We start from the raw sequence: 144,179 nt of genomic DNA, 5'->3' as shown, positions 1-144,179 counted from the left end.
GCGCCGCTGCCCCGTTGCCTCCCCCCATCCCCGGTGGCATAATTACCTGAGTCGGGTCCGTGCTGCTGCAGGCCTCCGGCGTGCGTCCCCTGCGTCATTGCTATGCACGGCCCGGCGCACTGACGTCATGCGCCGCGCCGTGCAGCGCATAGCAACGACGAAGGGGACGCACGCCGGAGGCCTGCAGCAGCGCGGACCCGACTCAGATAATTATGCCACCGGGGATGGGGGAGGCAACGGGGCAGCGGCGCCGGCAATGGGTGCCGCTGCCCCTTCTCTCCCCCTGGCTATCGGCGCCGGCAGTGGGGCGCCGGTACCGATAGTCAGGGGGACAGAACGGGCAGCGGCGCCGATAGCCAGGGGGTGAGAAGGGCCGGCAGCAGGGCTCTAGACCCCAGGGAAGGCAGGGGGAGAGAAGCGGGCAGCGACGGCCTCTCTCCCCCTGCCTTTCCTGGGGCGGTATCGGCGTATAACACGCACATAGACTTTAGGCTAAAAATTTTAGCCTAAAAAGTGCGTGTTATACGCCGATAAATACGGTATATGTGAAATTAATCTATGTATAGTGTGTGAGAATTAGTACATAGTATTAAGACCTGAGAAGGGGTATAGATTTATATAGAAAAATAGTATTGGTGGAATAGAATGTTATACAGTATATACCAATTTGTATGTATAGTGTGTGGTATAACTGTGGGATGTGGATAGTAACTGAATCAGTTACATATGAAACAGGTGATGTGTAGAATGTTTAATGTAGCAGTGGGATATGGAATGTAACTGTATCAGTAGTTGTATCTGTTGAGTATACAATCAGTGGTGTGTGTAATGTGTAAAGAAAACGGATAGGTGGAGGGGTTATGTGTGGTAACAGTAATAGAGATAGTGTGAGGATGGTCAGGAGAAAATAGTATATGTAGATGTTTAGATAACAGAATAAGTGTCAGTGAGAATGTATCTAATGTCCTGAATGTTACTATGTTCTTGTCTGGTGAAAAACTGGTAAATAATGTAGCTCAGTAATGTATCTGTATGACTGAATAATCAAAAGCTGTCCAAGGTACAATGGTGATTTATTAAGTTCTATAAAGCATATAAAACATAAAAAACATACATATATATATATATATATATATATATATATATATATATATATACGGGGTCAGTACTTTCCTCAGGGAGAGGACACCTCTTCAGGTGTAGTGGAGATTCAGGTTAGGCCATTTAGCACTCCGCAGGCATTCTGGGTAGGGGAATATGCAAAGCAGCTCATTACACAACCTTTTCTGGTAGTGTTCCCTGGTATCAGCTTAGCTCCTGTTAAGGAATATAAAAAGCTGAACGGGATATATGCCAAGCCAGACTACTCCCCAAAAGGGAAGTTTCGACCCATCTGCAGACAGCTGTTTCGGGGTTTTTGCCCCTCGTCAGTACAGAGCAGGGTGATCTGGCTTGGCTGTGGTGAGAGGCCTGAGGCTTTAAACGGGGTCAGTACTTTCCTCAGGGAGAGGACACCTCTTCAGGTGTAACGGAGATTCAGGTTAGGCCATTTAGCACTCCGCAGGCATTCTGGGGTAGGGGAATATGCAAAGCAGCTCATTACACAACCTTTTCAGGTAGTGTTCCCTGGTATCAGCTTAGCTCCTGTTAAGGAATATAAAAAGCTGAACAGGATATATGCCAAGCCAGACTACTCCCCAAAAGGAAAGTTTCGACCCATCTGCAGACAGCTGTTTCGGGGTTTTTGCCTTGCTCTGTACTGACGAGGGGCAAAAATCCCAAAACAGCTGTCTGCAGATGGGTCGAAACTTCCCTTTTGGGGAGTACTCTGGCTTGGCATATATCCCGTTCAGCTTTTTATATTCCTTAACAGGAGCTAAGCTGATACCAGGGAACACTACCAAAAAAGGTTGTGTAATGAGCAGCTTTGCATATTCCCCAATATATATATATATATATATATATATATCACACAGTACTCTCTGTGAACCTACACAGATTTTGATTTTACTCATCCTTTCCCTTTTTTCTATTTCCTATTTTCCTATTTTTATTTTTTATTTTCATTTCCTACTTCTAAATTTATTTTCTAAACACAATGAATATTTGTGAGTGTCTCGAGCAGAAAGAGAATACAATCAAAGAGTTCCAGTTTCAAGAAAAAAACCAACAAACAACACAACTCCCAAACCCCCAACCAACCACTATTCAACCTAACCTATCACAATCTTTCAGACAACTAGAAACCTTACTCAAAAGAACTTTAAGACACCAATGGGAAATAAAATCCCTCTCCCATTATCTGGCATTAAACATCTTACCTAAAGGTCTGACGATTCATAAACAACTAGCCAAAGATCTCTTCGACAACGAATTTGAGGAGATCTGGAACAACTTTTTTAAAGAAAAATCTATTCAACTGGTACAATTAATCATCACAAAAAGGAAACAAATCGTGGAAAACCTACAGAGAGAACTAACAACACTAAAAGAAGACTTGGCAAAATTTGAGAAAAATGAAGAATTCTACAAATACCAGTCCACAGTCATTCAAGCATTGAACAGACTAGAACAAAACATCATAAATAAAAAATCGGGAAAAATCTTGGGGTACCCAAGGAATCAACAGAACAACCACCATTCAGACCGTAACTACCATCAATCAAAAAATTACCAGGACAACCACTATCAAGATAACTATTATCCAGACCGCAATTATCAACCAAAGAATTATCAAAACCACCACCATACAGACCGCAATCACTTTCAATAAAAAAAACTACTAAAAAACGTATCAAGACAACTAACACTCAGATCTCAACTATCCCCCAGACCATAACCACCACCCAGATCATAACAATATGAGGTTCCAGCGGGTACCTGAAAGGAGAGTCTACAATATGAATGAATCAATAGAATCTAACATCCAACTGTCAGTACCCACAGCAACAGATACGTGCCACTATTGCGCACACCACAACCACATAAGAAAGATTTTTTAGACAGAGGCGCGTACAACCGGAAACATCCACGAAACTCATACCAGGAACAACAGCAGTGGAAATATGGACATCACAGAAATCATCAGAAAAACTACCACTCCCAACATCAACGAAGATTGTATCCACAAATGAGAAACCCAGACTCAAAGACACAGCAGCAAACCCCATATCTGGAAATACCAGGAGAACACCACACACCTCAAGAAAATCCCCAGATAAAAATACAGGAACAGAAGAAGAAAAACAAAATCACAATATCAGCACAGATTCACCATCAAGCATTCGGTGCACCAATACATCCAACTCAAGAAAAAGCACAAGAGAATACTCAAGAGAAAATCCTGGTGAAGAAATCAGAAACATCAATAATTCCGAATGTCGCCCAAAGAAACCGAAAAAGAGAATTAGACACCGAAAGCGAGCTAATAAATTTGGAGGACACGCCAACCAGAAAGAAGAGGATGGACAAGAGAAACTAACCTTAGATTCAGCAATTATTAACTTAAGTAGCACAGCACTAACAAAAAACCAAGAATGTATACTAAACAAGGGATTGAAGTTCGCTCCGTCAAAACAGGCCAATAAATTCGATGTGTACGTGGGGATTGAAAAATTCATCAGAAACCTCAGCTTAAAAAAGTTTTTCCTCAAAAATCTGATAGAAAGGAAAGAACAAACAAGCAGCCATTATATCCACTCAAATCTCAAGAACAAATCCACTTTCTATCGGTCGAGAGTGAAATAAGAAAACTAGGAACCAACAAGAATAAACCTGTCACAGAAAGAAATCCAGGCGATAAAACAACTCCAGGAGATTAATAAAGTTACCATCAGACCAGCCGACAAAGGAGGGGCGATAGTACTGTGGGAGACTGAGAAATATATAAAAGAATGCTATAAGCAACTACAGGACACCACCACTTATGAACAACTTAGAAAAGATCCAACCCTGGACTATGCCAAAAAACTGGAAAAACTCTGTACAGATGCATACGAAGAAAAAATACTAACTAAAGGAGAATACGACTTCTTGACTGGTACGGAAAACAGATTACCCCTGTTCTATTGCCTACCAAAGGTCCATAAACACCCCACAGAGCCACCTGGGAGACCTATAGTATCAGGCATCGAATCATTAACATCTAACTCATCACAGTATGTGGATCGATTCCTACAGCCTTATGTGAAAAATGTACAATCCTACCTCAAAGACACTACAGACACCATCACCCTAGTGGAAAATCTACAATGGCAAGAAGGCTGGACCCTAGTAACCCTTGATGTAAGTTCACTTTACACATGCATTAGACATGACCAGGGAATACAATCAGTTTTTAACCTTTTATCAGAAAAAGAGGACCTGCCCCCACTCCAGATTCGATTTTTTAACGGAAAGTATCAAATTTATTTTAAACCACAACTACTTTTATTTTATCGCCAAAAAGTAGGCACGGCCATGGGGACCAGATTTGCGCCAAGCTACGCGAATCTATTTATGGGCTATTGGGAATCCATTTTTATCACCCCCCATGTAGGCGCAAATCTGGTCACATGGCGAAGATACATAGACGATATTTTTATGATATGGAAGGGAACAAATGAAGACCTGCAACTGTTTAAAAAAAATATTAACTCGAATGATTTTAATCTAAATTTTACTCCATGTATTAGCACATCATATATCGAATTCCTGGACCTAAAAATCTCAACAAAAGGCAATAAACTCAAATGTCAGACATACAGGAAACCAACCGCTAGAAATTCCTGTACAGTGGTCCCTCAACATACGATGGTAATTCGTTCCAAACGACCCATCGCTTGTCGAATCCATCGTATGTTGAGGGATCCGTGCAATGTAAAGTATAGGAAGCTGTACTTACCTGTCCCCCCCGCTCCGGACCAGGTCCTCACCGCTCCCGCTGCTGTTCCAGGGGCTCCCGATGCTGTCCCGCTGCTCCGGTGTCTTCTTCGCGATCCTCTGGTGTCTTGCGCATCTTCTGCAGGGTCCGGGCCTCGCTTTCTGGTGACGTTATTACGCTGCTGCGCTGGCGCGGCGTGCGTAGTGACGTAATAACGACGCCGGAAAGCATGGCCCGGACCCTGGAGAAGATGCGCAAGACATCGGAGGATCGCGAAGTGGACCCGGAGCAGCAGGAACAGGTAAGTGAACCTGCCAGTGATGCCTCAACTGCTATCCGACAGCAGCTTAAGCATTTTGCGCTGTCGGATAGCAGTTAATGCGATGGCCCCGACATATAAAAGCATCGTATGTCGATGCTGACATCGACATGCGATGGCCTCTGAGAGGCCATCGTATGTCGATTTTATCATATGTCGGGGCCATCGTAGGTCGGGGGGTTACTGTATTCCTGTCGAGAGTTGTCACCTCCCAAGGTGGCTGATCAATGTCCCCCAGGGCCAATTCAGGAGACTCAAACGCAACTGCACGAGAAACGAGGTATTTGAAGAAGAAGCGAAGTCACTATCCAGAGATTTTTTTACAAAAAAATTATCCAGAACATATAGTCACAGAAGCTCTGGACAAAGTCAGGAGCCAAGACAGGAAGATATACTTCGGAAAACAGAAAGAAACAACTGGCCAAACAGAGGAACAAACAATGAAGATCGTACTACCATTCAACAACCAATTCAAAAAGATAGAATGGATCATCAACAAACATTGGCCATTGGTCAAACAGGATAAAGTCCTGGCCCCCCTACTAAGATCCAAAACCTTCACAAACATGGCTCTCCTTGAAAGGTTTCTTTAGATGCGGGAAGTGCAGTAATTGCAAACAGACGAAATTCCAAAAGAAGACAGAATCCGTATTTTCCACCACCAACTCACATAAACATGATATTGAAGAACTACTTACCTGTGACAGCACATCAGTGATCTACATGGTAACTTGCCCTTGTAAAAAGCAGTACATAGGACGCACGAAGAGGAAGCTGAAAACTAGGATAAAAGAACATATCCACAACATTAAAACTGGTTACCCCAACCACTCTCTATCAGCCCATTTTAAAGACTACCACAACCAAGACCCATCCTGTCTTACCTTTTCAGAAATCCAGTCTGTAAAGAAAGATTGGCGCGGTGGAAATCACATTGCTAAAATGTCTAGGATCGAAAGCAGGAATATATATGAGTTCCAGACACTTGCCCCATATGGGCTGAATGCAAAATTAGAAATCTTTGGCTTCCTTTCATAATCTCTCTCAAATACCCTTTTACCATATTTTATTTCATTTTATCCATTTTTATCCATCTTTATCCATTTTTATCCATTTTATTCTCATCTTTTTATTTTTTATTTTTATATTTTATATTTTTTATATTTTTTAATTATTAATTATTTTTTAATTTTTATTTCTATTTTTATTTATTTTTATTTTATTTTAGTTGAATTGAATATATTATTTTTATATCACATTTCGATTTATTACTATTGCTATTACTAATTTACGTCCTCTATATCCTCTGTTACCTCTAGATATACCTAGATTTATATTTATTCTATTTTTACACATTATGACACCTCCACTACAAATGTTTATTAAATATGGCTGCCCTTCTAATTATCATATAGGTGACTTTCCTAAATATCGCCTTCTGCTAAACTATACACTTTATTTTCCCACGATTAAGGGATATCAGATCCAGCTTTAATCATACATCAGTTTTTGTCCATAATATTTGCCCTCTACACCATCTGTCTTTCTCACATTTATTTATTTCTTCTGTTTATTTATCTATTTTCTGTATATTCCAAATATCCAAGTAACATTAGTTTTTAAAACTAATACCTCCCATTATATTTAATTATATCTGCCTATATACATATACCCACACTCACATAATCCACACAATGCATACAACATCCCATTTTTCAATCCAATCCAGACTTTCCATTCACCCTCATTACACACTTCCAGTCCAAGGTACCATTCCTGTTTTTTCTAATTGCCTAGAAACTTTCCCGCCAAATTTGGCTACTTAAACCCAGACCTCTGCTTACCCTCCATGATCACTGAGGATGGACCACGTAGGTCCGAAACGCGTCTGATCTCAGCTTGCCGCCCACCAGAGTCACTACAATTACTAATCAGAGCATCAACCAACATCACCCTGTGATTTGCTGCACCTCTAACTCCGGGACCGGCACCGCACTTTCCACCACTGCCGCTACCATCACCACCATCTGCACTCTCTTACAGCAGAAGCCGCAAGCCACAGACAGCACGAGGACCTGACTTAGGAGACGGCGAATATAGCTGACGACCGGCCTGTCGGGAGACAGACCGCATCGCCTAACCACTACATCGCCGGAACCACCAGGTCACCAGAGACTCCCCAGTCACCCACGGTCGGGTAAGCGGTACATAGTACCGAACGGCTTTTTGCTTTCTGCGGCCACCGAGCTGCTTTACATCTACTGCTAGTATTATTACCATCTGCTGGCCGTGACCGCCGACTCACCACCAGCGAGTTTGTGACCGCCGTGTCACTGCATCACTGTACCACTACCGATGTACTATTGAAACAATCTTAACACAAATTGCATCATATTTGGATATAACAGTAGGAGTGGGCCGCAAATAAGGAGGCTCCAAAGGTTGCAAATTGAATCGCCCAATTCAGGATTATAAACTGTTCGAACCAAAGAACTGTGGACTAATATATCTTTAAGCACATTCTGTGTGGCATTAATATATTTTTTAACCCTATATTAACCTTTTTTATCTTTGTATTTTCTTTACCCCATGTAAATTTTTTGGAGGGGATTGCAAGGGCCCTGCATATCCCTTTCCTGCATGTATGTTTTTTATGCTTTATATGCTTTATAGAACTTAATAAATCACCATTGTACCTTGGACAGCTTTTGATTATTCAGTCATACAGATACATTACTGAGCTACATTATTTATCAGTTTTTCACCAGACAAGAACATAGTAACATTCATGACATTAGATACATTCTCACTGACACTTATACTGTTATCTAAACATCTACATATACTATTTTCTCCTGACCATCCTCACACTATCTCTATTACTGTTACCACACATAACCCCTCCACCTATCCGTTTTCTTTACACACACCACATTACACACACCACTATTCCATATCCCACAGCTACATTAAACATTCTACAAATCACCTGTTTCACATGTAAGTGATTCAGTTACTGATTCAGTTACACTCCACATCCCACAGTTATACCACACACTATACATACAAATTGGTATATACTGTATAACATTCTATTCCACCAATACTATTTTTCTATATAAATCTATACCACTTCTCAGGTCATAATACTATGTACTAATTCTCACACACTATACATAGATTAATTTCACCTACATAAACCAACCCACAGTCCTTGAGAACCATTTCTCTACTTTCTATTTTTCTAAATATTTAAGGTGGGTTGAGGATACCACCAGGTGAAAGTTCTCGGACCTCCACACAGATTGAGTACATCCACATATAATTTATCATATATATATATATATATATATATATATATATATATATATATAAATACAAAATAGAAAATAATTGCAGCACTCTCAGAAATATAGCAACTGTGGTGCCAGCACCCAAACCTGATTAAAGTCCGTTCAGGTAGAAAAAACGCCAAGGATGCAGCACTCCAAAAAATAGAAAGTGGTTTATTTTCTCATCTTCAGTGAAGCAACGTTTCTGCTCCTATGGAGCCATTTTCAAGCTTAGTGATACACACATATTATGGGGTATATATACCCAGACAAGTGCAATTACAAACAATCAAATCACATATCTAATTAAACATCCAATTAAAAAATAGTGCTATAAATATTACATTATATAGTGTCATACTTTAATAAAGATCAGTGACCGATTTCATAATAAAGTGCTGATAAAGTGCCGAAAATATTAAAAGCAATGCTTGAAACATAACTCACATATTACCCAGTAAACAGTTAATATCCAATTAATACATCACACATGTAATACATAAAAATTCATTAATAACATGTATAAATCGGAGGAGAACATAGCTTACCCGCTCTGTGTATACAAACATGGCGCCGCTAGCGTGATGCATGTGTGAAGGGTACGTGTGCCCGCAGGGAACCGGTCACCTGACCCAAAGGCGTCACTTGACTGCTGCCGCTCTCGCGATAACCCTGCAGGGAAACAGGTGAGTAGCGGGACACAAGCTGACAGTGGGAGGATTTTTCCTCCAGCTGTGATTCCTGCACTCACAGCTGTCAATCAAGGAAGTGTGTCCATGACATGGTGATGACGCATGGACACAGCAGGACTAGTATGTGTCCAAGCAGGCAGGGGGGGCAGTATTTTGACTGGCTTTTTCAGTATCAAATACTGAAAATTTTCTAATGAAAGCAATTGCAAAACCTATTATTTTTGCATGTTTTACAACATATGAAAAGTTTTTGTATCGAACAGTGCCCATTTAAGGGTACATTCCCACCTGGCGTATTTTGCTGCGTATTTGCTGCTGCATATTTTATTTCCCATTGAAGTCAATGGGTAGGAAAATACGCAGCAGCAAATACACAGCAAAATACGGCAGGTGGGAACGTACCCTAAAACAAAAAATGGTACCAATAAGAACTACAGACCACGGCGCCAAAAAATTAGCCCTCATACATCCCCGTAGGCCAGGTATGTGCAGAGCATTGCATCTGTCAGTGACCCAGGGCCTCTGAGTCTGCACATTCACTGCTATTCCCATCTGTACATATACTAGAGTGAAATGCTCTGCACATACCCCCCATGTATAGCAGTGTGTGTACTACATGTATACATGGGTACCTAGTGCCTGTACATTCCTATGTTAGTGGGAGTGGGTGGTATTGAAAAACATTTTAGCCGGAGCGGGCGAGATTGGAGCAAAAATCCTACGGAAGTGGGTGGGATTGGTCAAAAAAAATCATTCGGAACGGGTGGGAGTGGGATTGAAAAACCAGTTCCGTGCCGGGCTCTTCTTTGTTCAGTACAGATTGCCAGCAATTAGATGACAGGTCAGACCTCCAGGGGCTGCAGGCATTGTCTCCCCTACTTTGGGCACTCCAGCAGCTTCAGAACTACAACTCCCATCATGCATTTACAGACTGCTCGGGCGTTACAAGAGTTGTAGTTTTGCACTAGTTGGAGGGTCCAAGGTTTCTGACAATTCCTGCCCGCTTCTCCAATGTATGTGTTTCACTCCTGCCCGCTACCACATGTGCGTACATTCCTACACACTCCCACTAATATTTATCCAATAAAAAAAAAACTTTGGCTGCAAAACCCCTTCCACACTATCCCCCAGCTTTACCAAGCTCCTGAATGTGCCAGGGGCTTGGGAAAGCTCAGCTGCACATCAACCGCATGGCCGCCATTGTCCGGATTATTATATGATTTCTGATTTTTCCCAGTGCATAAAGTAATATAGCTATAAGCAGATATGCCATTCAGGAGCTTGGAAAAGCTATATCAGATATTCTCACCTAGCTTTTCTTTTTTTTTTTTTACTGTAATGTTTATTAAGGGATTTTCATAAACATAAATCCAAAAATAAGAAAAACAAGGATATTGCATCACAGGGGCCGAAGCCAAAAAACTGTTGGCAAAATGCAATGACATTACAGGGGCCGGAGCCAAAGAGCAGTCGTCATAAAGGATGTAGAAAACAGGCAAAAGGTAAGGCCAAGGCAAGATAAAAGTCACGGGAAGTGTTGGAAAGGCCTCCGGTACCAAAATATTATATTCCTAAAACCACAACTGTAGTCATGAAAAAGCCTAATCGAGCATGCTTCCACGCACCATCAAACTCAAACATAAAGGTTGTAAGCACCACAGACAAGGGAGGGGGAGGAGAAGGGGAGACGAACAGTAGACATGCAAATACGAACACCGAACAGCCACACAAGGCGGGATAGAGAGGAAGAAGAAAGAAGGGAAAGGGGAAGGAGAGAAAAAAGAGAAAGGAAGAAATCAAGGCGGTTGCCGATCAGTAAAACGATCCCAGGGCTCCCAGACCGAGAGGAATTAGGGAATAGAATTGTTGAGAAAGGCTGTCAGGAATACCAAGGAATGGATCTCACGAACACGGGCTAACAGGACTGAGTCGGGGGGGGGGGCAGTTGTCTTCCAGTATTTGGCAACAAGGGTCTTGGCGGCAAAGACAATATGCTGGAAGAGTTTAAAGGGTCTCTTAGATAAGGAAGGGTGAGAGAGATGAAGAAGATAAATGAGGGGGTCTGGAGGGACCAAAACACTAATAACTTCACACAGTAACATCTGAACTTTTGTCCAGTACTCTGATAAAAGAGGACATGACCAAAATATATGAAATACTGTACCCAGTCCCACCCCACAAGGCCAGCACTGAGGGGGGATGTCAGGGTTTAGCCTATTCAACAGTTCCAGAGTATACCAGCCCATAATCAATTTATACTGGGTTTCCTTGTAAGCAGTACAAATCAAAGCCTTAGAGGCCCTCTCCCAAATAGCCTGCCACTGAGAAAGGGTGATGGTAGTGTTGAGAGAAGCCTCCCAATGACCCATGTATCGGTGAGATGATGGGGTTCCCTCATGAGGTTGGAGAAGCAAGGAGTAAATATTAGAGATAAGACCCCTCGCCTGAGGCCCACCATGGCACAGTCTTTCAAATCCAGTAGGCAGAGGAACTACTGTTGAGCCATTCTTGGATGACATATAATGCCGCAACTGTAGATAGTGAAAGCGCTCAGATAAGGGGAGATCCCAATGAGTCGTCAATTGTTCAAAGGGCAAGAGAGAGCATTAGAGAGGGTCTACCATATCTGCCCAACAGAAAAGGCCCCGAGATCCCCACTCTCGCACCATATCAAAAGACAGACCAGAGGAGGGATGGGGGGAGGAATGGGAAAACAGTTTAAATTTCACAGAACAGTAACCCCAAACGTATTTGGAGAAAGTCATGGGACCCAGGAGAGGGGAAAGAGAGACAGTAGACGCCGGAGGAGACCAGAGGAGACTTACAGGGTGCATGGGGGCTAACCAAAGTTTTTCCAGCTCCATCCATCAGCTGTACGCATGGTCAAGATGGCGCAGATGGGCAGCCCAATAGTATTTAACCCCTTAACGACGCAGGACGTATATTTACGTCCTGCGCCGGCTCCCGCGATATGAAGTGGGATCGCGCCGCGATCCGCATCATATCGCGTCGGTCCCGGCGCTCATCAACGGCCGGGACCCGCGGCTAATACCACACATCACCGATCGCGGCGCTGTGCGGTATTAACCCTTTAGAAGCGGCGGTCAAAGCTGACCGCCGCTTCTAAAGCAAAAGTGAAAGTGACCCGGCTGCTCAGTCGGGCTGTTCGGGACCGCCGCGGTGAAATCGCGGCGTCCCGAACAGCTTACAGGACACCGGGAGGGCCCTTACCTGCCTCCTCCATGTCCGATCGGCGAATGACTGCTCCATGCCTGAGATCCAGGCAGGAGCAGTCAAGCGCCGATAACACTGATCACAGGCGTGTTAATACATGCCTGTGATCTGTGTAAGAGATCAGTGTGTGCAGTGTTATAGGTCCCTATGGGACCTATAACACTGCAAAAAAAAGTGTTAATAAAGGTCATTTAACCCCTTCCCTAATAAAAGTTTGAATCACCCCCCTTTTCCCATAAAAAAATAAAACAGTGTAAAAAAATAAATAAATAAACATATGTGGTATCGCCGCATGCGTAAATGTCCGAACTATAAAAATATATCATTTTTGGTCACTTTTTATACCATTAAAAAATGAATAAAAAGTGATCAAAAAGTCCGATCAAAACAAAAATCATATCGATAAAAACTTCAGATCACGGCGCAAAAAATGAGTCCTCATACCGCCCTGTACGTTGAAAAATAAAAAAGTTATAGGGATCAGAAGATGACATTTTTAAACGTATACATTTTCCTGCATGTAGTTATGATTTTTTCCAGAAGTGCGACAAAATCATACCTATATAAGTAGGGTATCATTTTAACCGTATGGACCTACAGAATAATGATAAGGTGTAATTTTTACCGAAATATGCACTGCCTAGAAACGGAAGCCCCCAAAAGTTACAAAATGGCATTTTTTCTTCGATTTTGTCGCACAATGATTTTTTTTTCCGTTTCGCCGTGCATTTTTGGGTAAAATGACTAATGTCACTGCAAAGTAGAATTGGGGACGCAAAAAATAAGCCAAAATATGGATTTTTAGGTGGAAAATTGAAAGGGTTATGATTTTTAAAAGGTAAGGAGGAAAAAACGAAAGTGCAAAAACGGAAAAACCCTGAGTCATTAAGGGGTTAATCACATCTGGGACCGCTAGACCCTCCCACGCCCTACTAGCCATCATAACAGAGATAGGGAGTCGATGCCTCTTCCCGTCCCAGATGAAACGAAAAATAGCCGATTGAAAAGAATGGAGGGCAGACAACGGCACGCGAGTCGGCAACGTTTAAAAAAAATAGAGGAGTTTTGGAAGGATTGTCATTTTAACCGCAGCAATACGCCCAAAAAAGGAGATGTACTGTGTACGCCACTTCTCCAGGAGGGCACGAAGGTCCTGAAAAGGTGGAAGAGAGTTAGCAGAGTAAAGAGAGTAGTAGTGGGAAGTAATATGAACCCCCAAATATTTGATAGCAGAAGGAGACCATTTAAAAAATGCGCAAGAGAGTGGAGAGAGAAATGGGAAGATTGAGAGGAAGTGCTTCTGACTTCGAGAGATTAACCTTATAGAAACCACACCATAAACATGTAGAGCCCTATACAGGGTAGGGAGAGAAAGTAAAGGTCGGGAGAGTATGAGAAGAACATCATCAGCAAATAAGCAAATCTTAAACTCCCTGTCATGTAAGGGAATGCCAGCAATATCTGGGTTCCAACTAATCATGGTGGCCAGAGGCTCAATGCAGAGGACAAAAACCAGAGGGGACCGCGGGCAGCCCTGACGAGTGCCATTAGACAAAGGGAAAGTTGGAGAAGGAGCATGAGGAAGCTTGAGAGATGCAGTAGGAGAGAAGTAGAGACCCCGCAGCGCAGTCAAAAAATTGCCCATAATGCCACATTTCTGGAGGGTGGCAAAAAGAAATGGCCACCCCAGTCTATCAAACGCCTTTTCGGTATCTAAGCTAAGGAGTAACACCTGCTCGGATCTCCGATTGACCAAGTCAACAAGATCTATTACCCTCCTGGTTGTCACCGCCCTGACGGCAGGGGATAAACCCAACCTGATCCTTATGGATAAAAGAGGGGAGAAAGGAACAAAGTCTATCCGCCAACACCTTAGAAAACAATTTCAAATCTGAGTTAAGGAGGGAAATAGGCCAGTAACTAGAGCAATCATGTGGATCCTTACCAGGTTTAGGTATCAGGGTAATCAAAGAATGTAAAAAGAACTGTTGGATCCACACCCCCCCCCCCCCCCCCCTACAAGGATAAAGGAAAAAGTCTTTTAGTATAATTATGTGAAGCCATCCGGGCCTGGGGAACGACCAGCAGGTAGGGATTTTAGAACCTCCAAGAGTTCCTCCCCAGTGAAAGGTGCATTGAGAACCTCCCAATCAGCCCCAGACAAAGCCGGCAGGCCGCATCTGGAGAGATAAGAGTCAAGAACTGCTGTTCGCTTCACCGGATCGGACGGAAGCTGGGAAGGAAGGGAGTAACGATTAGTGTAATAATAAACAAAGAGGCGGGAAATATCAGCAGGGTGGTAATGAAGAAAACCAGAAGAATCTCTCAAAGCAGAAGGGGATTGAGCAACCGCACGGCCACGCAGGCTCCTGGGCAACATAGTATGTGCTTTATTTCCCTTCTCATGAAAACGTTGTCTAGCAAACAATTTCCGTACAACTCTATGTAGAGCCAGGTTACCCAACTGTGCCTGAGCAGCTACCAAGCGTCATAGCATCGGAAGAGAAGGGGCAAAGAGTAAGAGAGTTCAAGGCTAGTAATCTCTGTGCGGAGTTCCTGGGAGTGAGTCAGAGCGTCACGCTTAAGTCGCGCACCCAACGCAATACAGTGTCCACGTACCACAGACTTATGAGCTTCCCAGAGGACAGCCTGAGAAGAGACCGAACCCTCATTAGTGGCAAAGTAGTCAGTCAGACACTTCTGTATCGACTCCCGGGAAGGCAGCGATTTAAGGAGGGAATCATTTAGCCGTTAATGGCAGGACCGAAGAGAGGAGGGGAAGAAGAGAAAGAGGGGAGAATGGGGCAAAGATCAGGCTAGGAGATGGGTTCAAGAGAGGAGGCAGATAGCATGCGTACCATTGGGAGGTTGCCAAAGAAGTAGTCTATGCGTGTATGCAGCTTATGGGGATGTGAATAAAAGCTAAAGGAACTATCCGTCACAAACCATATAACGAAGAGGACCGTATGACCCGTCGGAAAATGGAAGCCAAGCGCAATTGGGTGGGGGTAGGAGGAGCAGAAGAGAGGGAATGGTGATCAAGAGAAGGAGAAAAGATAAGATTAAAATCCCCCCTAACAACCAGGCAGAGGAGGGGTATTTGTGAAACCTAGCCAGTACTCTATGCAAGAATGGGATTTGAGAGGTGTTGGGGGCATAAATATTACAAAGTAAGAGCGGGACCCACCCAGGACCCCCTCCACTACTACATAACGCCCCTGGGGATCTAGAAAGGAGGAAGAGACTTGCAATGGGCAGGATCTAGACACTAAGATAGCAACCCCAGCAGTTTTCCTATCAGAGACAGCAGAGTATGTTTGTGGAAAGAGATGGTGGAGAAATTGAAAGGATCCAGAACAGTCAAAGTGTGTATTCTGAAGGAAAACTATATCTGCACGCAGCTCAACCGACTCCCTTTGCAGCAAGCACCTCTTAGAGGGGGAGTTCAGACCTTTAACATTCAAGGAGACACACTTAACCATGGTGGATGGTAAAGGAAACAAATGATCCTATAAAGAAAAATACAGAAAAGTCCAGAAGTGTCCCAGCTAAGCAGTAAGATGGAATCCGTAGAGCCCGGGTCTCGAATAAGAGAAGCAAGGAGAAGCAACCTAAAGCGAGAAAAGGTCAAGAAAGGAGGGGGAACAAGGAGAAACACAAGGGCGAACAACAGGACAACAAAAAACAAACAAGAAACAACACCGAACAAATGAGGAAACCATTGACCCAGAGGGGGATATGGAAGTACACCACCAAAGAATAACCACCAAAAAGGAAGGTACCAAACTCCTAGGCCTCCTTGACTTGAAAATTAAGTCCCCACATTAGATTTGGGGCGGAGTGCCTGGTGGGCCCTATCCAGCTTAATCTTATGAAAGGCAGGCTTCCCAAGGATAAGGTTGAAGATGGCCTCCAAAGTGAAGAAGAGGTCCTCATCATGGGTAGCTTCCGGCAATCCACGCACCCTGATGTTATTGCGCCTGAGAAAGATCACTGAGAAAGTCAGTTTGAGAGGCAAATGTAGAATGGAGCTGAGCAATATATGCTCTGGTAGTATCATGAGCATCCACTAAGCCCTCCACTCAGTCTGAAAAATGCTGAAGATCCTTGCGTAAGGATGAGATTTCTGCCCAACAGGTATCTTTGACTTCAGCAATGAGCGACCTGAAGTCCTCCTTAGTTGGAATTTGGGAGAGCAAGTGGCTCAGGTCAGGCATAGCTGAGGAAGGCACAGAAAGGCCCAAGCAGGGAATATCAGAATCCGAAAGAGCATCCCAGGAGGTTGAGGCTGCCACAGGGGCAGCAGGTGGAACGGGCCCAGGAGGGGAGCGAGGCATCCCCTGGGGAGGCAAGCGAGGGGCCCCTGAGGACTTTGTGATGCTCTGCCTGAGCCTTTGTGGTTTAGGAGAGCTGGAGGGTGTGCAGCAGGTAGCCAAGAGATCCAGCTGAACAGGGAGAGGGGACCCAGTTGTGGCAGAAGCAGTCCCGTCCTCTAGGAGCTACCCAGGAGAGTGGAGCCATAACCCCCAGGCCGTGGACCCAGGTGATGGGGAGGTTGAGCAATAGGGACCAGCTGCTGGCAGCAGTGGGCCTGTATGAGGAGCAGGCAGGTCCTTCACTAAAGAGGCCCAAGATGGAGTATCCGGTCCCTGAGGAGGTGAGGAGAGGGAGGAAGTCACCGGAAGGTGAAGCGGTGCAGGGCAGCAGGAACTAGTAGAGGCAGCCGAGGAGCTAGGGTTTTGACTCACCGCCGGGTCCGGGAGCTGAGAAGCAGGAACTCCATTAGGGAGGAAGAATAATGAATCGTTTGATGCATGTGCCTTTACAGAGGTTCTACATTTGCGGTCTAAAGTGAAGACACCCAAAATTATTAAAAGAGCTTAGTGGTAAACTAGTAAAACCATTAACAGATTTATTTAACCAATCACTGGTAACAGGAGTTGTCCCGGAAGATTGGAAATTAGCAAATGTTGTGCCCCTTCACAAGAAAGGTAGTAGGGAGAAATCAAGCAACCATAGGCCAGTAAGTCTGACATCAATAGTGGGGAAATTAATGGAAACCCTACTAAAGGATAGGATTGTGGAACATCTAAAATCCCATGGATTGCAAGATGGAAAACAACATGGGTTTACTTCAGGGAGATCATGTCAAATAAATCTTATTGATTTTTTTGACTGGGTGACTAAAATAATAGATGGCGGAGGGGCAGTAGACATCGCATATCTATATTTTATTAAGGCTTTTGACACTGTCCTACATAGAAGACTTATCAATAAACTGCAGTCATTGAGCTTGGACTCCCATATTGTTGAGTGGATTAGGCAGTGACAGACAACAGAGGGTTGTAGTCAATGGAGTATATTTAGAGCAAGGTATTGTTACCAGTGGGGTACCTCAGGAATCTGTACTGGGACCAATTTTGTTTAATATCTTCATTAGTGATATTGCAAAAGGTCTCGATGGTAAGGTATGACTTTTTGCTGATGACACAAAGATATGTAACAGGGTTGATGTTCCTGGAGGGATACGCCAAATAGAAAAGATTTAGGCAAACTAGAAGAATGGTCAGAACTCTGGCAACTGAAATTTAATGTGGATAAGTGCAAGATAATGCACCTGGGGCGTAAAAACCCTTGGGCAGAATACAGAATATTTGACACAGTCCTGACCTCAGTATCTGAGAAAAGGGATTTAGGAGTAATTATTTCAGAAAACTTAAAGGTAGGAAGACAATGTAATAGAGCAGTAGGAAACGCTAGCAGAATGCTTGGATGTATAGGGAGAGGTATAAGCAGTAGAAAGAGAGAAGTGCTCATGCCACTGTACAGAACACTGGTGAGGCCTCACTTGGAGTATTGTGCGCAGTACTGGAGGCCGTATCTCCAAAAGGATAAAGATACTCTAGAGAGAGTTCAGAAAAGAGCTACTAAACTAGTACATGGATTGCAGGATAAAACTTACCAGGAAAGGTTAAAGGACCTTAACATGTATAGCTTGGAAGAAAGAAGAGACAGAGGGGATATGATAGAGACTTGTAAATACATAAAGGGAATAAACACGGTAAAGGAGGAGAGCATATTTAAAAGAAGAAAAACTACCACAAGAGGACATAGTTTTAAATTAGAGGGGCAAAGGTTTAAAAGTAATATCAGGAAGTATTCATTTACTGAGAGAGTAGTGGAGGCATGGAATAGCCTTCCTGCAGAGATGGTCGCTGCAAATACAGTGAAGGAGTTTAAACATGCATGGAATAGGCATAAGGCTATCCTTCATATAAAATAGGGCCAGGGACTATTGATAGGATTCAGATTATTGGGCAGACTAGATGGGCCAAATGGTTCTTATCTGCCGGCACATGGAGGAGAACACACAGCCTGGAGAGCAGCAACAGTCTGAGGCCCCAGAGGCTGCGCAGCAGCGCGGTGCAGGGACAGCTGGTCCAGGACCCCGGTTACAGACGGAGCAGAGAAGGCAGGCAGCAGCTGAGGCAAGGGGGTCCCAAAGTCCCCGTAGGCAGCAAGGAACAGGCAGCAGTGAGATACGGCCTCCGGAACGTGCCCCGTAATGGCAGGCCAAGAGGAAGGCGGGGGTCCGGAGGCAACTGCAAGAAGCGCAGGCTGCCTCCAGAAGCCTCGGGAATCAGCCGGGTAGCTGCAGGGGTAGTCTTGGCCCAACGGGAGGTCATCCCCGTGGAAGAGCAGGGTCACCTAAGGGTTATTTAGCAGATTTTGTGGCCAGCAGAGCGTGGGCTTCTTCAATGTGCAGCCATTCTGGTCAGTGCCAAGCCACGCCCCCTCACCTAGCTTTTCTATGCTCCAGGATTGCATTTCTGCTTATAGCTATATTACTTTATGACCAAGCAAATTTCAGAAAGCATGCAATAATCCCTAGAATGGCCACCATGTGGTTGCTGAACTAAGCATATGTGCTATTCAGGAGCCTAGAAAAGCTGTGTGAGACCATCAAATCTTGTACGGCCATGTTCACAATGCGGAATCTCCATCCAGACTAAAACCGGTCGGAGACTCTGAGTGCATGCAGCACTGAGTGAATAGGTCTGCACTAGGACCATGGAGACATCTGTCCCCATAGCTTTACTAGGAAAAGATAAAACAGATAGAAAACATAGAGAAAGTGGAATGTTCAGCGCAGTATAGGTCCAACGAATACTCTTTATTAGTTAAAACCCAGGATACGTGGATGCAGCATGTATGATTAAGGCTCTTTTTTGTCACCTGTGCCTGCTGCATCCATGTATCCTGGGTTTTAACTAATAAAGAGTATTCGTTGGACCAATACTGTGCTGGACATTCCACTTTCTCTTGCATTTCCATTTGGCACTGCCCACGCCAGTCCGTGCGCACGGTGCTTGAGGTAGAGAGCTGGACTTACTTCTACATACCAGATAGAAAACATATTCATAAAAGTGCTATACTTTTATCTAAAAAATCCTTGATCTAATCTTATATTTAGACATTTTACCCTGTTATGAACTCGCCATAATGTCTTAGGAATACTGCAGGCAAGCATCTTCTTAGGAATACTGCACTCCAAGCATCTTCCTCTGTGTAACATGTATATCATGAAACCAGAGAGGAAAGGGTTACAGAGTAGAGTGCTGTGATTGGCTGACTGCCCAGGCTCCTCCCCAGACTCAGAGCAGATGAGTCATCACTGTAAGGGAGACAGACTGACACACCCCCTCCAGCCAGCAAGATGGAAAAGTAACTGAGCAGCAGATAAATGCTTTTATCTTTGGATATATGGGTCCGAGACACAGATGATCAGGATTAGGTACTGAGTAACATATATATTTTTTTCTTTTTGCCCTATGACAGGTATGCTTTAAGCAATTTTGTGAAAATGCTCTACGTAGGGTGATTTAGGAATGTCACTTTGAAATGGTTACAAATTTATCAAATACGAGTTTTGCATTAAACGTTGCAAACCTCTTAAAAACACTGCAAAGTAATTCTCCTCTACTATAATAACTGTAATGTTTCTCCACTTTATTCTCCATATTATCTATATTTCTCTTCAATCCGTGATATATCTTTAGCTTTACAAGACAAGTTATGTGGATACTTTATTCTTTCATGTTATTTTCTTCTTTGTTGAAAAAAAAATTTGTAAAATGTTTACAAATAAACAGTTATACAAAAAATAAAAAACACTGCAAAGGTACACCAAACCTGCCTTAAAAAATGGCTGTGGAGAGCATTTTAAAAAAGGGTACAAAGTTGCTGAAAAGTCGCAGAGGAGAGGAGGAATCATACAAAGTGGTGTTCTGAACTGATTACATGCAGGGCTGCCATCAGATATTTTGGGGCCCCTTACACAGCTTGTAGTCTTTTCTCTTTCTTCTCCATCTGTCCTGGGTCATCATGAAGATTTCACCCGATCACAACTTGTCTTCACCGAATCTGCCAAACAGCAAAGTCCTCAACTCTATACAAACCTCCTATATGTATTACACTGCCCCATATAGTATTAGATCTCTCTGTGCAGCTGTATAGTATTAGGCCCCAACATTGTCCCTATAGATTAGCAGGCCCAAACATTGCCCCCATTGTATTTTATGCCCCTCATATTGCCCCCATAGTATTTTATGCCCCTCACATTGCCCTTTACTGTACATTATGCCCCTCATTTTGCCCCCATGGTATATTATCCCCTCATATTGCCCCCATTGTATATTATCCCCATTGTTTATTATACCCTCTCATTTTGTCACCATTGTATATTATGCTGCTCATAATGCTCCACCTTTCTATATTACCCCCCTCATATTGCTCCCAGGGGCGTAGCTTGAAACCACAGGGCTTCGATGCAAAAAATTTCCCTGGATAGTGTGGTAGGTAGCTAGCCAGTTAGGTAGGTAGGAAGACAGCTAGGTAGGTACGCAGTTAGGCTGCCAGGTAGTTAGGTAGAGAAATAGCCAGGTACCCAAATAGGTAGGTTGCTAGGTTGGCAGGTAATTTGGTAGAAAGATAGCCAGGTAGCCAAATAGGTAGGTAGCTAGGTTGGCAGGTAGTTTGGTAGAAAGATAGCCAGGTAGGTAGTCAGGTATAAAAACAGGTAGGTATAGCCAGGTAGGTAGATAAATTGCCAGGTAGGTATGCAGACATGTGGGTAGGTAGGTAGCTAGCTAAGTTGCCAGGTAGGTAGGTAGCCAGTTAGTGTACTAGGTTGGCCGGTAGGTAGGTAGCTAGGTAAGAAGACATTAAGACAAGTAGATACGTAGTTGGGAATACACTCAGGTAGGAAGGCAGCAGGTTGTGGAATAAAACTCTCAGAAAGTAGCATGGGTAATACAGTGTTTCTTAACCAGGGTGTCTCCAGCTATTGCAAAACTACAACTCCCAGCATGCCCGGACAGCCAAATGCTGTACGGCCATGCTGGGAGTTATAGTTTTGATACAGCTGGAGACACCCTGGTTGGGAAACACTGCTCTTTGTTTGTGAAATACTGAATTGGCTAGAACAGTGTTTCCCAATCAGTGTGCCTCCAGCTGTTGCAAATCTACAACTCCCAGCATGCCCTGACAGCCTTTGGGCATGCTAGGAGTTGTATTTTTGCAACAGCTGGAGGCACACTGGTTGGCAAACACTGGTGTAACATGATGTGTATGCTGAATAGGCTAGGACAGTGTTTCCCAACCAGTGTGCCTCCAGCTGTTGCAAAACTACAACTCCCAGCATGCGCAAAGGCTGTCAGGGCATGCTGGGAGTTGTAGTTTTGCATCAGCTGGAGGCACCCTGGTTGGTAAACACTGTCCTAGCCAATTCAGCAAACACATAATGTTACACCAGTGTTTCACAACCAGTGTGCCTCCAGCTGTTGCAAAACTACAACTCCCAGCATGCCCTGACAGCCTTTGGGCATGCTGGGAGTTGTAGTTTTGAGACAGCTAGAGGCACACTGGTGTAACATGATGTGTGTGGTTCCCATGCATACCCCCCTCCCCACCCCCGCGTACAGAAAATAACAAAAAAAAGATACACACCGTGTCCCACTCAGCGATCTTCAACAGCTGGGTCGCGTCCTATCTTCTCCACAGGGCAGGCGCCGATGAGTGACGTCATCAGCGCCTGCGTCAGGGCAGAGGTCATGGCCTGCTCTGAACTGTATGTGCGCGTGCATACAGCTCAGAGCGGCGCCGGTGGCAGGAGGAAGTCAGGCAGGAGCTGAGGGGGGGGGGGGGGGGGGCTGTAGTTTGACCTTCCGCCAGCCACTGCAGATTTAAAGAGGCAGTGGCCGCAGGCATGTGTGGCAGAGGAGCCCTGCTGCATTCTGACTAATTGGCTGACTGTATGTAGTCAGTCAGTCAGCATTCAGTGTACAGTGGCGGGACCCCAGCGGTCAGTGAGTGACAGACACAGTCTCTCACTGACAAGCTAAAAAAAAAAAAAGGACAGGGCCGGCCGGGCCCCCTGAAGCTCCGGGCCCCTTACAGGAGTATGGATTGTACCCCCCTGATGGCGACCCTGCTTACATGTGCCAAATTTATCAACCTCCATGTAATAGTGTGATAAATATGTCGCACGTAAGCAAAACCTAAGCAAAAATACATTACTTCAAAGCACACTTTCTAAAGAGACACAATGATAGTATAATGTACTAAAATAAAAGAAAACCTGAATGAATTGGAATTTGAATGAATTGGATATCGTTGTAATCATATTGACTTACAGAATAAAGATATTGGCCCTGATATACTAAAAGTTTACTGAAGTTTTCTTTGTGGGTTTTAATTCCCTACAAGTATTTTTCCACAGTATTTACCGTATTTTTCTTCCCCAAAAGTGGGGGAAAAGTTGGTGCACCTGATACGGCGAATACACACACCTATCGTGGTGGTGCCTGTGGCCATCAACGGCCGGGACCCACGGCTAATACAGGACATCACCGATCGCGGTGAAGCCCTGTATTAACCATTCAGACGCAGCGGTCAGACACTAACCCGGCTGCTCAGTCGGGCTGTTTGGAACCGCCGCGGTGAAATCGCGGCGTCGCGAACAGCTTACAGGACACCGGGAGGGACCTTACCTGCCTCCTCGGTGTCTGCTCCGTGCGGGGATCCACTGCATGGCCGGCGCTCTCCTTCGATGTCATCACGTTGTCACGCATGCTGTCCCGTCATCCATTAGGAGCGGTGTGCGTAGCAACGTGATGACGGCGACGGAGAGCGTGGCTCCCGGGGAAGAAGACGTCCGGAGCGTCGGGGACACCACGGGGACGTGGTGACAGGGATGGAGCGACATCCAGGGCAGCGGTGATGGGTCCGGAGCGGCGGGGACACGTGAGTATTACCTCCTATCCAGTGGTCTTCAACCTGCGGACCTCCAGATGTTGCAAAACTACAACTCCCAGCATGCCCGGACAGCCGTTGGCTGTCCAGGCATGATGGGAGTTGTAGTTTTGCAACATCTGGAGGTCCGCAGGTTGAAGATCACTGTTGGGTTCAGAATCTTTTTTTTCTAGATTTTGCACCTTTAAAATTGGGTGCGTCTTCTATGCTGGTGCGTCCTATAGGGCGAAAAATACGGTACTAATGTTTCCCTACATTTTGCACTTTTCTCTACGGTTTTTTTTTTTTTTACATATGATCTGAGCTGTAGGGTTTTCCTGTGAAAACCTCGAAAATGTCAGGGACATACCCCCTTTTAGGAGACCACGCCCCCTTTCATCAACGACCATGCCCCTTTTTTCAGGTTTCATCAGTATAATGGAGAGTTGGTTGGGTTTTTTTCAGAATCTGGCGCACAACCCAACAAAACAGGTCGGGTTTACAATAGTAAATCAGGGTCAGTGTGTCATTTTTACTGAAAAGTGCACTGCATAGAAACAATAAGTTACAAAATCGTGTTTTGTTTTTAAGTTTAGACCCACATATATTTTTATTTGGCTTTGTCAAAGATTTTATGGCAAAATGAGTGATGTTTGTACAAAAAACAATTGGTCCTGCATAAAACAAGCTATAATATGGCCTAGTGACGTGAGGATGAAGAAATTTGAATATACATTTCATTGCGGGGGGGGGGGGGGGGCAGAGCGATGCATATTGAGGAGGCAGGGAAGCATGGCGAGCCGGCTTTCCGACTCCATTGGGTTAAACGGGCAGTACCGAACCAATTAAAGTAAGGGACCCTTCATTTTAATGCTGTTCACCTGCACTAACCCAGTATAATATAACAGCCTGTCAGTTTCCCTTTAAATTACTTACGTGCTTATTCTGAGTTATAGCCAAGTAATTGATTGTAGTGTATCTGCTACAATCAACTAGTATCTCGTATCTGTACTGTATGGTGCAGGCTACACCATGTAGACTTGTCTAGTGGACGTAGGTATTCAGCAGGGTGGGCACTCCAGTGCTGTGCAGGGACATCTCGGTGCTGTGGATGTTGTCCACCTGCTCTAGGATGACAGCTGGCGCACAGTCTGTGATCCTCCAACCATGACAGTGGGTGCCCCTGTGAGCGAGTGCAGCAGCCTCACTGAAGGGTCCTAATTGGTGACTGTAAGGTGGCAACTCGGACACATCTCCTGTTCTGCATCTGGCTGTTGCTGGGCTTCTAACATCTCTGTCCTCCTCCAGACTCCTCTGTCCTGCAGATCCCTCTGTCCTGCTAACTCCTCTGTCCTCCTCCATACCCCTCTTTCCTGGTGACCACTCTGTCCTCCTCCAGACCTCTCTGTCCTGTTGACTCCTCTGTCCACCTCCAAACCCCTTTGTCCCGCTGACCTCTCTGTCCTCCCCCAGACCCCTCTGTTCTGCTGATCCATCTGTTTTGCAGACTACTCTATTCTGCAGACTTCTCTGTCCTGAAGAATCATCCTGAGTTGAATCACCGCTCAGGTAATCGCGACGCTGGCACCACCTGCCTCAGCAACACACACCGCCCTGATGACGTACACATACGTGGGGAGGTGAAGTCAGCGATGTAAAGCGCCGAGCACTAAAGAGATAGGTGGCCTCAAGTGGCTGACACTTGGCAGCTCTTACTCCTCCTCTTCCCACACAACTGGGTCCACTGCAGGAACTACATCCACAGCCCACTGTCCCAACTTAGCCTGCAGTCACACTTTTTTATTTGGGACTGTAAGCACATTATCGCCCCTCACATGATTTCCTAAGGCCTGCATGGCCCCCAGTTCCGACGCCCAGGGCCGGATCATCATTGGCGCTCATGGAGCACCTGCTCCGGGCCCCGGGCCCGCAGGGGGCCCCGTCACATTCGGGACATCCCTGTGGGCTTCTCAGTAGCGGATCGGGGCCCCCCGATAGCCCTGCCGCGGCCACTTTAAAACAGTGACCAGCGACGGCTCCTGTGGGCCCGCCCCAGACTCCTCCTGCTTTTCCTATTTTTCATATTTCCTTACCTGGCCGCGCTCGGCAGGCTCAGGTGATGCGTCGGGTCATGTGGGCTGTGACGAGTGACGTCTCCTGCGGCTCCTCTGCACGACGTCACTCATCATTTCCTGCAGGGCACAGTTTTCTTCATTACACCCCAGCGCTGCAGGAAATGACGAGTGACGTCCCTGACACTGTGCAGAGGAGCCGCAGGAGACGTCACTCTCACAGACCACAAGACCCGACGCATCACCTGAGCCTGCCGAGCGCGGCCAGGTAAGGAAATATGAAAAATAGAAAAAGGAGGAAGGGGGAGGGGGGCCCAATGATGGGGGGGAATGATTGGCAGAGGGGGAATGATGAACGGGGGGGGGGATGATGAGCGGGGGGGGGGTTGGGGGGGTAATGATGAGCAGGGGGGGGTTAATGATGAGCAGGGGGGAGAATGATGAGCAGTGGGGGGAGAATGATGAGCAGGGGGGGAGGAATGATGAGCAGGGGGGGGAGAATGATGAGCAGGGGGGGGAGAATGATGAGCAAGGCGGGGGGGGAATGATGAGCAGGGCGGGGGGGAGAATGATGAGCAGGGGAAAACACGGGAAAGAAGGCGGGGGGGGCCCAACATAATGAAGTGCTCCGTCTTCCAGGCAGTCTTAATCTGGCCCTGCCGACGCCCATGCCCAACCATATGTCCTCTTGTATCCAGACTTTCAATTGTACAGTTTTCCCCAATAAACACATCCTTATATTCTTATATAGAACGGACTTCCATACATCTTCATTATGTTCACACAAAAAAAAGTTTCAATTGATTCCAACAACTCCTTCTTGGTGCATTATTTTCTTGTTAATGAATGTATTTATAAACTTAACACAAGAGGAAATTGAAATAATGTGATAATGTTTAAATGGATTCCAGTTATGTCCATGTTTGCTTCATACAGAGTTGCCTTTCTTGTAATCTTCTAGTGCCCTCTGCTGTCTACAATCACAATCTGGATTAAATCACATTTTTTTTTTTTTTTTTAGAAATAATTAGCACTCATTTATGTATATTTAGCATGTAGCTTTCTCATTGTAGTGGCACATTTTGTCTGAAGCCATTTTATTATGGGCGAAAGGAACAAGTAGAATATAGTTATACCACTTCTCTCCCATTTCTATGCAGAGATCCACACGGTCGACCTGGAGCAGAGGCCAAAGAAAGTCCAACAAGAAAATGCAGGACTAGTGGAACCAGCTGAAATATGAAAAAAATAAAAATCTTTTTTATTGGAGTGTTAAAGAAACAAGAAACAAGTATTGTAATTTTAATTTTTTTTTTACATCTAGCACAATAGAAGACAAAATCATCTTTACTGAAGCCGAGTACTTCAGACTACGTAGTACATCACAAAAGCTGCTTAACTTTGATTACCCATCAAACAGGTTATAAAAGCAAGTTAGGTGAGCTCCTTCCCTTACAACTCGCACACTCCCTTATTCTATGGAGATGTTGCCTGTCTTGTGAGGTTGTACCAACTAGAGAGACTCAAGCCAGCCAGACATAAGCTCATCAGGACTTGAAGTCCATTCCAAGGTTCCCTGCTGCCACTGCAGGGACTGTCTGGACTAATGTGGCCTCTGGCAGGTTCACCAATGGACACAAAGACTGTTCATAGATATGACTGCCTCTGAGGTAATTCATGCATGACCACAATGTGTGCAAGACAAGCTAACTGCCCAAGGCGCCCATTAAAGTGGTACTCCGGTGAAAAAAATATATTTTTTTTTAATCAACTGGTGCCAGAAAGTTAAACAGATTTGTAAATTACATCTATTAAAAAATCTTAATCCTTCCAGTACTTATCAGTTGCTGTATGCTCCACAGGTTGCTGTATGCTCCACAGTTGCTGTATGCTCCACAGTTCTTTTCTTTTTGAATTCCTTTTCTGTCTGACCACAGTGCTCTCTGCTGACACCTCTGTCCATGTCAGGAACTGTCCAGAGCAGGAGAGGTTTGCTTTGGGGATTTGCTTGTACTCTGGACAGTACTTGACATGGACAGAGGTGTCAGCAGAGAGCACTGTGGTCAGGCAGAAAAGAAAATCACAAAAGAAAAGAACTTCCTGTGGAGCATACAGCAGCTAATAAGTACTGGAACGATTAAGATCTTTTAATAGAAGTAAGTTACAAATCTGTTTAACTTTCTGGCACTAATTGATTAAGTCTTTAACCCGATAACGACCATGGACGAGTATAGACGTCCAGGTTGGCGGCCGTTCCCGCACCTGGACGTCTATACTCGTCCATTATTCTCGTGGGTGCTGCCCAGTGCACCCACTAGATCGCGGCAGGGACTCGGCTGTATCACACAGCCGGAACCCTGCTGCACTGCCAGGACCGAAGTAAACTTCGGTCCCGGCAGTTTTAACCCTTACAGCCGCGGTCGGAAATGACCGCGGGCTGTAAGTGTTATGACAGAGGGAGGGGGCTCCCTCTGTCTCCTCTGCAGCACCCCGCATCGCGATCACGGGGTGCTGTGTGTAATACGCGGCTGGCCGGGACCTGCCACACTGCCGGGAGTGAAGTTCACTTCACTCCCGACAGTTTAACCCTTACAGCCGCGGTCAGAAGTGACCGCGCGCTGTAAGGAGTTCTGACAGAGGGAGGGGGCTCCCTCTGTCTCCTCTGCAGCACCCCGCATCGCGATCGCGGGGTGCTGTGTGTGGCCGCGGCTGGCCGGGACCTGCCTCACTGCCGGGAGTGAAGTTCACTTCACTCCTGACAGTTTAACCCTTACAGCCGCGGTCAGAAGTGAGCATTGCGGGGTGCTGCTGCATACCTGGGCAGCCGGGGGTCCTACAAAGACCCCCAGGTCTGCCCTGGGTATTGCCTGGCAGGCAGCATATGACTGCAATGCTTTGGAATACTAAGTATTCCAAAGCATTAAAAAGTGTAAAAATAAATAAATAAATAAAATAAAAGTGTAAAAATAAATAAAAATGTAATAAGTGTAAAAAAAAAAATATTAAAAATACATTTATTAAATGAATCTAATAAAAAAAATGCATAATGTGTAGGATCGCATTGGCGGACATCCGCAGCATGTAATATGTTGCAGATGTCCACCATGTGATCCTACACATTATGCAGCAGTCACGGTAATGAGCTCGCTGCTGCGGCTGGGTAGCTTCGTGTGTCCACTCATAGCGGCGGATTTCCCGCCAGCAGTCATGAGCGGACACACTGAGCTACCGAGCCGCAGCAGTGATGGATATATTCGCCATGAGCGGGTGCTTATTCCCACAACATGGTGGATATATCCATCAGGAGCCTTAACTGTCACAGAAAGACACGTTATACTGCCAGCCGACCAAGGACCAATCAGAGAGGTCCCTGGCCCAGCCAATAACTTGTAGGGGTGCGGTATATAAATGGGGTCACTTGTGGGGGTGAGGGTACTGTTCTGCCCTGAAAGCCAAATGGCGCTCCTCTCCTTCTGAGTCCTACCACACGGCCAAGGAACCATATATGGCCAAAGCGGGGGTATTTCCGAACATGGGACAAGCAGCTAAATAAAATATAGGGTGCATTTCTGTCAATATCAGAAGTGATGTACAAAAAATATGCCCCCCAAATGATGCATTTGTGAAAAATTGCACATTTTGAATTTTTAACACTGACTTTGTAATAATTCCTGCCAAAAAAACTATGGTGTTAAAATACTCACTGTACCCCCTAGCGAATACCTTTAGGGGTCTAGTTTTTAAAATGGGGTCATTTGGGGGGGGGGGGGGGGTGTTCCTATGTTCTACTACCTTTTAATTTCTGCAAACCTTGCATAGCACATAAAAAAAAGATTTTCTAAATTTTCTAAATTTCAAGTTAAATTGTTAGGCTTCTAACTAATTTAAAATGTTAATTAAAAACAAAAATGACGTCAAAATAAAGTAGACATCTGAAAGTATAAGTTTCATAAACTATTTGGTCAGTATGTATAAATATATGCAACCTATTAGTGTTAAAATAGTAAAAAATCGTAATTTTTTGTAAAAATTTCATGATTTTTTGCATTGTAAAAAAAAACTACAAATTATATCGGCTTACTTTTACTATGTACATGAAGGACAACTTGCGACAAAAAAACAATGTCAGAATTATCGTGATTGGCAAAACGTTACCAGAGTTATTCTCTAATAAAGACAGACATCCCCGATTTGAAAAAACAGGCCTGGTCTTTCAGGGGCGTACAGGTTTATTTGCATTGGTCCTTAAGGGGTTAAGGACATAGCTTTTTTCCATTTTTCCACTTTTGTTTTTTTCTCCTTACCTTTTAAAAATCATAACCCTTTAAATTTTGCACCTAAAAATCCATATGATGGCTTATTTTTTGCGCCACCAATTCTACTTTGTGATGACATGAGTCATTTTACCCCCAAATCTATGGTGAAAAGGTGTAAAAAATTACACCTTATCTTTATTCTGTAGGTCCATACAATTAAAATTATACCCTACTTGTATAGGTTTGATTTTGTCGTACTTCTGCAAAAAATCATAACTACATGCAGAAAAATGTATACGTTTTACATTGTCCTCTTCTGACCCCTATAACTTTTATATTTTTCCGCGTATGGGGCGGTATGAAGGCTCATTTTTGTGCCGTGATCTGAAGTTTTTATCGGTACCATTTTTTTTTTCATCTGACTTTTTGATCGCTTTTTATAAATTTTTATATGGTGTAAAAAGTGACCAAAAATACGCTATTTTGGACTTTGGAATTTTTTTTACGCACACACCATTGACTGTGCAGTTTAATTAACAATATATTTTTATAGTTCAGACATTTACGCACGTGGCAATACCGCATATGTTTATTTTTATTTACACAAGCGGGGTGATTCCAACTTTTATTAGGGAAGGGGTTAAATCATGTTTATTAACTTTTTTTTTCCACTTTTTTTTTGCAATGTTATAGCTCCCATAGGGGACTATAATGTGCAGTACATTGATTCAATACACTGATCATTGCCATTGATCAACTTTGATCACCACATCTAAACCTGAACGGCGATGTCCGGCATTAGCCACGGCTCCTGGCTGTTGATAGCAGCCGGGACTGTGCGGGTATGAGCTCCTTAGCTCGCTTCATAACTCTCCCGTGTCGCAGCGCTGTTTAGTAACGGCCTTTTGCGGCAAGGGGTTAAAAAAGAAGGTTTTCCACCGGAGTACCCCTTTAACAGAGAAAACAGCTTTTGGGAGTTTCCCTTTGCATAGGGTCTGTTGTTCTGAAACATAAATTCAGATTCTGTACCCAGAAGCAGACTATTGTTTCACTCATTACCTTATGAACCATTTACTAGGGAACAAACAGTTGGGGCAATCCAGAAGACCTGGCACCTCACAGTCAATATGGCCGGCATTTATCATTGTAGGTGTAAGTGAAGCATTTTTCTACACCTTTTTGTGTGTGCTGGTAATGTGTAGGAGCACGAGATTTATTAAATGGTCACAGAGCATTTGATACATTTTGTGCAGGTCACATTTTCTGAAAATTCTCTCTTCACATACACCAAAAAGCTAAGTCTGGGCTGCTGTCGTTTTAGAGACTTTTCAGTGGCTTTGCGCCTTTTTTGCGCCTTTTCACAAAAAGGCACAGTTAATAAAACCCTTCCATATCATGTTTATTGTCAAAATCAGAGGATTGCAACTCAAAATCAGTAGAAATGTGTAAACCAAAAGGCGCAAAAAAGGCGCAAATAAACCCTGCTTGCGCCTTTTTTGCGCCTATTGTAGACATAAAAAACTGTCTAAAGACAATGATAAATGTCGGCCTATATCCAGAAATAGACCTATTTTGCCATGAGAGATAATAAGTGCTGCAGGACAATTCACAGTCTGTTCAGAGAACAATCAATTTTGGACAGTCCAGATGTTGATGAAGAAGAAGATTTACAGCCCTCTCCTTTGCGAGTTTTATAATATAGCTTCAGGTTGTTAATCTCCTGTCCCTTCTTCCTACTGCCCCCCTCCCATCACGGTCTGAAATGCTTTATTGTCTTACTTGTTTACAGGTATGCAGAGATGTTAGGCTAAGTTACCACTTGGTTTTTTTTCTGGCCGTTTTTGGATATTTGCCACTGCAGTTTTTGAGTAAAAGCCAGAAATGTATTCAAAAGGAATAGGACATATAAGGCTAGGTGTCCACTTGGTTTTTTTTCTGGCAGTTTTTGGAAAACTGCCAGTGCAGTTTTTGAACCAAATTCAGAAGTGGATCCATAAGGGAGGAGAAGTATAAGTCCTTCCTTTATATTTCCAATTCCTTTTGAATACATTTCTGATTTTGGCTCAAAAACTGCAGTGGCAGTTTTCCAAAAACTGCCAGAAAAAAACCCAAGTGGAAACCTAGCCTTAAGGAAGAACTTATACTTCTCCTCCCAAATGGACCCACTTCTGACTTTGGCTCAAAAACTGCAGTGGTAGTATTCCAAAAACTGCCAGAAAAAAAAAAAAACAAGTGGAAACTTAGCCTTAGTGTAGCATGTGGTATGATGTATAGAGTAGTGAAACCTGTATTGTATTTAATACTATCTAGTATGTATAGCATTTGTAATAATTTATTGTTACCTGATTTGTGCCTAGGTAGTATGTTTATTTATGACAATTGCTTGTTTAAGCAGACTGCTAGAGGCCAGCACAGTTTGTCCCCTTCACTAGTTAATGCGCTGGTCATCTCCATTACACACCAATTGACAGCCACTAGGCTGTACTGTAATTCCTGCCTCTTCCCTGTAATCTAGCAACCAAGAGATTTGGTCAGTGGGCTCCACAGGCTAATTTGCATACTCTGATATCTCAGCCCTGGAGGGGTTAGGCAACTAATGAGAGGTATGTACACATTCAGTGTGAAAATCCCTTATTTTATACCCTAAAGACATTCTAAGAGGTCTGATTTAATGCCTTAAAAACACAGCCCATTTTGGCCTTGAGATCACAGCCAATTTTCATTTTTGCATTAGTTTTTTCCTTCTCAGCCTTTCTGTCCACAATTTTTATGCAGTGTACTTTACAGTAATAACAAAAATCCTTTGCGGCTGCTGCCTCTCCGGGGCTGAATCCCTTTAACTCGGGAACTCCCTTTAAAAATTATATCTTTATTATACTTCCATTAAAATATTCCCCTGCGCTCTTATATATATGTGTGGTGAGCCACGGGGTGTGATGTGAGGTGTAGGGGGCAGATGGTGTTGCCCAGGGGTAGATGGTATTAACCCCTTTGTGTTTGTGACGCCAGGGCGTGGTTTGCCTATGTAACCACCCAAAGGTAGTACCGCTAGTCCTAGGTTAGGCAGGTGCAAATAATAGTCCAAGGCATGGTTAAGGTTAACGGTAGCTTTTACTGAGGTAGACAGATTGTACAGTCTATACAGTTCAGCCAGGATCCCAGAGAGGTGACAAGAAACATGGGGGACCTCGCAGCTTGCTGGGACTTGCAGTGACTTGAGAGATCTATAGGTGCAGGCCACGCTGACTACAATTGACTTGACTTGACTGAAGATCATGACAGCAAATAAAGACGACTTGACTTACTGACTTGTGGCTGCAATTTATGTTGAGGCCTCCAGATGTGCTGGACACTGACCCTAAGACATCTGGACTTGACCTCAGCAGAAAGTGAAACACAAGAGAGCGATTGTAGTACCTCCCCCTCTTATAAAGGGGGCTGAGCAAGGAGCCCATAGGCCAACTGCGGGTCACCTGGTAATGTCTGGGTAACAAACATATGACTTAAACATGTCACAAACATCATAATGTGACTAACAATCATGTGACCCACTTCAAAGGTCCTTTGCACTTAATATACAACCTATTCAGATTATGGGGGGGAACACTGCAGGAGAGCCCTGAGAACATACAGGGACTTAACCTGACAGGACTGTAGGAACATATCCTGTACTGGGACACCACAACCCCCCCTATTAAGTAAAGTCACCCTGGACGTCCATCCTGGAAGGCTTGAGGAGTGAAACGGCCAAGGGGCCACATGCAGTCCTGGGGCATTGCAATTAATGTCCATTTCCAGGCTGTTGTTGACAAAAACTGATAATACAAGAGAGGTTCTGTATCAATGTCCATACATGCTCTGATAAATTGTATAACTGAATAACCTTAGGATTACTGGAGAATAAGGACTATGTATAGCAATGACAACATACCTATGACTATCGTATAAATATGACTTATGGACTATGAATATGCATATTATGACATTTGACTATGCATATAACAACACTTTATTCATATGACATGGCGGCGGATTGGGTTGCCGGAGGCTGTCTGCCCAATGTCTTGGCTACTGGGGTCCCTTTGCATTACACACTTCTCCCCAGAACACTAGTTATATTTTTAGACATTTGCTAGATAACATTAGACACTTGTTACCTTATACTTTTTTAGGTTACGTGCTTTGTGGCTACAGGAATAACTTTTGGCCAGCAAAGCATCCTGAGCACGTGGACACAAGAAATTACATTAGACATATGCAACAACTTAAAGACATTTGAATGGACTGTGATGTAGTGAGTGCTACAGCCCTAATGTATATGAGACATGTGTACATGCGATTATGTGTACTTAATAACTATGTGTAGTACATGACTTTAATCTGTATTAAACTTTACCTGTACATGATGTTGGCGATGGGGTGAAATGTTGCTTCTCCCAACTGTTCAGGATACCCCCTGCAAAGAATACTGCCAGACACCATAAAACACGTTACACCATGACTTTTGGTGTACAACAAATGATATACATTTTATTATAGGTGGAAAGAAATGGGATTGTCCAGCGCAGGATGTCAAGCAATGCGGTTTTTATTCAGCAGTAACAGTGGGTGATGACAAGGTGACGCGTTTCAGCCGCACTCAGCGGCCTTAGTCATACAAAACAATAGTGCAAGTGAGTTGCTTTTATGGAGGGGAAGATTGGGATACGCCCTCATGGGAACCTTCCCAGGGGTTAACCCTTTATTCGCCTCCATCTAGCATATATAGTAAAAACGCATATATAATGTGAACAATAGTCAAAATATTAAAACACTTGATTCACAAGTGATAGTGTAGAAAAAGACATTCGTTCTTACTAAAAATGCAAAAGCAAATTACAAAATGTCAGATTACATATGTACATGTGCGATCTAGTAACACAAAGTGTAATGATCCACCTATGTTTAACTTGATGTCATGTCATACATAACAAAATAGATTTTGATAACCAGTGTGGTTGTGTATCCGTTCATAAGACATCAGAGGTATATAATAATTATACAATAGGATCGCACATGAACATATGGACGAGTATGGAACAATTTAGTTGTCTCAAATATCCCACATATAATATGCATGTTATTCAATATTCTTTCATATATAGATTATTTGTTATATGTGGGAAAGAAAATTTTGAGAACAAAAATAAAAATGAACTTCCTCCCCTAATCCAAAAACCATGAGAAATGAAAAATGACATACTGTGGGGAAACAATAAATCAATAATGGAGAATGACATCTAACCATGATTTGTGTGGGATTGTTAGGTCTAGTGACAGCTGCTGCCCATTCCCCTCGCAGACTCTGTACAGGCGTATACTCCACAATCTCCCCGCTCTTCAGAGAATGCCCGCACACCAACGCCAAGGTTTCTCAAAATGGCGCGGGACCTAACACTAATCCTACCTGTGCGTGATAAGCAAAACAGGGGCCAGTGGGCAATTATGGCAGCATTCGGTCGACTCAGCCCAGGTACTACCCTCCAGCGTGACTGAGCACACATACAATGGGAGGAGGTAGGCAAGCAGCAAGCCCCACCTGAGTTGGCTAATATAGGTGCATGGCCTCACAGGTGCTACCCTAATGCTGCCTGGAAGATATTCAAGGTGCATTAAAGGGGTATTCCAGGAAAAAAAAATTATATATATATATCAACTGGCTCCAGAAAGTTAAACAGATTTGTAAATTACTTCTATTAAAAAATCTTAATCCTTTCAGTACTTATGAGCTTCTGAAGTTAGGGTTGTTCTTTTCTGTCTAAGTAATCTCTGATGACACGTGTCTCAGGAACCGCCCAGTTTAGAAGCAAATTCCCATAGCAAACCTCTTCTAAACTGGGCGGTTCCCGAGACACGTGTCATCAGAGATTACTTAGACAGAAAATAACAACCCTAACTTCAGAAGCTCATAAGTACTGAAAGGATTAAGATTTTTTAATAGAAGTAATTTACAAATCTGTTTAACTTTCTGGAGCAGTTGAAAAAAAAGTTTTTCCCTGGATAACACCTTTAACTATGGAGTTTACACACCTCCAAGTATAAAATTTAAACAAACAACAAAAAACGTGGTCTCAAATGGTTGGAGGTGCTCAACCCCAAATGCGGTTGTGCATTTATACTGGGGGAGCAGATCCTGCCCTTGTAGTCCATTGCTAGGGGCGATCCCCAGCAAAAAAAATGCATACAATGGAGGATGCCTGCAGCGGACTACAAGTGCCACAATAGAATCCTACACCAGATAGACGGTGTAGGATTCCTGTATTATATTATTCTAATTGTTACACATCCACACCGTCTATCTGGTGTTGGATTCTATTGTGGCACTTGTAGTCCGCTGCAGGCATCCTCCATTGTATGCATTTTTTTTGCTGGGGATCGCCCCTAGCAATGGACTACAAGGGCAGGATCTGCTCCCCCAGTATAAATGCACAACCGCATTTGGGGTTGAGCACCTCCTGCCATTTGACACCACATTTTTTGTTGTTTGTTTAAATTTTATACTTGGAGGTGTGTAAACTCCATAGTTAATGCGCCTTGAATATCTTCCAGGCAGCATTAGGGTAGCACCTGTGAGGCCATGCACCTATATTAGCTAACTCAGGTGGGGCTTGCAGCTTGCCTCCCTCCTCCCAGTGTATGTGTGCTCAGTCACACTGGAGGGTACCTGGGAGGAGGCTGTGAGTCGACCAAATGCTGCTGCAATTGCCCACTGACCCCTGTTTTGCTTATCACGCACAGGTAGGATTAGCGTTAGGTCCAGCGCCATTTTGAGAAACCTTGGCGTTGGTGTGCGGGCTCTGGTATGTCCTTCATATAAGGATATACTGGCGAATGTCTCAATTTTAACATCAGTGTTGAGGGATAGCCAATGTCATTGTATACATCTACCACAGTACTGCACCCATATTCCTGTATTGTATTATTCTAATTGTTATACATCCACACCGTCTATCTGGTGTAGGATTCTATTGTGGCACTTGTAGTCCGCTGCAGGCTTCCTCCATTGTATGCATTTTTTTTTGCTGGGGATCGCCCCTAGCAATGGACTACAAGGGCAGGATCTGCTCCCCCAGTATAAATGCACAACCGCATTTGGGGTTGAGCACATCCAGCCATTTGAGACCACGTTTTTTGTTGTTTCTTCAGAGAATGCGTAGCTAGGGGGATATAGTCCCTTTGTACTGCCCTCCTGTTTACTAGAAGGATGCCCCCATGGTGGAAGTCCATAAGGGTGCCAACGAATGGCAGCCGCTTTGGCCCATATCTCTCCATCCTTTACACCATCAGTTCCTCCAGAATGGCGGCCACCTCAGCATCTCTCTTAGCCCTTTCGGACTGGGCCGGAGGAACTGAGGGAAGGGACTTCCCTGGCAGGAGAAGAAGATGCTCTCTCATGTACTGGATCATGTTAGGCTCTTCGCCAAATAGCCACATAGGTAGTGGTAGTGACTGGGGACGTGCTGGGGGCTGCTGGACCTGGGGCGCTGGCTCTGGACTGGGGGTAGATGGAGGGGTAGAGAATGCGGCCTCAGCTGGTGTACTCACTTCTGACTCCTCCGTGTCGATCTCCGCACAGGATCCCCAGGTCCGGTGGTGAATTGACAGCCTCACTGGTGGCGGTTCTCATGACAACTTCATTGTGTACCTTCCGATGGGGTTGCAGCCCACTCTCCCGGGGTTGTGGCCCACTCTCCTCTGGCAAAGGCACCTTCAGGTGGGTGTCTTCGGCCCTGATGGCAAACTTGTGCAGGAGATCCGCTAAATCCTGAAACACCTGTGCCACGGCCGCTGCAATCTGCTGGTCCTCCAGTGCCATCTTGGGACTCTCCGCACACATGGACAGCTGCGCCTCCGCCATCTTCTTACTCTCTGCCAGAATTTCCACAGGACTGAAGAGGTCAGGCTATGCATTGCTTCTTATACTGGGCTCCAACAAAATGGCCGCCGCCCGAAACTTCGTCATCAGCGGGGCCTGGGACCAGAAGTTACTCAGCGGTGCATCCTCTTCTTTCGTTGAGGCGGACCTTTCAAGTTCTACTTAGGACTAGGAACAGCGATGTTACGCCTAGCGCTCCGGGTCCCCGCTCCTCCCCGGAGCGCTCACGGCGTCTTTCTCCCTGCAGCGCCCCGGTCAGTCCCGCTGACCGGGAGCGCTGCACTGTCATGGCCGTTGGGGATGCGATTCGCACAGCGGGACGCGCCCGCTCGCGAATCGCATCCCAGGTCACTTACCCGTCCCGGTCCCCTGCTGTCATGTGCTGGCGCGCGCGGCTCCGCTCTCTAGGGCGCGCGCGCGCCAGCTCTCTGAGACTTAAAGGGCCAGTGCACCATTGATTGGTGCCTGGCCCAATTAGCTTAATTGGCTTCCACCTGCTCCCAGACTATATCAGATCACTGCCCCTGCACTCCCCGGCCGGATCTTGTTGCCTTGTGCCAGTGAAAGCGTTTAGTGTGTCCAAAGCCTGTGTACCTGAACTTCTGCTACCCATCCTGACTACGAACCTTGCCGCCTGCCCCCGACCTTCTGCTACGTCTGACCTTGCCTCTGCCTAGTCCTTCTGTCCCACGCCTTCTCAGCAGTCAGCGAGGTAGAGCCGTTGCTAGTGGATACGACCTGGTTGCTACTGCCGCAGCAAGACCATCCCGCTCTACATTTCCGCGGTCAACGGAGCCAGATTGGACTGCACCGTGCGTTACCGCACAGAACCCCTCCTGATGTCTATCGGACCCCACCACGAAAGGATTGAGTTCTTTATTCTCCCCAACTGTACCTCTGAGGTCCTCCTCGGTCTGCCATGGCTCCGGCTTCATTCCCCCACCCTTGATTGGACCACCGGGGAGATAAAGAACTGGGACTCTGCCTGCCACAGGAAATGCCTCTCCCCCCCTCCCAGTCCCGTCAGGCAAGCCTCTGTGTCTCCCCATGGCCCCCGTCCTGGTGTCACACTGCCCCGTGCTAGGCCTCGCCCTCTGCCCTCCCTCCCCATTCCCACTCCTGCTGTACTGCCTGCCGTTGAGGAAACCCTCCATTCTTTCCCGGTGTCCTCATCCCAGGGGAGGCAGTTACCGGACAAAGAGAAGGGGAGACCTAAGGGGGGGGGTACTGTTACGCCTAGCGCTCCGGGTCCCCGCTCCTCCCCGGAGCGCTCACGGCGTCTTTCTCCCTGCAGCGCCCCGGTCAGTCCCGCTGACCGGGAGCGCTGCACTGTCATGGCCGTTGGGGATGCGATTCGCACAGCGGGACGCGCCCGCTCGCGAATCGCATCCCAGGTCACTTACCCGTCCCGGTCCCCTGCTGTCATGTGCTGGCGCGCGCGGCTCCGCTCTCTAGGGCGCGCGCGCGCCAGCTCTCTGAGACTTAAAGGGCCAGTGCACCATTGATTGGTGCCTGGCCCAATTAGCTTAATTGGCTTCCACCTGCTCCCAGACTATATCAGATCACTGCCCCTGCACTCCCCGGCCGGATCTTGTTGCCTTGTGCCAGTGAAAGCGTTTAGTGTGTCCAAAGCCTGTGTACCTGAACTTCTGCTACCCATCCTGACTACGAACCTTGCCGCCTGCCCCCGACCTTCTGCTACGTCTGACCTTGCCTCTGCCTAGTCCTTCTGTCCCACGCCTTCTCAGCAGTCAGCGAGGTAGAGCCGTTGCTAGTGGATACGACCTGGTTGCTACTGCCGCAGCAAGACCATCCCGCTCTACATTTCCGCGGTCAACGGAGCCAGATTGGACTGCACCGTGCGTTACCGCACAGAACCCCTCCTGATGTCTATCGGACCCCACCACGAAAGGATTGAGTTCTTTATTCTCCCCAACTGTACCTCTGAGGTCCTCCTCGGTCTGCCATGGCTCCGGCTTCATTCCCCCACCCTTGATTGGACCACCGGGGAGATAAAGAACTGGGACTCTGCCTGCCACAGGAAATGCCTCTCCCCCCCTCCCAGTCCCGTCAGGCAAGCCTCTGTGTCTCCCCATGGCCCCCGTCCTGGTGTCACACTGCCCCGTGCTAGGCCTCGCCCTCTGCCCTCCCTCCCCATTCCCACTCCTGCTGTACTGCCTGCCGTTGAGGAAACCCTCCATTCTTTCCCGGTGTCCTCATCCCAGGGGAGGCAGTTACCGGACAAAGAGAAGGGGAGACCTAAGGGGGGGGGTACTGTTACGCCTAGCGCTCCGGGTCCCCGCTCCTCCCCGGAGCGCTCACGGCGTCTTTCTCCCTGCAGCGCCCCGGTCAGTCCCGCTGACCGGGAGCGCTGCACTGTCATGGCCGTTGGGGATGCGATTCGCACAGCGGGACGCGCCCGCTCGCGAATCGCATCCCAGGTCACTTACCCGTCCCGGTCCCCTGCTGTCATGTGCTGGCGCGCGCGGCTCCGCTCTCTAGGGCGCGCGCGCGCCAGCTCTCTGAGACTTAAAGGGCCAGTGCACCATTGATTGGTGCCTGGCCCAATTAGCTTAATTGGCTTCCACCTGCTCCCAGACTATATCAGATCACTGCCCCTGCACTCCCCGGCCGGATCTTGTTGCCTTGTGCCAGTGAAAGCGTTTAGTGTGTCCAAAGCCTGTGTACCTGAACTTCTGCTACCCATCCTGACTACGAACCTTGCCGCCTGCCCCCGACCTTCTGCTACGTCTGACCTTGCCTCTGCCTAGTCCTTCTGTCCCACGCCTTCTCAGCAGTCAGCGAGGTAGAGCCGTTGCTAGTGGATACGACCTGGTTGCTACTGCCGCAGCAAGACCATCCCGCTCTACATTTCCGCGGTCAACGGAGCCAGATTGGACTGCACCGTGCGTTACCGCACAGAACCCCTCCTGATGTCTATCGGACCCCACCACGAAAGGATTGAGTTCTTTATTCTCCCCAACTGTACCTCTGAGGTCCTCCTCGGTCTGCCATGGCTCCGGCTTCATTCCCCCACCCTTGATTGGACCACCGGGGAGATAAAGAACTGGGACTCTGCCTGCCACAGGAAATGCCTCTCCCCCCCTCCCAGTCCCGTCAGGCAAGCCTCTGTGTCTCCCCATGGCCCCCGTCCTGGTGTCACACTGCCCCGTGCTAGGCCTCGCCCTCTGCCCTCCCTCCCCATTCCCACTCCTGCTGTACTGCCTGCCGTTGAGGAAACCCTCCATTCTTTCCCGGTGTCCTCATCCCAGGGGAGGCAGTTACCGGACAAAGAGAAGGGGAGACCTAAGGGGGGGGGTACTGTTACGCCTAGCGCTCCGGGTCCCCGCTCCTCCCCGGAGCGCTCACGGCGTCTTTCTCCCTGCAGCGCCCCGGTCAGTCCCGCTGACCGGGAGCGCTGCACTGTCATGGCCGTTGGGGATGCGATTCGCACAGCGGGACGCGCCCGCTCGCGAATCGCATCCCAGGTCACTTACCCGTCCCGGTCCCCTGCTGTCATGTGCTGGCGCGCGCGGCTCCGCTCTCTAGGGCGCGCGCGCGCCAGCTCTCTGAGACTTAAAGGGCCAGTGCACCATTGATTGGTGCCTGGCCCAATTAGCTTAATTGGCTTCCACCTGCTCCCAGACTATATCAGATCACTGCCCCTGCACTCCCCGGCCGGATCTTGTTGCCTTGTGCCAGTGAAAGCGTTTAGTGTGTCCAAAGCCTGTGTACCTGAACTTCTGCTACCCATCCTGACTACGAACCTTGCCGCCTGCCCCCGACCTTCTGCTACGTCTGACCTTGCCTCTGCCTAGTCCTTCTGTCCCACGCCTTCTCAGCAGTCAGCGAGGTAGAGCCGTTGCTAGTGGATACGACCTGGTTGCTACTGCCGCAGCAAGACCATCCCGCTTTGCGGCGGGCTCTGGTGAAAACCAGTAGCCTCTTAGAACCGGTCCACTAGCACGGTCCACGCCAATCCCTCGCTGACACAGAGGATCCACTACCTGGAAGCCGAATCGTGACAAGCGACTTGAGTTCCATGCCCAGGGGCGCTTCTCTACCAGCAGATTAACCCTTTCAGGAACAACGGCAGACATTTTGGCACGTAATATTGCTTCATTACGGATCTTGCACATAATGTTCACGACTTCAAAGTTACTTTCAACAACAGATAAAGGACTCCTTTTCCCCTCACCACTATTTCACTAGCCCCTTTAGTAACACATTGCAATTAGAACAGTCCTGTACACTTTTCTGTTGCAAGCTTTTTCGCATCGGCATGTGATTTTTCTCGGACACAGTTCAGATTAGGGGGTAGGCTTTGTGGCATATGGCACACACCTGTTCGTGATGCCAAAGATTGTGGAGAGCCAGAGGGTGTGATGTGAGGTGTAAGGGGCAGATGGTGTTGCCCAGGGATAGATGGTATTAACCCCTTCGTGTTTGTGACACCAGGACGTGGTGTAACCACCCGAAATGTAGTACTGCTAGTCCTAGATTAGGCTGGGGCAAATAATAGTCCAAGGCCAGGTAAAGGTTAACGGTAGATTTTACTGAGGTAGACAGATGGTACAGTCTATACAGTTCGGCCAGGATCCCAGAGAGGTGACCAGTAACACAGGGGACCTCGCAGTTTGCTGGAACTTGTAGTGACTGGAGAGACTATAGGTGCAGGCCACGCTGACTACAATTGACTTGACTTGACTGAAGATGATAGCAGCAGATAAAGATGACTTGACTTACTGACTTGTGGCTGCAATTTATGTTGAGGCCTCCAGATGTGCTGGACACTGACCCTAAGACGTCTGGACTTGACCTCAGCAGAATGTGAAACACAAAAGAGAGATTGTAGTACCTCCCCCTCCTATAAAGGGGGGCTGAGCAAGGAGCCCATAGGCCAACTGCGGGTCACCTGGTGCTCTCTGTGTAATAAACATATGACATATTATGGGGGGAACACTGCAGGAGAGCCCTGAGGATGTACAAGGACTCAACCTGACAGGACTGTAGGAACATATCCCATACTGGGATACCACATATATACAGTGTAATCTCTAAAATTACAAAGGGATGAGATCTTGGTGTGAGTTTAACAATTATCATACGCTTGTTCCAGTGGAGATGATAACTATCCCACTTTGTATGGGATTGAATTTGTCTAATTGACTTCACATAATGGGAGAGTGCCCTTTATTTTCCGAGTAAGGTTAAAGGGGTACTCTGGTGGAGAATTTTTTTTTTTTATATCAACTGGCTCCAGAAAGTTAAACAGATTTGTAAATCACTTCTATGAAAAAATCTTAATCCATATATTACTGATCAGCTGCTGTATACTATAGAGGAAGTTGAGTTGTCCTTTTCTGTCTGACCACAGTGCTCTCTGCTGACACCTCTATCCATGTCAGAAACAGTCTAGAGTAGGAGCAAATTACGATAGCAAACCTATCCTGCTCCAGACAGTTCCTGAAATGGACAGAGGTGTCAGCATGGACTATGGTCAGACTGAAAATTACTACTCAACTTCCTCTGGAGCATACAGCAGCTAAGTGCTGTAAGGATTAAGATTTTTTTTAATAGAAGTAATTTACAAATCTGTTTGAAAAAAACGTTGCCTTGCCTCAGCCGGTCAGTCAGCTGAGGACCTTTTATCTTTAATGGGTGAGTGTGATCTTACTTTTCTCTTCATGGACTGTTATTGCACTGGATGTACATTTTGATAGGCACCCCCAGATGGTGACTTACCTACACTACCTGCATTTCTCCATCCCCTATCTGCTGTTTTCCAAACCCCATATTATACAGCAATGGTGCCAGCCTAGCTTCTCTCAGCCTACTACATTTACACACCCTTACACAGTTACCCCCCCCCCCCCCCCCCCCCCAATAAAAATAAAAAACGTCTCTTATGGCAGGGTTTCCAAAACGGAGCCTCCAGCTGTTGCAAATCAACAACAACTCCCTGTATGGCCGGACAGCCACTGACTGTCCAGGCATGCTGGGAGTTTTGCTAATTTAGGCCTCAGATGCACATGGCGCTCTCACTTTGGAGCCCAGTCGTATTTTGGGCCACATATGAGGTATTTCCCTATTCGGGAGAAATTGTGTTACAAATTTGGGGGGGCTTTTTCTCCTTTTACCCCTTATGAAAATGTAAAGTTGGGGTCTACACCAGCATGTTAGTGTAAATATTTTTTATTTACGTGTTATTTACTGATAAAAGGAAAAAAAGACCTCCAAAATTTGTAACGCAATTTCTCATGAGTACGGAAATACCCCATATGTGGACGTAAAGTGCTCTGCGGGCGCACAACAGGGCTCAGGAGTGTACATTTTGATGCCTAAATTGGTGATTTGCACAGAGGTGGATGACATTTTGGAAACTACACCCCTCACAGAACATAAGAATGGGTATAGTTAGCCTTAACACCCCACAGGTGTTTGGCGAATTTTCGTTAAAGTTGGCCCTGAAAATGAAAAATTTGATTTTTTTTCACAAAAATGCTGGTGTTACCCCAAATTTTTCTTTTTCACAATGGGTAATAGGAAAAAAGCCCCCAAAATATGTAACACCATTTCTTCTGAGTAAGGAAATACCCCATGTGGATGTTAATTGCTCTGTGGGTGCACTACAGAGCCCAGAAGAGAATTGAAGGCTATGTGTGTTTACAAAGCCCCCATGGTGCCAGAACAGTGGACCCCCACCCACATGTGACCCCATTTTGGAAACCACACCCCTCCCAAAACGTAGCAAGGGGCAATGAGCATTTACACCCCACAGGTGTCTGACAGATTTTTTGAACAGTGGTCCATGAAAATGAAAAATTTATATTTTCACTTGCACAGCCCACTGTTCCAAAGATCTATCAAACGTCAGTGGGGTGTAAATACTCACTGCCCCCCTTGTTACATTCTGTGAGGGGTGTAGTTTCTGAAATGTGGTCACATGTGGGGGGGTCCACTGTTCTGGCACCACAGGGGGCTTTGTAAACGCACATGGCCTCTGACTTCTATTCCAACCAAATTCTCTCTCCAAAAGCTCAATGGCGCTCCTTCTCTTCTGAGCCCAGTAGTGAGCACTTAACATCCACATATGGGGTATTTCCATAGAAGAAATGGGGTTACAAATGTTGGGGTAGCACCAGCATTTTAGTGATAAAAAATAAAATTTTTCTTTTTTAAGTCCAACTTTAGCAAAAATTTGTCAATCACCTGTGGGGTGTTAAGACACACTATACCCCTTGTTACGTTCCTTGAGGGGTGTAGTTTCCCAAACAGTATGCCAGTATGCGACTTGCCCACAAAAGCCCAATGTCGCTCCTTTCCCTTCTGACCCCTCTAGTGCACCCACAGAGCACTTTACATCCGCATATGGGGTATTTCCGTACTCGAGAGAAATGGGGTTACTAATTTTGAGGTATCAACAGCATTTTAGTGAAAAAAAACCATGGGGGCTTCCTAAATGTGACATGCCCCTCAAAAACCATTTCAGCAAAATTCGCTCTGCAAAAACCCATTGTCGCTCCTTCCCTTTTGAGCCCTCTAGTGCTTTTGCAGAGCACTTTACATCCTCATATGTGATATTTTCTTACTCAAGAGAAATAAGGTTACACATTTTGGTGGCTTTTTCTACTTTTACCCCTTGTAAAGAACATGTTAGTTTAAAAAATGAAGATCTAGAATTTTCGCCTCCACTTTGCTGCTATTCCTGTGAAACATCTATAGGGTTAACAAACTTTCTGAATACTTTGAGGGATGCAGTTTTCATAATGAGGTCCATTATGGGGTATTTTGAACATAAAGACCCGTAAAAAATTCTGATTTTGAAATTTTCCTTAAAAATTTGAAAATTGCTGCTATACTTTGAAGCCCTCTAATGTCTTCAAATAGTAAAAACATGTCAATGTTATGATGCCAACATAAAGTAGACATATTGTATATGTGAATCAATAAATAATTTATTTGGAAAGTCCATCTTCCTTACAAGCAGAAAGCTTCAAAGAAAGCTTTCAAGAAATTTGGGAATTTTTCACCAAGTACTGATGAAAAATTACCATTAACATGAAGTTATTCAGAAATAAAAGCATCCCAGAGTCATTAATGCTTAAAGTGACAGTGGTCAGATTTGCAAAAAATTGCTCTGGTCGTCAAGGTAAAAATGGGCGGGGTCCTTAAGGGGTTAACTATATCTTCTTCCTAAATCAAGATCGCTCCCTACACTATCTATAAGCTCACAGCTGTACCTCCCCGACTTTTCATCAGACTTAGCCCTTTGTTGGCTGAGGGCTGAGGTGACAGTCAGCTCGGCCCTTCTGTAGGTCAATATGATTAAAATGATACCAAAATTGATATCGTTTTTCTATTATTATACAAAAAAAAATTTCAATCTAACTTTTAACAAAATAAGTGTTACGCCGAGCGCTCCGGGTCCCCGCTCTCCCCGGAGCGCTCGCAACATCCTCGCAACTGCAGCGCCCCGGTCAGATCTGCTGACCGGGTGCGCTGCGATACCGCCCCCAGCCGGGATGCGATTCGCGATGCGGGTGGCGCCCGCTCGCAATGCGCAACCCGGCTCCCGTACCTGACTCGCTCTCCGTCGGTCCTGTCCCGGCGCGCGTGGCCCCGCTCCCTAGGGCGCGCGCGCGCCGGGTCTCTGCGATTTAAAGGGCCACTGCGCCACTGATTGGCGCAGTTGGCCTAATTAGTGTGTTCACCTGTGCACTCCCTATGTATACCTCACTTCCCCTGCACTCCCTCGCCGGATCTTGTTGCCATTGTGCCAGTGAAAGCGTTTCCTTGTGTGTTCCTAGCCTGTGTTCCAGACCTCCTGCCGTTGCCCCTGACTACGATCCTTGCTGCCTGCCCCGACCTTCTGCTACGTCCAACCTTGCTCTTGTCTACTCCCTTGTACCGCGCCTATCTTCAGCAGTCAGAGAGGTTGAGCCGTTGCTAGTGGATACGACCTGGTTGCTACCGCCGCTGCAAGACCATCCCGCTTTGCGGCGGGCTCTGGTGAATACCAGTAGCAACTTAGAACCGGTCCACTAGCACGGTCCACGCCAATCCCTCTCTGGCACAGAGGATCCACCTCCTGCCAGCCGAACCGTGACAGTAGATCCGGCCATGGATCCCGCTGAAGTTCCACTGCCAGTTGTCGCCGACCTCACCACGGTGGTCGCCCAGCAGTCGCAACAGATAGCGCAACAAGGCCACCAGCTGTCTCAACTGACCGTGATGCTACAGCAGTTACTACCACAGCTTCAGCAATCATCTCCTCCGCCAGCTCCTGCACCTCCTCCGCAGCGAGTGGCCGCTTCCGGCCTACGACTATCCTTGCCGGATAAATTTGATGGGGACTCTAAGTTTTGCCGTGGCTTTCTTTCACAATGTTCCCTGCACCTGGAGATGATGTCGGACCAGTTTCCTACTGAAAGGTCTAAGGTGGCTTTCGTAGTCAGCCTTCTGTCTGGGAAAGCTCTGTCATGGGCCACACCGCTCTGGGACCGCAATGACCCCGTCACTGCCTCTGTACACTCCTTCTTCTCGGAAATTCGAAGTGTCTTTGAGGAACCTGCCCGAGCCTCTTCTGCTGAGACTGCCCTGCTGAACCTGGTCCAGGGTAATTCTTCCGTTGGCGAGTACGCCATCCAATTCCGTACTCTTGCTTCCGAATTATCCTGGAATAATGAGGCCCTCTGCGCGACCTTTAAAAAAGGCCTATCCAGCAACATTAAAGATGTTCTGGCCGCACGAGAAATTCCTGCTAACCTGCATGAACTTATTCATCTAGCCACTCGCATTGACATGCGTTTTTCCGAAAGGCGTCAGGAGCTCCGCCAGGATATGGACTTTGGTCGCACGAGGCGTTTTTTCTCCCCGGCTCCTCTCTCCTCTGGTCCTCTGCAATCCGTTCCTGTGCCTCCCGCCGTGGAGGATATGCAAGTTGACCGGTCTCGCTTGACACCTCAAGAGAGGACACGACGCCGCATGGAGAATCTTTGCCTGTACTGTGCCGGTACCGAACACTTCCTGAAGGATTGTCCTATCCGTCCTCCCCGCCTGTAAAGACGTACGCTGACTCCGCACAAAGGTGAGACAGTTCTTGATGTCAACTCTGCTTCTCCACGCCTTACTGTGCCTGTGCGGATATCTGCCTCTACCTTCTCCTTCTCTACTATGGCCTTCTTGGATTCCGGATCTGCAGGAAATTTTATTTTGGCCTCTCTCATCAACAGGTTCAACATCCCGGTGACCAGTCTCGCCAGACCCCTCTACATCAATTGTGTTAACAATGAAAGATTGGACTGTACCGTGCGTTACCGCACGGAACCCCTCCTAATGTGCATCGGACCTCATCACGAAAAAATTGAGTTTTTGGTCCTCTCCAATTGCACTTCCGAAATTCTCCTTGGATTACCGTGGCTTCAACGCCATTCCCCAACCCTTGATTGGTCCACAGGAGAGATCAAGAGCTGGGGTACTTCTTGTTTCAAGGACTGTCTTAAACCGGTTCCCAGCACTCCCTGCCGTGACCCTGTGGTTCCCCCTGTAACCGGTCTCCCTAAGGCTTATATGGACTATGCTGACGTGTTTTGCAAAAAGCAAGCTGAGACTTTACCTCCTCACAGGCCTTATGACTGTCCTATTGACCTCCTCCCGGGCACTACTCCTCCCCGGGGCAGAATTTATCCTCTGTCCGCCCCAGAGACTCTTGCTATGTCTGAATACATCCAGGAAAATTTAAAAAAGGGGTTTATCCGCAAATCCTCCTCTCCTGCCGGAGCTGGATTTTTTTTTGTGTCCAAAAAAGATGGCTCCCTACGTCCTTGCATTGATTACCGCGGACTTAATAAAATCACGGTAAAGAACCGCTACCCCCTACCTCTTATCTCAGAACTCTTTGACCGCCTTCAAGGTGCCCACATCTTTACCAAACTGGACTTAAGAGGTGCTTATAATCTCATCCGCATCAGGGAGGGGGACGAATGGAAAACTGCATTTAACACCAGAGATGGACACTTTGAGTATCTGGTCATGCCCTTTGGCCTGTGCAACGCCCCTGCCGTCTTCCAAGACTTTGTTAATGAAATTTTTCGTGATCTCTTATATTCCTGTGTTGTTGTGTATCTGGACGATATTCTGATTTTTTCTGCCAACTTAGAAGAACACCGCCAGCATGTCCGCATGGTTCTTCAGAGACTTCGAGACAATCAACTTTATGCTAAAATGGAGAAATGTCTGTTTGAATGTCAATCTCTTCCTTTCCTAGGATACTTGGTCTCTGGCCAGGGATTACAAATAGACCCGGATAAACTCTCTGCCGTCTTAGATTGGCCACGCCCCTCCGGACTCCGTGCTATCCAACATTTTTTGGGGTTCGCCAATTATTACAGACAATTTATTCCACACTTTTCCACTATTGTGGCTCCCATCGTGGCTTTAACCAAGAAGAATGCCAATCCCAAGTCCTGGTCTCCCCAAGCGGAAGACGCATTTAAACGTCTCAAGTCTGCCTTTTCTTCTGCTCCCGTGCTCTCCAGACCTGACCCATCTAAACCCTTCCTATTGGAGGTTGATGCCTCCTCAGTGGGAGCTGGTGCGGTCCTTCTACAAAAAAATTCTTCCGGGCATGCTGTTACTTGTGGGTTTTTTTCTAGGACCTTCTCTCCGGCGGAGAGAAACTACTCCATCGGGGATCGAGAACTTCTGGCCATTAAATTGGCACTTGAGGAATGGAGGCATCTGCTGGAGGGATCAAAATTTCCAGTTATCATTTACACCGATCACAAGAATCTCTCCTATCTCCAGTCTGCCCAACGGCTGAACCCTCGCCAGGCCAGGTGGTCGTTGTTCTTTGCCCGTTTTAACTTTGAAATTCATTTTCGCCCTGCCGACAAGAACATTAGGGCCGATGCTCTCTCTCGTTCCTCGGATGCCTCGGAAGTAGAGGTCTCTCCGCAACACATCATTCCTCCTGACTGTCTGATCTCCACTTCTCCAGCCTCCATCAGGCAAACTCCTCCTGGGAAGACCTTTGTTTCTCCACGCCAACGTCTCGGGATTCTCAAATGGGGTCACTCCTCCCACCTCGCAGGCCATGCAGGCATCAAAAAGTCCTTGCAACTCATCTCTCGTTTCTATTGGTGGCCGACTCTGGAGACGGATGTTGTTGATTTTGTGCGGGCCTGTACTGTCTGTGCCCGGGATAAGACTCCTCGCCAGAAGCCTGCTGGTCTCCTTCATCCTCTGCCTGTCCCCGAACAGCCTTGGTCTCTGATTGGTATGGACTTTATTACAGACCTACCCCCATCCCGTGGCAACACTGTTGTTTGGGTGGTCGTTGATCGATTTTCCAAGATGGCACATTTTATTCCTCTTCCTGGTCTTCCTTCAGCGCCTCAGTTGGCAAAACAATTTTTTGTACACATTTTTCGTCTTCACGGTTTGCCCACGCAGATCGTCTCGGATAGAGGCGTCCAATTCGTGTCAAAATTCTGGAGGGCTCTCTGTAAACAACTCAAGATTAAATTAAACTTCTCTTCTGCTTATCATCCTCAATCCAATGGGCAAGTAGAAAGAATTAACCAGGTCCTGGGTGACTATTTACGGCATTTTGTTTCCTCCCGCCAGGATGACTGGGCAGATCTTCTACCATGGGCCGAATTCTCGTACAACTTCAGAGTCTCTGAATCTTCTGCTAAATCCCCATTTTTCGTGGTGTACGGCCGTCACCCTCTTCCCCCCCTCCCTACTCCCTTGCCCTCTGGTTTGCCCGCTGTGGATGAAGTGACTCGTGATCTTTCCACCATATGGAAAGAGACCCAAAATTCTCTTTTACAGGCTTCATCTCGCATGAAAAGGTTTGCCGATAAGAAAAGAAGAGCTCCCCCCATTTTTGCTCCCGGAGACAAGGTATGGCTCTCCGCTAAATATGTCCGCTTTCGTGTCCCCAGTTACAAACTGGGACCACGCTATCTTGGTCCTTTCAAAGTCTTGTGCCAGATTAATCCTGTCTCTTACAAACTTCTTCTTCCTCCTTCTCTTCGTATTCCCAATGCCTTTCATGTCTCTCTCCTTAAACCACTCATCATCAACCGTTTCTCTCCCAAACTTGTTTCTCCCACTCCTGTTTCCGGTTCTTCTGACATCTTCTCCGTGAAGGAGATACTGGCCTCCAAGACGGTCAGAGGGAAAAAAAATTTTTTGGTTGATTGGGAGGGCTGTGGTCCTGAAGAGAGATCCTGGGAACCTGAGGACAACATCCTAGACAAAAGTCTGGTCCTCAGGTTCTCAGGCTCCACGAAGAGGGGGAGACCCAAGGGGGGGGGTACTGTTACGCCGAGCGCTCCGGGTCCCCGGTCCCCAGCCGGGATGCGATTCGCGATGCGGGTGGCGCCCGCTCGCGATGCGCACCCCGGCTCCCGTACCTGACTCGCTCTCCGTCGGTCCTGTCCCGGCGCGCGCGGCCCCGCTCCCTAGGGCGCGCGTGCGCCGGGTCTCTGCGATTTAAAGGGCCACTGCGCCACTGATTGGTGCAGTTGGCCTAATTAGTGTGTTCACCTGTGCACTCCCTATGTATACCTCACTTCCCCTGCACTCCCTCGCCGGATCTTGTTGCCATTGTGCCAGTGAAAGCGTTTCCTTGTGTGTTCCTAGCCTGTGTTCCAGACCTCCTGCCGTTGCCCCTGACTACGATCCTTGCTGCCTGCCCCGACCTTCTGCTACGTCCGACCTTGCTCTTGTCTACTCCCTTGTACCGCGCCTATCTTCAGCAGTCAGAGAGGTTGAGCCGTTGCTAGTGGATACGACCTGGTTGCTACCGCCGCTGCAAGACCATCCCGCTTTGCGGCGGGCTCTGGTGAATACCAGTAGCAACTTAGAACCGGTCCACTAGCACGGTCCACGCCAATCCCTCTCTGGCACAGAGGATCCACCTCCTGCCAGCCGAACCGTGACAATAAGTATGCCCAAAGTTGTCTTATTTTTATTTTTAGTATATGGGGCTGTATACGGGCTTTTTATTGGTATCATTTTTGCTTTGATGGGACTTTTTGAGTTCTTTTTATTAATTTTTTTTTCTGACACATGATGTGATCAAAAATCAGCAATTCTGGGGTTTGGTATTTTTTAATGTTTATGCCGTTCACCAAGAGGGATCATAAACATTACATTTTAATAGCTTAGACATTTTCGCATGCAGCGACATCAACTAAGTTGTCTTTTTTCTTTTTCTTTTACTTTTTTTAAAATAAGAAAAGGGGGGGGGATTTCAATGTTTTTAGGGGAGCGGGGCTTGTTTATTTTTTAAAGCATTATGTCTTCATTTATTTTAAACTTTTTAAAGGGGTACTCTGGTGGAAAACTATTTTTTTCAAATCATTATTTTATTATTACATAGTACTGAACAGTGCACTGTTATCTAATAATTGTATATAAAATTCACTATGGATACTTAAAGGGTTACTCCAGAGGGAAAAAAAAAATTAAAATCAACTGGTGCCAGAAAGTTAAACAGATTTGTGAATTACTTCCAGTACTTATCAGCTGCTGTATGCTCCAGAGGAAGTTGTGTAGTTTCTTTCTGTCTGACTACATTGCTCTCTGCTGACACATCTGTCTGTGTCAGGAACTGTCGTAAGCAGGAGAGGTTTGCTATTGGAATTTGCTCCTACTCTGGACAGTTCCTGACATGGACAGAGGTGTCAGCAGAGAGAACTGTGTCAGACTGAAAAGACAACTATACAACTTTCTCTGTAGTATACAGCAGCTGATAAGTACTGGAAGAAATAAGATTTTTAAATAAAAGTAATTTACAAATCTTTATAACTTTCTGGCACCAGTTGTTAAAAAATAAAAATAGTTTTCTACCGGAGTATCTTTAAAGCCAACACTTGCTGGCAACTACCAGGATCAGACTTGAGTTTGATCCCTTTAGATTAACCTTCTACATGTAGAGAGTGATTTGACAGGTGCCGCACCTGTCATGGCCCTGGTCCCATCATCATCCCTGTGACAAAATTGTGGTGATCAGTTACTATGGCAGCCAGAGGCCTCCTTACGGCCCCTGTGTCTGCAATGGCAGATCTAAGCAGGCTGTACTAGTAGATCACAGATTTAACACTTCACTACTATATAGTAGTATGGCAGTGAACTGTATGAGCAAATACATTTATAATTTAAAATTGTTTACAGTTTATAGAAGTACAATTTTTTTTAATATAAAAAAACACCCAAAACAATATTAAACATTTAATCGATCCCTTTTTTCCAATTTTATTTTAAATAAAACAATCTAAACTCTAAAAACAAATAAGCATATTTGGTATCGCCACATACATAAGTGTCTGAACTATTAAAATATTAACCGCAGCGTGTGAACACAGCCTTACTCTTTCTAATTCTGTCCTTAGGTTAATGACCCTATGAGGTTTAACCCTTTGAAATCATCATAATATAAAAGTGTGGTAGAGGGTGTGATGCAGGGCAGATGGCATTAACCCCTTGTATTCGTGACACCAGGGCGTGGTTTATTCTCAATATCACCCGAAGGTATACTGCTGAATCCTGGGCTAGGCACGGGGGCAATAATGACTCTGACGCCAAGTTACGGGCAATGGTAGCTTTACTGAGTGACAGATGGAACAGTCTATACAGATCAGCCAGGCCCACGGAAGTGACCAGTGACTTCAAAGACCTTAAGAGCTTGCTGGGACTTGCAGTAGATACAATTTTAATGCAGGCCACTCTGACTTGACAATAGATGACTGCGACTGACTTGACCTGAGACTGACTAAGCTGTGACTGTAGCTTACTTGTAGACTTGAAGGCTTGTGGCTGCAGGAAGGACTTGAGGCCTCCTATCGACTCCAGACACACTCTAGGACTTGACTTTACTGGACCTCAGCAAAGACTTAACTGGAAATCAAGAGCATAAGAGAGCGAGAGCTAGCTCCACCCAGGGCTTATATGGGGGAGACTAGGAGGAGTCCCATAAGTCACCCTTAGGTCACATGGTCACTGATACCGCACGGGGTTACACTCACATGACAACTCACATGACAACTGGTGATCACATGCTAACATTTCTTAAAGAGTAGCTCCCACCATCTTTTTTTTTTTCATTTCTGTCCCTGCCTATTTCCCATCTATCCCTAACCCCTTCCCTGCCTTTATTTTTTATATTAAAAATGCCTTTTTGTCTGCCTGGTAGTGTGCTCACTTACCAGGCAGACTTCCGCAGCAGGCGCAACATCACTGATGCCTGCAGGGGGGTCGACTTCTGCCCTTAGTTCACCTATACAGGGTGCCTCCAGCTGTTTCGTAAGTAGAACAGGACAGCATGTGCAATAGGAGAGTATGAATTCTAGTAGTGATGTTCACTATCAATATCATTACCCTTGGTCCCCACTATAGGTTTTTTTGGTTTTATTGTATCTATCTCTTGCAATTATGATTTCCTTGTTTGCCGTTTTTTGTCCATGTTTTCTACATCACTGAGATCCATGCCATGTTTTCCAGTTTGTCCTACATCTAATCGATGAATGGTCATGTGACCACAACATTTTATATATATGTATCTCTTTTTACTGAATATGTATGCCATGACTAAGGACCGAGTGTAGGTCCGAAACGCGTCGGCTTATTTATTTGTCTTGTCGGAACTGACCCAATAAAAGAAGAAGCTGTTTTTTACCTGCAAACCTGTGCTGGACCGTTTTCTTTACTCTGTGCCTCCAGCTGTTTCACCACTACAACTCCCAGCTTGCCCTGACATCTATTGGCTGTCAGGGCATGCTGGAAGTTGTAGTGGTGAAACAGCTGGAGGCACCCTATGTTGAAAACAATAAGTTAGGGCCATGGCCGCGGCGCTACCCCGTTCCCTCCCCCTCCCCGTGTTGAAAACCCTGAACCCCGCTCCGCCCCCCCCCCCGTATTGAAAACCCCCCTCCCCCCGTGTTGAGAACCCCAAACCTCGCTCTCCTCCAACCCCGTTTTGAAAACCCTGAACCCCGCCCTCCTCAAGACATATCCAACTCCTGAGGCAGCAGCAGCGGCGTGTAAATGCCGGGAGGCGGGGCCGGCGTGTGAGGCCAGGGAGCCAATGCGCTCTAAGCTCTTGCTCCCGTCTGTCTGATTGACAGGCAGGGAGCGAGCGCAGGCTTAATGAATTAGGACCCATTGCTCGACCGACATTGGTCCAGATTCAAGCTATTTTAATAAAAAAAATGAAAAAAAATGTATGGATCTATATTAGAGCTATGTTGTAGTTCATAAGTACTACAACATATCAAAAAAAAAGTTTGGTGACAGTGCCCATTTAAAGCAATAATACTCTTATATACATTTTACTGTATAACACATGGTAGAAAATATATATAAATAAGGGGACAGGTATCGGGGGCCCAGGGGACACTGCACGGAGGCTGCCTGACAGGGCAGCAAGGGTACAGAGGTATAACTCCTGACCTGGGCCGCGACAAAAGCAACTGCTAATATTAGCACCTTTTTATGCCCATATTTTTTTGGAACAGACTTGAAACAGTTGGTTATTAAATGGTTAACCCCTTATATGATTTAAAGGAGTACTCCCGTTCTAAGACATTGTATCCCCTATCCAAAGGATAGGGGATAAGATGTCTGATCGTGGGGGTCCCGCTGCTGGGGACCCCCGCAATCCTCTATGGGGGATAATATGTTTTAGGGCCGTAGTACCCCTTTAACCCCTTAAGGACCAAGCCCATTTTGACCTTAAGGACCAGGCCAATTTTATTTTTGCATTTTCGTTTTTTCCTCCTCGCCTTCTAAAATCCATAACTCTTTTATGTTTCCATCCACAGACCCATATAAGGGCTTATTTTTTGCGTGACCAATTGTACTTTTACAATTTTGTAATGAAAGTCTGATTTTACCATAAAATGTACGGCAAACCCCAAAAAATATTTTTTAGGGAGGAAATTTAAATGAAAACCACAATTTTTGTTTTCGCACAGTACAATTTATGGTAAAAACAACATGTGTTCTTTATTCTGTGGGTCAATACAATTAAAATAATACCCATGGATAGATACTTTTATATTTTTGTACCGCTTAAAAAAAATCTAAAATTTTTTGTACAAAATCAATAATTGAAAATCGCCCTATTTTGACCACCTATAACTTTTTAATTTTTCCGTATATAGGGCGGTATGAGGGCTCATTTTTTGCACCCTTATTTGAACTTTTTATTGATACCACATTTGCATATATAAAACTTTTATATAATTTTTTATTAATTTATTTTTTTAATAAAATGTGACAAAAAAGCAGCATTTTTGGACTTAAAAAAAAATTACGTTTACGCCATTCACCGTACGGGATCATTAACATGACATTTTGATAGTTTGGACATTTACGCATGCGGCGATACCAAATATGTTTATAAAAGAAAAATTACGCTTTTTGGGGGTAAAATGGAAAAACTGACAACTTTTATTTTTATTGGGGGAGGGGATTTTTCACTTTTTTTAAACTTTTTAATTTTAAATTTTTCAACTTTTTTTTTTTACACTTTTTATGTCCCCATAGGGGACTATCTATAGCAATCATTTGATTGCTAATATTGTTCAGTGCTATGCATAGGACATAGCACTGATCAGTATTATCAGCTATCTCCTGCTCTGGTCTGCTCGATCTGAGACCAGAGCAGGAGACGCCGGGAGGCGGATGGAGGCAGGTGAGGGGACCTCCGCCCGCCATTACAGATGATGGGATCGCCGCGGCAGCGATGCGGGCGATCATCTATTTTATTATGCGCATTGCCGCAGATGCCGTGATCTGTACAGATCACGCCATCTGAGGGGTTAATGGCGAACATCCGCGCGATCGCGGATGTCGGCCATTACTGGTGGGTCCCCGGCTGCTGATAGCAGCCGAAACCTGCCGTGTATGACGCGAGCACCGCTCTGATGCTCGCGGTCATACACAGTGCGTAAATGTACGTCCTGGTGCGGGAAGTACCGCCAAACCAGGACGTACATTTACGTCCGTGGTCGTTAAGAGGTTAAACAATGGCTAAGAGCAAAGCACTGGAGGAGCCCTTATCGTAACTCTATTGAACATCTGTGGTAGGAGCTGAAACATGCAGTCTGGACGAAGCTCCCTTAAAGGGGTACTCCGCTGCTAGACATCTTATCCCCTATCCAAAGATCTCCATGCAGCACCCATCAGGTATAAGGATTCAGTTGTTTAGTTGCATAATATTCCATGATTAAAGAGTACCTGTCATCAAACTATATCTTCTAATCTAATTCAGATTATATTCCTTAACTACTCCTAACATCCCTCCTGCCCTTAAAATTTTTTCCGAGCTTTAAAAAGTGCTGTATCATATATATATATATATATATATATATATATATATATATATATATATAAAAGAAGGCATTTGCACTCATCCGTGATATCTTGCAATGTTTCTTAATTGAAGGGTGCTCAGGGCAGACAGAAGGAACGATTGTTCATTGCGGGGAGCAGGAGAGCTGGATGGACGCAGCTACAGGTGCAGGAGCATACCACTGGCGGCAACTAGTTTTGCGTCTGGGATGACGCTTCTTCCGGCCGATGCTAGCATATCTCCAGTCAGAAATATCTCCAGTCATTTGTGCTGGAGTGATGCTGGAACATACATTAACACATACACACACATTGGTAGACATTTATCAAGATTTTTATACTGCTTTTTGGTGTAAATTTGTCTCAGATTGGTGCATTTGTGCAAAAAGTGTGAAACGTGTTGCTAAACTCATTTTGACAAAAATTACTTAGGTACACACTAGAACCCTGCACGGAACTGTTTTTTTTAATCCTGCTCCCGCCCGCTCCCGCAGGGTGTTTTCTCCACTCCTGCCCGCAATATCTGGTGAATTTACGTCCACCCGCTCCCGCTAACACTGTACATTACTATACACATGGGGAAATGTACAGAGCATTGCACCCTAGTGCCTGTAATACAGAAACTAGGGTGCAATGCTCTGCACATACCACCATGTGTATAGCAGGGGTGTAGGAATGCTGAATGGGGGGAACAGGGTTGACAGAGGGCTGAATGGTGGTGACAGAGGGCTGAATTGGGGGGGGGGGGGCAGGGGTGATGACAGAAGTTGAGCTGAGCTGTGATTCCAGAGCAGCATCCCCTTCCCGTCTTGCACCTCACTCACGGCGCCGCAGGGGGAGGAGGAGGCTGTGTGTGCACATCCACTCAATGCGTACACAGACTTCCCTTCCCCCCTGCAGCACCGTGAGTCACAGGCATGCAGGCCGGGGTGGAAAATTTAAAAATATTTTTTTTTCTTTTGTTTGCGCCAGGCATCATTCCCTTATTGCCAGCACCCCAGCAGGGCCCACAAGCATAGCGCCTGACCGCCCGCTCCCACCCGCAGCATCCTCCTAACTGCGTGCACATTTTGGGGCAGGTCTTGCGGGTCCCGCGGGATCCCAATCCTAATGCAAGGCTCTAGTACACACTTGCTTTTTCACTTTGCAGTGGTAAGAGATTTATAAAGTGCAACTTTTCTCAAAAAGTTGGAGATTTGTCTCATAGCCCTCAATTACACCACAATCATACCCCAGCTTAGACCTGGCTTACAAAACTGGGTGTAGACAAGTGTCAAAAAGTCGCTCCATATTTATCACATGCCCTGCAGCATTTTATAAATTTGGTGCATGCAGGGCTGCCCTCAGAAATTTTGGGGCCCCTTACACAGCTTTAGACCTGGGCCCCCTTCTCCCCCCGTAATGCCTCCAGTAGGTAGTGTCCCCCAGCTGAGTAGTGCCCCCAGTAGAAAATGGCCCCAGTAGGTAGTGGTCCCTGGTAGGTTGTGCCCTAAGGTAGGTAATGCCCCCAGTATATAGTGACCCCAGTAGACTGTTCCCCCATGTAGGTCATACCCCCAGATAGGTAGTGTCCCCAGTTGAGTAATAATGCCCCCGGTTATTGTAGGTAATCATACCCTCAGTTAGGTAACAATGCCCCAATTAGGTAATAATGCCCCCTGATAGGCAATGTCCTCAGTTAGGTAATAATGCCCCCAGTTAGGTAACAATGCCCCCACATAGGTATTGCTCCTAGTTAGGTAATAATGCCCCCACATAGGTAATGCCCCCAGTTAGGTAATAATGCCCCCAGCTAGGAAATTATGCCTCCACATAGGTAATGCCCCCAGTTAGGTAATAATGCCCTCACATAGGTAATGCCCCCAGTTAGGTAGCCATACCCCCACATAGGTAATGCTCCCAGTTAGGTAACCATACCCCCACATAGGTAATGCCCCCAGTTAAGTAACCATACCCACAAATAGGTAATTCCCCCAGTTAGGTAACCATACCCCCACATAGGTAATGCCCCTAGTTAGGTAGCCATACCCCAACATAGGTAATGCCCCCAGTTAGGTAGTCATCCCACCACATAGGTAATGCCCCCAGTTAGGTAGTCATACCCCCACATAGGTAATGCCCCCAGTTAGGTAGTCATACCCCCACATAGGTAATGCCCCCAGTTAGGTAACCATACCCTAACATAGGTAATGCCCCCAGTTAGGTAGTCATACCCCCACATAGGTAATGCCCCCAGTTAGTTAACCATACCCTAACATAGGTAATGCCCCCAGTTAGGTAGTCATACCCCCACATAGGTAATGCCCCCAGTTAGGTAACCATACCCTAACATAGGTAATGCCCCCAGTTTGGTAACCATACCTCCACATAGGTAATGCCCCCAGTTAGGTAACCATACCCCCACAAAAGTAATGCCCCCAGTTAGGTAATAATGTCCCCACAAAAGTAATGCCCCCATTTAGGTAAAAATGCCCCAGTAAGGTTATAATGTCCCCACATAGGTACTGTCACCAGTTAGGTAAGTTTTTCTATTTAAAAAATAAACACTCACCTTTCTGCCGAGGCTGGGCTGTTAGCAGCCTCTGGAGCGGCGCGGGACTTCTCCGGAAGGCTGCGTGATAAAACAATGTCATCATACGGCCTGCAGCACAATGTACGCTCCTGTACATACATTGTGTACGCTATTTGCGTAATGTACCTCCAGGAGCCGGAAAATGCTTTAGCCTGTACATACATTATGTACGCAATTTGCGTACTGTACGTCCAGAAGCAGAAGACCGCTGTTTACACAGCGGTCTTCTGCTTCTGTGCTTCTGCTGCCACAGGGGGGTGCAGCGGGGCCCGGGTCCCCCCAGATGGCGGCTCTGGGTGGATGTACTTTCTCACTACACCATCAAAACCTGATGGCGGCCCTGGGTGCAAGTACTTTCCAACTACACCATCAAAACCTGTGTAAAACATCAGTGCACCTACAATTACTTTTTACCTCCTTTTTTTGGTTTAGTTCCAATACACACAAAGGGAATAAACATGTGTATAGCAAAATATGTGTTACTGTTTGCAAAACATTGCCCTAGCCTCAAAACACACTTTTAATGCATTGTTTACTGTTGTTTTTTCTACAATAAAACCCCAAACAAAATAGATTTGTTTCCCTTATTATAACGGTGCCCACATAATCTATCTATCTATCTATATATATATATATATATATATATATATATATATATTAGGGATCGACCGATAATCACGATTTTGGGCATTATTGGTATCGGCAATTACCTTGCCCATCCATATAATATTCATCATTGGAATACTCTGAGTATCTATACTTATCACCTATGGCTTCCAACAGGTCCAATATTATGCATGAATGATTTGACACCCTATACCCTACATTGTGAGCGGCGGTGCGGGGTAGCCAACTGAGTGGGAGGAGCATCGCGCCGACTATATGGTTTGTGCGGTGCCTCGTTCCGCTTTTTCCAGGGACGGTGGTGCTGATGGCTCCATGGTCTCTGGATGTGTCTGCTCACGCACCGCCGACAGGGTTATGGGTTAATTTTTTATATGCACGGACTTTATGCAACTTGCCCATATCTAAGATGGCGACTTGGGGAGCAAAGGAGGTGGGCGCGCATGCGCAAATCACTACTGAAGAGTTTCCGTGACTACGGTGAAGCTTCTACACTATTGGATGAAGATGGGAGCTACAACTTCCGGCTTACCCGGTGCGCGGCTGCGCACCAGAGAGGATCCACGCCAATATGGAGGACAAGCATGGAGATGCGATGTACTGTGTTTACAATGGTATGTGCAACGCCCCCCTCCACCGATTATCGCTATTATTGTTTTTATGAAACACAGGTGGATTAGTTTATAAGGTATTACATGCACTGGCACTTTATTTTTGTAATGTTTTTGAATTTGCACTTATTTTTTATATGAGACTGTACACTGATGCACTTTATAATGTGTTTACTTGAAAATTATACCTTATATGCACTTTATGATGTTAAATTATGTATAATTATGTATAATTATGTAAAGACACTGATTAATGGGAGGGGCTATATATACCCTCTCCATAAGTCACTTGAACATGCTTGAAAATGGCGGCGTGAGGCTGCTGAAACGTAGCACTTATCTTGTAACACTGGGAATGGAATAAATCACCTTCTCTTTTTTTGGATAAACTCCTGTGTGCTGTGGAATCATTGGATGTTATATATATATATATATATATATATATATATATATATATATATATTAGGGATCGACCGATAATCACGATTTTGGGCATTATTGGTATCGGCAATTACCTTGCCGATAAGCCGATAATGCCCCGCCCCCCGCACCGCGACCACCACCCCCCATCCCCCCGACCCGCCGCACCGCACCCCCGACCCACCGCACCGCGTCGCACCCCCCACCGTGATGCTGGGCGGTATACCGGTATGGATTTTTGCCCATATCGCTATACCGGTCGGGCCCCTCCCCCACCCTCCGAGTCAATAAAAAAATTAAACTTACCCGTAATGGGGGTGGTCCGGGCCATCCATCCTTCTTTCCTGTAGTGTCCGGGGGCGTTCGGGATGAAGAGTGAACCGGTCCGGGCTGTCCTTCTCCGGCAGTCATCTTCTCCACTCAGGGCAGGCTCCGGCCTAGTACACTACATAGACGCCCCTACGCCGTGACGTCAGGTGCGTCGGTGCGCACGGGCGTCACTGCGCAGCGGCGTCTATGCAGCGTACTAGGCCAGAGCCTGCCCGGAGTGGAGAAGATGACCGCCGGAGAAGAAGGACAGCCCGGACCGGTTCACTCCTCACCCCGAACGCCCCCGGACACTACAGGAAGGATGGATGGCCCGGACCACCCTGACGGGTAGAGGAGAGAAGCGGGTGGCGGCAGCGGCGGTCTATGGCCCCGCAAAAGCCACTGCAGATCATTGATTTAAAGCGCCCGCTTTAAATCAATGTTCTGCAGCGGTGTCGCAGGGGCTTAAATAGCCGATAACTTATACCGGAATATCGGTATAAGTTATCGGCTATCGGCCCTAACCTGCACCGATTATCGGTATCGGCCCTAAAAAAACGATATCGGTCGATCCCTAATATATATATATATATATATATATATATATATATAAAACTCAACGTGTGTGTGTATGTATGTTCCACAAAAACTTTCAAACGGCTAAAGATATTAACATGAAACTTGGCACACATGTTACTTATATGTCAACAACAAACATAGGATAGGTAATTTAACCCTTACTTACCCCCATTTGCCAGGGGCGGGGCTTATGTTTAAAGTCCCATGCAAGTCAATGGGAAATATATGTTACTGCATAACTTCCAAACGGCTGGAGATATTTCGATAATACTTGGTCACATGTTACTTATATGTCCACTTAAAATATAGGATAGTTAATTTAACCCTTAACTACCACCATTTGTGAGGGTCAGGGTTTTTTTTTAAGTCCCAAGCAAATCAATGGGAAATGTATGTTCCCATATAATTTCCGTACGGCTGGAGCTATTTCATTACCTGGGACACATATTACGAGTCGGGATATGAGGACGGGATGGGAGGTCAAGATAAGAGGTCGGGATAGGAGGTCGGGATAGGAGGTCGGGATAGGAGCTTGAGATAGGAGGTCGGGATAGGAGGACGGGATAGGAGGACGGGATAGGAGGTCGAGATAGGAGGATTGGATAGGAGGTCGAGATAGGAGGACGGGATAGGAGGTTGAGATAGGAGGTCGAGATTGGAGGACGGGATAGGGGGTCGGGATAGGAGCTTGAGATAGGAGGACGGGATAGGAGGTCGGGATAGGAGGACGGTATAGGAGGTCGGGACAGGAGGTCGAGGCAGGAGGACGGGATAGGAGGTCGGGATGTGGGGTTGGGATATGACAATATATGAGGACTGCATATAAAGTCAAAAGCTTCCTCCTTTGTTTATTTTCCTCCCCAAAAAGGATTAGGAAGGAAAAACCGGGTAACGCCGGGTACTCAGCTAGTCTATCTATATATATAAAACTCAACGTGTGTATGTGTGTATGTTCCAGCATCACGTCCAAACCACTAAAGATATTAACATGAAACTTGGCACACATGTTACTTATATGTCAACAACAAACATAGGATAGGTAATTTAACCCTTACTCAACCCCATTTGCCAGGGGCGGGGTTTATGTTTAAAGTCCCATACAAGTCAATGGGAAATATATGTTACTGCATAACTTCCAAACGGCTGGAGATATTTCCATAACACTTGGTCACATGTTACTTATATGTCCACTAAAGATATAGGATAGTTAATTTAACCCTTAACTACCCCCATATGTGAGGGTCGGTGTTTTTGTTTAAAGTCCCATGCAAATCAATGGGAAATGTATGTTCCCACATAACTTCCTTATGGCTGGAGATATTTCAATACCTGGTACACATATTACGGGTCGGGATAGGAGGACGGGATAGGAGGTCAGGATAGGAGGTCGGGACAGGAGGTAGGGATAGGAGGTAGAGATAGGAGGTAGAGATAGGAGGACGGGATAGGAGGTCGGGACAGGAGGTCGAGACAGGAGGACGGGATAGGAGGACAGGATAGGAGGTCGGGACAGGAGGTAGGGATAGGAGGTCGAGACAGGAGGACGGGATATGAGGTCGGGATGTGGGGTTGGGATATGACAACAATATATGAGGACGGGATATGAAGTCAAAAGCTTCCTCCTTTGTTTATTTTCCTCCCCAAAAAGGATTGGGAAGGAAAAACCGGGCAACGCCGGGTACTCAGCTAGTCTATCTATATATATATAAAACTCAATGTGTGTGTGTGTGTGTGTGTATGTATGTGTGTATGTTCCAGCATCACGTCCAAACCGCTAAACATATTAACATGAAACTTGGCACACATGTTACTTATATGTCAACAACAAACATAGGATAGGTAATTTAACCCTTACTCAACCCCATTTGCCAGGGCCATGGTTTATGTTTAAAGTCCTATACAAGTCAATGGGAAATATATGTTACTGCATAACTTCCAAACGGCTGGAGATATTTCCATAATACTTGGTCACATGTTACTTATATGTCCACTAAAGATATAGTTTAGTTAATTTAACCCTTAACTACCCCCATTTGTGAGGGTTGGGGTTTTTGTTTAAAGTCCCATGCAAATCAATGAGAAATGTATGTTCCCACATAACTTCCGTACGGCTGGAGATATTTCAATACCTGGTACACATATTACGGGTCGGGATAGGAGGACCGGGATAGGAGATAGAGAAAGGAGGACGGGATAGGAGGTCGGGATAGGAGGTCGAAATAGGAGGACGGGATAGGAGGACGGAAAAGGAGGTGGGGATAGGAGGTCGGGATAGGCGGTCGAAATAGGATGGTTGAGATAGGAGGTAAGGATAGGAAATCTAGATGGGAGAACAGGATAGGAGGACGTGATAGGAGGTCGGGATAGGAGGACAGGATATGAGGTCTAGATATGATGACAGGATAGGAGGTCGGGATATGAGGACGGGATATGGGGTTGGGATATGACAACAATATATGAGGACGGGTTATGAAGTCAAAAGCTTCCTCCTTTGTTTATTTTCCTCCCAAACAAGGATTAGGATGGAAAATCCGGGCAACGTCGGGTACTCCGCTAGTATATATATATATATATATATATATATATATATATATATATATAAAACTCAACGTGTGTATGTATGTATGTGTGTCTGTATGTGTGTCCAGCATCACATCCAAACGGCTAAAGATAATAACATGAAACTTGGCACACGTTACTTATATGTCTACAACAAACACAGGATAGGTGATTTAACCCTTACTCACCCCCTTTTGCCAGGGGCGGGGTTTTTGTTTAAAGTCCCATACAAGTCTATGGGAATATTATGTTACTGCATAACTTCCAAATGGCTGGAGATATTTCAATAATACTTGGTCACATGTTACTTATATGTCCACTTAAAATATAGGATAGTTAATTTAACCCTTAACTACCCCCATTGGTGAGGGTCGTTTTTTTTTATTTAAAGTCCCATGCAAATCAATGGGAAATGTATGTTCCCATATAACTTCCGTACGGCTGGAGATATTTCAATACCTGGTACACATATTACAGGTCGGGATGGGAGTTCGAGATAGGAGAACGGGATATGAGGACAGGATATGAGGATGGGATAGGAGGTCAAGATAGGAGGATGGGATAGGAGGTCAAGTAGGGAGGACGGGATAGGAGGATGGGATAGGAGGATGTGATAGGAGGACGGGATAGGAGGTCGGGATAGGAGGAAGGGATAGGAGGTCGGGATAGGAGGTCGGGATAGGAGGTCGAGATAGGAGGACGGGATAGGAGGTCGGGATAGGAGGTCGAGATAGGAGGTCGAGATAGGAGGACGGGATAGGAGGACGGGATAGGAGGACGGGATAGGAGGACGGGATAGGAGGACGGGATAGGAGGTCGGGATAGGAGGTCGGGATAGGAGGACGGGATAGGAGGACGGGATAGGAGGACGGGATAGGAGGTCGGGATAGGAGGACGGGATAGGAGGACGGGATAGGAGGACGGGATAGGAGGTCGGGATAGGAGGTCGGGATAAGAAGACGGGATAGGAGGTCGGGATATGGCAGCAATATATGAGGTCGGGATGTAAAGTAAAAAGCTTCCTCCCCAACAAGGATTAGGAAGGAAAAAACGGGCAACGCCGGGAACTCAGCTAGTATTGAATAAAAATAAAACAGGATTAGTTTATATGAATAATAGCAGAAAAGGATTTTATCCTAGTAATTTATAAGAAATCGATCCTGTTACTGTGCCTCTCTCCACAATGGATTCAATGTATACTGTACAGCTCGCCTCCCTCCGTGTGTTCACGTGTCCGTTACCAATAAAGTTTTTTTTAAATAACCAGACATGTGCGCCGTGTTGCTTTCTAATAAAGTTTGCTCGACAAAATAACACGTATTACATACTCGTCGTCGCGAGATTTGCTTGATGGTGATGCCATGTGTGGGCGTGTCAAGGAGGAGGTGGGCGGGCCCTTCGCCGGGTAACGGCCGTCGGTCGGTTGGTTTTTCTAGTGTCGTGAGCCGTAAGAGGACCGGTTACGGGTAGTGTGCCCGGCAGGTAGAGGACAAGGCAGCCATGGCTGGCCAACAGTTCCAGTATGACGACAGTGGCAACACGTTCCTCTACTTCCTGACCTCGTTTGTGGGGCTCATTGTCATCCCGGCCACATATTACCTGTGGCCCCGTGACCAGAACTCGGGTGAGTGTACGGGGAGAGTGACTGTGTGTGTGCGCCCCCTTTGTCCACACGGCTGCCATGAGATGTGGCTGAGGAGTGGGCATGCAGGTTTTGGGGACAGTCAGTTTCCTGCTATACACGTCATTCATGTTCTGATGATGTCATATGTTGATGGATAAGGTGCTGTAGCCTGCACCCTGGTTTGTATATCATCATGTGGTGGATGAACATGGACCCTATAGACCAGTGGTCTTCAACCTGCTGACCTCCAGATGTTGCAAAACTACAACTCCCAGTATGCCCGGACAACCAACGGCTGTCTGGGCATGCTGGGAGTTGTAGTTTTGCAAGATCTGGAGGTCCGCAGGTTGGAGAGCACTTCTATAGACGCAGTGAATACATTCAGCCACACTACAGACATACAGTAGGGTGTAATGGTATAAATCAGTGTTTCCCAACCAGTGTGCCTCCAGCTGTTGCAAAACTGCAATTCTCAGCATGCCCGAACAGCCTTCGGACAGGAGGCACATTAATATAAACCCCCACATACCGATAAATACAGTCATCCCCGTTACCAAGCCTGTCCATTTTAATATCTAGTCCTACACAATAAGTTGGTCAACGGCCCCTGTCACCCATGGAGGGTTTGGTTATGTATCAGCTTGTCTTCCCATACCAAGAGCTGTCAGATAATACATCACAGACTCATTTAAGGGATCAGGGCAATGATGTGATTCCCGCACAGCGCTTGTACAGGAGTTCCTGGGGTGGTTTAGGTTATGTTCACATTTGCTTTTGACATTTGTTTCAGGGGTTCTTTTAGGGTGATCTAAGAAGCACCCACTATTGTTGCTGTTAAAAGAGAATTCTCGAATTCTGAGAGGACATCTATGACTGACACACAGGGGGGAAATGAGGGGACAATTATTACTGTCCCCTTATCTCCCCCCGTGTGTCAGTTATTACGGTCCCCTAATCTTCCCTCTGTGTCAGTTATTACTGTCCCCTCATCTCCCCTGTGTGTCAGTTATTACTGTCCCCTCATCTCCCCCAGTGTGTCAATTATTACTGTCCCCTCATCTTCCCCTAGTGTGTCAGTTATTACTGTCCCCTAATCTCCCCCGTGTGTCAGTTATTACGGTCCCCTCATCTCCCCCAGTGTGTCAGTTATTACTGCCCCCTCATCTCCCCCAGTGTGTCAGTTATTACTGCCCCCTCATCTCCCCCAGTGAGTCAGTTATTACTGTCCCCTCATCTCCCCCAGTGTGTCAGTTATTACTGTCCCTTCATCTCCCCGTGTGTCAGTTATTACTGTCCCCTCAACTCCCCCGTGTCTGTAATTACTGTCCCCTCTTCTTCCCCCGTGTGTCAATTACTGTCCCCTCATCCCCCCATGTGTCAGTTATTGCTGTCCCCTCATCTCCCCCAGTGTGTCAGTTATTACTGTCCCCTCATCTCCCCAGTGTGTCAGTTATTACTGTCCCCTCATCTCCCCCTGTGTGTCAGTTATTACTGTCCCCTCATCTCCCCAGTGTGTCAGTTATTACTGTCCCCTCATCTCCCCAGTGTGTCAGTTATTACTGTCCCCTCATCTCCCCAGTGTGTCAGTTATTACTGTCCCCTCATCTCCCCCTGTGTGTCAGTTATTACTGTCCCCTCATCCCCCCCGTGTGTCAGTTATTACTGTCCCCTCATCCCCCCGTGTGTCAGTTATTACTGTCCCCTCATCCCCCCGTGTGTCAGTTATTACTGTCCCCTCATCCCCCCGTGTGTCAGTTATTACTGTCCCCTCATCCCCCCCGTGTGTCAGTTATTACTGTCCCCTCATCCCCCCCGTGTGTCAGTTATTACTGTCCCCTCATCCCCCCCGTGTGTCAGTTATTACTGTCCCCTCATCCCCCCCGTGTGTCAGTTATTACTGTCCCCTCATCCCCCCCGTGTGTCAGTTATTACTGTCCCCTCATCCCCCCCCCGTGTGTCAGTTATTACTGTCCCCTCATCCCCCCCCGTGTGTCAGTTATTACTGTTCCCTCATCCCCCCCCCCGTGTGTCAGTTATTACTGTCCCCTCATCCCCCCCCTCGTGTGTCAGTTATTACTGTCCCCTCATCCCCCCCGTGTGTCAGTTATTACTGTCCCCTCATCCCCCCCCCGTGTGTCAGTTATTACTGTCCCCTCATCCCCCCCCTCGTGTGTCAGTTATTACTGTCCCCTCATCCCCCCCCCGTGTGTCAGTTATTACTGTCCCCTCATCCCCCCCCTGTGTGTCAGTTATTACTGTCCCCTCATCTCCCCCCGTGTGTCAGTTATTACTGTCCCCTCATCCCCCCCCCCGTGTGTAAGTTATTACTGTCCCCTCATCTCCCCCAGTGTCAGGTATTACTGTCCCCTAATCTTCCCTGTGTGTCAGTTATTACGGTCCCCTCATCCCCCCCGTGTGTCAGTTATTACTGTCCTCTCATCTCCCCCGTGTCAGTTATTACTTTCCCCTCATCTCCCCCCTGTGTGTCAGTTTTTACTGTCCCCTCATCTCCCCCCTGTGTGTCAGTTATTACTGTCCTCTCATCCCCCCCCCCGTGTGTCAGTTATTACTGTCCCCTCATCCCCCCCTGTGTGTCAGTTATTGCTGTCCCCTCATCCTCCCCCTGTGTGTCAGTTATTACTGTCCCCTCATTTCCGCCGTGTGTCAGTTATTACTGTCCCCTCATTTCCCCTGTGTGTCAGTTATTACTGTCCCCTCATCTCCCACTGTGTGTCAGTTATTACTGTCCCCTCATCTCCCCCCTGTGTGTCAGTTATTACTGTCCCCTCATCTCCCCCCTGTGTGTCCAAGTATTCAGTGAACCCTGATGGATGCGGTTATAAATCAGTTGGATCCTATGGGTGCCATACAGATCAGATATAAGAGGAATCGAACACAATAGCTGTGGTGGTGGAAGCAGTCAGTCCCCACCAATCAGACATTAATTACATACACTACTAATATGCTGTCTGCATTATAAGGGTAGTCCAGCCTGTGCACAATGGAGGATAAATGCCTGATGAAAGGGGTCTCTGACCAATGGGACCCCTAGAGAACAAATAAACAGGGTTTCCAAATTACCTGTTGGGAGTGGAGTGGCACCCAGGTTTTGTCAGCCCATTCCAATAGGGAGGAGTGTCTATCCTTTAAAAAAAACTGTTCTAATTACCTTTGTTCCTGCGATGATCCACTGTTCTGCCTGCAGTCAGTGCTCCAGTGTTACAGGAGCAGTGGAAGTCATGCATCCGCAGCAGCCTCAGCCGCGATGCTCCATACTCTGGATTACCGAGCGTCACTCCTGATTCTGATTGGATACAGCAGTCATATGCCAACCGAAGACATTCATTGCTGACTACCGGTCTGCCGATTAAAGACATTTACTGCTGAACACTGCAGGCAGAATGGGTGATCAGCCGGAAATGGAGGTGGAGGTAAGTAAAAAAAAAAAAAAAAAAAAAAAAGATGAGGACACTGACTGTGACACAAGGGGAGATGAGGGGACAGTTATTACTGTTTCCTTGTCTCCCCCCTCAGTGTGTCTGTTATGATGGTCCCCTCATCTCCCCCCTGTGTGTCAGTATTTACTGTCCCCTACTCCCCTCTTGGTGGGACACTTATTACTGTCCCCTCATCTCCCCTGGGTGTCACTTATTACCGTCCCCTACTCCCCTCTTGGTGGGACACTTATTACTGTCCCCTCATCTCCCCTGGGTGGCAGTTATTACTGTCCTCTTTTATCACCGTGTGTCAGTTATGAGGGAATATTGACTGTGACACACAGCGGAAGATAAGGGAATATTTACTATTTTCCCCTCATATCCCTCCTGTGTGTCACAGTCAATATTCCCTCATAACTGACACAGGGTGATAAAAGTTGATATGAGGGGACAATAATAACTATCCCCTTATCTCCCCCTGTGTGTCACAGTCAAAAGTGTTCCCTCATCTCCTTGCTGAGTTGAACAGTCTGTTGCACAATGTACACCAGCAGCTCCCATTGACTTTGAATAGTTTTCCGTTGAGAATCCTGGTTTTGCAGGATTTGGGGGAAGAGAAAAAAAAACTGATCTGTAGTATTTCTTCCCACTGCTCATGTCCCGTTAAAAGAAAACATATGTGGTTGCAGTACGGTTTTTAAACCGGAGTCAAAACCGTGGTTGACCATGTTTTTGTCTCCAGTTTAAAAACCGTACTGCAACCACATACTTTTTTTTTTAACGTGGACGTCAATGGGAAACGCACATCTATAAAGTTCCATACGGGAAACCGTACACGGTTTTACTTTGCACATGTGAATTTGCATCCTAAAGTCCCCACCCAAGACCCCTCCCATTAAAAATGGACCAAATTATCAAAAACGTATGTTGGTTTTTTTTATTTTTAAATAAAATTGACAGAACTGTATGCACATAAACAGTATACAGTTTAAAAAACGCTTCCAGTTTACTTTAGTGGCATCAACCAGGTGAGGAGTACAATACAATTGTGTCTTGCCTACAGTCAAGCATGGTGGTTTGAGTGTCATAGACTGTATTCTTAGGAACAGAGATGTCTAAGATGATGGGCACAGACGTCATCTCATGGAGGATGAGGACCACCACATTCAGCTTTTAATGGAATGACCTGGCCCCCTCGCAAGGGGCTTATTAGAATTATCAGAGAATTTCTAGTAACAACTTTCTTAGCTTTCTTTGCTTTTGTAGGTTAGGTTACTGCTGCTGATAACTACACCTGTAGCGCACAAAGAAAAATGCGACAAAGAACTCCCATGTTTTAAGCATTGCGTTTTTGTTACGTAGATTCCATACAGATGAACGTATTGTGTAATGTCCCCCTGTAGGGTATCTCCAGTGAACAGCTGTCATTGCTCAGGGAACCTCTTGCCAAGCACATTTTTTTTCACTGCGGTAGGTGCTAGGTAGGTGCCCAACAGAGCCTAAACATTCCAGAGGGATCACTTTGTGGCGTCTCTCTGCTTCGCTTTTACAGGCTGCCCTATTCTATTAGCTCCAGCCTATGGGTTAGACATCCTTTTCTGTAACTATGGGGGAAGTTATTATTTATTGAGAGCCTTGTACAAGCTTCTGGCTGAGCTTTCATCATAATTACCAAACTGTCATGGCTTATGTCCCTGCATTGCTCAGTCGAGCGCACTAGACGTTAGTGGATTGAAGCTTGTGTTCTTGGTAAAGCAGGAGTTTCCATATCACCAGGTACAAGATACAGCATTCCTATACAGCTTGTACCTCTGACTGTTTGTTTATAAAAATCTTCATCATCTCTTGTGCGAAAAAGTGGAAGAAAACATGCATGCATGGCCATTTGTCTGTTTTATGGAGGGGTTTGGGTGGAAAAAACTTTTAGCTATAGTTCATGGAGTGTATTGATTTTCATTGAAGAGACCATGTGATGTATAGAGACTTTTTTTTCCAGGCTATACTCTGTGGTAGGGCTAGGCGGTATACCGGTTCATACCGAATACCGAAATTTTTGTGCTGCACAATATGAATTTTAACCCATACCACAATACCGGTTTGGCCCCTCCCCCTCGGGAATTAATGAATCATCCCAGCACTGTGCTGTCCCCAATCTAATCATATGTGACCTGCGAGCGCTGTTCTGCCCCCCCCCCCCCCCAAATTAATTATTAGCGCATGCCCAGCACTGTCCCCATCAGGGTACTACTCACATGTCACCCGCATGCGCTGCCCTCCTCATCCTGTTTGTTGCGGCCACCGCTGCTGACACTTAATACCAGTGGTCTGCAACCTGTGGACCTCCAGATGTTGCAAAACTACAACTCCCAGCATGCCCGGACGGGCATGCCGGGAGTTGTAGTTTTGCAACATCTGGAGGTCCGCAGGTTGGAGACCACTGCTCTATACTGTGCGGGCTGAAAAAAATAAACAAAATAAACTTTAACTCACCTCCCGTTGGTCCGGTACCGGAACGTCAGACAGCCGTCAGCCTATCACCGGCCGCATCGATGTTCCACCTCGGCCGGTGATAGGCTGAGCCCACTGTCATGTAAGAAGCCGGCTTCTTACATGACAGTGGGCTCAGCCTATCACCGGCCGAGGCGGGACATCGCTGCGGCTGGTGATAGGCTGACAGCTCTCCGACTTTCCCGTCCCCAGCGTAAGGCCGACGCAGGTGCGTTAAAGTTTATTTTGTTTACCTTTTGCAGCCCGGGCATAGGGATACTGCACAGTATAGAGTGCCAGCGCCAGCTGCCACAACAAACCGGACGAGGAGCGCAGCGCTTGCGGGTGATATGTTAGTATTTACCCCGATGGGGAAGTGGGCTGATAGTTAATATGGGGGGGGGGGGCTAGGAAATACCGTTATATACCGTGGAGCCGCCAAAAGTTTAAAAAATACTGTGATACTCTCATTTGATCATACCACCCAGCCCTACTCTGTGGGGGAAAAGTATGCCCAGAAGTCGCCTAACTGTAGACCACTGTTTCGGGGGTAGTCCTGCTTTATCAGTACAGAACTGGTTGGCTGGAGACATTCAAGTTCAAGGGGTGTAGTGCTTCTCAATGAAGAGACTCGGTGGTCTATGCTAATTCTTTCTTTTGCAGGAGAATGTGATTGTACTAGCATGAAAGGGGTTTCTTTCTCTTGGATTGGAGCTAGTTTACACAGTTATCCATTATCTAAGGTCCAGTGTAAGTCCTCATCCAGGCAGCTGGATTACAGCTGAAGTTTTACCATGCAAGTCCTGGACAACCTTGGGTCGAATGATCCAAACTTTAAGCATTGTGAGATCTATGCAGACATAATGGGGGAGATTTATCAAAACTTGTGCAAAGGAAAAGTTGCCCATAGCAACCAATCAGATCGCTTCTTTCATTTTGCAAAGGCCTTGTTAAAAATGAAAGAAGCGATTTGATTGGTTGCCATGGGCAACTGGACAACTTTTCCTTTGCACAGGTTTTGATAAATCTCCCCCATTATGAATACTAAAAATGTGGCCACATTAAATCCTTGTAGTTGAGAAACCTTCCAGTGACCCTGAGATGATATTGTGACTCCAGTCTGGCTCTTTAAAGACTTATATGTGTAGTTTCCTAAAGGGAATCTGTCACTAGGCTTATACTGGCCTATCTGAAGACAGTATAGTGCTGGAGATGCTGGTTACACTCATGTATTACTTGTTATACCTGGTATACAGGAGAACGAGCTCTGTGCCACGCTTTTCCACTCGCCTGCTGGCAGAGGGTTTGGGTTCTTTATTAATTTTGAGGACTTCCGAGCATGTGCATATAATGGGAAGGACTACTTCCCTGCACGCTCTCGAGGTTATGTAAGTGAACAATTTTTCAACACCTTTTAATTTGTGTGGCGATAATGTGTGCATGTGCCAAATTTGGTTGCAGGACATGTGATAAATATGCCACTAGTACACAATTTTTTTTTGTGTGTATGTATGTATGTGTATATATACTTATCTTCAGTACAGCACTTTGCATGGTGCCTCTTCATGCTCCTTTTGTGTGACTGTTTAACCTGTTTGCACCAAAATGTGTGACTATTTACATATGCTGTCCACAGCCAGTTTTGTAAGACAAGTTTCGGCTTGTATAGATTTGGGATGAATTCTGTGACAAATGACTGCTAACTCCATTACCACTGCATTAAAGTTACTACATATCTAAACCAAAAGTTGCAGGAAAAGTTGCAAATTTAACACTAAGGCAAGCCCTTTGACAAATGAACCCATAAAAAAACAGGTAGATTCCCCTATGTCCCCAATATTAAATGGGCACTGTCATGAAGTACAAAAATTGATATGTTGTAGTACTTAAGTACTACAACATATCTCTAATATACTTTAATTAAAAAAAGTGATTTTAACCCGATAACGACCATGGACGAGTATAGACGTCCAGGTTGGCGGGCGTTCCCGCACCTGGACGTCTATACTCTTCCATTCTTCTCGTGGGTGCTGCCCAGTGCACCCAGGAGATCGCGGCAGGGACTCGGCTGTATCACACAGCCGGGACCCTGCTGCACTGCCAAGACCGAAGTAAACTTCGGTCCCGGCAGTTTTAACCCTTACAGCCGCGGTCGGAAGTGACCGCGGGCTGTAAGTGTTATGACAGAGGGAGGGAGCTCCCTCTGTCTCCTCTGCAGCACCCCGCATCGCGATCGCGGGGTGCTGCATGTAATGCGCGGCTGGCCGGGGCCTGCCGCACTGCCGGGAGTGAAGTTCACTTCACTCCCGACAGTTTAACCCTTACAGCCGCGGTCAGAAGTGACCGCGCGCTGTAAGGCGTTCTGACAGAGGGAGGGGGCTCCCTCTGTCTCTCCTGCAGCACCCCGGAGCATCGCGGGGTGCTGCTGCATACCTGGGCAGCCGGGGGTCCTACAAAGACCCCCAGGTCTGCCCTGGGTATTGCCTGCTAGTGAAATATGCTGCCTGCTAGTGAAAACTGGCAGGCAGCATATAACTGCAATGCTTTGGAATACTAAATATTCCAAAGCATTAAAAAGTGTAAAAATAAATAAATAAAATAAAAGTGTTAAAAATAAATAAAAATGTAATAAAAGTGTAAAAAAAAATGTATATATATATATATATATATATATATATATATATATATATATATATATATATATTAAAAATACATTTATTAAATGAATCTAATAAAAAAAAATGCATAATGTGTAGGATCGCATTGGCGGACATCCGCAGCATGTAATATGCTGCGGATGTCCGCCACGTGATCCTACACATTATGCAGCAGTCACGGTAATGAGCTCGCTGCTGCGGCTGGGTAGCTTTGTGCGTCCACTCATAGCGGCGGATTTCCCGCCAGCAGTCATGAGCGGACACACTGAGCTACCCAGCCGCAGCAGTAATGGATATATTCGCCATGCGCGGGTGCTTATTCCCACAACATGGCGGATATATCCATCAGGAGCCTTAACTGTCACAGACAGACGCGTTGTACTGCCAGCCGACCAAGGACCAATCAGAGAGGTCCCTGGTCCAGCCAATAACTTGTAGGGGTGCGGTATATAAATGGGGTCACTTGTGGGAGTGGGGGTACTGTTCTGCCCTGAAAGCCAAATGGCGCTCCTCTCCTTCTGAGTCCTACCACGCGGCCAAGGAACCATATATGGCCAAAGCGGGGGTATTTCCGAACATGGGACGAGCAGCTAAATAAAATATAGGGTGCATTTCTTTCAATATCAGAAGTGATGTACAAAAAATATGCCCCCCAAATGATGCATTTGTGAAAAATTGCAATTTTCGAATTTTTAACACTGACTTTGTAATAATTCCTGCCAAAAAACGATGGTGTTAAAATACTCACTGTACCCCCTAGCGAATACCTTGATGGGTCTAGTTTTTAAAATGGGGTCATTTAGGGGTTGTTCCAATGTTCTACTACCTTTTAATTTCTGCAAACCTTGCATAGCACATAAAAAAAGATGTACTTTTCAAATTTTCAAAATTTCAAGTTAAATTGTTAGGCTTCTAACTAATTTAAAATGTTAATTAAAAACTAAAAAATGACGTCAAAATAAAGTAGACATCTGAAAGTATAAGTTTCATAAACTATTTGGTCAGTATGTATAAATATATGCAACCAATTAGTGTTAAAATAGCAAAAAATCTTAATTTTTTGTAAAAATTTCATGATTTTTTACATTGTAAAAAAAAAACTACAAATGATATCGGCTTACTTTTACTATGTACATGAAGGACAACTTGTGACAAAAAAACAATGTCAGAATTATCGTGATTGGCAAAACGTTACCAGAGTTATTCTCTAATAAAGACAGACATCCCCGATTTGAAAAAACAGGCCTGGTCTTTCAGGGGCGTACAGGTTTATTTGCATTGGTCCTTAAGGGGTTAAACAAGTTTAAAATCACTTTTAAATTCGGCCACTAGGGGTCGCCCTCCTAGTGGCCGAATGCATTTGGCAGTGACGTCACTATTGAATTTCGACTCATTGAAGACTGGCAAAGAGTCAAAATTCAGTCACTGCGGTGCTCGCTCCCGCCTGTTAATCAAACAGGCGAGAGCGAGCACGCTGATAGCTGGGGCTGCACGCATTGGCCAGCTCCACTGGCCTTGCGCACGGCCCGCCCGCCCCCTTTACCCTGTCCCTGTGCCCACTAGTGTCACATGTGCCCCCCGCGAGCGCTACCATCACCGCTAGTGGGGTCCCTGTGCCCACTAGCAGTGTCAAATATGCCCCCCGCAAGCACTACAATCACCGCTAGCGGGGTCCCTGTGCCCAGGGTACGGGAATAGATTTAAAAGCCTCGCGTGCGGCTAACGTAGTACTGCGCAGGCGCAGCACTACGCAAATAGCGTAGGGCTAACGTAGGCAGCACTAGGACAAAATAACTGTGTTACAATGTGTAAGTGTAACATTGTTCTGATCAGCATCTGTCGCTAGTTCTTGCTGTCCTCAGATAGGAAAGCATAATCCTAATGAAAGTCTCTTTAAAGAGTACCTGTCACCAAACTAAACGTTTAATATATTGTTCCCTATGTAATTATAAGACACTTTACTATTAACTTGCTATTAAAATCCTCAACCTATTTTGTTTTTAATGTGATTGAAAAAGCAGCCACTAGGTGGCTCTGTTCTGTTCCCTGCGCAAGTCAAACAGTTAGTTTGGTCTCCTCCCGGCCTGGCAGGAGACCAAACTCTGGAAGTGCATGCGGGGCATGGTGAGGCACAGCTCTCAGAGGCTTCAGTGACATCACACCTGCTGGGGAACACCCACTTTCTCCTGCCGGGAGCTCACACAATGTGATCAAGGGGAAAGGTATGATACACAACTTTTTGAAGCTCAGAAATAATTTTTAAGGGCAGGAGGGGTGTTAGGAGTAGTTGGGGAATATAATCTGTTAGTTTAGAAAATATGGTTTGATGACAGGTACTCTTTAAATTAAGACAGGAGTCCAGTTTTGGTACCACCTTGTAGACTCATCGGGGGAAGATTTAGCAAACCTAATGCAGTTGCCCATAGCAACAAATCAAATTCCAACTTTTATTTTTAAAAAGATCTCTGAAAATGAAATGTTGGAATCTGATTGGTTGCTTCTTCTCTGGTTCTTTACACAAGGTTTGATAAATCTACAACTTCTTGAGTGAGTTGCCTAACTAAGGGTACTGGCTTCAGGCAGGTATATGCATATAGTACAAGTAATACTTTACACAGTAGAAGTATGCTTGAGATACACACTGCTGCTTTTACACTATAGCAGATGGTATATTTATTAGTATGTTTGTGCCATGTAGTATATAAACACACATTTTCCCTACACACACATTTCTATACATCATATCATATATAAAATATAGATTCTAAAAAATGTTTTATGTAGTTTTTTGTCCACTGCTCCAACTTTGTCGCAGGGATAGTCGTAGGCTTGTCCCGTGCGACTTTTCCTCCGACATTTCATTTAGACAGTTAAATTTATATGATCACAAAGTGATCTGATTTAGTTCACTTTGTACAGTGTTCACTAATTTTTCATGTACGACTTGTCTGCAAAAAAGTCGCACGGACCAGATATAGAAGAAATCACAGGACATTTCAACCCTGCCCTATATCACTCCATGCGACATTTGTATTAAGGTCTGTGCGACTTTTAATAGAATTGCCCCACCACTGCTCTGCAAAATTTAACCAGAGCATATCAGTGGGCATTCATCAACGTCTGTGCGCCATTTGATAAATTTGGCGCACGGACGCCACTTTCCCGGCAGCTTTTTTTGCTCTAAAGTGAGCAAAAAGCTAGTTCACATTAGGGATCGACCGATTATTGGTTTGGCTGATATTATCGTCCGATAATCACGATTTTGGGCATTATCGGTATCGGCAATTACCTTGCCGATATGCCGATAATGCCCCGCCCCTGCACCGCCCGCACCGCGACCGACCCGCCGCACCGCCCCAGCCCCATTGCCTCCCCCATCCCCGGTTTTATAATTACCTCTTCCCGGGGTCAACGCTACTTCTGGCTCCTGCTGCGTCCTGCGTTACGCTGTGCGCAGTGACACGACGTGACGTCTCCGTCAGTGCGCACAGTGACAGCTCAGGAGGACGCCACTGGAGCCATATGTAGAGTGGACCCCGGGCCCCGGGAACAGGTAATTATAAAACCGGGGATGGGGGAGGCAATGGGGCCGGGGCGGTAGGGGGGGGGGTGGCGGCGGTGATAGGACTCAGGACCCCCGGACAGGCAGGGGGAGAGAAGCGGGCGGTGGCGGCGGTCTATGGGGGGGGGGGGGGTGAATAGCCGATAACTTATACCGGAATATCGGTATAAGTTATCGGCTATCGGCCCGAACCTCCACAGATTATGCCTAGTTCACATTTGATAAATGCCCCTCTTGAAATGCCCATTCTTAAGTCATATAGCCATGTTACAACTTTTCTTTTGATTGCTTCAGTGCATCTAAAATATAAAAAAAAAAACAACCATGCAAATAAACTAATTAACATTATCCTACAAATAAATGTCTACAGCTTCCATATAGACCAGTGTCGCTAGACTTGTGCTGTCATATTCCCTTTCAGCAAGAAGAAATAGATGTGTGTGACTGCAGAGGCTTGTAAAGATGCAAAGCAGTGGAAGATTTTTTAATTTTATTTTTGTCAAGAATTTACATAGAGAACATGTTGTTTTTTTTTTTTTTTGCCAGATGCACTGGCTTATTCTAAGGATGTCATGTTTATGTATTGGTCATGTTGTAATTGTTGGGGACCACTCCAACAGGACCTCCACAGTTTCCAGAAGGACGGGTCTGCTGTGCTAGTACAAATGTGGTCCTGAAAAAACATGTTGGAAATATATTTGCTTTTAGTCTCTGTTGACTAAATATTCAATTTATTGTTTAACATTTTTGTCTTTAATTTCGTTAATTTCTTTCTAGAACAAGTCCGACTGAAAAACATCCGTCATGTATATAGAAGCTGTTTATGGTATCAGCTGAAGTCTATAAAACCTCAACAGAATATAGGTCCAACTGTGAAGTAAGTAAAAGATCAGTAAGCTCTTCATACTACAATGAATGTATTCAGGTATGGAAGTGTTTTCACTTTTATATTTGTTCCAGAGTACGGACAGAAAGTTATCATAAAAATGTGTTTCATATAGAAAAATATTAGAGGAAAACTGTCACTAAACTCCCCCCGCACTAACCAGAGGTACTGGTATTGACTGATCAATATGCTGCCTACCATGCCAGGATCTCTCCCGCCGTTCGCCCGTTAACTTAATTATTCTAGAGATGCAAATTATCATCTAACTGGCACAGGCAGGGTTACAAGGCTCCATCTGGCACTGAAGTCAGCGCCGCTCGTCCGCAGAACCGCCTGGCTTATGAATATTCATACCCTCCCTCCATTTCTCCCTCTCCTCCCTGCTCTGTTCAGGACTCCACTGTGCTGAAGCTGCTTCTTGTGTACACGGAAGCGGCTTCAGCGCAGTGGAGTCCTGTACAGAGCAGGTATGAGAGGGAGAGTCGGAGGGAGGGGATGAATATTCATAAGCCAGGGAGTTCTGTGGACGTGCGGCGCTGACGTCACAGTGCCAGATGGAGCCTTGTAACCCCGCCCGTGCCAGTTAGATCATTTGCATATCTGGATTAATGAAGATAACGGGCAGACAGTGGGATGGATCCGGGCATGGTAGGCAGCATATTGAGCAGCGTCCCCCGCACTACCATCCAGTACGTCTGGTTAGTGCGGGGGGAGTTTAGTGACCGTTTTCCTTTTTAAACAAAAAAAATCCAGGAAAAGCCCAGACAGAAACAGTGGAGTCCATGTTGCACAAGACGGCTAGATACACTTACAAAAGCTATATGCATGGTGATAAATAATAGTGTCCAAAAACCTAATAATATTTGTTTCTATGGAACAAAATTGAGCAAGTATGGAGGATAGCAAGATATACCTTATACACTATGGGTGTTGAGATCACTAAACTGTTAACTGATTTTCTGATTCCTAATATTCATTGAATTCCCTACCTGTTACCTGCTTGACATGTCTGAAATCACTTTAAATGTAGAAACGATCCTAATGCAAGAAGCGTGTTCCATTTTTGTAGTCTTAAAAGCCCTCCTCGACACAGTAGGCTTTGTAGCTGTATATCGCTGAGTCAGAAGAAAGAGTAGCCATAAAGCAGTGCACTCGATTAACAGCGTTTCAGTATGTTCTAAGTAGTGCTAGAATAATTGCTGTCAGGGGACCTGATGTCTGTAAGGGCTTCTACATAATTACAGTGCCATCACAAGCCTCTACGTCTCACACCAGAAAGGATGGGGTCATAGATCCTGTTGGTTTACCTCAATTGGCTTGTCTGCTTCTTTTTAGGAAGTCAGACAGAAATGACATATTTGTATGATATTTCATTGGTGGGGGTCAGACCTTAAGACTTCTGGTGAGAAACTGAGTAGAGGAGAGGCAAAGCTCCCTCATTGTGTAAAATAGGCTAAAATAATCAGTTCCTTTTTAGAGTTGAGAGAAGTTACAGTGATTCGATTCATCACAAACTTCTCGGCTCGGCGGTTGCTGACTTATCCTGCATAAATTAGTTCAGCTTTCAGGTGCTCTGGTGGGCTGGAAAAGGTGGATACAGTCCTAGGAGGCTCTCTTCTAAGACTGTATCCACCTTTTCTAGCCCACCGGAACACCTGAAAGCTGAACTAATTTATGCAGGCTAAAGTCAGCAACTGCTGAGCCGAGAGGTTCGTGACGAATCAAATTACTGTAACTTCGCTCTTCTCTATTCCTTTTCACAAAATATCCCTAAACATAGTTCCAAACAAACGCTGTGTTCCCAAATGCAGATGTGCTGCTTTTACATCCGGGTGTTTGCTAGGGAACTTTGTAACATCAGTGATGAAATCTCAGGCCTATCATGTGCAGAAAGAGCCTGGGGGCATGCAGGGAAGATGTGTCCTCTCTGCATGTTTGCGTATACAGATCACTGGTAGAGATTTTACTACTCTTACTATTTGCGTTTTTTCATGTTTTTTGGTTTTTATTTAAAAACCTGACCTACAAAAGCATCCCTCTCCCCAAAATTGCCCACCTGTCCAAACCTACATTTACCAGTTTTAGACAGACTGCTTGAAACAAACACATTTAGGTGTCCAGCTCTCTGACACTAATACACAATAGGTTAACAGATGTGGAATGTGAGTTGCCTGGCAGGGCTAACCAGATTTCCGATGAAAATCCGACTTGTGGCTGGATAGGCGCACGCCCGAGGATAGACACAGAGCCAAAATGGATTTTTCAGGCTTTATTTCTGGTGCAGAACAACACGTTTCGAGGGGGCACCCCTCTTCGTCAGGTTCATAGAGTATGAACCTGACAAAGAGGGGTGCCCCCTCGAAACACGTTGTTCTGCACCAGAAATAAAGCCTTAAAAATCCATTTTGGCTCTGTGTCCATCCTCGGGCGTGTGCCTATCCAGCCACAAGTCGGATTTCCATCAGACATCTGGTTAGCCCTGCCAGGTAACTCACATTCCACATCTGTTAACCTGTTCCTGACTGCTTGTAAAGCGGGACCGACTGCCGGCTGCCTCCCAACATACTTATATCCAAAGCGCGAATCAGTGTTGTGCCTGTCCGCACAACACACAAAGGGGAGCATCTTTCCACTTCTAAAAATTACCTATCACCTACGATCTTCACCATTGGAGCGCCGTCTGTGTCTTCTCTCTCTCTGCTTTCTGCTACATTAACCCCTATCCACCAGCTCTAGGCTGTTTGTATCTGCTTTTGCAACAAAAAAAAGTCTCTATATTTGGATGATTATCTGTGTTCAGAGGTTGTGTCTAAAGCTGAGGGAGAGAGATGCACTTAAAACTAAAATTAGGTTTTGTTCCCGTCGCTATAGCGATGTCATATGTTACACAATGTACACATACTTGACATTGCTTTGCACAGGAGAACTAGAAGATTTATCTTTTGGGTAAACATTCACTGAAAAGACCTACCAAAAGTAACTTAATATTTGGTTGCACACCCTCTGGAAAAAATGACTGAAATCAGTGGCTTCCGATAACCATCAATAAGCTTCTTACACCTCTCAGCCGGAATGTTGGACCACTCTTCCTTTGCAAACTGCTCCAGGTCTCTCTTGTTGGAAGGGCACCTTTTCCCAACAGTAATTTTAAGATCTCTCCAAAGGTGTTCAATAGGATTTCGATCTTGGCTCATTGACGGCCACTTCAGAACTCTCCAGCGCTTTGTTGCCATCCATTTCTTGTTCCTTTTTATGTATATTTGGGGTCATTGTCCTGCTGGAAGATCCAAGATCTCAGATGCAAACCCAGCTTTCTGACACTGGGCTGTACAGTGTGTCCCAAAATCCATTGGTAATCCTCAGTTTTCATGATGCCTTGCACACATTCAAGGCACCCAGTGCCAGAGGCAGCAAAACAACCAGAAAACATCATTGACCCTCCACCATATTTCACTGTAGGTACTGTGGTCTTTTCTTTTGTAGGCCTCATTCCGTTTTCGGTAAACAGTAGAATGATGTGCTTTACCAAAAAGCTCTATCTTGTGCTCATCTGTCCACAAGACGTTTTCCCAGAAGGATTTTGGCTTACTCAAGTTCATTTTTGCAATATGTAGTCAGCAGTGGTGTCCTTCTGGGTCTCCTACCATAGTGTTTCATTTCATTTAAATATCGACAGTTCGCGCTGACACTGATGCGCCCTGAGCCTGCAGGACAACTTGAATATCTTTGGAACTTGTTTGGGGCTGCTTATCCACCATCCGGACTATCATGCGTTGACACCTTTCATCGATTTTGCTCTTCCGTCCATGCCCAGGGACATTAGCTACAGTGCCATGTGTTGCAAACTTCTTAATAATGTTTCGCACTGTAGACAAAGGCAAATCTAGATCTCTGGAGATGGACTTGAGATAATTGATACTTTTTTCACAATTTTGGTTCTTTAGTCCTCTCCTTCCTTCTCCTCTTTCTGTAGTCCATGCTTAGTGTGGCACACACAGACACACAATGCAAAGACTAAGTGAAATTCTCTCCTTTTTACCTGCTTTCAGGTGTGAATTTTACATTGCCCACATCTGTTACTTGCCCCAGGTGAATTTCAAGGAGCATCACATGCTTGAAACAATCTTATTTGTTCACAATTTTGAAACGTAGCCAATTATTTTGTCCAGCCCATTTTTGGAGTTTGATGTGACATTATGTCCAATTTGCTATTTTTCCTCCCTTTTTTGGTTTAGTTCCAATACACACAAAGGGAATAAACATGTGTATAGCAAAACATGTGTTACTGCAATCCTTTTTTGTGAGAGATACTTCATTTTCTTGAAACCTTTCAGGGGTGCCAACATTTACGGCCATGACCGTATGTGTGTGTGTGTATATATGTATGTGTATATATATCTAATTTATTTGGGGCTCAGGCATGAAGGGCCAAAGCGTCTCCTTTCATGAAAGGGTTAACATTAATGGTCTGTCTTAAATGTGTAAATCCTGGAAAAACTTCTTCATGACTATTTGTGGCAAAGCAATAAAAGTGTTGTTTCAACCAGTAAATGTTCACCACCTAGTATGCTGAGGACTTGTTCACGTGAGAAGATTTTCTCTTAGGCTAGGTTCAGACTACGGAATTTCCGCCTAAAATTTCGCTTTGAAATTGCAGGCGGAAATTCCGCTTGCTAAAATGTATAGTGTAGTGAATGGTTTTCCGTTCACAAATTCACACTTCGGAATTTGTGAAGCGGAATTTGTGAACGGAAAATCCGCTTGGAAATTTCCGCCTGAAGAAAGGCGTTGCTCTTTCTTCAGGCGGAAATTCGTGCGGAACACATTGCAGTCTATTGGAGACTGCAGTGTCCGCGCGGTCCTAGCGCCGACTGATCAGTAAACACTGGCCGCACTCGGAATCTCCGGGCGGAAATTTTCTGCCCGTAGATTCCGTAGTCTGAACCTAGCCTTAAACTCCCACCGTGTTTCCCGCTGTGAGTTTTAAAGGGGCCAGCTCTCTATGGGCATTCCATATCAGATTTTCAGCAGTAAATTCTCTGCTGAAGAAAATCCGCCACAGACCCCATTGAAGTCAATAGGGTCTGCAGCGGATTTTCAACAGCGGAAATCCACTGCTTAAAATCTGATGCGTAGAGCTGGCAGAGAACTGGCCTCTTTCAAACTCACAGTGTGAAACACGATGGGAGTTTAAAAGAAAATCTGCTTGTGTGAACATACACTAAGGCTGTGTTCACATTATGGAATGTCAGCATGGAGAAGGTGTAAAACAAGAACAAAAAAAATAGGGGCTTCCTTGTATATGATCTGCTCAGAATGCACTCCCCTTGAGTTGTGCAAATTAGGCTTACCTCTAATGCATGCATGTAGATATCAGGTTGCTTATGAGAAACGCCCAGGATGTACAGTATTACACGATAAGAAAGGCTGGAACTATGCCAAGTAGCTTCCACACAAACTGGCACAATCGACCATCCAATAGTAAGCCACAATGTAGAGCACGACCGTCAGGATTAATAACTTTAATATGCAACGCATTTCAGCTCTGTATAATGAGAGCCTTCCTCAGGCATCCTGATGTTGAACCTTCCACATGAAATTATTCATTTTGACAGTAGAGTTCTATTCTGGCAACTCGTGGCTGACATTGGATGGTTGATTACACCTGTTTTGTGGAAGCCTTTTGGATTAATTCCACCCTGCTTTTGCATAGTTTGTAAAGGGGCATTCTGATATGAACTCCTTTTTTGTTTTGTCTGGATTATTACACAGGAAGATAGTGTTAATGCTTGGATGGGCATTGTTCATATTTCTTGCCTACAAGGTCTCCAAAACAGATAAAGAATACCAAGAGTACAATCCATATGAAGTTCTAGGTTTAGATCCGGTAAGTAAAAATTTTAATAATACAACAATTGCAAGCACTGAATACATATGCCCCCGTACATTAAATATGCACAAAATACTGAAAATATTCCACACTGTTGTTTAACATGAGTTTTCTGAAAAATGCGTATTAAAACAAAAGTTACGTGCGAACACAGCCTAACACTCGCATCTCTCTGCTCCTGGCTGTTTTCTGGCCTCCTTTGCACTGCAGCATCTAGGAAGCTTTGGATGATTCCTAGAATCTGCAGTACAGATGAAGACAGCACCCAGGACATAGCCAGGATCGGGGAGAGGTAAGTGTTCGACTAGTCCCCATAAAGGAACAGAACACCTATTTCTCGGACTGGTGTTAAGTGTGGATAGTGTGCATCGCTACTTTACCCATCCCTCACTAGATCGTTGCTTGGTGTCTGGCCCAAAAGAGTTAAGTGGCAACACACAAGCTTGACTTAAAGCGCAACTGTCATGAAATTTTAGTGTAATAACCTGCACACAGCCTTTGTACTGTGTGCAGGTGTTGTGTACAGCAGTTATTTTACCTCATATTTGCAGGCTTTCGTGACGCTAAAAAGTGCTTTTAATCAAAGCCACTGACAGTCGGATAGGCGTGGTGCGAGGTACGCGATGCCCTGCCGCCGCCACGACCACCCACACGCCCACTTTGTATCTCAGTGCTGGGACCGCTGTGTGATTGACACACAGGTCCCAGCGCATGCTCCCTTCAACTAATGTAACGTGCGCGCCGCTGCTTGTCATCAAGTAAACGCTTGCTCCCCCGCTCTCTGCACCTAGCTCTGCACAGGCGCACTGAGGAGGATGACGGCGGTGGGAGCGAGCGCTTGCTGGATGACACGCAGCAGCGCACACATTACATTAGTTGAAGGGCACATGCGCTGGGACCTGTGTGGCGGTGGCGGGGCATCGCGTACCTCGCACCACGCCTATCCGACCGTCAGTGGTTTTGATTAAAAGCACTTTTTAGCGTCACGAAAGCCTGCAAATATGAGGTAAAATAACTGCTGTACACAACACCTGCACACAGTATAAAGGCTGTGTGCAGGTTATTACACTAAAATTTCATGACAGTTGTGCTTTAACTTCTTCCTGGCTGACTGGGAAAGAGGCATACAATGCCTCCTGCTTAGACCTAACTGGGCCATTGACTGTATAGCCACAGGCCCAGCTCAGGCACTCGGGAATCCCGTTCAGAGCAGGGACTCCTTTCATTTTGATAGTAGTCCAAGCTCCTGTTCAGTAAACAGCGGCGTACTGTGTACCATATACATAGCATATGCACCCAATCCACGAGTGTAGAGTCCACAAGATTACAGCAAGTTACCTGCAGATCTCATACAGCTAAATCTCATTTGAATATGGTATGTGTGAACTGAACTGTCATTTCTGTTAACTACTAATGACATATTTACAGTGGCAGTCTCTGAGGCGAAGAGAAGGCTTAGCTTCCATGGCAACCAATCAGCATCCCATAGTTGTCTTGTTAGTGGTATTCATTGAAGCACTGACACCTGTCAAATAACTGTCTTGTTGCTCTGGGTGCTATTGACCCTGGCACCAATGGGGTTAAACTACCAGATGGAAGTTCCATCCATGGAGCTGCTGGCAAGTGTTGTCCATTGTACAGCTTGCACCCCCTGCCTATAAAGTCTGCTCCGCATCGTCCCACCATATTCCTCATGTACATGTATGTGAGAAGGGTGTTTTTACAGGGTTGTGCATTCTTTAGATATATATAAATGATAGAGACAGGCATTCTGCTTCCCTGTTTAGATGGAGCGGTGGTCAAGCATATATGTGCAGGGGGAATCCTATGGGTTGGACCCCAGCAGACATACAATTGTGGATAGATGATAAATGATTTTACATATAATTCAGTAGATGGTTTCGATCACACTAGATGTTACTGACCTATTTCTTTTGCAATCCTTTTTTTTCTGAAAGGGGGCCACTGTCTCAGAAATTAAGAAACAATACCGTCTGCTTTCTCTCAAATTTCACCCTGATAAAGGAGGAGATGATGCTATATTTATGAAAATAGCAAAGGCATATGAAGCGTAAGTACTTTTACATATCTTTTTACTGATTATTTTGGGTTCCTTCTGAAAGAGTTTGGCTGTCATTATGGTTTCTTCTGTCAGGAGACCTGCAGTTCACAGTCTTTACTACCTAAATGATGTTAAAAAGGACCTACCCCAAAAAAGTTCAGCTTGTACTGTTAGGAAATAGCAAAGGGTGCCCTGATCAGACATCTTTTTCCAGCTTCTTTTTTTTTTTTTTTTTTATTCAAAAATTGTTTTATTTTGAAGTATTTCAGAGATCAACATAAAATCTACAATGACAATGTTTACAAGCATAGAAGCATTAATACAAAATAAACACTAGGGAACAACAGTAGGCGGAGCCTATCTAATAGGAATTTTTCCAGCTTCTTGATACGCCCTTCTGTCCCTGAGATATGAGGGTTTATAGTTTATCTGACAATTTAGGGAACCGGTCAGATGGTCATGAACTACATTTTAATAATGGGAGTATTGAATGGAAGGATTATACAGAGGATGTGAATGTTTTATATTGAGTGGGACTGTCTGCCTAGTTCACATCCCCTGACTGTATGATCTTGCCCATCAACTAATATTTACTGCTGCTATTAAAATTAAGTTCACGCCCATCTTACGGATTCCCTGAATTGTCAGACTAACTATAAACCCTAACCTATTTAATGATAATGCTGTCTCATTTTTGGGAGGTTGGCTACAGGTTCTCTTTAATTAAATTGGCATCATAACATTATATGTATATTTGTAATGTACATTGGTTAAACAATGTGTACATTTTTGTATGAGAAAGTACTGTCCTGTGTCTGCAGCTATTGCTTGTGTGTCTGTGCAGAGACAAAATGCAGTGTGGGCAGAACAAGCAGGGCTCTGTGCAGGCTCCTTGTCAATCAGCCTGATCTGTGTGCTGCGGCCATGTTACAGAACCTCAGTGCATAGAGCCCTGCTTGTCCTCAGTGTACAGAGCCCTACTCTTTTTGCCCACAATTGTATCTGGTCTCTGCACAGACACGCACAGGCAATAGCTGACTGCACAGGACAAGACAAAAAAAAATCACCCAAAAATATACACATTTTTACATATAATAAACATATAATGTTATTTACATTATATAAAAAGTTTTTGTAAATGACAGGTAAACGACGTTTGCTTACATAATGTATTGTCCATTAATGCTCAGATTGCATTGTGCATGTCCACCTAATGAATTGAGTGCTGGTGGACACACATGCTTACGCATGCTCCCCAAAGCCAGTTCTCAGCATAGTGGGGGGAATTTATCATTGTATATAGAGCTTTTTTTTTTGTCTATTTTTTTTTAGTGCAAAAATTTCCGCAAGAGTTTATTTATGCTGCATTCACATCTCGTTTTGTACATACGGGCGGGGGGAGGGGCAAACCGGGCGCTCCCGTACCCCAGCCGGATCAGCCCGTCACTCCATTTACTTTAATGAGCTGACCGGAGTCAAACGGTGACTCCGGTCAGCTCAGTTTTGACCCGTATGCGGTTTTGGACCGGACCTAAAACCATAGTATACTACGGTTTGAGGTCCGGTCAGGAAACCGCATACGGGTCAAAACTGAGCCTACCGAAGTCACCCTTTGACTCCGGTCGGCTACAGGCGGCTCATTAAAGTACATGGACTTACCGGCTGATCCGGCTTGGGTACAGGAGCGGCCGGTTTTCCCCTCCCCCAGCCGGATCCGGCACCCGTATGTACAAAACAAGATGTGAATGCAGCCTTATTATTATTATTATTTTTTTGTGTGTGTGCAAAATCTGATAGAATTCTTCATAGCCATGTCTACGGTTAAGTTTACCATAGAGCACTTTCTACTGTAGAATCAAATGTATTAACTGTGTGTGTTTTGTTTGTTTTAAACCCAAAAAAATGCGCAAATGCACTATTCTTGCGCAAGTATACACCACCTTGGCGGACACGTACCAAAGTGTTCTAAAACATCTGAGAATTATATTAACTGTTTTGGGACAGTTAGGACTACTACTCCCATCATGGACAGACTCTGCCCATGATGGGTGTTATAGTCCAGGGGCTGAGGTGCAGATCGCACCGGGTCATTCTCCAGAGACCCGCTGCGATCTGCATTTATTATCTGTAAAATCTTGCAGCATATGCTGCTACACTGCGCTGCCCGCCGGCTCCTGTATACACCGCTCTTAATTCATAATCCCCGCCGGTAGACAGGAGCTCTGATTGGTGAATAGCTATTCACCAATCAGAGCTCCTGTCTCCTGGGTGGGGATTATGAAATGTGACAGCTGTATACAGGAGGCGGCAGAAAACACAGTGTAGCCAAATATGCCGCCGGTTTTAAAGATAATAAATGCAGATGGCAGCGGGTCTCTGGAGAATGACCTGGTGCGATCTGCCCCTCAGCCCCTGGACTATAACTCCCATCATGGATGGAGTCTGTCCATGATGGGAGTAGTAGTCCTTAACCCCTTAAGGACACATGATGATCTCATACGTCTCCATGTCCGAGTCCTTAAGGACACATGACGTATGAGAACGTCATGCGTTTCCCGGCCCCCCGCAGCTATCTGGAGCGGAGCCGGTGCCCGATGCCTGCTGAAATCGATCAGCAGGCATCGCGGCATATAGCCCAGAGGGGTCATGATGACCCCCCATGTCGGCGATCGCAGGGCACCGCTCGACAATTCAGACGAGCGATGCGCTGCGATTCCGTTCCCCGCCACTCGCTGGGCGGGGATCAGAGCCGAATGTCTGCTGATTTCAAACAGCAGACATCCCGGCAGTGTGCCGGAGGAGGTCTGGAGGACCTCCTATACTGGCGATTGTTGCAGGGCGCCGGTAACTACTTACCGGAGTTCTGCAGCGGTTCCGCGTCATCAGGGTCACGTGTAATGGGAGGGGATGGTGGGGGCTAGGAGCATGTTGCTCCGTTCTGCCCTCCATTCCACAGAGATCTGGCGAGCAGGACGGAGCCCCGTGCTGCCCACCATTCCCCCTTTCTGTGGCCCCTTGGCACAGAAATCCCCCAGGGTTAGCTTTAGATTAGGTAGGGACAGGTTAGGGTTAAAAAAAAAAAAAAAAAAGTGTGTGTGTGTGTGTATATATATATATATATATATTTTTTTTTTTTTGGTGTACCTCAGTGGGTGTCCGTGGGTCTGTAGCTCCTTTAGCTGCGTGACCCCGGCCCTGCTGGGGGGCGCAGATCTTTTTTTTTTTTTTTTCTAAGCGTGTGTGCGGACCCTCTTAGTCATAAAAGAGCGGTCCGCCACCGTTTGTTAAAGCCTACCCACCGCTGATCAGTCCCGTAGTACTGATCAGCATTTTTTGTGTGGTGCCGGCGCTTTTTTTTTTTCACATTTTCTAGCGCTTTTTGCACCCATAGGCGGTCCGTGCCACCAGTAGCAGGCGTGTACGGTGTGGCCGGACCATACCTGTGTGTGTGCGGCGTGCCTCACCGCTGTCAGTGATTTATCACTGATCAGCGTTTTTTTTTTTGTGGCAAAGTAACTTTTTTCGGTTAACGTGTTTTTTTTTTTTTTTTTTTTGCACCCATAGGCGGTCCGTGCCACCAGTAGCAGGCGTGTACTGTGTGGCCGTACCGTACCTGTGTGTGCAGCCTGTCCCATTGCTGTCAGTGATTTTTCACTGATCAGCGTTTTTTTTTTTTTTTTTTTTATGGTTCAGGCGGGTGCATTTTTTTCGGGGTAAAGCGTTTTTTTAATTTTTTCGTTTTTTTTATGTGTGGGGGTCTGTGTACAAGCCACCAGACACTGTTCTGGGCTGAGTGGCCGGACCCCCCACTGACTTCTGCGCCCCCTGCCACCACAAGCGCTAATCAGTGCGCACACCACTGATTAGATAAATGCTTTTTTTTTTTTTTTTTTGGCGCAGGTTTTTTTTTGGCGCTAGAAGTCCCCCTTTAAAAAAAAAAAAAAAGTCCCATTTTTATTTTATATTTTTTTCTGTTAGGGCGGGTTAGTTTAGTTAGGTTAGGTTAGGGCGGGTTAGGGAGGTAGTCTCGCACCACACACAGCACATACACCAATAAAGTTTTCCCCCCCACACACACACACACACACACACACACACCCGTATCCCCATTAGAGTAGGGAAATGGCCCGCAGAGCGTTTTCGGCAGAGGAGGCATATGACCTAATTGCCTCCGACTCTGAAAGCATCTCAGAGGACGATGAAGACCCCACCATCCTTATTTCATTGTCCTCCTCATCATCTAGTTCAGATGATGAGCTACCAAGACGGCGAACTCGCCGCCGTGCGGTGCCGCAAACCTCCTCTGCCCTTGACCCTGTGCCCCATGCTAGTATGAGTCCCCCTGGCACTCATACTAGTGAAGCCCCCCTGCCAAGGTCACTGGTACCTAGTACTGGAGAACTTGACTGGTCTGAGCCAGCGGACCACGAGCCCGTGATTCCTGAGTTTGTTGGCGACTCAGGAATCAAAATTAACATCGCCGGGTTCACTGAAAAGGACATTTTCGGTAATTTTTTCAGTGACGACTTTGTTAATTTGATGGTTACACAGACGAATCTGTATGCCCAACAGTTCGTCGCCGCTAACCCGGGCTCACTTTTAGCTAGACCCGGCGGCTGGACTCCAGTCGGTGCAGCCGAAATTAGGACCTTTTGGGGCCTCGCGCTGCATATGGGTATAGTTAAAAAACACAGTGTCAGGCAATATTGGAGTGGGGATGTCTTTTACCAGACACCCCTCTACAGTATGGCCATGACATGTTCCCGGTTCGAGGCCATTCGGAGATGTTTGCATTATACTGATAATGCGGCATGTCCCCCCCCCGAACTGATCCTGCGTATGACCTCCTGTATAAAATCAGGCTGGTCATCAATCACTTCGGGGCCAGATTTTGGGAGGCCTGGGCAGGATGTCCCTGGGCAGGAGGTCTCTATTGATGAGTCTCTCATCAGCTTCAAGGGGAGACTCAGCTTCCGGCAATACATCCCTACCAAGCGAGCGCGGTATGGCATGAAGATGTATAAACTTTGCGAGAGTACCTCCGGGTACACTTGCAACTTTATAGTGTATGAGGGACGAGATTCCCGTTTTGAACCCCCAGAATGTCCCCCCACTCTGGGTGTTAGCGGGAAAATCGTTTGGGGCCTTTTGCACCCATTGCTAGATAAAGGTTACCACCTTTACGTGGATAACTTTTATACTAGAATCCCTCTCCTCACATCCCTCGCCGCCAGATCCACGGTCGCTTGTTGGACAGTCCGGAAGAATCAAAGAGGCCTTCCGCCCCATCATTCCCTACATGCTCCTATCCCCCGGGTGAGTCCCGTGCCTTTTCCCATGAGAACCTGTTGTTGGTCCGGTATAAGGACAAGAGGGATGTCCTTATGTTCACCACTATTCATGGGAACGGCAGCACCCCTGTCCCTGTGCGAGGTACCGCGGGACCGGTCCTCAAGCCCGATTGTATTCTGGACTACAATCGGTATATGGGGGGAGTTGATCTTTCTGATCAAGTCCTCAAGCCATATAACGCCATGCGGAAAACACGCGTATGGTATAAAAAGGTTGCGGTCTACATGGTACAGGTTGCCATGTACAACTCTTTTATACTGTACAAGTACGCTGGCAACACAGGGGCATACCTGCAGTTCCAAGACGTAGTTCTAAAGGCCCTCATCTATGGTGACCGCCAAAGAGCAGGTCAGAGCACCTCTGGAACTTTAGGTCCTCGGATCGTCCCCGGCCAACACTTTCCAGGTGTGATCCCCAACACTGGAAGGTCGGGACGAACCCAGAAAAGATGCAGAGTGTGTCAAAGGAAGGGGAGACGGAGGGACACCACCATTCAGTGTGACACTTGCCCCGATCATCCGGGCCTCTGCATAGGCTGCTTCAGGGAGTATCACACTTCCATGGAGTACTAAATTTTCCATCCTTTGCCCTAAATTTTATTCCCCAGAATTCGGCTCCAATGTACCAGTCCAGGGTACATTGTCTTCCAAATTTTATACCAAAATACCCTACCCCCAAAATATCAAACCCAAAACCTCTTTCCCAATGCCCCTCATAATATCTTTGTCCCCCAAAAAATGGGTCATGGGACACAGAGTCAACAGTATTGAAGGTTTGCAGTTGCCTCAAATGCGCAACGCTCTCTCCCCACCTGAGCGGGTTGCGCATTTGAGGTAACAGAATAGGAACGGCCCCACACATCCCCTTCCCAAATTGATGATTCAGAGTATAGGGTTTGGGGCGGGCATCATTTTTACTTTTGGCTGTACTCTGGGTAATCATTCTGGTAAAATAATTGGCATATCAGTAAAGTTGCAATTTTCTTCCCCCCATAGTACTCTTCATCCATTCCTGGAAAATAAATGAAGGGAACACCCGTCTGTTCCAAATCTCCACTTCACCCTATACACCTTCCCTAGGGGGTGTAAGTACTCACTGTAACACTGTTACGTTCCCCGAGGGGTCTAGTTTCCAAAATGTAATGCCATGTGTTTTTTTTTTTACTGTCCTGGCACCATAGGGGCTTCATAAATGCGGCATGCCCCCAGAGCAAAATTTGCTTCCAAAAAGCCAAATGTGACTACTCCTCTTCTGAGACCTGTAGTGCGCCAGTAGAGCACTTCACCACCATATGGGGTGTTTTCTGAATCGGGAGAAATTGCGCTTCAGATTTTGGGGGGTATTTTCTGCTAGTACCCTTTTTAAAAATGTAAAATTTTTGGGAAAACAAGCATTTTATGTCAAAAATGTTTTTTTTTTTTTTTTTTTTTACATTTGCAAAAGTCATGAAACACCTGTGGGGTATTAAGGCTCACTTAATACCTTGTTACGTTCCCTGAGGGGTCTAGTTTCCAAAATGGTATGCCATGTGTTTTTTTTTTTTTGTTTTTTTTTTTTTTGCTGTTTTGGCACCCTAGGGGCTTCCTAAAGGTGACATGCACCCCAAAAACCATTTCAGAAAAATTTTCTCTCCAAAATCCCCTTGTCGCTCCTTCCCTTCTGAGCCCTCTACTGCACCCACCGAACACTTCACATAGACATATGAGGTATGTGCTTACTCGAGAGAAATTGGGCTACAAATACAAGTAAAAATTTTCTCCTTTTACCACTTGCAAAAATAAAAAAATTGGGTCTTCAAGAACATGCGAGTGTGAAAAATGAAGATTTTGAATTTTCTCCTTCACTTTGCTGCTATTCTTATGAAACACCTAAAGGATTAAAACACTTACTGAATGTCATTTTGAATACTCTGGGGGGTTTAGTTTTTATAATGGGGTAATTTATGGGGTATTTCTAATATGAAGACCCTTTAAATCCACTTCAAAACTGAACTGGTCACTGAAGAATAGTGAGTTTGAAAATTTTGTGAAAAATTTGAAAATTGCTGCTGAACTTTGAAGCCCTCTGATGTCTTCCAAAAGTAAAAACATGTCAATTTTATGATGCAAACATAAAGGAGACATATTGTATATGTGATGCAAATTTTTTTTATTTTGAATATCCATTTTCCTTACAAGCAAAGAGCTTCAAAGTTAGAAAAAAGCAAAATTTTAATTTTTTTCATAAAACTTTGGGATTTTTCACCATGAAAGGATGCAAGTTACCACAAAATTTTACCACTAAGTTAAAGTAGAATATGTCACGAAAAAACATACTCGGAATCAGAATGATAACTAAAAGCATTCCAGAGTTATTAATGTTTAAAATGACAGTGGTCAGATGTTCAAAAAACGCTCTGGTCCTAAGGTGTTAAATGGCCTGGTCCTTAAGGGGTTAAAGTCCCGCAGCCGGGGGATGTGCAAGTGCCATCCCTCAGCGCTGCGGTACTACAACTACTCCCATCATGGGACAGACTCTGTCCCATGATGGGAGTAGTTGTCCAAGGGCAGAGGGACAGATCGAGCTACACAGTCCAGGCCTGACTCTGTTCTCGTTATGCTGAGCATCAAAAATGGCGCTCCTGGGCCCAGGCGGTAACAGGCTGGCATTATTTAGTCTGGGAAGGGCCAGTAACAATGGTCCTCGCCCACCCTGGTAATGTCAGGCTGTTGCTGCTTGATTGATATTTGGCTGATGCTGAAAATAGGGGGAACCTATTTTTTTTTATTTTTATTATTTTAAATAAATAAATTTAAAAAAACGTGTGTGGTTTCCCCCATTTCCCCCAGCAACAGCTTGACATTACCAGGGTGTGCGAGGAACATTTTTACTGACCCTCCCCAGCCTAAATAACACCAGCCTGTTACCGCCTAGGCCCAGGAGCGCCATTTTTGACGCTCTGGGCCTGTTTGTACCGACTCTCATCCCTTTGAAAATATCATGTAAAGCAGACAACATACGTGGACACGCCTGCTTTTACAAAACTGACGTGAACAGTGTAAACTGCGGCACAAAGCTCTTTGAAAATGTGGTCAATACTTTTCTTTGTGGTGGTCGATACTTTTTTTTGGCCGCAAAATTCTTTGAGAATCTCCCCTTCTCTACTTTATAAAGATCTATGAAAAAAAATTATCAAAGAAGTGCACAACTTTCGTAAATCTTAAGCAAGAGTGTAAATTAGACAAGCAGTGTAAAGGGGTAGATCTGTGTCTACAATAGACACCTAATGATAAATCTCCCCCAGTGTGTTCACTGAAACTCAGCCAAAAGAAATAACTTTTTGCTTGTCTGGGAAGGAATAGAGACTATGAATTAGCATTGTAATGTACAGGATTCTATACAGTCTTCTGCCAGAGTAGAAAGATGACTGATTCCCTTCAGAGCCAGCCCAAATGGCAGCACCACCGAGGGGGACTTATGGACGTGAAAGGATATTTTGTTTGTTAGTAACATTGCAAATACTTCAGATGAACTGTAAAAGGAATTTTACAGGACACTCATCACTTATCTGCAGAATATGTGATGAGTGTCTAATCTAACTCCCCATTGGTCATGACAGTTTGAGTCCTGTTTAGCCCTTATTTGAATGAGGCAATGATTAAACACACATACTACATGCTCATATCTGGTCGCTTCTTCTGATGGGTTGGGGGTCTCAGCAGTCTGACCACCAATGATAAGACATTCATTACCTATTTTGCAAATAGGTGTTGGTTTTCTTTATTGGGAGTACCCCCTTTAGCAGCATTTCAGGTATGAAAATTATTAATAGGATAAGCCCTTTAAAAATGTCATGTGTTACCACATTTTGTATTTTTGTTATGCAGGGAAGTAAGTAGATCTCTTCTTTTATTTTATTGCACATCATGGATCCATGCTTAAATGGGCACTGTCATTAAAAATGTTTTTGCTATTGCACTCCTTTATGGTAAATAAAAAATCTTTCTAATTATACTTTTGTTTAAAAAAAAATGAAATGTTATTTGTGTTAAAAAAAAAAAGGTGCTACTAGGTGTCTACCTACTTGTCCAGAGCACATTTCCCCCATCTCTTGCACAGACTTTGGACTCCTGCTGGCCTGGCAGGAGTCCAAAATCAGGAAATGCAGTCTGGAGTGCTGAGGGGGGGGGGGGGTGCAGCCTTAGCGAATCATAGCTCATCTCACACACTGAACTGCTCCAGGCTGTGTGTAGCAGAGTGAGGGAGGAGGTTCTCCCCTGTATGGCTTTAGACGATGTCACGCCTGCTGGGGAACACTCTTTCCCAGCCTGTGAATGTGACTGAGACTGATCAGAAAATACAGAGCAATATCAAGGTAGAAAACTAAAAAAATAATAAAAATAAAGGCAGGGGGTGGATTATCCTGATGGAGGCAGTAAACTGGGAGGATTATAAAGTGTAACAAGATCATGAGAGGTACTCTTTAAAGGGGAACTCAGGTGTGAAAATGTTTTTTTCAAATCTACTGATGCAAGAAAGTTAAACAGATTTGTAAATGACTTCTATTTACAAATCTTAACCCTTCCAGTACTTTATCAGCTGCTGTATACTACAGATATACTACAGAGGAAATCTGTGAAGTTATTTCCAGTCTGACCAGAGTGCTCTCTGCTGACACCCCTGTCAGTGTCAGGAACTATCCAGCGCAGGAGAGGTTTTCTATGGCGATATGATTCTAATCTGGACGGTTCCTGACATAGACAGAGGGGTCAGCAGAGAGCACTGTTGTCAGACAGAAAATAAATTCACAAATTTCTATACAGCAGCTAATAAGTACTGGAAGGATTAAGATTTTTTAATAGAAGAAATTTACAAATCTGTTTTGGGCACCAGTTGATTTGAAAACATTTGTTTTCTACTTGTTTCACCGGAGTTCCCCTTTAGGGTGCGTTCCCACAGGGCGTTTCACGCTGCACAAAATTTACGGCAGCAGCGGGAAATATGCTGCGTTTTCCTTGCTCACTATACATGAACTGCTTTCCGGTGGCAGCTCTATGTGTGCAATGACAAAAGTGCAAAGGTACTGCTCTATCCCCGTGTCCTGGTTTCTGTGCTGCAGACCGGCAGGGTGGCGTTCCCTTCCACGTGCAAACAGTAGAAAACGGAAGACATCCAGCACCAGGAAGGCAGGTAAAACCGTGTTTATTGAGGTACAAAAATAACAAACAGCATATAGAGGAGCGTACGCTCCTCTATATGCTGTTTGTTATTTTTGTACCTCAATAAACACGGTTTTACCTGCCTTCCTGGTGCTGGATGTCTTCCGTTTTCTATGTGTGCAATGAGTTTTGGAGGCGGGGCCGTGTGCCGGCGTGACTGTGACGAGTGGCTCCGCCTCCAAAACTCACTACACACATAGGGCTGCTGCTGGAAAGCCCTGCGTGTATAGTGAGCAAGGAATGCGCAGCGTATTTCCCGCTGCTGCCGTAAATTTTGCGCAGCGTGAAATACGCTGCATATACGCCCTGTGGGAACGCACCCTAAAAGAGAGATTTTGTACAATCCTTGTAAGTTTATAGCCCATCTACAGCCGCATTGCTCGGGCTCCTACTCCCAAAGAATTTTCACGTACTTGCAGAGATTTTCAAAGCTTTGTACAGTAGTTGTAGCAGTTACTTCTATTAGTGTTAGTAAAGCTGATTCTCTGTGTGTTTTTTCTACACCATTGCAGTTTATTGGTAATTTGACTTGTTTAAATTTGCAGTTTAACAGATGATGAATCCAGGAGAAATTGGGAAGAATATGGCAATCCTGATGGACCACAGGGTAAATGGCTATAACAGTTTTTTCAGATAGTTTACTTTAGAGAACGTCAGTCTGTCTATCTTATATACATAGTAACTGTGAGTGCTCTTCCTGTTCTTCTTTTAAAGCTACACATTTTGGCATTGCCTTGCCAGCATGGATTGTGGACCAGAAAAATTCGATGCTGGTAAGTTATTGAGAGTGAATATGTTAGCCTCTGTTCAAATGCGTGAGCCTCGAATTTATCATTGTATGAAGTCTGCATTGCAGAATATGATTTTTTGTTTTGCCAGAAGGATTTTTATGTACAGCTTTGTTTTCCCTGGATGGAACATAACTGACCCCATTTTATGTCAGTAGGGTTTATTGATCACCACTGATATCTATCGTGATATAGAGGTGTAACTATATATAAATATTTATAAAAACTGATTGCGTTCAAAAATGAGTCACTATCTGTTCGGCTCATGAATGGGATTTTAAATTTCCCCCACCGGATCCGGCAGCTGTATTGCATAATCGGGGGAATGTAGCTTAAGATTGTAAAAAAGCAACCTGGGCAGAACAGAAACTGTGTTATGAATTCAATTAAAGAACAGAGCTTTTCCCCAGGCCCTGCATAAGGCATAACACAATTGCACAATAGGCATACTACTACACCCTTTCAGCTTATGCTTTTCATGATTTACCCTTCTAATTTTTGCTTTAGGTGTTGCTGGTTTATGGGCTAGCCTTCATGGTCATCCTTCCAGTTGTTGTGGTAAGTAGCTATAGTTATGACTGCATCTAGGAACCTGCTTAAAATGAATAAAGATGGAATGAATGGAAATAAAATAGTTTGAGCTGAATCGTTTTCCTGGCACGGAGTGTATTTTTGTATTATACTTTATCTGCTGTTTTCTAGTGGAAAACCAGCAGAGATTATATTTTGAATGAATTGGGGCAGATGGCAGACCTTTTCAGCAGGCAGTTCCATCTGCTTTATCAACACACAGTGTTGCTTCAATACATGTTTGAGCTAATGTGTAAGCTATTGACAAGGTCTGTAATCATTAGAATTATCTGTATAGGCCTAGACATTGAACCACAGGAGGTATGATCACTTGGTCTGTACAGGGAGTGGACAAAGCTTTATAAATGGATAATAACTATTAGTAATTCTTGACTTATGGTGGCCATATACCTTCAATGGTTGTTCAGCCAAGAGCTATTTTTCCCGTTCTCTGCATGCGTTCTAAATAAGGAGAGGGGATAGGCCGTTGCCAGGCACCTCTGACAGTGGCGTATATGTGTGTATGTATGCTCTTTTGTGTATTATCTATAGACTGCAAATGTATGTTTCCTTTACTAAGCTTCTGAATTTGTCTTGGTTTATATCCACATTAGCTCCTTTCTGTTAGTCAGTTGTTTTGTTTTTTGGTGGTAGGTTGCTGCAGTTTTGTATCCACCAAAAAGAATAACTGATCATGATGTATCTGTAAAAGCAGAAATTATTATACCAGTATAAATGCAACTTTAATGTGCCCATATGTATGATGGCAGTCGGCCACACCTACTAATCTGGCATAACCAGCCTACTGTCTAATATGTATGAATTAGCCTCATAAGCTGCAGCCAGTGCAGTGTCCGGTTACTGGTTTGGTCTTCTCTCCATTTTGAAATCATATGGATGAATGTCTGAACTGAGCATTTATGTGAAGGGGGAGGAAGAGCAGTCAGACTAACAATTCAACAGTTATTAAAGGAGATATCTCATACTAAAAATTTTATGGAGCCCTGACTATCCCCAGGGGCAACATGTCATGACCCCTGCCCGAAGCTGGGGCCACCACTCCCCCTCCATATATCTCTATGGGTGTGCCATTCAGCAATATTCGGCTCCCTCATAGAAATATATGGAGGGTGTGTGGTGGCCCCTGCTTCGGGCGGGGTTGTGACACGGCTAGGGTTGAAAGTATTTTTAGTATGAGACTTCTCCTTTTAAGGGTTGGGTCACACGTAACTGATATCACTATATAAAAATATACCTTACATACATCCAATATTTATCTATTCATAATTACCTGTTTGCTTAGTAATATTATTTAAAATGTCTCAGATGTCTATGCCAAGTTTGGTGTAATATGTTTTAGAGGAACAGTATAGAATTCTCAAACCTAGTGCTCTAAAGTATGTGTTCAGATAATGTTGTATAATATTCTTGCATGATACTGTTGTTTTAGGGTTCTTGGTGGTATAAATCAATCCGATATAGTGGAGATCAGATTCTTATTCGCACAACGCAGATCTACACATATTTTGTGTATAAGACTCGGAACATGGACATGAAGCGTGAGTCTACTTGTTGTCTTTTTGTTTTTATTTGTTTTATTAAACAGTAAAAAACAAAGTACATAACCTGGGGGAATACCCCAAACAAGGGTGCACAGGTATAATTTACAAGACGACAGTATCCCGCACAGGGGAATAAACAATATGCAGGGGAGTACATACAGTCTGGAAAATAAACAAAGGTTTCCAGCTGGCAATATTCCTTAAAACAATAGGCTTTATTTTAAATCTTTCAAGGCTTGTTCTATACAAAGAGAGACACGTAAAAACACTTACTCTTTGACCATCGTGGTCTTAGTCATAGATTACTAAGACCTGGACCTATTCTGGACCTATTCTGAAGAAAGATTACTAACAGTGGTACAATATTAAACTGCCATTCAAAGTAAGAAATATAGTGCAAGCACAGGTTCCCATATTCCAGGCTGGGGTATACTGAAGGAAGGGCCCCTATCCATGGTAATAGGTAGGTTATAATACTTACAGGCATATCTTTAGTGGAAGTCTGCATATGGTCTAATACTACCATACTTCTAGGACATGTTAGGGAAGGAAGTGGGCCAGTAAAACATCTCTAGCAGCTCGTAAGGCAGGTACTGTGTATTGAGTGGTTGTGGTGGCTCACCAAATCCCCCATACCTTTTTAAACTTCCATGGACATCCCTTGTGATTGAAGACCTTCTGCTCAAAGAGGATTACCAGGTTGACTAGTCGTTTTCAAGCAGAAAGAGTAAGTGGACTGGGATCCATCCACTTCAAAGCTATAGTTTTCCATGCCATAAATAGCGTTTTCCTCAAAAATATTGTAGTGTGGTGTGGCCATGTCTCTTCAGGTAAAACCCTGAAGAGGCAAGAGTCTACTTGTTTAATAATAAAATGCTACTGCCTTCTTTTTGTCTCCGTAATAAAATTTTGCCTTTCAACAACACTGCCTAACTGCATGATCTTACTACTGGAAATTACAAATTAAAGCATTCCGGTCATAAAAAATAAATAAAAATAATACACATCAAAAATATTGTTGGTCTTCTTGCCGAGACCCCAACTCTAGATATAGCTGGGAAAGGCATGCGGCTTTGTGCTTCACTTTCCAATTCTCCACTTGATCTGAAGAGCTCTGTTATGAGTCTGTGGAGCCTGTCTACTGTGACAAGTCAGAATGAACTGCAAGCCAAGGAGTGCTTTGCTTATCCGCATGCTACTCCCGGCCAAATCTAGAGATCAGTGGGGCTCTAAGCACTGTGACCTTGACAGATCAAAATAACACTACACTAACCCTTACTTTTGTTTTAATGGTGGTAACCTTAAAGGGATACTCCAGGGAAGTAAAATAATAAATATGTGAGGTCCCCTCACCTGGCTCCAGCCGTCTCCCGAGGTCATCTGCTCTGGTCTGAGATCGAGCAGACCACAGCAGAAGATCACCGATTATACTGATCAGTGCTATGCCCTATGCATAGCACTGAACAGTATTAGCAATCAAATGATTGCTATAAATAATAAAAAAAAAAAGTAAAAAAAATGTAAATGAAAAAAGTTAAAAAAAAATTATAAAAAGTAAAACCTAAGCAAGTGGTACTGATAAAAACTACAGATCATGGTGCAAAAAATGAGCCCTCACACCACCTCATATATGGCAATTTCAAAGATACTAATTTTGTTAAAATGGTTTGAGCTTTTTTTTAAGTGATACAATTATAGAAAAGCATATAACATGGGTAAAATTTTAATCGTATTGACTAGAGATGAGCGAACTTAAGGACCAGACCAATTTTATTTTTGCAATTTCGTTTTTTCCTCCTCGCATTCTAAAAATCATAACTCTCTTATATTTCCATCCACAGACCCATATAAGGGCTTATTTATTTGCGTCACCAATTTTACTTTGTAACTACATCACTTATTTTACCATAAAATGTACAGTGCAACCAAACAAATATTATTTATGTCGGACAATTGAAAAGAAAACTGCAATTTAGCAAATTTTGGAAGGTTTTGTTTTCACGCTGTACACTTTACGGTAAAAATGACATGTTTTCTTTATTCTGTGGGTCAATACTAGAGATGAGCGAACTTACAGTAAATTCGATTCGTCACGAACTTTTCGGCTCGGCAGTTGATGACTTTTCCTGCGTAAATTAGTTCAGCTTTCAGGTGCTCCGGTGGGCTGGAAAAGGTGGATACAGTCCTAGGAAAGAGTCTTCTAGGACTGTATCCACCTTTTCCAGCCCACGGCAGCGCCTGAAAGCTGAACTAATTTATGCAGGAAAAGTCATCAACTGCCGAGCCGAGAAGTTCGTGACGAATCGAATTTACTGTAAGTTCGCTCATCTCTAGTATTGACCCACAGAATAAAGAAAACCTGTCATTTTTACCGTAAAGTGTACAGCGTGAAAACAAAACCTTCCAAAATTTGCTAAATTGCAGTTTTCTTTTCAATTGTCCGACATAAATAATATTTGTTTGGTTGCACTGTACATTTTATGGTAAAATAAGTGATGTAGTTACAAAGTAAAATTGGTGACGCAAATAAATAAGCCCTTATATGGGTCTGTGGATGGAAATATAAGAGAGTTATGATTTTTAGAATGCGAGGAGGAAAAAACGAAATTGCAAAAATAAAATTGGTCTGGCCCTTAATGGGTTAAAATCATTCTTGGTTGTCCCCTGTGTAAACGGTATGTGCAGCTAACAATGATGAAAGTGAAGGTCATGCTTAAACAATGGAGCGATCACTCGTGCAGCCCTGCTTGCAATTTCAGCTAGCAACAGTTAGCCCCATCCAAAGGGCCCTAAGTAATAAACTGACCCCATGGCTTGAATTCACAGCTTAGACTGTTCACTACTGCTCTGTAATGCAGTAGTCTGCAGAACAGATTATAATAGCTAGAAACAGTGCTGCTCCTCATGTACATACAGGGCAGCTTATCCTAAAAAGTTACCTGAAATGATGTATGCTTTAAAGAGTCTGTCATCATAATGGATTCCCTTTAACCCCTTAAGGACTCAGCCCATTTTGGCCTTAAGGACTCAGACAATTTAATTTTTACGTTTTCATTTTTTCCTCCTCGCCTTCTAAAAATCATAACTCTTTTATATTTTCATCCACAGACTAGTATGAGGGCTTATTTTTTGCGTGACCAGTTGTCCTTTGTAATGACATCACTCATTATATCATAAAATGTATGGCGCAACCAAAAAACACTATTTTTGTGGGGAAATTAAAACGAAAAACGCAATTTTGCTAATTTTGGAAGGTTTTGTTTTCACGCCGTACAATTTATGGTAAAAATGACATGTGTTCTTTATTCTGAGGGTCAATACGATTAAAATGATACCCATTATTATATACTTTTATATTATTGTTGCGCTTAAAAAAAATCACAAACTTTTTAACCAAATTAGTACGTTTATAATCCCTTTTATTTTGATGACCTATAACTTTTTTATTTTTCAGTATAAGCGGCGGTATGGGGGCTCATTTTTTGCGCCATGATCTGTACTTTTTTTTGATACCACATTTGTATATAAAAAACTTTTAATACATTTTTTATAATTTTTTTTTTAATAAAATGTATTAAAAAAGTAGGAATTTTGGACTTTTTAAAAAATTTTTCGTTCACGCCGTTCACCGTACGGGATCATTAACATTTTATTTTAATAGTTCGGACATTTACGCACGCGGCGATACCAAATATGTCTATAAAAAATGTTTTTTTACGCTTTTTGGGGGTAAAATAGGAAAAAACGGACGTTTTACTTTTTTATTGGGGGAGGGGATTTTTCACTTTTTTTTTACTTTTACATTTTTTTACATTTTTTTTTACACTTGAATAGTCCCCATAGGGGACTATTCATAGCAATACCATGATTGCTAATACTGATCTGTTCTATGTATAGGACATAGAACAGATCAGTATTATCGGTCATCTCCTGCTCTGGTCTGCTCGATCACAGACCAGAGCAGGAGACGCCGGGAGCCGCACGGAGGAAGGTGAGGGGACCTCCGTGCGGCGTTATGAATGATCGGATCCCCGCAGCAGCGCTGCGGGCGATCCGATCGTTCATTTTAATCGCGAACTCCCGCAGATGCCGGGATCTGTATTGATCCCGGCACCTGAGGGGTTAATGACGGACGCCCGCGAGATCGCGGGCGTCGGCCATTGCCGGCGGGTCCCTGGCTGCGATTAGCAACCGGGATCAGCCGCGCATGACACGGGCATCGCTCCGATGCCCGCGGTTATGCTTAGGACGTAAATGTACGTCCTGGTGCGTTAAGTACCACCTCACCAGGACGTACATTTACGTCCTGCGTCCTTAAGGGGTTAAACCACTTTTCGCCCAAATAAAGTGAGGGTTTTAGGAGCATTTGTATCCACTTAAGAGACTGAAAGGAATAGAGGAAATTGAGCTCATTTTGTTAATGTTCCTGTGCCCTTTTGGATAAAGGGTAGTGCTGACAAGACTTGCATGTTATATCCTTTTGGCTCTCTAGACTCTTATTAGTGGATATCGCTGAGCTGAAATCATGTCTAACAGAATTCTAGGTAAACAAAGTACACTTTGTACAAAATCAATCTTATTGACTGACTGGCAGAAAAAAGATTCTTGTTTTCCCATTCACTTTGCTTTCTTTTGAGCTTAAGTTTACAGACAGATGTACTGATGTTCTTCTGTAGAATTTATTTTACTTGCCCAATGCAAACTTTACAGCTCCATGAATTATAGAAAATCATGCCAGAGATGTGGACCAAAGTTACTTTACAGTCACTGATTTGGATGTGCATTTTGTGCAATGTTTTTTATTTATTTATATTTTCCAGTTGTCTCTACTGTCAGATTGTTAAAATAAGTTGAAACATTCAGTGGCCACATGTAACACCACAACTAGTCAACAATCTTGTCTTCAACCTTTCTCTCCTTCCAAGCATACTTTTCTTATTATGTTTTTCCATGCTGGTGAATTCATGTGTGGCTAGTGTGCCCTGGAGTCTTGATGATGTAGAATAATTCTGTCATTCCTTTATATCTATTAGGTCTTATTATGGTCTTAGCTGGTGCATCAGAGTTTGACCCACAATATAATAAAGATGCCACAAGCAGGCCGGCAGATAATATACTGATTCCTCAGGTAACTTATTTATCTCATTTCCTTTTCGTCATTCTAGTGAATAAAAATTCAAAAATATAAATTGTACTAAGCGTGTCTGATTTTCTGTTTTTGGCTCTTAGCTGATAAGAGAAATTGGTGGTATAAATCTAAAGAAGAATGAGCCTCCACTAACCTGTCCATACAGCTTAAAATCCAGAGTCCTCTTACTGGCTCACTTGTCGCGGATGCAGATTCCTGAGACACTAAAAGAAGGTTAAAATAAGTATATGTCACTACTTTTTTTTATTTTTTATTTCTATTCTGTAGTTAATTAAGCTTACTCATCTTTGTGGGTTTCGTTCTTTCAGATCAGCAGTTTATTCTAAAGAAAGGCCCAGCTTTGCTTCAAGAAATGGTTAATGTAATTTGCCAACTGATAATCATGGCTCGTAGTCGTGAAGGTAAAACACAGATTTTATGAGCTATGTGTTACTAATATTTAAGATTATTTAAAAAAAATAATACATATAATTAATATTCTATGGCCAAACCAAAAAAAACGAACGGTGCTGTCAATTCTGCCAAAGAATTATGATTCTGATCAAACAGCCTTTCAACTGCCTGTAAGTTTTAGTATGATGAATCTTAGCCTTGTGTGACCTGCTCATTTCAGCATTGTTGTCAAGGTTTAGAAAGGCCCTGTCACAATAAAAATGCTATCCGAGCTACAGGCAGCTTGTTATAGAGCAGAAGTAGATGAGTAGACAGTAGATATATCAATTATTAGACAGTAGATGAGTAGATATATAAATTCTTGATTATTCTGAGCTTAAGAGTCCAGAGGGTGGTCCCACTTAGTGAGTAATAGCCACATATAGAGATGGATGTTAATCAGGGGGAGAAGTTGTTTTGGAATGCTGTCTGTAAAGTCCTTGTAAATACAGATAATTGCCAGTTACAGGATAAATATAATGCTCAGATAGCGAAGTCAAAATCTCGCCTGATCGTTCCCATTGCTTATATTTTTGAAAGTAGTGAATATTTAGTTAAATCTGTTTCTATGCAGTTATACAGTTTTCTTTTACTATTCTAACTCAACTAGCTTTAATAGCAAAAATTGTCAAGAGAATGAGCATTGCCACAGTTTGGTAAATGGAGTCTCTTCACTGTCTTAGTTTTTTCAATAAGGCTGCTTCATAAGGCATATTAAATTCATATTTACTCAGTAAATCTTAATGTTCTTTTATTTATCTTTTATTTTCTCCCTCTTTCTGAAGAAAGGGAACTCAGGCCTCCATCACTTTCCTCTCTGGAGAACTGCATGAAACTCTGTCAGATGACTGTGCAAGGCCTCCAGCAGTTTAAATCTCCCTTTTTGCAGTTGCCTTTTATTGAAGAGGATCATTTAAGACGCGTTTTTAACCATAAAAAGGTATATTGGTCAGTTTTTTTTACTTTCCTCTGTCCTATTAAATTTTTTTCTCGTGGGACCATTTCTAACTGTGTAAGATAATTTTGAATGTACTAAAACCATTTTGCAGGTTATTTTTTTTGACAATGTGGCTTCAATATGATCTAAAAGGAAGTGTAAAATACCTGATTGATTTTCTTCACTTACACTTGGATAGTCTAAGCCAGTGTTTCTAAACTCGTGGGTTGCGACTCCATGTTTAGTGGGTAGCCAATGCCATGCCTCCGTGTGTACCTTTATTCCTAGACCTTGCAGCTGCTGGCAAAAGTGCATGCAACTAATAGGATATGGCCACCTTAAGAATAAGGGATAGCGGACACACACAACTGATGCCATTTCATCACCCTCTGTGCCCCTTCATTACCACCATCATCACCCCTATTCAATTTCATTACACCCCCCCCCCCCCACCTCCTTCAACCTGTGCCATTCCTCACCTGGCCTGTGTTTCGGTTTTGGGCTCTATGCTGTAAATAAGAATGAGAGTTAGAGAGGGTTTATGGTTAGCGCCTGGGTTCATACATACCAGAATGCTGGCTAAATGTGATTTTTCAGCTTTAGCAATAAAATAAATAAATAAATAAAGCCTTAGAAGCTATTATTATTATTATTATTTTAACATGGATACATATATGTGAGGTTAAAAGAGAACTGTTGTGCAGCAAGACGTATCCCCTATGCAAAGGGTTCCTCCACAATCTGCGGCACGCGACCCCGGCTCTCTGCTAGAACAGGGTGTGTTGACCCCTGCACGAAGCCTTCGGCTATCTCAGGCTCTCCCATAGAGATACATGGAGGGGAGCGTGTTGTCCGCTGCTTTGGCTAGGGGATACATTTTTCTACATGATACTTTATCTTTAATAACAAAGAAATGGGACATAACCTGTACTTTTTTTCCTTTTTATTTATTTTATTTATTTTTTATTTTTTTTTGAAAGTATTAATGACAAGGATGCTTTCTGTACAGATGAATTAAAAATCTTATAACTTATGTCATTCTGATTTTGAAAGGACCCTGGGTTGTCTGTTCCATAAGCCTGATGCTGATGATTGCAGTCAGTGGAGAAATTATCAGACTCTTGTGCCAGGCTTGGATCAATCTGTGAAAAGCTCTGAACTTAATAGAGATACATGCCGAGGACAAATACTTTTGTGCATTACACTGCTGTTGTTGCACATATCTATCCTTAAACACTGCTTCAAAGAGAAAAGAGAAAAGTTTAGAATTATTTGACTACACCATTTATTGCTAAATGGTGCCAAATAGCCAAATCATTGTGCAGCTGTAAAGAGCAGCAAATTGTAAAGCAGAATGGATATATAAAAAATAAAGAGTATGAAGTTTTATGTACTATTACTCTTATCAGTATTATTAAATGAAATGTTTGTGTTTATATAATTCAATTTAATTTATAGTTTAAAATCAAGACCATTCGGGACCTGGTCAGTATGAAGGAGTCAGATCGTCGTCTGCTGTTTAGTTTTCTTGAGGATAGCAGTTATGAGGAGATGGTGTCAGTTCTTGGTAGCTTTCCACATATCACAATGGAGGTAAAACCACAAGGTATGTGGGACTTCTGTATTGTTTCTATTTGCAACCATTTATAACAGGAATACACAGCCTTTTTGGTGTGAGGGCCTCAATGTTAAATTATTCTACTTCAGGGATATGCTGAAGGATTGTATTCTGTTTAAGGGGGTATTCTAATTTAGGACTCTCAACCTTTATGTTTTTTATGTGATTGAAAAAACGGCCACTAGGTGGCTCTGTTCTTTTCCCTGCGCCAGTCAAACAGTTTGGTCTCTTCCTGGCCTGGCAGGAGACTAAACTTAAGAAGTGCGTGTAGGGGATGGTGAGGCACAGCTCTGAGGCTTCAGTGACCTTGCACCTACTGGGGAATGCCCACTTTCTCCTGCCGGGAGCTCACACAATGTGAGCAAGTGGAACGGTATGATACAGAGCTTTTTAAAGTTTAGAAAAAAAATTTAAGGGCAGGTGGGGAGTTAGGAGTTATTAGGGAATATAATCTGAGTTAGTTTAGAAACTATGGTTTGATGGACAGGTACTCATTTAAGACTTTGTGGCCTGCTTGTAGTCGCAGAAGTTGGTCAGGAAACCAAAGCTGAACCAGCTGTTTTATGCAGTTTTTTATGTAAACAGAGTAGCATATATATATGCCTAAATAATCCCAATAGGAATACCCCTTTAAACCTATCCATGTCAAGGATGCACTCAGTAGCCAAGTTGATAGGGGAGCTGTATAAACTTGCAGCTCTTCCTTCCGTCCACATTACTGCAGGCTCTAAGGCTGGAGTGCAGCTAGACACGAGTTTTGGCTTTAAAATGAGCTAAAGATCGCAGCACTAGCTGCAATCAGTCTGTGATATAGCCATTTAATAGCACTTCATGTGTCTTTGGCTACTGAAGTGCCTCCCTGCCATGATGTGTAAGAGTTGGTTTACACGGGCATAAAGTTAATTTTAATAGAAGCAAGGTTTAAAGCAGTGGCATGGTCCTGTTTTGAATGTGGAAATAGACATGTTTTCCATGTCCAAAACAGCATGTTTTATGCCCCTGTGAATATACCTTAAGGTATGTCCTTGGTACAAATTCAGTCTACTAGATAATTAACATGTTATGGAAGTATTACCACAGTCTGTTTATTTGTTACAGTGCTAGATGATGAAGACAGTAACAACATTACAGTGGGCTCCTTAGTCACTGTCCTTGTTACCCTTAAAAGACAGACAATGGTCGTAAGTATGAATAATTCTGATAGCATCCTAAATTGAATTTACAGAATCTTCAAATTCACCCTCTCTAGACTTTCTAATTGTGAAGCAAAAACCTAAACAATCTAGTCAGTGTACAGGGTAATGGACACCACCTCTTCCTAACTAATCAGATTTACGGTTAATAGCTCAGCTCAGTACAGGGGAAAAAAGGTTATATGACAATTCTACACCATCCCTCCCCTGTCATATTTGTTGAGTCATGGCTCTTTTTGTTTTCAATTTCACCACAAATGTTTTTGATTTTACATTACATTTTATGGTAAATGACTGGTGCCCTTAAAAAGTACAGTTGGTCCTGCAAAAATACAAGCCCTCATATGACTCTCTTGGTAGAAATTTAATGGAGGCAAGGATGGAAAAATGAAAACCAAAAACTGAATTGGATGGCTCCTCAAGGGGCTAATAATTTAAATATAATGGCAAATATTGTTTTACATGTGTGAACTTTACAGATTAGGTTATTTCTAAAGGAATACACCTTCCCACACCAGTGTTTTATATTTGTATTGAAAACTGACATAAAAAAATTTACATAGTAAAGTTCCATGTTGGACACATTGGGGGAGATTTATCAAAACCTGTCCAGAGGAAAAGTTGTTTAAAGGGTACCTTTCATCAAAAGAACTTTTGATATATTATAGATTAATGTATGCAGAATAACTTTCCAATTGCATGTTATTAAAGAAAATATATGCTTCTTTCTATTTAAATTACCACTAGAGGTCTCCCTACCAGTCCTGGCCGCAAGCCTTTTTTTTTTGGAGATTAGGGAGAGTTTAGATCATGATAGATAATCTTTAAGCCAAGGTTGGATGCAGCTCACTTTGCCGATATATATATAACTGGGGTTACTGGAAAGGTAAACTCCAATGCCCCAGGAGTGTTTAATAAATGAAACTATATCACTTTCAATGTATAGCCAGTAGATATACTTTGTGCAACAATTTATATGCTTCTTGGTCTGCTGTTACCTATAGTCTGCCAAACTTTGTTTCCAAATGAAAAGTAATAGTCTCTGTCAGCAGGATTTTGTGGTTAGGTTTTGAGGTTAGGTGTAGGACTTAGCCTTTTGTAGTCTGGGCTGTTTTAGTCAATGTTGTATATATTCAGTGGATCCGCTCGGACCGAGCAGATGAACCGGCAGATATTAGCAGTAATGAGCTGTATGCGCTCTGTGCATCCCGTGCATGGAGCGCCGGTGTTCGTCGGCAGCGCAGATCTCTTTTATAAGTTCTGCTGATGCGCAGTGCAGGAGTGAATTCATGCTTGAGATGTGAGCCTAGACAATGATGTCTCTGGGGCTTGCGGTCTCCGGTATGATATAGGGTCTGTGCAGTGGCAAGTAGTTTCCCTGTCCTAATCTCTGGTAATCCCTGCTGTGCAGGTGTGGGAGGGTTACCTCCTTGTGGTAATCCCTGCTGTGCAGGTGTGGAAGAGTTACATCCTCGTGGTTCCACGGCGGGAATCCTGCTTTGTAATCACTGACTGAGTGATATCATTGCGATAGTGGTTACAAACCAGGATTCCCGTCGTGGAACCACGAGGAGGTAACCCTCCCACATCTGCACAGCAGGGTTTACCAGAGAATAGGACGGGGAAACAACTTGACACCGTACCATACAGGAGACTGCAAGCCCTAGAGACATCATTGTCTAGGCTCACATCGCAAGCAGGAATTCACCCCTGCACTATGCATCGGCACAACTTAAGAGACCTGCGCTGCCGACAAACACCGGTGCTCCACGCACTGGATGCACAAAGCGCATACAGCTCATTACTGCTAATATCTGCCGAATCATCTGCTCGGTCCGAGCAGATCCATTGAACTATACAACATTGGCTAAAACAGCCCAGACTACAAAGGGGTAAGAGTGTCCTACACCTAGCCTCTCTTTATTCACAAAATCCTGCTGACAGAGACCATTACTTTTTATTTGGTACCAAAATTTGGCGCACTGTAGGTCACAGCAGACCAAGAAGCATATAAATTGTTGCATTAGGTATATCTACTGGATATACATTGAAAGTGATATAGTTATACTAAACCACTATATTTTTTTGTACTATGTTTTATCTTACAGTATATTAGATGAATACTTTTATGTAATACACAGGCTGTTGTTCGAAACAACATCTCCTCCATTGAGTAATAATCCAGATTAAAGGAAAACGGTCACCCTGATTACCCACACTAAACCCAATACACAGGTTTATAATGTTTGTGACCATGAGTGCAAACACGTGTCACTTACCAAATTCCATCCAGTGGCTCCTGTGATATTGCCCGACGAAAGTCCCATTCTCAATTCGGTTACCTGCGCGCAGGAGGCGGGGTTCCGATAGCTGCCCGCCCCCTGCTTCTTTCTGCCTCCTGAAACAATCTGCATCTATTAGTATATTCAAATTCTGCGCTGCGCTCTGAGGCAGAAGGGCAAGTGCAGTTAGTTTACAAACAGCTTTTACGTCCTGTGACGTGAATAGCTTGTCACGTGAGCGCTGCGCTCCGGCACGGTAGAGCGCACTGGCAAGAAGAGCTCTCACGTCCTAGTCTGTAAACTAACTGCGCTTGCCCTCCTGCCTCAGAGCGCAGCTCAGAATTTGAATATACTAATAGAGGCAGAAAGAAGCAGGGGACGGGCAGCTATCGGGGCCCCGCCTCCTGTGCACAGGCAACCAAATTGAGAATGGGGCTCACAGGAGCCACTGGATGGAATTTGGTATGTGACACCTCTGCACACCTGGTCACCCACACTATAACCCTGAGCATTGGATTTAGTATAAGGGATCAGGGTGACAGTTTTCCTTTAACATTATGTAGTGGTGCAGTTGCCTGTAGCAACCTGATTGCCTCTACTTTTTGGAAAGGCCTTTGGAAAATGAAAGAAGGAATTTGATTAATTGCTATGGACAACTTTTCCTCTGCACAGGTTCTAATAATTTTTCTCCAATGTAAGCTAGCTCTTACTACTTGACCATTTTTGTGGGAGGTATAGAATCTAACCATTGGACTTGGCTTGCAGCATTACGTTGGTCTATCTATGTTCTGCCCGTAACTCTTTGCTTATGCTTAGTTATATAGTGTTTTTATGATTTATTAACTGCTCAGAAATCTTTTCTACTGTTTACAAGTATAGCCTCTACATTTTTTTTTCTTCCTCAATACAGGAAGTATTTGAGAAGGAACAGTCTGCTTGCTCTGCTGAAGACCAGCCAGTTGAAGATGGGGTATGTATTTTTACCATTGTTAAGAAAACCATTGGTTACATATGTTAACCTAGGGTTGGAAAGTGTGGCGTGATTGTCATGGTGTATCTGTACAGTGCCTTTGGCTCTTATGTGGATGTTCCAGCTGCCTAAACAGTATGTTCATAAAAGCTTATACCTATTGCCCTTGGACCACCAGCAGAGTGCAGGCTGCAGACTCTTTCTAGCCAGATACTTGTTAGAGACAGCTAAGTCTGCTGTTTCAATAATTCCTACTGCTGTTGACGGAGGCTGTACGTCTCAGTTACTTGATCTACCTAGCTACAGAGTTCACTGTTTATTTTTCAAATGGAAGACGGGACAGTTTTTTCTGGGAGATACATTTACTTTAAATAGGAAAAAAAAATGTTACCTAATTATTTGCCTGGGGCAGTGGTTCTCAACCTTCCTGATGCTGCGGGCCTTTAAAACAGTTCCTCATGTTGTGATGAATTTTGCTACAGTCATAAAATTATTTTCGTTACTACTTCATAACTGTAATTTTGCTACAGTTATGTGTCGGTAGGCAGCAGTTCCCCCACATTAGATATAGGCAGCAGAGTTCCCCCCCACAGTGGGTATAGGCAGCAGAGTCCCCCCCCCCCACAGTAGGTATAGTCAGCAGAGTTCCCCCCACAGTAGGTATAGGCAGCAGAGTCCATCTCCCTAGATAATACGTCCCACGGTTCCTGCGTCCCCCAATGGAGCCGAAAGAGAAAAGTAGATTTTTTTTTTTTTATACTGTAAAATCTTTCTCAGAGGATCCATTGGGGGACACAGCACCCACCCGTTGGTTATCAGTTTGTTGACCTGAGAGTGTAGTTCCTGTCTGTGGGTTTGTTCGGTAAATTTTTTTGTCTGGGTCTTCTTCAGACTCTCTGTAGTTTTTTTTATTGGTTTCCTCCTACTGCTTTGGGACTAAACTGATTAGGTCAGAGTCAGTGGGTGGCGTATATCCTGCCAGGAGGGGCCGACTTCTTTTTTGTTAATGCCTAGTGTCAGACAGATATACCCACGGTTCCTGTGTCCCACAATGGATCCTCCGAGAGAGATTTTACAATAAGTATAAAAAATCTACTTTTTATGCTACAGAGTTTAATGTAAACTAAGAGACTGAACGTAGCTTCAAATCTGCAGCTTCCAATCCTGTGCATATTTGATGCGAGGGATTGTAAGATGCAGATTTTAAGCTGCGTTCAGTCTCTTAATTTACATTGAACTCTGCAGCATAAAATCTGCAGCTTCAAATCCTGCTTCTCAAATACGTGCAGGATACTGTATGTGTAAATAGACCCTAAAAAGGGTATGCAACATCTGGGAGAACTATCAATCAGCTGTTTAACAGAGCTGTTATACCTGGATGTACACAGTGAGCAAAGCTGGAAGGCCTGGCTTCATTTACAGATACTAAAGACCTAGCTTGAGGAATCTGCTTTAACTGGTCACATTCCTTTGTGCAACTGATAATATAGCCTCTTAAGTACAGTACAGACAAAGTAAAACACATTATATGATACTGTGCCTGGTACTGCAGCTTATCCCCTATTCACTGTTTGTGTTAATACACCCTCATTTGTCAAAATCAGTCAAAAACATCCATTATATCTTAAAGGAGTAGTCCAGTGCTGAAAAAGGATAGGTGATAAGTTTCAGATAGCGGGGGGTCCGACCTCTGGGCCCCCCCGCGATCTCCTGTATGGGACCCCCGGCAGCCCACAGGAAGGGCGCGTGTTGACCACCACACACAGCTGCGGCTGACACGCCCCATCAATACAACTTTATGGCAGAGCCAGAGCGCTGCCTTCGGCATTCTCTGGCGCTGCCATAGAGTTGTATTGAGGGGGGGGGGGGTGTCGGCCCCCACTTTGTGCGTCGTCAACACGCCCCCTTCCTGCGGGCTGCCGGGGGTCCCATACAGGAGATCGCGGGGGCCCCAGAGATCTGACCCCCCCCCCCCGCTTTCTGAAACTGATCCCCTATCCTTAGGGGATACGTTTTTCAGCACTGGACTACTCCTTTAAACAAAAAACCTTACAATCACCCGTTTTGTGTTCCTGTTTTGTGTTCCTGTTTTATGTGAAAAAATAATGCATTCTGTTCAGTGACTTATCATGTTTTATTTTACTTACAGCAAGGGGAAAGTGGCAAAACAAAAAGCAAAGGCTGGCAGCAAAAAAATAAAACTGCAAAGAAGTCTTCCAAATCCAAGAAAAAGAAACCATTGAAAAAGAAGCCTATTCCCCCACCTTCATCACAACAGAAACAAGGAAAACAGAAGCAAGCCAATGATGTGACTGCAAATGTGAGAATTTTCATGATCACTCTTTCCTTTGCAACATCAATAGGCATGGATACGAGACCTCCAGTGTCTTTATAGCCAGATAAGGTTTTCAGGAAGTGAGGACAGGGCTAATCTATAGGTGTAGTCATAATAGACAAAAAAGGGATTTTCCTGAGTTTTTAATACACAAAACCTGATGTTAAGGTCAGGAGACTGTGATGACCACTTCAGAACCTTTACCTTTTTCTGTTGTAACCACTGAAGGGTCAACTTGGCCTTTTTCTTAGTCACTTTCATGAAAGTCCAAGAGCATCCAATGCGCAGCTTTCGTTCAGAAGAATGCAACACATCAGTGAACCACTACCATGCTCCGAAGTGGGGATGTATTCTTTTGCTATAGGCCTTTTTTTTATTATTATTATTATTTTTTTTGCGACCATAAAGCTCTGTTTTGGTCTGGTCACTCCAAATTACTGTGTATCAGAAGCTGGAAGGTGTGTCTAGATGTTGTCAGGCATATTGTAATCCCATTGGCACAGTAAGGCTTCTTTCTGGCAGCACAATCATGGAACTCCTTTTTATTCAGGTATCATCATATGCAGTCTGCTTTTCACTCCCTGTTGTTACACCATTTATGTCTCTAGTAAAAGACACTGAGATGGCAGACAGGAAGTGTGGTGTGGCTTAGCTACTGCTATGTGCAGGAGAGAGATTGGGAGCCGGGATTGTGTAGCTGCCATATTATTTGTGCTTACATAGTACCTTGGAAAGTGATCATGTCATCTATAGTACTTGAACCAGCACTATGTCAAGGCATAGCTGTAAGGAGCAAGTGCTGTACTGTGTGATGATTGCCAGTAAATAGGTCACTCATTTACTACCCAGCTCTAGTCCAACCCTATGGAATGGAGAGTACAAGAAACTGCTGTATAACATAGAAGGAACTCTCAGGAGTTCAGTAACAGTTACATTCCGAAAATCACCATGTCATAATTCTAAAGGGTTACTCAAAATCATAGAGCTACAGACCTATCCACTGTTAAGTTAGCCAGAGGGCTTACCTCTCCTGCTTTGCTGGCCATGGCTCTTCAATTAATAGTGCCTGTCTGCAGCAGGCTCTTTGAATCGAGCACAGAGCACATAGATCAATGCAGTTCAATAAAACTGCATTGATCTGTATGAGGAATCTAATGATTTTCCATGCATGTCTCCTAAAGGGACCAATAAAGTGTGGGGGGAAAAAAAAAAGTTAATAGTCTAATAAAGGTTTGAGACTCTTACGTTAACCCCTTTCATGTTATATACTTTCTGGCAGCACAACCATGGAACTCCTTTTTTATTCAGGTATCGTCATCTTGTACTCCTTGACAAAAATCACACCACCTTTTTCCAGAGCAGCCTGTATTTCTTCTGAGGTTACCTGTGGGATTTCTTTGTATCTCGGACAATTCTTCTGGCAGTTGTGGCTGAAATATTTTTTTTTGGTCTACCTGACCTTGGCCTGAGATTTCCACTTCTTAATAAGTTACTGAACAGTACTGACTTGCTTTTTTAAGATTTTGGATATCTTTTTATACCCATTTCCATCTTTATAAAGTTCTTTTCCACAGTTCTTTTCTGCTCCCCATGGCTCAGTACCTTGCCTGCACAGTGCATCTGCATCTAGAGCTAACAAACTCATTGATTATTTATATGAATAAGAAGGAATAGGTAGCGGAACAGATATGAATACAGATTCTAACAAGTACAGGTAAAAGGTTGTGTACCCTATACAACCTCCATATAATGAAAGGAGAAAGTTACTGTTCTCAAGCTAGATTCTGTGTGAGGAGTGTAGGAATTTAATTTAAAAAAAATGTATATAAAAAAACAAGAGATATTTGAATAATGATTGTGTTTATTAATAAAATGTGTGTATGTGTATAGATAGATAGATAAAATCGTGCTATTTGTGTGGTGTCTGCAGGGCCCTTGCAGGCCACCCATAAAACACTAATAGGGTTTTGTATACTTTTTTTAAAAAACATTAATAGAGTAAAAGAAAAGAAAAAAGTACAAATGTTGATGCCGCTGGCTTGTTAGCTTATACGCTATGGAGTTATGTGCATCTACCACAAAAGAAGAACATATGCTGCTTGGTAGCAGTAGGTATATATGTTTAAACTTCTTAGCGGTTATCCCGAGCGTGACTCGGGGTTAATTTTCCCTGCCAGGAGCGGTAACCCCAAGTCACGCTCGGGGTAGAATTGCATAGTTGCCGGCCGGGCTGCACGATATATCGTAAAAGCAATCGAATCGCGATTTTTGCTTTTTGCAATATAGTGATGCAGCCCCCGGGAAAACATGCGATTATCTGCTCGGGTCGGCTCCCGTGGCGGGGGCCGGCCAGAGCAGGTAAAGACAAATACTAAAAGTCAGTGTTTCCCAACCAGGGGGCCTCCAGTTGTTGCAAAGCTACAACTCTCAGCATGCCCGAACAGCCAAAGGCTGTCCGGGCATCCTGGGAGCAGTAGTTTCACAACAGATGGAGGCACCCTGGTAGAAAAACACTGAGCTAAGTGTAAAAGGCCACCAGGAGGAAAATAAAAAAAAACTTCTGCTTACCTTCTCCCGGTCCCTGCAGATGCCGTTCCCCTCTGTGTGCTCCGGTCCCTGCTCTCTTCATTATTCATCTTGTAGGACCTTTCCTTTTCAGCCAATCACCGGCCGCAGTGGTGTCACGTGTCAAGTCAGTGATTGGCTGTAGGGGAAAGGACTTGTTCGACAGCAAATACACTAGGTTTGAAATCTGCCTGGCAAACCTAGTGTGTGTTGCTGCAGGACAAGGTGACAAGGGGGGAAGAATGTGATGGGGGGAGTTGGGAGAATGTGACAAAGGGGGGGATGTGACATGGAGGGGGAGGGATGTGACAAGGGGGAGGAGAATGTGACAAGGGGGGGGGGGGAAATGGTAGAAGGGGGGGGGGGAAATGTGACAAGGGGGAGGAGAATGTGAAATGGGCGGGGGGAGATGTGAAATTTCAATGCAAAAAATTGTACCACTTTTGGTACAAATTTCCACACATAATCATACTGCCAGGGAGGTTAAGGCAGACAATATTGCAAATTGTGCATTTATATAATATATCTTATTTTGCCCACATGAGAAAAAATGTTTGCCAACGGGGTAAAGTCATATGGTGCTATGCGCCGTCCTGGAGGTCCTGTACAATGAGAATTAAGTATATTCCTTCAGTGAAGGCTGATGCTATAGGGTATCGGCGCTATGTGCCGTTCCTTGTTGCTGTAGGAAAGCAGTGTTAATTGCAGTTTGTAGGTGTGGGCTGCACGCGCTGCTCACCCAGAATATGGATCCCACGTAGCTCTCACTTACCCGTCATAGGCCGGTCCGTCCCTCGTTGTCCGGCTAGCGGGAGTACAGTCACGGCGAGCCTGGGGAGGGAGAGGTCAGATTATGCAGGTCAGATGGTGCACGTCCGTCGCTGAAGCTGGTAGTTGGTGATGACGTAATGATTGGCGGTTTTCCCACTGGCTTGCGGCGGGCATTCGATATGATATTGTATATGCAGCTAAGATGCTTGATGTGGTAATGTACTCTCAATACTGGCTAGACTTGTTTCGAGACCCTCTTGGTCTCTTTTTCAATAGCTAATTAGCTATTGAAAAAGAGACCAAGGTTTGGGTGTGGCTAGCTATGCTGGTGTGAGGACGTGCGTGGCTCGCTCGAGCTCCGGTCCTACACCCCTGAATGCTTAGAGACCTTGGTGGATCTTTATGGGGAATAATCGCAAAAAGCTGCAGAAAGGGACCCAGACCCGTCCACCTTCCCCCCCAACGTGACCTCACGGGCTATTTCACCCGATCCCAGCCACGCCGCAGCTCATCTCTGCCGCCGGGCAAAATGGCGAACTTCTCCTCTCCTATGTTGGCTCCCACAGTGCGGCCTGCGGGCGGGCCGCACTCCCTTCCGGGACCTACCCATTCTCCAGCTCCAGGTCGGCTGTCGCTCTCCACCGGATCCCTGCTGCCTGCATCCTCACGCGCTGCTGCCGCTGCTGTACCGGGCTCCCGGCCTGCTCCTCTATGCGTCCGGCACCGGAGGCCCCCAGAGCTGTCCTCTCTATGCCTGCAGGAGACGCGACGCAGGCCCCGGCTTTCTGCTCCACGACTCCGGGATTCTGTGCACCTCCGGTCCTCAGTGTCTCTCAGGTGAGCATGGAACCCCCTGCTGACTGCTCCACTTCCCTCTCCCTGAAGGATCCTGCTCCTATTGGGACTGTAGCCCCTGCATCTCCCTCTAAATCAGGCCCTCTGCCCCATGGAGTCGCTCCCTGGCCTCCCCTCTCACAGTGCCCTGCAGCTGCTCCATCCCCTGCTGCCACTATAGGGGGATCTCTGGTGGGCCCCCCCCCTCAGCACCCTTGGACTGGCCTCCACGGGTCAGTGCCCCTCACCGATGCTGGCCTTCTATGCGGTTCCCTCACCTTGCTCGGCACCCCAGCTTGTCCTGGCACCCCCCTCCCCGCAATGGTCCTCCGGCTCCTCCTGGGTGTATTGATCGGACTTATTGCTTTTTTTTTTTTGCGCATACACCATTTACCGTGCGGTTAAATTAATGATATATTTTTATAATTCGGACATTTCCACACGCAGTGATACCACGTATGTTTAATTTTATTTTTATTTACACTGTATTTTTTTTAAATGGGAAAAGGGGGGTGATTCAAACTTTTATTAAGGAATGGGTTAAATGATCTCTAATCTTTTTTTTTTTAACTTTTACATTCAGCTTTTACATTGATCAATGGTTTCTCATAGGAAACCATTGATCGATGATTCTGCCGCTTGACTGCTCATGCCTGACTGATCTCAGGCACTGAGCAGTCATTCGGCGATCAGACACCAAGAGGCAGGTAAGGGGACCCTCCTCGTGTCCTACAGCAGTTCGGGATGCCGTGATTTCACCACGGCGATCCCGAACAGCCCCCTGAGCTAACCAGGATTAGTTTCGTTTCACTTTAGATGCGGCAATCAACTTTGAATGCCTAAAGGGTTAATAGCGGGCGGCACCGTGATCAGTGCCATAGCCACAGGTCCCAGCCGTTGTTAGAGGCCAGGCCCGACACGCTATGATGCGTTATAGATCTGGACGTAGAAGAGAATTAACCCCTGATAGCTGTGCCTGCATTGCTGACATCGCTGTGTCCTGTGCGGCTGTCAGTTGCTGTAAGTGAGATCGCTGTGTGCGATCTCGCCAAAGTCCCCAGGTGTTGTTGTTCCCCCCCCCCCCCCCCAAGTGTTCCCAGGTGACCCCACAAGTGTTCACCGCAAATGTCCCCTAAAACCTACATTATTTCCCCCCCAAGGGTCTCTGTCTGCAGCCCGATCTGTGTCAGGAGCGCTTTGCCAATCTCCTACATCCTGCTGCTGTTCCTGTCACTGAAATCGAGATCGCTGTCTGCGATCTCACATAAGTGTTCCCCGTTGGTTATCCCCCACAAACATTTATCATATCCCCCCAAGGGAAATTTACAGCCCCCTAAGCGATCTGCTGCCTTCTTGCTCAGATCGCTGACTATCTCCCCGTCAGTGAGGATTTTATCTGTGCCCTCACAAAAGGTCCCCAAAGTGTGCCCCCTAAGTTTATCCACAGCCCCCTGAGTGATCTGCTGCATCCTACCTCTCACAGATCCATCTATTCAGATCCTGTTCTGTCAGTGAGCTGTCTGCTGCCTCAGCAAAAAATCCTTTACTGTGTAATAAAATAAAATCTAGTTCCTGCAACTAGATTTGTGCCATCAGTACACTTACCTCCAAAAAAAAAAATAAACACATAAAAATACAATTGTTAGTTGTTAGTCATCAGGTTCAGTCATCTGGTCCGTGCCTTCAGTTATCTGGTCCGTGCCGTCCGTCATTTGATCCTCCGTGTTTTCAGTCATTTGATCAGTGCAGTATTTGTTGTAACCCCCCCAAAAAAATAATAAAAAATAAAATAAAACACAAAAAAATTAAATTGTTAGTTGTTAGTCATCAGATCAGGTTCAGTCATCTGATTCGTGCCGTCGGTTATCTGATCTGTTTTTCACAGTTATCAGATTCGTGTCGTAGTAAAAAAAAAAGTGGCACGCCGGTATTACAGTGCAGAGGAGGCCTTCGCTATGATATTCGCTGATACAGACAGCGCTAGTGATGGCGCGGATGAATTAGTACTTTCATCTGCATCCTCATACTTGCTCTCTTCCTAATCCTCTGAGAGTGATGAGCCCCCTGCACAGCGCAGAAGAGTAGCTGCAGAGCCTGAGTCTACAGACACGGTCGGCATGTGGGTACCTGCTACCAACTACACCCCCCAACTTTACTGCCGCCTCAGGTGTCCAAGTTAACAAACAAGTTAAGGATTCCAGGAGATAGGAGATTTTTTTTTTTTTTTACTGAGGAATTTGTAAACATGGTCCACCAAACTAATTTGTATGCCCAACAACTCCTTGCCTCCCACCCCACATCATACATCTCACAAGGGCAACATTGGACCCCCACAGACCCAGTGGAAATCCGTAATTTTTTTTATATGGGAATAATTAAGGAGCCATCCATCGGGGACTATTGGTCCACTGATGTATTGTATAATACCCCTCTTTACCGATCCGTTATGAGTAGGACCCGCTTTGAGATACTTAGGAAATGTCTCCATTACAATGACAACACCCTCCGCCAAGACCCCAGTTATGATCCATTATACAAAATTCGGCCCATAATCGATCACCTAAATTCTAAAGTATATACCCCAAATCAAAATATAACGGTTGACGAATCCCTCGTAAACTTTAAAGGGAGGCTGATGTTCCGGCAGTACCTCCCAACCAAGAGAACCCGGTACCGGATCAAAATGTATAAAGTGTGTGAAAGTAACAGCAGCTACACACTCTGCTTTAAAGTTTACAAGGGAAAAGATTAATGCCTTAACCCCCTTATTGCCCCCCATCCCTGGGTATTACGGGAAAAATTGTATGGGATTTGATTTACCCTCTTCTCGACAAGGGATATAATCTTTATATAGATGATTTTTATAACCATATACCCTTCCTAAAGTCCCTTGCTGCAAGGTCCACAGTAGCTTGTGGAACTATTAGAAAAAAACAAAAAGGCCTCCCAAAAATCCTTGCTTGCAACACCACTGCCAAAAGGGCAAAGTAGGGCAGTCTGCAGAGAGAACCTTCTCTTTCGGAAATACTGGGACAAAAGAGAGGTTTTAATTCTGTCCGCTATCCATCCAGAGGAAAGCAGAACTGTTCCTGTTTGGGGGTCAAGAACACAGGTCCAGAAACCAATATCAATACTGGACTACAAACGCTACATGGGTGGGGTGGACCTCTCAGACCAAGTCATCAACCTCTACTATGCCATGAGGAAGACCAGGACATGGTATAAAAAGCTGGGAGTCCACCTCATCCAGATTGCATTTTATAATGCTTATGTAGTGGCATGGGAGGTAGGGTACAGTAGCTCTTTCCTGAACTTTCAGGAAAAAGTAATAAAGGCCCTTATCTTCGGCCATACTGGAGAGGAGGCCTCAGTTTCTGGCGTAAACATCAGCCGATTTGTTCCCGGTGAACATTTCCCCTAAGAGATCCCCTCAACGGAAAAGAAAAAGAGACCACAGAAGCGGTGTCAGGTGTGTGCCCGTAGAGGGATAAGAAAAGATGTCACATGCAACATGTACCCCTCCAAACCTGACCTTTGCATGAAAGAATGCTTCCAAATTTACCATACATCATTAGAATTGTAATTTTCCCCTTCTTTTTTGGTCTTTAATACCCCATTGGCCATTTTAAATTCATTTCATTTGTCTTTTAACTTGTACGTCCCACTGAAAATTTTAGAGGGATGTTCCCTTCCAATTGGTCACACTAAATTACAATATGTGTAAAACAACATACACATTAGAAATTCTCACTATACCACTAGATGAATATATACGATGCTCTCCTATGCGGCTTTAGGCAGTTTGTAGACAGATACATGTCACCGAAAGGCCTGGATTCGGTGAAAGAAAACCGAAAGTTCTGTGTGCCAGTGATATTATATTACTGACACATCCTAGTTGTAGTATAAGCAGTGCCAACCCGCATAGTCAGGGTCGGTTTTCCTGGAGTGGCCAAGAGATGGGTGGGAAGTCACTCCTACGTAACAAGTGAGGCTCTTAAAAACCGTGCAGGTTTTTATTTTGCACATTTGGCATTGTACATTTGGTCTTGACTTGAACTTTACCTACAGTGTCCCTGTCTCTACACATTGAAGTCTATGCCATCAACCAATGTTTTTTGCTATCCTTTCAACACAAATTAGACATTAGAAATTCTCACTATACCCTTTAATGAACATATAGAGGGATATTCCTTTACAATTGATCACACTTAATTGCAATATGTGAAAAAAAGCTCTAAACTGGCATTTTGCCAAATTTTGATACTAAAATTTGATTCATACATTTTCTTAAACCAATTTTTAAGACTGTCATGCCGTATAAAGCTGTTATCTTCATTGTTCGAATGGGTGATATGGGCATAGTTCTTTGTTTGGAGGATATCTGCAATATGATTAATACAGTATGGGCTTGTTCATGGTTTTGTGCCATTTTTTAGGGATTTGAAATATCTGATAATACCTAATAGTATCCTTTTCTGTCAACGTGTGGTGTTTGACATTGCCATGTCTGCAGTTGATTAGTTGTTTTTTTTTTTGCGCACATTTCGGTTCCTACCTTGCCGGGCAGTCGATGTGAACTGGCACATATGTCCCTTATATAGGGATTAATGGATCCAGAAACACGTACAACCAGTCCCGTATAACCTAAAATAAAATATGTAGCCCTGTTGCAGTTCTTTTATCCAGGGAACAAGTAAAAAAATTTTTCCTCCATGTCCAAAATGTTTTGCCCTTCCCTTCAGCGCAGTTGTTTTTTTTATGGCTTGACACAGTTTTTGGTCAGCTGCGTAATTAGCATGGTATTGTCTTATTTACACAAATACGAAGTTAGTGCCATTAATTTTAACTGATGCTTTTTGTTTGATCCCAACTTTTTTTTGCTTAAGACGAAAAGTATGTCACTTTATTTCTAAAACAGGATCAACAGATAAATACAGACGTGCTTCACACAAGATTACTGTTCCTTTTATGACAAATTCAACCAAAATCCCCGGTAATCTCAATAATCAGAAATGAGCTCATTTATGGGGGTATTACATCATTTGCAAGTTCAAATCTTATATGTCCTAAATCCACAGGATGCTACTTCCCTTCAGTCCTACCATATGGCCATAAAGCTGCTAATGACCACATATGGGGTATTTCCTCACTTAGAAGAAATTGGGTTACAAAGTTTGGTATTTTTTTTTTCTTCTTTTACCCCTTCAAAAAATGCTAAATATGGGTTTACACCAGCATTTTAGTGTAAAAAATAAAATTTTTCATATTTCGGACCCTCTGTTGCAAACATCTGTGGGGTAAAAAGGCTCACTGAAGCTCTTGTTACATTCCTTGAGGGGTTTAGTTTTTAAAATGGTGTCACATGTGGGGGGTTTCCACTGTTCTGGCACCATGGGGGCTTGTTAAACACGACATGGCCCCCGACTTTTATTCCAGCCAAATCCTCTCTCCAAAAGACCAATGTCGTTCCATCCTTTCTGAGGCCTGTGGTGCGCCCTCAGAGCAACTTTGAAGCCCTCTGATGTCTTCCAAAAGTAAAAATATGTCAACTTTATGATGCAAACATAAAGTAGACATATTGTATATGTGAATCAATATATAATTTATTTGGGATGTCCATTTTTTCTTTTATAAGCAGAGAGTTTCAAAGTAGAAGAAAAATGCATGATATGTTACGAAAAAGCAATCTTTGAATCAGAATGAAAAGTAAAAGCATCCCAGAGTTAATAAAGCTTAAAGTGACAGTGGTCAGATGAGCAAAAAATGCTCGGGTCCCTAAGATGAAAATGGGCTTGGTCCTTAAAGGGTTAACCAGGCCATACATTCAAGGATATGTAAACTTTTGATCAGAGCCACTTGGGTGACTTCTGGTGTCGATATGATTTTAAAAGAAGCCAAACAAAAATGTTATAATAAATGGCTTTATATGATAACTATCCTTTAAATTAAATTTTTACTTCTTTCTTTTTGATCAGCTATATTTTCTAAATCAGTGCTAAAATGTCACAATTTCTGACAGGGTATGTAAACTCTAGAGTGCAAATGTAAAACTGACAGAAAGCACACTTCAATAGGTTTAAATGGGCACTTTCACTAAGACTAATTTTTGCTATTGCACTCCTTATGGTAAATAAAAAAATCTATATAATGTACTTTTTGTTTAAAATATAAAAATTATTTATTTGTGTTTAAAAAACTGCCACTAGGTGTCTCTACTTGTCCAGAGCACATTTCTCCCCATCTTTGGACTCCTGCTGGTCTAGCAGAAGTCCAAAATCCGGAAATGCTGTGTGTGTGGGGAGGGGGGAGGGGGAGTGCAGCCTTAGCCAATCATAGCTCATCTCACACACTGAACTGCTCTTTGCTGTGTGTGGCAGAGTAAGGGAGGAAGTTCTCCCCTGTATGGCTTCAGATGATGTCATGCCTGCTGGGGAACGCCCTTTCCCAGTCTGTGAATGTGACTGAGACTGAGCAGAAAATACAGAGCAATATCAAGGTAGAAAACTAAAAAAAATAATAAAAAGAAAGGCAGGGAGTGGTTTATCATGATGGGGCAGTGAACTAGGAGGATTATAACATTTTACAAGATAATGACAGGTTCTTTTTAAACATGACTCCAAAGAAGAAATAGACCTTTACTATCCACAGCCCAGTGTGTGTAATAAGATCAAGATCATGACTATTTTTTGGGTGCTTTCTTTTTTTTTTAGTTGGATTGATACGTATCTTCAGTGAAGATCTCCGTTCTGCCCCCTGAAGATTTTTTTCACACTGTTTTTCCCTTACAGCTTTACGTATGCTGCTCCAGTTCTATTTTACTCCTCCCTGATAGGATATGATATCAAAGAAAACTGTATTCCTGTAACAGATATAGTCTGATCTTGCTTTCATTTACTCCATTTAACGTAAATGCTACTTATTGCTAATGTACAATTAATATGACCAGAAACAGTGGTAAGATGGAAGGGTGCATATTTCTGGAAATACACTACAGTATATGAAGTCTATAACCATAGTGGCATAGGTCTGCGCAAGAGCTGTTAACATGAATCGGTAGATTATCAGTCAAGATTTGCACATTTTTATTTATTTTTCATCTTAGATGAGCAGTAATGTAAGGTATAAAAGCATTTATATATTTATAGCATTTACTAAATATACATTAATACATTTGAGCTTTTAAACTCCTCTTAATAGCAGCTGGAGCCAGTCAGAATAAAAAATAATTTACTTCAATGACTGTAAGTAATAAGGAAGTGGAGAGATTGTAGCCCAGTATTAGAGCACTGCCCCTTTTATAAAGACATGTCAGCAACCTATCAACAGGCATTCTGTAAATGTCCCTCTGCTGCAGAGGCTATGTAAATGTAAAATAGAGAGATATTGTCTGAATTAATCAGTAAGCTGCCACATCACAAGAGGATACATATATTCAATTTTTAAAGTGCTATGGATTCTTCTTTTTGTGCATCCATAAAGCTGTACATATTAAAGGGGCATTCCAGGAAAAAACGTCTTTTTTTTTTTTTATATCAACTGGCTCCAGAAAGTTAAACAGATTTGTAAAATTTAAAAAATCTTAATCCTTTCAATAATTATCAGCTGCTGAAGATGAGTTGTTGTTTTCTGTCTGGCAACAGTGCTCTCTGCTGACATCTCTGCCTGTCTCTGGAACTGCACAGAGTAGAAGAGGTTTGCTATGGGGATTTGCTTTTACCCTGGACAGTTCCCGAGACAGGTGCCATCAGACAGAAAAGAACAACTCAACTTCAGCAGCTCATAATTACTGAAAGGATCAAGATTTTTTTAATGGAAGTAATTTACAAATCTGTTTAACTTTCTGGAGCCAGTTGATATATAAAAATGTTTTTTTTCCTGGATAACCCCTTAAAAAAAATTTCAAGATACAATTCATTGATATTTTATTATTCCATTAGGATGTTGCATCAAAGGAGGAAGAAGATGATGTTTCGGACAAAGGTAGTGATTCTGAAGATGATGATACTAATAGGGATTCTCAGAGTGATGGGAGTGACAAGGATTCTGACAGGGAGAACGATGACAAGCATGGCAAAGATGATGAAGCGGTAAGATATATTTTTTTAGGCCATTCCATTTTGTATTGCATTGACCCTTCAGGAATACACACGTTTTCGATTAGTTACTCCTCAAAGCCGTGTCCACCCTTGTAGAGACCTACAGATATCCAAAGAGAAAAATATGTCATCACAAATTATTGCTCTGTGTTAGAACACATAAGCACAAGTTTCCCCAAAAGAGTGCAAGACGTTGACCTCCACTATCACTGATCAGGAAAGCCTAAGGTATTATACCTTACAAGACCAATAAGGGAATACACAGTATGTTGGTAGACCTACAAATACAGCACTTAAAATATCTATGTCAATTAATAGTAGGAAATCATTTGCTGATTGTATTTGGAGTTCCTAAATGATGTTTTATGTCCCTGGTATTTATATACATTAAGCCATATATTTAAATTCAGAAATGCTGACATAGATATTAGCTTTATCTCAGTGGATCTTGTCAATTTTGATTGTATTCAATGACAATCTTTTGTCTATGGAAACAGTTTTGACTGTCCCTTGTCTTCTGTCTTGGAGGAACATGGATCAGAAAAACATGTTGAATTATAACTGGCCTGGTCATATTTTTTCCCAAGCTAAGCAACTAGAGATGAGCGAACTTGCAGTAAATTTGATTTGTCACGAACTTCTCGGCTCGGCAGTTGATGACTTATCCTGCATAAATTAGTTCAGCTTTCAGGTGCTCTGGTGGGCTGGAGACTCTTTCCTAGGACTGTATCCACCTTTTCCACCCCACCGGAGCACCTGAAAACTTAACTAATTAATGCAGGATAAGTCATCAACTGCCGAGCCGAGAAGTTCATGACAAATCGGATTTACTGTAAATTTGCTCATCTCTATAAGCAACGTCTGAGATTTTTCTGTCAATTTATAGAAATAACATAAGGGAGACAGCTGATGGGTGCACAGACATTCTGCTCACTACTAACCTAAGTTTATGCTTTGCTTGACAGTATTAATAGTTTAAATACTGACATAGTCTTTTTAAAGGGGTTTTACAGGATTAGATAAAAATGAGTGTTCTGTCAAATAGTGTCACATCTTATCCACAAGTTATGTGTTGTATTACAGCTTAGTCCAGTTTACTTCACTGAGCTGAACTGCAATACCATACACAACCTGTGGACAGATGCTGGCACTGTTCCTGATACAAAGCAACAAATGGTGGTATTATTTTTGACTGTATTAATTTTATGTGAGCTTTTGATTTGTTATAAATGAGATGTTTTGTACTATTGTGGTTAATGTCCAAATGTACTTCTTTTAGGAGTGGCAAGAATTGCAGCAGAGCATTCAGCGTAAGGATCGAGCTCTGCTAGAAACCAAATCTAAAGTAACACATCCTGTATATAGTTTATATTTCCCAGAGGTAATGTACATCTGGTTCATAAATGAAAGTAAACTTTTCTTATCTTAACAGCAATTTAGAGAGAAATTGTTCTAAAAATCCTGTTTACCTTTCAATTGGCCTTACCACAAACGGGCCTGAGGTGATTAGCTGATCTTGAGCCTGGCTTTAATATTAAGTGTTTGTTGTTGGAATTTAACCCCAAAATCCCAGGAAAAGTTATTGACTCGAGTATAAGCCTAGGGTGGGAAATACATCATCCCCCCTGTCATCATCCAGACCCCCATCATTAACACCCTCATCATCACCCTGTCATCATCCCCCCTTCATCATCACCGCCTGTCATCATCCCCCCCTTCATCATCACCGCCTGTCATCATCCCCTTGTCATCATCCCACACCCCCCCTTCATCATCCCCTTGTCATCATCCCACACCCCCCTTCATCATCCCACACCCCCCTTCATCATCCCCTTGTCATCATCCCACACCCCCCCTTCATCATCCCCTTGTCATCATCCCACACCCCCCCTTCATCATCCCCTTGTCATCATCCCACACCCCCCCTTCATCATCCCCTTGTCATCATCCCCTCCCCCTTCATCATCCCCTTGTCATCATCACCACATGTCATCAGACCCCACACCTTCATCATCACCGCTTGTCAATGTCTGATAAAGTGGTCTTCAACCTGCGGACCTCGCAGCCATCGGCTGTCCGGGCTTGCTGGGAGTTGTAGTTTTGAAACCTCTGGAGGTCCGCAGGTTGAAGACCACTGCGGCTTTCGACATCATCCAGCCCCCACCCCCGCCCCCTTTAGTTTTGTACTCGCCTCCGCTCGGCGGGACGTTAGGGTGCGCTGGTCCGGTGCTGCTGGTCCGGTGCTATTATTCCATTGGTCCATTGCCACCTCCGCGCTTCGGGCCCGGAATAGAGGCGTTGCCTTGACGACAACGCAGAGGGACGTTGGTAATGAATGTCCCTCTGCGTCGTCGTCAAGGCAACGTGACTATTCCGGGGCTGGGCCCGAAGCGCGGAGAAGAGGCCCCCCGGTGAAGATGGCAGCCCGGAACCACTACCCCACCGGACGACCTCCCCACCGGACAGTCCTGCAGCACCGGACCAGCGCACCCTAACGTCCCGCCGAGCGGAGGTGAGTACAGAACTAAAGGGGGTGAGAGGGGGGCTGGATGATGTCTAAGGCCGCAGTGGTCTTCAACCTGCGGACCTCCAGAGGTTTCAAAACTACAACTCCCAGCAAGCCAGGACAGCCGATGGCTGCCCGGGCTTGCTGGGAGTTGTAGTTTTGAAACATCTGGAGGTCCGCAGGTTGAATACCACTGGGAGCGGAGAGTTCACTCTAGTTTAAGCCGAGGGGGGGTGTTTTCAGCACGAAAAATCGTGCTGAAAAACTCTGCTTATACTCAAGTATATACGATATTAGGCTGGGATCACACTACGTTTTTGCCATACTGTTTTCAATCTGTTTTTCTAAAGAAAATCGTATGACAAAAAAACGGATGGAACAGTATGGGAAAAAGTAAACCGTATGCGTTTTTAAACAATATACGGTTTTTAAAAGTGCATACAGTTCCGTCAGTTTTTATAGAAAAAAAACCCATAAGTTTTTGAAAATTTTGTCCATTTTTAATGGGAGGGGTCTTGGGTGGGGACTTTAGGATTCAAATGCGCATGTGCAAAGTAAAAACGTATACGTTTTTCCCGTATGGAACCGTATACATGTGCATTTCCCATTGACGTCCATGTTAAAAAAAAACGTATGCAGTTGCAGTACGGTTTTTAAACCGGGGTCAAAACCGTGGTTGTTTTCGATTTCTATCAGTCCATCTCCGCCATATCAACCAGACTTTATCTTCATTCCCTCTTTTAATATACATGGCCTTTTCCCAAGCAATTATTTTTTCCATCTTTTGGACAAAGTGCTCCCTGTATGGTGGATTTGGGTTTTTCCAGCGCTGGGCTATCAACTTCCATGCATTATATAATAATCTTCCCACCGCTAACTTACTGTTATCTTCTATCGGCAATTCCTCCACATAACCCAATATACATATTTTAACCTCCCTATCAATATCCACCTCATATATTGCGCCAATATATTCTATGATTCCTTCCCAATATCTTTTTAATAACCGGGCATTCCTACAGCATATGAAGTAAGTTAGCGCTAGAGCACCGAGGACATTTTGCCACTTCCACATACCCTATTTTAGCTAGCAGCGCCAGAGTCTGATATACCCGATACAATATATACAACTGGGAAAGTCTCGCACCCTCTCCCAGTGCCTAGTCAGGTACATTACTCAAAATATTATTCCGTTGGTCCATTGCCACCTCTTGCTCTTCTCTCCATTTATAAAAGGCTGGTATATTTTGTTTTTCCCATCCCTTCATAGCTATTAATTGGTACAGTTTTGAAAAATCTCTTTTTAAAGGGAATCGGTCACCAGATTTATTCGGCCTCTATCTGAGGACAGCATAAATGTGCTGGCAGGGGCCATAAATAAGACTCTATTTTACTTTTCAGAGGACTAGACAGTGTGTGAATGGGAGTCCTCGATATTCATGAGCTGCCAGACCTACCGTCCATCATAGAGATTCACAGCGTTCTCCTAAAATATGTCATAGGCAGAATGCTGTCAGTCACTGAATGGTGGGTGGTCTGGAGCGGCAGCTCATGTATATGGTTTGTGTTCAAGTTTGTGATGAATAGTGATTTTATCAGAACTATGGCACATAAAAAGAAAACTAATTAGGTGTCTCATTCAGTGTTCCTGCCACAAGGTAAATGTTGCTATAAGATACAGCAGGGTAAGTCCAGTGTCACATTCTCTCAAAAAGGAATCCCGCACTGTACCCCTGTAATCGGCCTCACCCGCACTGTACCACTGTAATCTGCCTCACCAACACTGTACCAATGCGTATTTGCTGCTGCCTATTATCCTGCTCATTGAATTCAATGGGTAGCAAAATCAGCTGCAGGAAAGACTCAGCAACATTTAATACTTGTGACCCTACCTTACCACTGTTCTCAGCATCATCCACATTGGACCACTGTTCTTAGCATAACTCTTACTGTGATTAGTGTCGCCCACACGTACCACTGTAATTATGCAAGGTATTCTGTATATTATGGGAGCTCAGTCATTTCAACCCTCATAACAACCCTGTGACTGGTGGTGTGACATCTGGTTGTGACTACCCCACTCCTCTGTCGAGGACACAGAGATGGACCGGCTCTGCCCCTTCACACAAGCTCCTGTCCAAAAGCATGTACCAGCAATAATATGGAAGCACTCAGCAGGAAATTATCCCCTAGGTAGTAGCCTCAAGACTGTTTATACTGTCAGTCTAGAGAACTTTCTGCATCTCCCTGAAGCAAACATACAGTGAGGGCAACTTTTATCTTCCACTTACTGATATCGTCCATATATTAAAGGGTTCTCAAAACATTTATAACCAGTTTATCACATGCTTCTGTTATAGGGGACATCATCAGCTAACAGGACATCTGTGGTTTATTGCAAATTTAGAATTGAAGAAGCTTGTCTTTTATTAAAATAGGGAATAGAAGAATGTGAAAAAAATAACAAGCCAGATTAACATTTTTGTTGTTTACTCCTATTTTTTACTGCCATACCTGTTTATTTCAGAGAAACTGGCAGAAGTTTAAATTCAGAACATGTGTTTTCATTACGTAGTTGTAATAGTAGTCATACATTTCCTATTTTTAGATGCCTTAAGTTAAATACAGTGTCTAGTGGCGCTTGTTATTTAAAATGATCAAAGCCGTCTAAAAGTAAATCTGTTAATAGCAACCAATCAGCGCAGCTTTCATTTCATGAGAGCAGATGCAAAATGGTCTTTATTTTACACTGCTGTGATATATCTGCCCCATAGTGCTATAAATTACAAACCGAATGAATGCCGCCTGCATGTACAGACATAGTTAGACTCTTGTTGTCTAGCAGCTACAGATCTTCTGCACAGGTGACCACACTGGGTCTGCACGGTCTTGTACAGATCACCCTGGTCCCCTTATATTCTTGTGTTCATAATGCACTTGCTCTTTTGTTAGGAAATATGGATTCCAGTGGCCAACACTGGAGCAAGTCAACAGCTAAAGGAGTGTCTGTTTTTGGTGCTTTTTTTTTTAAATGGGCACTGTCACATTCAAAAACTTCTTATATGTTGTACATCTTGGCAAAACATTAACCTTTCTAATATACTTCATAAGAAAATGTTATTTCCTTTTTATAAAAATCATGGCTTTGTCCAAGCTGAAGCACAGGCATGGACAAAGTCAGTAAGTGAGGGTGGGCTAGCACTCCTCTGTGTCTGATAGGACAGGAGAGAACACAGTAGAGTGCTATCAGACCGGGGAGAGCCCAGAGGAGTGTTATCGGACAGGAGAGAGCCCAGAGGAGTGCGGTCAGGCAGGAGAGAGCCCAGAGGAGTGCGGTCAGGCAGGAGAGAGCCCAGAGGAGTGCTGTCAGGCAGGAGAGAGCCCAGAGGAGTGCTGTCAGGCAGGAGAGAGCCCAGAGGAGTGCTGTCAGGCAGGAGAGAGCCCAGAGGAGTGCTGTCAGGCAGGAGAGAGCCCAGAGGAGTGCTGTCAGGCAGGAGAGAGCCCAGAGGAGTGCTGTCAGGCAGGAGAGAGCCCAGAGGAGTGCTGTCGGGCAGGAGAGAGCCCAGAGGAGTGCTGTCGGGCAGGAGAGAGCCCAGAGGAGTGCTGTCAGGCAGGAGAGAGCCCAGAGGAGTGCTGTCAGGCAGGAGAGAGCCCAGAGGAGTGCTGTCAGGCAGGAGAGAGCCCAGAGGAGTGCTGTCAGGCAGGAGAGAGCCCAGAGGAGTGCTGTCAGGCAGGAGAGAGCCCAGAGGAGTGCTGTCAGGCAGGAGAGAGCCCAGAGGAGTGCTGTCAGGCAGGAGAGCCCCCAGAGGAGTGCTGTCAGGCAGGAGAGAGCCCAGAGGAGTGCTGTCAGGCAGGAGAGAGCCCAGAGGAGTGCTGTCAGGCAGGAGAGAGCCCAGAGGAGTGCTGTCAGGCAGGAGAGAGCCCAGAGGAGTGCTGTCAGGCAGGAGAGAGCCCAGAGGAGTGCTGTCAGGCAGGAGAGAGCCCAGAGGAGTGCTGTCAGGCAGGAGAGAGCCCAGAGGAGTGCTGTCAGGCAGGAGAGAGCCCAGAGGAGTGCTGTCAGGCAGGAGAGAGCCCAGAGGAGTGCTGTCAGGCAGGAGAGAGCCCAGAGGAGTGCTGTCAGGCAGGAGAGAGCCCAGAGGAGTGCTGTCAGGCAGGAGAGAGCCCAGAGGAGTGCTATATAAATTTTCTTATGACTTATATTAGAAAAGTTAATATGTTGCCAAGATGTACAACTTATAATATATTTTTGTATCTGACAGTGCCCATTTAATCTTTGATGTAGTAAGGGTAATTTTTCTGTACTGATCCTTGAACCATGTACAAGAGCAGGAGTATATTAAATGTGAGTCGCCAAGAGCTGGAGACTGATAGAACAGACAAAATTGCAGCTTCTAGCTCCATCTCCATATACATCCTTTGTTACGTCCTATTTTTCCCCATGGTATCACAAAAAATAAACTAATACAAAAAAACTATGTATCACAGAAAAAAAATATGCAAAATTATTTGAATAATATAACATCTAGAAGAATCTCTATAGGCTTCAAATAAACATGTAAACAAACAAAAAACATGTAAAGGAGGATAATTGGTTCAGTCTGGAAGTGGTTAGTGTATGTTAGCATTTCTATAATATGCCAAATTCCTTGTTGTTGTCTCCTTTTAAGAAGTCTTATATTCATAAGTAAATTTACCTTGACTGTAATTCACTGGGCATTAATGTAAATAGCTTACATGAGCTATAGCCAAAGTCAATTTTACTTGTGCTAATTTTTTGCATTTATTTTTATAGGAAAAGCAAGAATGGTGGTGGATTTACATAGCAGAAAGAAAGGATCAAACATTAATATCTATGCCCTATCATGTGTGTACACTAAGGGATCAAGAAGAGGTGAGATCGATGTTAATGTTGGTGGAGGAGCAGTTTCTGAATCCTAACCCCCAGGGTACCCACATCTCTTATGGAGCATTTGCACTGTTCTTACAAGTGCAGAACAATGTATGACACTCCCAATAGGAGGCTAAGCACTCCCAATAGGAGACAGCCAGGCTTACGTGCCGATCTTACCTTGTACACAGGGCTGCCGTCTGGGGCCCAGGCTCCCAGGAGGCCCTGAACCCTGCTGCACCCCCTGCAGCAGCCCCAGCACAGAAGCAAAAGACCGCTGTTTTAAACAGTGGTCACCTGCTTCTGTATGTCCGCCGGCCACATCATTCGGCCACCCCATGCCACTTTATTCCCCCTGTGCCAAATCACCCCCTTCATGATTGCCTGTGCCACATCATTTACCCTTGATCCCCCTCTGTGCCAAATTACCTCCCCTCCTTATCCCTTGTGCTACATCACTTTTACTCTTCCCTCCTCCACCTGTTGTTGTTGTTCTTACCTGGCCAGCAGGCTCTGGTGCAGGGGCTCTCAGCGGGTTTGATGTTCTCCTGATGTCCTCTGTGCTGCACTTACTGAGAGGCTGTGAACAGAGGCGGCTGCCAGCAGTGACAAGTGATGCTCCTGAGGTCACTCGTCAGTGGCTGCAGCCTCTGCTCTCAGTAGGTGAAACGCAGAGAACATCAGGAGCGTCACTTGTGATGTTATGTGGCACAAGGGGTAAGTGGGGGTTGTGTTTTCACATAGCACAAAGGGATTGAAGTGGCACAGGGGGAGAATGGGGAAATTAAATATCACGGGGGATAAAGGGGGGGAATGAAATTGCGCAGAAGGTGGTAAAGAGGGGGTGATGAATTTGCACAAAGGGTAATAAAGGAGAATGAAATGGCACAGGGGAGGGATTAAGGGCAAATTATGTGGCACGGGGTAAGGGGGGATGATTTGGCACTGGAGGATAAATGGGGAATGAAATGGCACAGGAGGTTCAAGGGGAAGAAATGAAGTGGCATTGGAGGGATCAAGAGGGGGAATAAAATGGCACGGCGAGGATGAAATGGTACAGAAGGGAAATTAAACGGTACTGTAATATTGCTTTTTATCATGTTTTATAGGTAATTACACTCTGGAGTGAGTACAGTACATGATTCGGTCATTTTGAAAGATTTTTGAGCCTTTTTTCCTAATAAGGGACATCTCTCAATAGCTGACATATTTTTTCACCGTGCGTGTCTGCTATTGGGATATTCTACTGTATTGTGAAATACAGTCCGGTGAGGCACTTATGGACCTTATTGTGCTCATATTTAATGGCGTGTGCTGAGGGCTTTTTATTAGCTTCATTCACTTACAGGTTGCACTCTATTTATTTCACTTTGGGGCAGAGCAGAGAGAGACTTGAATTACTGCAGCCCTTATTTCTTCCTGGCTGAGAGCCCGTCTCTCTGAGAGGGGAACAGAAAGGAATGACAAGTGTAATATTGTCTAGCTTGTAGAGATAGTAACAGGACTGCCTCTATGCAGCTGTTAAACTCTGTTACCATCAGTGGGAAAAAAAAAAACTTGAAAATGGAAACTTTTGGCCTCCACAGATAGTGTTCTGCGTATGCACCCAAAGCTTTCTCAGCAGGTATCCTGGACATGTTCATATAATGTAATATGAATGGAGCATAACACCATTAGACAGTAATAACAACATTCTGTTAGTAAATTATGAAATAGTAAACCCCAAAACGCTGAGCTATAACTCCATAAAGATCGGGTCAGTAAGGAACAGAACAATTAATGTATGTCATTCTGCAGGAGGCTTTGTTCACACTGTTTAAAATGTGCACAATCTCTGCCTGGAAAACAAGGACTGACATTAAGCACATTTGCATGTTCTTCAAGCGATAGGACCGACTCGAAAGATTAGTGTAAAACATTTTCTATGTGTGTCACATGAGCAATTGTTAGGGTATGCCATAATAACAGGAAATATGAACAGACAGCCCTGGAGTCCTTTAGTGTACACTGCAATATCTTACCATACCAGGTAGATTGCCTGTGATGCAATTAAAGTTGTCCTTCCTTGTTCAGTGGCTCAGATTTATCGGCTGCCTAAAACCAAATCTCTGAGCTATGATTGGTTGCTATGCGCTAAATCAGACAGTTTTGGTTTCAAGTAGATTGATAAATCTTGGCCAATATCTTCCTTTTGTAAATGCAGTAATCAGCATTGAAATGGTTAAATGGAAAATGTCAGAGATTTCTCTGATATCTGCTCTCTTTGGGCTCATTCACAATGTGGAATCTCCGCCCTGAATATCCCATCTATAGCTAGCCTCGGCCGAACAAAGACCACTTGGAAATGCGCCATCTCCATAAACTGCAATGCATTTTCAAGCGGTCTCTGCCAAAAGAATGAACATGTCTGAGATCCGGAATTTCTGCGGAGAACGTTCCATAGTGTGACTGGTGCAGAGGAATCCCATAGAAAAGATTGGGAGGCTGCTGTACCATATTTTCCCCAGCGGAACTCCGGACCGGAATTTTACTTTGAAAATACGTAGTGTAAATGGGCCCTTAAAATGGTACTGTGGCTTACCTTACTCATTTTTTTTCTTTCTGTTTTTAAGGTGGAGCTAAAATTTCCAGCGCCAAGCAAACCTGGCAATTATCAATACACCGTGTTCTTAAGGTCTGATTCTTATATGGGCTTAGATCAGATAAAACCACTAAAGGTAAGCCCTGTTCTCCATGAATATAAATTGCTATCTGCTAGAATAAGTAATGACTGGACCACAGAAAAAAAAAATGAAAAAAGTAATTATGTAAAAAATGATTCACATCTTATGTTATATATTGTGCATTTACAGTCAGCAATTGTTAGTCTATCTGGATACAAAATAAAGCTGCCCATACACATTGGATATCTTTTGGCCCAGTGTATTTAATCTTACAGCTATTTCTTCCGTCTCCTGTATGTACGTGCACACTTTTTTTTCCCAATAGGGAGAAGGGGAATAACGGCCTTTTAATATGGGCAGACCCATGACTGATACAAGCACGATATATAGCAGATCTGAGCCTATTTAACAAGCCTTTTACATGGTTTAATGATTGCGCGACTGGCTTTACATTTGCATAATTGTCGGCCAACTGACAAATGAGCGTTGGCTTATTTTTTGGCTGATCACAGGGTGTTTCACACAGGGCAACAATTGTTGCCCCATTTAAAAAGCTCTTTAAAGGGATTATCCAGGATTTGAAAAACAAAGCTAATTTCTTCCAACAGTGCCACACCTTGCCTCATATTGGTGGTGTGTGGTATTGCAGCTCCGTTCCATTGAAATAGTAAACACAATCTGAGGACTGGTGTGGTGCTGTTTTTAGAAAGAAATTAGCTCTGTTTTTCTAGTCCTGGATAACCCCTTTAAGCCACTGCTGCTAGATGAGACTTAAGTTCCAGCATGCTGATTATTTCATTTATTTGCTGTCAGGGAAGAGTCAGTTGCTCCCATACACATAAGTAACGCTGTACATGTACAATGGCTGCGTTATAACTGGAGCTCACTTGGCGACCAGCTTTCATTGTCAATGACCGACATTAGTGATCACAATGGGATCTCTGGGTGCTGATCAATTACTTAACTAGGCCTCTATGTCTACAATAGTAACTCTGCTGATACAGTCTGCCCCAGGAAGGCTAGAGCACCAGCGGAGCACCATTCCAACTCATCAATGTTATGCATAGCATTGTTATAAGTAAGCAAATCCCTCTTCTTTTCAGGTTTTCAAATACAAAACAAAAGAATTAACAGTTGGTATTGCTGTGTGCAGAAATGTCAAAACATTAAAATATTGAATCATTGATCCCACTTATCCCTGTGAACAAGTACAGTGGTTCCTCAAGTTACAATATTATTTGGTTCCAGGAGACCTTTCTCAATAGAAACCTGGTAATTGGTCCTGAAGCTCCAAAATGTCATCCAAACATAGGGGAAAAAAATAGGATTTAAAAAAAAATAAGTAGGTAACTAGTACAGATAAAGCGAGCCCTTACATATAAAAGTAAGAAAGAGCTACTTGAAGCTGTTTCTTACACACAGTGTCGCAAAAAGTAAGAGGGAACTGCCCTGACCTGGTGTCCAAAGGAGCAGCTAACCCTGGTACAGGTAAAGAGTACAGAACATGTAGTACCTCCCTGTACTGTAGGGAGATGCTACCAGACACAGTCAGTGCATGCATGTTTTGCAGATCTAGACTGTCCATAGCATTGTATGTTGAGTATTGTTACTAGTTACAATGGTCCAGAAAAAACATTGTGTGTTAAGGCCATTGTAAGTTGAGGGATCACTGAAGTAAAATAAAACAAAATCTATATAAATTGGGTAACACTGTGATCCTACTGACCCATAGAATGAAGATAACATTTCAGTTTCACTGTAAATTACATTATGTAAAATTAAACCCACAAAATTAGCAAATTTCATGTCACGGTATCTGTTATGATACAATGAAAGGTGTCATTACTAAGGTCCGTTCACACTGCCGTCGGGCTCCGTTAGGTGGAGCTCCGTCGGGGGTTCGTCTAGCACAAACACTATTTTTTTTCCCCCCTCTTACAAAATCCTGTAAAATTTCCGGGGCACCGATGGACCCCCCGCAAGTGAATGGGGACTGTCGGGACCCGGTAGTATCCGTTTGCATGTGACCCGTTTCAGGGTCCAATCGGCTCAAAAAACGGGTCGGATGCAAACGGATGTGTGAACCTAGCCTAAGTGAGTCCTGCTAAAAACAAGCTCTTATATGGCTGTTAGAAGACCAGAAAAAATGCAAACCTAAAAATTGGTCTAGTTATTAAGGGGTTAAAGAAGTTTTGTTTATTTAAAGTCTCTTATGGATAAATGCAGCACACCAAACGGGGCAGTCCAATAAAGTACAATTTATTCCATGGTGTAAAGGTACAATGTTTCAGTAGCCTCACGCCACCTTTTTTAAGTGCCATAAGGCTACTTTACACCATGGAATGAATTGCATTTTATTGGACTGCCCCGTTTGGTGTGCTGCATGTATCCATAAGCTATCAAGGATGGATCAACTTGCCAGGATCCTATGACTGCATGCACCCGCTCCATTTTGCCATTTTCTTTGGATGTGCTGCTTCTATCCTTCCTGTTTATTTACAGTAGAAATGTAAGTCATAAGTGAACCCCCCCCAAAGCATGGTAAATCATTTGGATTGCTGTAGGAAACCTGTTAGTACACCTTCCAACCCATGAAAGAGATGCTGCAGATATTGGATTTTCAAACTATGTAATGCATGACATATACTTCTACCTACTTAAAGGGGTACTCCTCTGCTCAGCGTTTGGAACAAACTGTTCCGGCGCCGGGAGCTTGTGACGTCATAGCCCCACCCTCTCATGACATCACGCCCCACCCCCTCAATGCAAGTCTATGGGAGGGGGCAGGGCATGCCATAATGGGGGGGCTGGGCTATGAAGTCACGTGCTCCCGGCTCCAGCGTTCAAAACAGTTTGTTCCGGAGCGGAGCAGCGGAGTAACTCTTTAACTTGAATGCTTATAGTAAAAATTCCACATTTTCTACATTTTTCCTAGCTGGAAGTTCACGAAGCTAAACCAATTCCTGAAAACCACCCACAATGGGATATCACCATGGAGGGCGATGATGACCAAGGAGACAGTGAGGGCTTTGAAGAAAGCTATGATGAGGAGGAGGAAGACGAGGAAGATGATTAAGTTAAATTAAATAAATAAATGGACTTAAAAGATTTGCACATGGTCGTCTGTCTGATATCGGAGCTATTCCATTCTCCAGAGCCACAGTGTAGAAGTTTTTGAGGAAATTGATTATTATTTTTTTTTTATTTTTTTTTTAAATACACGTTACCCTTCATAATCCTGGGTGTTTTGTGATGGTTGGCCTTGAAGGTTACACATCCTTGCCATGTGCAATCCCCTAGTGATTTTTTTAAGGCTAACTGGCTCCATCTAAAGAAAAATAAAGATTTTTATTAAAATGATTGTCTTCAGTTTCCAAAGTGCACATGATCACCAGCCACAGATCTGTCCAGTGTAATACAATGTCTACCACACTCGCCCAGGACTCTTAATACCATGTTTTGGTTGAATTAGTTTCCTCGTAGCCAGGTATTGCTTAGGTATGCAACTTTACTTCCATTTACGTGTAATTTCCATATTTCCATATATTATTCAATGTTGTATCATCTGGTTTTACTTCAGCTGTTCTTAGTTGAAACATTCCTCCAAATTAAAATAACATGGGTACTAATATATAAGGAACACCATACAAAGCTAAACAATATAAATATTCCCTTCTTTTAAATAAGTAATAATTCTTATTGTTACTACTAGCCTATCGATGCAAACATGGGTTTGGTAAAGGAATGGCTCTGTAAATCATGGGACCACAAGTTGTAGTATGTTTGTGGTTTTTTTGCAATGATGCCTTTTTGTAAAGATATATCTGAGGCTATGTAGACACTTCTGAAAAGTCTTAAAGGGGTACTCCTCTGGAAAACATTTCATTTTTTTTTTTTTTTTTTTTTTTTTTTTTTTTAAATCAACTGGTGCCAGAAAGTTAAACAGATTTATAAATTACTTGTATTTTAAAAAAAATTATCCTTCCAATACTTATAAGCTGCTATATGCTCCACAGGAAGATCTTTACTTCTTGAATTTCCTTTCTGTCTGACCACAGTGCTCTCTGCTGACACCTGTGTCCATTTTAGGAACTGTCCAGAGCAGGATAGGTTTGCTATGGGGATTTGCTCCTGCTTTGGACAGTTCCTAAAATGGACAGAGGTGTCAGCAGAGAGCACAGTGGTCAGACAGAAAGGAAATTCAAAAAGAAAATAACTTCCTGTGGAGCATACAGCAGCTGATAAGTACTTGAAGGATTAATATTTTTAAATAGAAGTCATTTACAAATCTGTTTAACTTTCTGGTACCAGTTGATTTAAAAAAAAAAAAAAAAAGTTTTCCACCGGAGTACCCCTTTAATGTCATGATAAGTAGTGATGTGCTCTGTGACTCTACCAAGACGAGAACCCAGCAGCTATCTATTGTCTTTAGAACAGTGCCAAGCTCCACTCTCTGTCATGATGGTTTCCACGTATGGAATTTTCTGCAGTTGTTTCTTTGTTGACTAACTTGTCTTTCTGCAAAGTTGAGAATAAAAATAGGGGCTACATGCACTTAACTGTGTTATGCTCAGTAAACTAGTACACCATTGATGACTGTTTTGCATTTGTACTGTGTACTTCCACCTCTTCCCCCCACAGATGAATACTGGTGGAGAAATTTGTAATTTCCTGAATATTTGCTATTATACTGTAAATAAATAGCATTTCACATAGTTAGTGGTCCTGTATAGTATATACCGGTGGATCTTTCATACTACAGAAATGGTTATTTCTCAGCTGTTATTGCAGAATGTGAATATAACAGAGCAAGATTGTTACAGCAAAGATTTTTATGGTTTGTGTAATACTAAGATGTGGAATGTGTGGCAAATCACTTTCCTGCACTTTTTACCCATTCTCCAATTTATGTGGCCAATTGGTTGAAACACAAATTGCCATGTTTCTGAAAACGGGTTGTTCTTTAAATGCAAACTGACATTGACAAACTCTTTGTAATGCAATAGTTGCAAATAAAATTCAAAGATTAAATGGTATTTGCATAAGTTATTGTGTGTCATAGGGTTCTATCACCCTGAGAATTACTCCAAGCGGGCATACCCAGTGCAGCGGGGGACTCTAATATTAATTGGTGCTATGACTGCTCAGTTGTATTGTAACCGAGCTCTACAGCTGTTGAACATTATGCTGTTATAAGTCAAATAGGTTGTCCAGATTTGCCTTGTGAATAAAGCTCAAATAGGCTTGTCGCCATCACCCCGTGTAGCTTCGGCTGTTGCGGTTTTCTGTTTGCTATCCAGCTGTGAGCCAGTGAATTTTAAATGAATGAATAAAGTTCTTGTTTTTATAGGTGAGTGCCATTAAATTCCTACTTTTTGCTGTATTTATGGAATGCTTTTTTCTTATTTAATGTGCACCCTTATTTTTCCCGGCTCTCCCTTACACACTTAGTAATTTTACTGTTATTGTACTTAGTGTATGTACCGACACGGGGGATGCCACCCCGCTTTTCCTCGTTGTATACTTTGTATGTTATTTCCTTATAATCTGCAAGATTTCTTTATGCCGACATTGGAAGGAGAACAGTCTTTTTTACAGAGTCTAAAAGCCCATTCTGTCCTTGTGTTTTTTATAGGGCTGCCTCTTCTAAGTGGATGAGTGTAAGTAGTCTACTTATTTACACATAATTGGACAGCCCTCTTGAAGGGTATCTTCATACAGCTTCTAAAATTTGCTATATATGTCTCAATGGGATTTGTAGAAATAGGTTGATGCAGGAAAACCCCTATTCGTATGTGAAAGATTTTTAGTAGCAGAAAATTTAGCAACAAACCTCAATGTACA

At 44.3% G+C, this 144,179-nt stretch overlaps 1 protein-coding gene across 2 annotated transcripts; it reads left to right on the top strand.

Annotated features, from left to right (window-relative positions):
• The first annotated feature begins 66,382 nt into the window (after positions 1-66,382).
• On the top strand, positions 66,383-141,541 carry SEC63 (SEC63 homolog, protein translocation regulator). 2 transcript variants are annotated; one of them, XM_056566254.1, is made up of 21 exons: positions 66,383-66,642; positions 79,563-79,662; positions 85,444-85,558; positions 87,520-87,632; positions 98,719-98,780; positions 98,888-98,946; positions 99,469-99,519; positions 100,982-101,090; positions 106,127-106,221; positions 106,323-106,455; positions 106,551-106,643; positions 107,460-107,614; positions 109,070-109,217; positions 110,328-110,410; positions 113,615-113,674; positions 115,824-115,994; positions 128,120-128,269; positions 129,558-129,659; positions 135,577-135,675; positions 138,285-138,389; positions 141,271-141,541. In XM_056566254.1, exons 1-21 carry the CDS (start codon positions 66,519-66,521, stop codon positions 141,409-141,411), a joined length of 2,268 nt encoding a protein of 755 aa, XP_056422229.1. In that variant the 5' UTR covers positions 66,383-66,518; the 3' UTR covers positions 141,412-141,541. The 2 variants fall into 2 exon arrangements, with proteins under 2 accessions (XP_056422229.1, XP_056422230.1); XM_056566255.1 differs by lacking the exon at positions 66,383-66,642 and adding an exon at positions 66,685-66,801.
• Positions 141,542-144,179: the final 2,638 nt, after the last annotated feature.

This window comes from Hyla sarda, chromosome 3 (genome assembly GCF_029499605.1).
Source record: "Hyla sarda isolate aHylSar1 chromosome 3, aHylSar1.hap1, whole genome shotgun sequence".
NCBI lineage: Eukaryota > Metazoa > Chordata > Amphibia > Anura > Hylidae > Hyla > Hyla sarda.
Note: the sequence above shows the minus strand (reverse complement) of the source record. Positions and strands in the feature narration are given on the sequence as shown.

What these genes read in the sequence shown, in the direction of transcription:
- SEC63 (XM_056566254.1), top strand. Translation starts at nt 66,519, where the DNA reads ATGGCTGGCCAACAGTTCCAGTATGACGACAGTGGCAACACGTTCCTC. An exon ending in TCCTGAGACACTAAAAGAAG is followed by an intron (nt 106,456 to 106,550) that starts GTTAAAATAAGT and finishes TCGTTCTTTCAG; the next exon opens with ATCAGCAGTTTATTCTAAAG. An exon ending in ACCAGCCAGTTGAAGATGGG is followed by an intron (nt 113,675 to 115,823) that starts GTATGTATTTTT and finishes TTTTACTTACAG; the next exon opens with CAAGGGGAAAGTGGCAAAAC.